This window comes from Lepisosteus oculatus, chromosome 20, assembly GCF_040954835.1.
Source record: "Lepisosteus oculatus isolate fLepOcu1 chromosome 20, fLepOcu1.hap2, whole genome shotgun sequence".
Classification (NCBI taxonomy): Eukaryota; Metazoa; Chordata; class Actinopteri; order Semionotiformes; family Lepisosteidae; genus Lepisosteus; species Lepisosteus oculatus.
In genome coordinates this window covers 11,192,277-11,336,455 of record NC_090715.1, presented here as the reverse complement: position 1 = coordinate 11,336,455, position 144,179 = coordinate 11,192,277, and the positions used below count along the sequence as shown (strand labels likewise).

The 144,179-nt window shown below is 41.5% G+C and overlaps 4 protein-coding genes across 9 annotated transcripts in view; all 4 read left to right on the top strand.

Annotated features, from left to right (window-relative positions):
* The window catches only part of septin15 (septin 15), a 67,130-nt gene extending 12,860 nt beyond the window's left edge, over window positions 1-54,270 (top strand). The window contains exons 3-13 of the mRNA XM_006641193.3: window positions 23,045-23,151; window positions 31,432-31,532; window positions 32,139-32,273; window positions 37,880-37,997; window positions 39,332-39,424; window positions 41,806-41,902; window positions 46,691-46,742; window positions 47,539-47,664; window positions 48,452-48,587; window positions 48,895-49,040; window positions 50,497-54,270. Of these exons, the coding sequence (XP_006641256.1) occupies window positions 23,045-23,151; window positions 31,432-31,532; window positions 32,139-32,273; window positions 37,880-37,997; window positions 39,332-39,424; window positions 41,806-41,902; window positions 46,691-46,742; window positions 47,539-47,664; window positions 48,452-48,587; window positions 48,895-49,040; window positions 50,497-50,536 (1,151 nt within the window). The 3' untranslated portion in view covers window positions 50,537-54,270. The remainder of the gene's footprint in view (window positions 1-23,044; window positions 23,152-31,431; window positions 31,533-32,138; window positions 32,274-37,879; window positions 37,998-39,331; window positions 39,425-41,805; window positions 41,903-46,690; window positions 46,743-47,538; window positions 47,665-48,451; window positions 48,588-48,894; window positions 49,041-50,496) is intronic.
* A 15,123-nt stretch (window positions 54,271-69,393) lies between these two features.
* Window positions 69,394-90,374, top strand: anln2 (anillin, actin binding protein 2). 4 transcript variants are annotated; one of them, XM_015367919.2, is made up of 26 exons: window positions 69,394-69,616; window positions 71,152-71,308; window positions 72,184-72,384; window positions 73,013-73,200; window positions 73,320-73,413; window positions 73,775-73,947; window positions 74,120-74,218; window positions 74,871-74,942; window positions 75,947-76,097; window positions 76,963-77,118; window positions 77,618-77,964; window positions 78,924-79,006; window positions 79,572-79,701; window positions 80,466-80,601; window positions 81,274-81,456; window positions 81,899-82,025; window positions 82,444-82,492; window positions 82,782-82,832; window positions 83,496-83,528; window positions 83,712-83,733; window positions 84,144-84,256; window positions 85,241-85,294; window positions 86,129-86,215; window positions 86,618-86,725; window positions 87,953-88,092; window positions 88,489-90,374. In XM_015367919.2, the coding sequence occupies exons 1-26, from the start codon at window positions 69,599-69,601 to the stop codon at window positions 88,664-88,666; spliced, it is 3,150 nt and encodes a 1,049-aa protein (XP_015223405.1). In that variant the 5' UTR covers window positions 69,394-69,598; the 3' UTR covers window positions 88,667-90,374. The 4 variants fall into 4 exon arrangements, with proteins under 4 accessions (XP_015223405.1, XP_015223404.1, XP_015223410.1 ...); XM_015367918.2 differs by having other exon boundaries at window positions 72,184-72,390; XM_015367924.2 differs by lacking the exon at window positions 74,871-74,942 and having other exon boundaries at window positions 72,184-72,390.
* A 1,131-nt stretch (window positions 90,375-91,505) lies between these two features.
* On the top strand, window positions 91,506-126,336 carry LOC102688412 (aryl hydrocarbon receptor-like). Of its 2 annotated transcripts, XM_069181192.1 has the most exons (11): window positions 91,506-91,816; window positions 95,628-95,691; window positions 97,801-97,985; window positions 112,259-112,356; window positions 112,745-112,834; window positions 113,602-113,698; window positions 116,687-116,820; window positions 118,906-119,108; window positions 119,596-119,702; window positions 122,447-122,588; window positions 123,223-126,336. In XM_069181192.1, the coding sequence occupies exons 2-11, from the start codon at window positions 95,636-95,638 to the stop codon at window positions 123,977-123,979; spliced, it is 1,869 nt and encodes a 622-aa protein (XP_069037293.1). In that variant the 5' UTR covers window positions 91,506-91,816; window positions 95,628-95,635; the 3' UTR covers window positions 123,980-126,336. The 2 variants fall into 2 exon arrangements, with proteins under 2 accessions (XP_069037293.1, XP_069037294.1); XM_069181193.1 differs by lacking the exons at window positions 91,506-91,816; window positions 95,628-95,691; window positions 97,801-97,985 and adding an exon at window positions 111,276-112,024.
* A 1,773-nt stretch (window positions 126,337-128,109) lies between these two features.
* On the top strand, window positions 128,110-143,470 carry exoc3l1 (exocyst complex component 3-like 1). 2 transcript variants are annotated; one of them, XM_015367938.2, is made up of 13 exons: window positions 128,110-128,680; window positions 132,583-132,743; window positions 133,239-133,458; window positions 134,163-134,847; window positions 135,455-135,572; window positions 136,073-136,198; window positions 136,375-136,475; window positions 137,447-137,557; window positions 138,958-139,105; window positions 140,467-140,589; window positions 141,154-141,306; window positions 142,078-142,229; window positions 142,900-143,470. In XM_015367938.2, the coding sequence occupies exons 1-13, from the start codon at window positions 128,647-128,649 to the stop codon at window positions 143,084-143,086; spliced, it is 2,319 nt and encodes a 772-aa protein (XP_015223424.2). In that variant the 5' UTR covers window positions 128,110-128,646; the 3' UTR covers window positions 143,087-143,470. The 2 variants fall into 2 exon arrangements, with proteins under 2 accessions (XP_015223424.2, XP_015223423.2); XM_015367937.2 differs by having other exon boundaries at window positions 128,112-128,680; window positions 141,151-141,306.
* Window positions 143,471-144,179: the final 709 nt, after the last annotated feature.

Sequence of the window (144,179 nt, the reverse complement as noted above, 5' to 3'; positions counted from 1 at the left end):
GTGCTCTTTTTACTGTTGTTTTGGGTAGGGCGGCTCTCATTGCCAAAACAGTCATGAATGATACTGCATAACGTCGATGCTGGCTTTGGTGCAGCTACAATGAACCTTGGTGAAGGACTTCTGTGTGTACATCCCTCCAGTTTGTTTAATTAACAATGGCCTTGGCTTGATTTGTACTTAAAATACTGCCTGCTGATTGGTGAAGTTCTCGATATATATATGGTATATCCTGTGCCTGTATTCTGAAGATTTTTCAGTATATTGTTACAAAAAATTCCAGCTGCACAGCTTGCTTACACTTTAGGTGTAAGAAGTTGTAATTGGGAGTAATTTGAGTTAAGTTACCATGTAAATAGAGAATTTAAAATGCTGAAGTCATGAGGAGAGATATCCCTTCTGGCTCGTCTCTCTCAACACGTTATGTAAAGTGAAGCCATCCCTCTGGTTAATTTCCGATTCCAGTTTCTCAGAGCTGAGCAGGAAGTTTGGCTCCGAAATCAATGAATAATGATCGGGTCAACAGCGCTGTTCCCATGACAGCAGGGAGGTAAACACAAATTGGGAATTTCAAACTGAGAGGAAAAATGAGTGAAAATAAACACTGGTTGGTAAAAGTTAAACAAATACTCTGTGTATGATAATGGGAGCCAGGCATGCCAGTTATCTTCAGCAAAATTCAGAATCAGCCAAAAAGCTCTGAAAGTGATGGTTAGGTTCACAATGACAAAGAGGAAAAAGAAATGAGGAAGGCAGAGGACTGGCTTGAAATCAAATTTCAGAGTGGTTTTCCTGTGTGTGACTGCATTGTATCATACAAGCAAAAACATTTTGCGTTTCCTTTTCTCTCTCTGTCCTTTTGCTTCAGCCTGACTGATGCAGTTTGTAGGGATGTTAGGAAGGAGATACTTCCTAAGTAGTCTTTCTAGTTTTCCCTCCCCTATAAGATACTCTGGCCCCCTACCTGTGCGGTATTTATGACCTCCCTGTGCCAGTGTCCTTATAGACATTCCAGCCTTTACCCAGAGAAGGCCTGATAGCCACAGGAGTGGGCCTCATTCCTTCACTGATAAAAGAATCATCGTCCTTGTTCACTGTTCTGGAGATTCCATCCTTATCATGACTGATAGCACTGGTTACAAGGGACCTTATCACCAGCACTCCCCACCACCAGAATATTGAAATATCCTTTAAGACGACAAGGGCCAGGCAATTGTGTGTGTTTCGTTTTCCCTTTTGATTTTTTTCATTTCAAAGGCGTTTGCCCAGACAGGTACTGTATGTGGAGTCAAATATATGGCGTTTTCCGCTATGTGGGTTATACAAAGGTCTGAGTCTTATCTCGGATATCGTTAGACTCTCCTTATCCATTAGGCCATGGAGACTGTGTGGTCTAATGGATAAGGTGTTAGAATTTGGATTCAAAGATTGGGGCTTGAGCATCTTTGTGGTTGCTCCTTTAAAAATGCTGTTGTTGGTCTGCTTAATTCCACAAAGTCTGGCACTCTTGTCAGCATCTTGACTCGATCTACCAGAAAGCACTACTGAGCACAGAAAAGAGCCCTTTTCACCATTATGTCCTAAAGCTCTTTGTCCTGAACCACACCAGTCACCCTCAGGACTGCTAAAATGACGCATCATCCAGGTGGGGGCTGCACATTAGTGGTGGTGGAGGGGAGTCCCTACTACCTCTTAAGCACTTTGAGGATTATTTGTTTAAATTCCAAGACTCGCAGAAGTTATTATCCTATTGCTCACTTCCAAGTCTTTCTTTTCTAATGAAGTCCTAGAAAAAAGAATCCTCTTTCCACATCTCTGATCATTATTAGTACATCCTAATTTTTTTCCCTTCCTGTCCACAGTTCAGGTTACAAGATCAAACATTCTCTCTCTGCCAGGTTTAATCACTCACTCTCAATACAATGGTATTGTTCAAGTTCAGATTTGCTGTCCTTAAAGGGGAACTGGAACACTTTTTTATATTTCGAGGTTACGAAGAATCTGCATTGATGAGGGCACTTCAGACCACAATGAAAGTAAAATGTACACAGCAACGTGTAAAACCTTCAACTCTCATCACAAAATAGATCAACGTTCTAGGTATGTGCAGCGCCGTGTCATCGGTGCTTCACAACAAGGTTACAAATCTTCCGTTGACATATGTGGCACTATTACATTGTAAACAAGCAGGCTTGCAAATACTTTTAATTCAATGCAAATATTGCTTTCAGCTTCACGGCGGTTTTGCAGACAAATACTATTTACTTGTTGACTCCACAGGTGGGTCACGTTGGAAGAGTTCTGAGGTGAAATGTCTGCTGCACAGCCTATAATTATTCGCTCACACATTTACAGTGACTAGTGAGCAGGAAGGGCTGCCTTACATCACCATTCTTGTGTATTCTCGCTCTCACCTGTGGTGAGACCAGTGGTTTGCAACAACATGGCGACATACAGTACACAAAGCTCCCGATTTTGTGCTTCATTCCGAATGTGTAAAAGTTTGCGATACCATCAATAAATGTATTTTGCAACGGAGATTTAATAGCCATTCTGAGAAACTGGGACTGCAGTTCCTCTTGTTATTGCTGTTATTCCTACATATCCATGTGTCATGTAGTGTTCTAAAAATGTTTTCACTACTGGATAACATTTTCTGTTTGTAAAAAACGTATTTGAAGAAGCAAATTAGATGGACAACATTGAAACTGACACTCTACATTTGAACTTGTCCAGGCTTTAAAGTTGGCATTCTCTTTAGCTCCTGTATTTTCCCCAGTTTCCTCGAGATGGCTGCAAGTTTTCCCTTAACATGCGAGTTTCTCAGAAGTATCCCCCTAGTCCCCCATGCTTCAGCTGGCGGGAATGAAAGATGAGATTCCCTGATACTTCTGGCATGCTGTCTAATGGCCATGTTGTTGCAGCTGTGTGGAACATTGTTATTCTTCTGCTTCGCGCGCGACCTGAAGGGTAATTTGAGCTGCCATACAGATTGGCAGGGTGGCTTGGCTGGCCTTGCAAGCGAATCAGATCGACTCCGTCCAACACATTGCAGCGATGACTCTTCCCCAAAATTACCGGCAGCATGGTGTGTTGGTTTACCATGATCACCACATCAAAGAAAGGCACGCTGTTTAGATTTCATGCATCTAGAATACTGTGGTATCTATGTACGTGGGCACAGAGACATACAGAGCTGTGTACAGCGGTCTTAAAGAGCAAGTGGAGGGTTTGTATAAATATATAGTATTATAGTGTACAACACTGCTGTTGGTAGAACTGTTTCAGTGGCATGCCAGTTAAGAAGGATTTCACCTTGTCATTTGTGTCCTGAGAGGTGAAGGCTCTCTTTAAGGCCTCGGCATGCATTTCAGAACACAGGTGTGTTGTCAGTCTGACAGCACACCCAGCAGTTGGAGTGTTCCCCTTCTAGCATCAATGCCACAGCAAAGCTTCTAGATTCTAGTGATATCAGCCATATCCAGGGGTTTACATAACTGGTATGCAGGGATATAAGCACACTGCAACAAGTAAGACTGTTGCATTTTCTGGTTTTTGAGATCATAATTAATGTGGGTTACCAGAGTCCTGGGCTTTGCTGGCACAATGAGTTTGGCAATAATTGGGAGGTTTGGAAAGCTTGTGTAAAGACAGGACACTTCATAAGTGAACATTTAACACTGCACACTACATGCGAGAGTATTGGTTGGAAAGAGTATTTTCAGCGTAATGTGTCATTTGGCACTAAACGGACTTTAATGAGCAATAAAAAATGGAACAAATATACTACTTTAGAAGAATATATATAAGAAATATTTGGAATGTCTGACAAAAAAGTTAGTCTGACAGGCCTGTTTTCCAGAATTTATAATCCTGGCCAGTATTTAAAAATAGATACCCGGTGTATGTAAAGCTGCATTCTTGAGAAAAAAGGTTTTCTTTTCCCTGTCACATGAATTATTTTTCTTATATTTTGAATTGGGAATAATCTGACCCAAGGTGGAAGATTAATAACAGTAATAACAGTGATTGAAACTTAAATAAACAGGGTAACTTTGTGCAGATGATTTTGGTATTAGATCCCGTTTCAAGGTTTGATATAATTTTCAGAGCTTTTATGAAGCCAACAATATTAAACAGAACTGACATCTGTCATGTATCTAGCCCATGCCGACACATCCCTACATACAGCAGCTGCAGCTTTGAGGCCAAAGAAAATGAGTGATGTTCCTGTATGAAGTATCACTTTAATGGAAACCAGCTGGAAAATTGTTTGGACAATTGGTGGGGTTCTTTTCAGGGTCTTTAAGTAAAAAATCCATTATTTCAAAAAACGGTCTGTGTGAGGTTTTGTTTCACTGTGTAGAAAAACTGCCTTTTGAGTGGTTGGGGGTTCCGACTGCTGCAGTTCGTCTTTTCATGTACGCGAGAGAAATACAGCTTCCAGTGGAGGGAGGTTGTTCTCTCCTGTATCCCTCTGCTGTAGGAGAACAGGATCTGCAGTATGTTCATAACCTCAGTACAGACATAGACCTCTGAATAAAACACAGCAGCTGGAAGGACACTGTCAGCAATGTCCAGTACTGTTTTCAGGACTGAGAGAGGTGTGCTGCTTTGTGGACTAGGTCTGTCTAAGCCCAGGTGCCTGTTTCTCTGTGTCCACCTTATTCTGTAAGACTGTCTGCGTCTTCGTCTGTTTCTACGGCTGGCTTTGAGCTACGGGAGTCATCACTGGAAGAATTAATCAAGTAATACGGCGATCTCATGGATGTTTTTGCAGTTTGGGGGATAAAAAGACAAATATTTGTCACAGGAAAGTGAAACTTTACTTTGCAGCATATGTTTTTAGTACTTGGCCCTCCACACTAATCTAACCTCCTTTTTTCTGTTTCCAAAATTATATCAAAAGGTTAGGCTAATGTACCAACAGACACTCTGTCACGGACTTGACATTTTTTTTGCAAATACTTGATTTGTTCTAGTAATCTGATCCAGGATGGGGTAACAGTCATCAAGATGACGTAACGGTGCACAGTAGAGAGAAATGTTTAAGTGTGGATATTGATCTTTGCTCTCAGCCTGTCAGCAGTGGACATAGTCCAGAGTTTCTCCTCAGGGGAGCTGTATTTCTTTGCCTCTCTAGTGCTGATGACATGCCACTTTACAAAGATGCTGGTTAAGGTAGTGACTTTCATATCTGCTCTATGGTGCTGCGTCACATGTATAGGCTGTGTAAGGTAGTCTAGACTGTAAGTGTGGCTTTAGGATCTGGACTGGATGTAATGGATCCCAGGACAGCAGTGAAAAACTCGTGTCACCTTAAACATCACTTGACCTCTTTGCTGGCTTTCTCAGTAATGGTTCAAGACACCTGGTGCCGCTGTCACACTGCTATGCCAATCAGGCCAACACTCAGTCTGTGTTTCCCAGGATAGCAGATTTGTGCAGAACAGCACTGGTAGCACTTGGCCACAAAAAGATTCCCGTCTCATTGACTTCAAGATTTTGCAAGTTGCAGGCTGTTGTATACAAGCCAGTAAATAGTGAGGGATGGCAATGGGTCAATACACAATGTAGTGGAATTATTAGTACTGCCTGTGGGCCTGCAAACAGTTCTACTATGTCTACTTAATGAAAACCAAACACAAGTGTTGTGATTCATCAACATACCAATACATTAAATAAAGTCAAGAAGTGCATAAGATCTTAGCTGAAGGGTTTAGAAGTGTGTGAGAAAGTGTGTTTCTTGTGTTTCCTGGGGAGACACAGGAGGTGTGTAAGGAGGTCATCTTTCAGTGAATATCGGAAATTGTTTAGATCACTGTCTCCCCTGTGCTCCACTCCCCCACCTCATACACACGCACAGACAGTCGTCTCTTTCCTCGGATGCCTGACACTGTCAGAGGAGACTGAAGTATCAGTTTAATGCCTTTTCTGGCAACACACTGAGAGAAAATGCCTGTTCCGTTAGACTCCAGAGAAGTGGCACTTCACAGTGAGCTGTCATGGTGTGAAAAGAGAGAACATATCCCTGTGTCCCAAACGATTCTCATTACACTAAGGTGTCATTTCTTGTCTTGAGCACTGAGGCTTGTTTTAAAAGTACATTGCTCGATTGGCTGTCCCACAGTTCAGAGGAAGTGCTGTGCTGTTGGAGACCTGATGAGTTAGGTTCCCCTTGGCTGCAATGGGCACTCCAGTTCTTATTTTGTATTCGATCTGTGGCAGGGATGAGGTGCTGGGGTTGAGTTCCCCTTGTATGGCATTATAGTTCTAGCTTTACTGAAGATTTCCACTACAGATTTAGTGCACTGCAGTGTGAGGCAATATACATTCATGTCTTCTGAGTGAACTCTGGAAAAAAGCTGAAGCCATCTGAAATGATTGATAAAGTATGACATGATCCTGAGGAATGCAGTAGTCTTTTTAGCATGTGCTTGGTGGTTCCTCATTTATAGAACTCAGCTCAGGTGCAACATCATGTTTCAAAGCCTTTATTACTAAATGTTTATAATCGTCTTCTGTCCTTGAATGAATAAATAGCCATTTAGAACTTTGCATTTTTTAACACTCAACCAGCTTTGATATATATATCTTTTGTTTTGTTTCATGTCAGCCCTTTGCTTCCTGTTTTTGTGGATATTTTGGTGTCCAATGTTATTTATCATTCTCATCCTATAGGATTTCAGAACCTTTCTAGGTGGGAAATTCCAGCTCTGTTAAATTCTCTCTAGAAGCAATTAGCTGAACTTGTAGAATAAAACATGCTCACCAACAAAAATAAGTCGAGGCACAAAATGTTTCTCTTCAAAACATATCCTCTCATGCCATTAGATGAAGCTAATTCTCTTCAGGAAATGCCTGGACAAGATCATTCAATCAAAAAGCTACTAGCAGCCCCAAACCTAATGTGTAATTTTTCATTTCTAACATTTTTTGTGTTCTCTGAGTGGCTGTTATCCTGTTGGAAGACTAATGATTTTGATGACTCTGTGATTGCATGTTTTTTTATGCGGGCACGTTCACATGCAATCAGGGACTAATCAAGTTGAAACCTGTAATCAAGTGCTACAGGTCTGGTTTAGATTTTATCTAGTCACAATTCTTGGATCAGCTTAAATTGTTTTGAGCAATTGTTAGTAAATATGATTGTCCTGTAATCAGAATGAGCAATTAAGCTCTGGTTTAACGTTGACTTTATCAGTCTCTACGTACTGTATAAGCGACTGGCATCAGCGGTTGAATTCCTTGAGCAGTAGTTCACGTCAGCAGCTTCCTGTTGCGTCTTGACTTGGTGTGCGTCCTCTGGTCTCTGAGCTGGATTCTGGTTTCAGAGCACAGGCTCTGTTGGTTCCGCCTACAGTACAAGGAGTTGTTAACTGGTGGCCCAGAGCCACGCTTTCTCCTGGCCTTTCCTCTTTCTCTTGGGGAGGCATCTCTGTGTTTTAGAGAGAAATGGGAAGTAAGCATAGCAAATAACCAACGAAACAGTAAAAAGGGGGTAGAAGCTGAACTGTACTTTACACTCTTCTCAAATGCAGCACAATGACAGGAAAATTGAGGTTTTGTGAGCACAGCACATCCTTTATAATCATGCCTTGTGGGGGGAAAAAAAAAGAGACTTCCTATTCAGTCCAGATGTTGTATGCAGTCCAGCTGATTTCCCTACAGGTGGTGAGCCAGTGGTCGAATGAAGAAAGGCTTTTTATGATAATCATGTGAATCATGGGGGCCCTCAGCCCTGCTCAATGTGCTCTGGAATGTGATGGCTCAGATGGCTCACGTTTTCAAAATAGGATCTTTTGTCCCTTATTTACGTTCTTTACCTCCGTTGTTGTGCACCATTATTCTTTGGATCATGTCGCACCAGAGTATCTCACACGTCCCCAGTGAGCACATGGGAGTGCAGCACTGGCTACAACTCTGTTTCACTCCCCTCACTTCTGTTAGGAGTGGAGTATTCTGGGGCCTTCAGAGGGGCACAACCAGTGTAGACATCTGCTCAGAGCTTATTCACAAAGCCGGATTGTAACTGGGGTTCTCCAGTAAATGGTGCACAATAGGCATAAGGAGTTCAAGGCGGCGTGGTATTTATTGGTGTTCTGTGCAGCGGCCCCTCTAGCTAAACAAGTGTCTGCGAGTTTCTGTGCATTTAGTCTACAGCAGGCAACTTTTGAGTGTTACATGAGTTTACGTTTTTCATTCCATCTTGCATTGTGAGCAGTGAGCAGTGAGCAGTGAGCAGTGAGCAGTGAGCAGTGAGCAGTGAGCAGTGTCTAAATGTGCTTCTTGATTTTTCAGGAAACCCATTAATCAAGGTACTGGGTTGTCTATACCTAGTCTGTGCAGGATCGGTGAATTAAGATAAGTTAATCATGATGATTCCAGGAATAGTTGGTTTAGAAAGCATAACAGTAGCCCATTTCTAATTTAATGAGTGAGGTGCTGCTAAGTCCTCTGTGATCTGCTTCCTCTGCCTCTGTTCAGCTGATACTCTTAATATCTAGTGACTGTTGGCTCTTGCACTCAGAAACACATGCGGGGAGCTCAGACTCAAAATAAGACACAGACCTCATGCAAACATCGGCGCAGGCATGCTGCGGTCAGATGCAGCCTGGGCCTCGGGACGCCCTGATTCCGAGCACAAGACTCACAGCGCATCCACACATGGAGCCAGTCCCACACATAGACACTCGCAGCCACAAACTAACATCCAGACACTGACATAACATTGACTTTACTGTTTCCATGACACACCCAGACCCAGTAATAATCTCTTGGGCTTGATCACAGCCCCAGAAACAGTGCAGAGCCAGGAAAGATGACTCCATTCAAGAGCTTAAAAGCTTATTCCATTTCTTATGTCTCAAAATCCCAAATAATGTTGCTCTAAATGGAGTAAATTTGGAAAGATGAACCTGGAAGAAAATGTATACTTTCTGTTTCGTCAGTATCATTAATATCACGCTCTGCCGTTTTATACGACGTAAACTTACCTCGATGTAAGGAGAGTCTTCTTTCCGTTGTCAATACTGTTGTCTAATTAGAAGTGGATCATGCAGCGCAAGTTCCTTTTCTACCCCTTTTTCACCTCCTCTAAGGAAATAACGATAATATTGTTCGTAAATTTTATATAAGGATATTCACCGATTTCAAATGGTTGTACAAGTAATTAAAATTAATCATTAATACAAATAAATACAAATGCTTGGTCACTGCCGCAGAGATATCAGGACAAAGATTGATTCTAGTATTATTATTTCATAACTTACTTGGTTTATGTGAATAGTTTATTCCAAATTCCCCTCCTCCCCCCCGATGACTGATGCAACTTTTTCCTCTTATGTGACTTATGATCCCTACCTGGACAGTTAAAAATATCGGGTGTAGCTGATAAACACCCTCCTGTGTACTGAGGGCAAAGGTATGGGATCCACATGCAGTATCTTGGTTTGTTCCTTGTAAAAGCAGTCAACATCTATCATCTACCTATCAAGGCTATTGATGAAAATAGCCTTGATAAAATCTGTTGCATAGTAGGCATTGATACTCCCATGTATCCTAAAACTAGAATGTTTTAGGACAGTGGGAGGACCTCCCACACCCATAATGAAGAAATTAAAAAAATATATAAACCCAGAAAAAATCATATTAGCCATACAGGTGCGGTCTTTGCCAGTGAGAGTGGAACTTTCTGTGCGTGTACTGTAGCTTCTCCCCTTGGCGTCAGTCAATGGCGGTTTTGTCCTCTCCTCATGACCAGCGTGGCGCGTCATGGCTTCACTGCTCTGTGTGTCTCCAGGTGGCGAGCGAAGATTTGTCTGTTCAGAGAAGTGTAAAGAAGCAGATGGGGGATTTCTGTGGCTCGGCAATCTGCCCTACTGCAGCCCGTCTGTTAAACGGGATTAATTAGGTTTGTGCTTTTTAAGTGGCCGTCTGGCATGAACACAAGAACATGCAGAATGATGGAAGGCAGGCCACCTTGGAGTCTTAGCAGCAGGGCTTAAAGTTCTTTTTTTTAACGTTTGTAAATTATATATATTACAAAATAGCATAAACTAAAAATGAATAATGAGTCAGATTCCTATCGTCATTACTTGGATATTGAAAAAAATGTGCAGATTGAAAATAACTAGGCAGAATGTCCCATGTTCCAGTACACAAGTTTTGAAAAAAGAAATCTTTCAGTTGTAATCAGTACTATTTTTTCACACGTATTAAAGAGGTCTCTTCAGAAAATACAAATGCTGGCTTGCACCCTCGAGAATAAGGGCTGTTATGTTTTTGCCAACCTGCTTTTCTGCAGAGCTGTTGAGTTTCTAATTATGGTGTTAGCACTGAAACTACGCTGGCGTTTCAAAGGCTTTTGGCACATTAAACCTCACTCTGGCTGCCATTCTGACTCCTGCAAATACTTAATGAAATGCTTGTTTAATTAGGTTGAGGAATTCTCATTAGCAATTCGTGATAATTGTATAAAATTAATCAGTAAACAGTAAACCGATGAAATGGAAGCTGATGCATGTGAATTCAAGATTAGAGGCCAGTCGTGAGCTTCTTCATAAGCTAGGGGCTGTAGTTCAGTAGTAGATGTCTCTTCTCCAGGGTGCGTTAACACTCCTGTTAGAGAGTGGGGCTTGCAGTCTGTCATCAGTTGAACACTGTGGGTGGGCTCTGAGGGGCTTGTTTTCCCCATCCTTTCTCTCCATGCAGCTCAGGGATGGTTGCTTAGACCTGAGGTGTAAAGAAACAATTTGCCACTCCAGACTGGGTGGGCATGGCATGTCAAATAAAAAAACAGAAGGTGAATCCGAAAGAAAATAACAAAATAGTAGACAAATATTTCCAGAATTTGAGGGTGTTAAATGGAAATAAAACTGGTATTTCCAAATGAAATAGTTTTTTAAAAGGGACCAATTTGTGCAAGGATCCATCATTCCATAACGTGATTTTCTGTTCCCTTGATTAGAAGATAAGACAGACCTGTGAGTGTTGTTCAGCTATTTTCTTACCAGAGTTCCACTGAAATCCCTTGTGATTGAAGCACTTCGATTGAAGGGGTTCAAGTGAGAATCTGTTGGCAATCGCTTGGTATCAATACGATTTTAGTCTGTAACTTTTCTTTGCCTAAAACACAGCCTCCTGGATAAGTGTCCACAACAGTGGAAGTGAAGGTCAGGCTTCAGTTTGTCCTTGATGGAGTTTGTCGTCATGTCTGCTCTTGCGAAAGGCCCAGTAATCTTCCTGCAGCGTGAATCTTCACGCTTCAGCGCGAAGTGTGCTAGTTGAAGTGTCGGTTTGGGCGCTGGCACCTGTTAAGCATGTTCCCAGTGTGGTGAGCCACTGGCCTGAACTAATTCTGTCATGTTATGTTCAGGTATTAATGTAAAAACGAACCCCTTTTCCATATTCAAATTCAAAATTCTCTGCTGCAGGCCATTGCAATGTTTTTGTGATCCTTTCGAAGTTCTCTCATTGTTTTTAACAAAACTATAGCATTTTTAATTCAACCTGTAAAGTTCAACCCTTGCCAAGGGTTATAAACCTAGAATTTAAAAAGTTTAAAGAGGGGGCTTGTGGAAAAGATGACACTAACCCAGAAAAAAAAAAAACCATAACCAAACATCAGGCCAAAATGTGAAACTAAATAACTCTAGTTGGTAAATAAATCAGACATGTACATTTGTGGGTGATTGTTACTGGAATCATAGCAGTCACCTTTCGCCTAATAACACTGGCAGCACACAGGAACCTAGTCCGTAGCTAGTCCTAGTCCGAGCAGACTCCGTCCACGATGGCTGACCAGAATACAAATATGTTCTCTTTTTTAAACTAGTCAATTGTGCCTGCATTTTGTCAATATTCACTGTAAGAACTCACATCCACTCTGATTTTCCCTGCCGTTTTTAATTCAAAGTTAAGTTCCATTTGTCACCCTTCCTTGAGGTTTTCTTGAGGTCGATTGTGTTCAAAAAGGCAGGCTCCTCAGCTCCTGTCCGTCGGCTGTGGGACCGACTGGAGTCTTCCTGCAGTTTCCATTCCTTCCGATGGAGGAGAGGCGTGTAGGCTTGGGCCCAGATGCTGTCCAGACTGACTTGTGTCTCGTTAAAGCGTTGACAGGAAATATTTGTGGTAAGAAGGCAAAGGCCCAGGGAGCAAGATAATGGGAGAATTTCCCAGCTGTAACTGCCCTCATCCAGGCTGACGTTTCCTTGGAGCTCCCCAGAGACACCCAAAGGAAACCGTTTTCAGTGATTTTTTTTTTTGCTTGGTGTAAAAGGTGCTGTCAGGTATTAGATAGAACCAAAATGAATTCTAATTTATATTATGTCTGAGCAATCTGTCTTTTCTCCCCTCCAGTGAAAATGTATTTAGTGTTCTCAAGATGCATCCTTGGTCCTCAGCACTGAAAATGAGTAGAAATGCTCTCTGAAAATTTAGCAAAGTGATTGAGGCCCTCCTGCTGGAAATTTGATTCGGTCAGATGTTGACATAAGGAAAAATAAATGTTTTTGCCAGGGTCTTGAAGCTGGCCATGTGCCAATCATTGCTGTCCTGAAGTTCCTAACAGTGTTGAGTAACACACTGCCAATGTGTGCATTTCTGACATCTGGCAGAAAAAGGTGACAAAAGAGCAAAATGGACTGGAGCTCTTTAAGGATGACAACACTGCAGGGGGACATATATTTGCATTCTGGGAACTCATGTTGCTTGTTAAATAAAAGAGACTTTTACAGATGTTTTCACAATCGGACACTGTGAGTCAACCTAATAAATAGATGTCACCATTTCCATTATACTGAACTACTTAGGGATCATTTTCACATCACTGAACAAAGCTGAGAACTCTGCAAGTGGTAGAAAATTCCCTTCATATTTAAATTTCAAGAATATTTTATTGAAGTGTAATTACCTTTCTTGAATATATACAGTAGTACTGTAAAAAGTCTACCTAGAAAAACATACAGGTCTGGTCAACAGGGGTCCAGGAAGAAAAACATTGAATTATAGTGTCAGGCTGCATTATGTCAATATGTTGGAATAAAAACTCATGGGATATGATATAGAAAAAATCAATTTATGATCCTGCATATTGTTTATGTTGAGAAATGAACAGTTTTGCACTGAGAGTTTTTTTCCCCCACTTACCAAAAAGACTAGACAAAGAAAATAATCATGCAGATGTTAAAAGCATTATGCATGCATTACATAAATATCTTTCATTTAGGTTACTGGGTGTCTTTTTATAATGTAAACCTTTTTATAATATTACAATTAAAATGTAATTAATTTTCAGGATGAGATAATGCTATAAAAATAAAGTCTATAATCTTTATGTATTATGATGATAATAATAATAGTTTAAAATTAACTCATTAAATAATAATTAAAAATGTTACATCCACCTTAATATTTAATATATATAATCATATAATTTTTAAAATTAAATTGCATATAGGCTCCAAATCACTGAGTGAGTTTGCTTTGTTATAATAATGACAATGAAGTTGGTTCAGCTGGTTGTCTGTGTTGATTTGTTTAGCAACTACTTTGGCTAAACGAGTTATCTTTAGCTGTGCACTGGTAGGTAGTCTTGTTGCTTACAGCATATTCAATCTCAGCACATCTTTTTTCAGGTATTCCATATATATAAAAACATTTGGTTATATTGATGGACCGTCGCATCATCCAGGTGGGGCTGCACATTGGTGGTGGTGGAGGGGAGTCCCCATTACCTGTAAAGCGCTTTGAGTGGAGTGTCCAGAAAAGCGCTATATAAGTGTAAGCAATTAATAATAATAATAATAATAATAATAATAATATTGCAGGTTTAAGAGTGCACTGGCCTTGTGGTGGTCTGTTTTGGTAACTCAACCTCTGGTTTTAAGTTTGTGTTAAGTTTCTAAGTAACATTGTTGAAACAGGATTATTTGTCCATGCTCTCAGGGCACAGAGTGCTCCTGCATGTTTCTTTTCCCTTGCTTACATGGGATTGAGTGTGTTCCCTCTGCTTGCTGTATGGAGAACTGGACGTCTCGGGTTCAAACCGCTGGCCTGGAGTGGAGATTTCCAAACAGCAGGGTGCTGTTTGCTGGATGCTTCTTGGGAACCAGGTTTGAAGACCATTCTCAGAAGCCCTTGGATAACTGTCCTTGGATAACAGTAACTATATAATGGAACAGGATCATAAATAAGAAAATGTGGATGTTAAAAGTACTCCTCAAAGGACACTTTGACCTTTTAGTAGCATTTTCAAGCTTAAATATTCATTCTTTTTTGAGTTCCTGCTTTATTTTTTCTTCAGGCCTCAGCAGTTCTCTGCTTTGAATCCTAGTGAGATTGGACAGAGCACAAAGAGCAGCCTTTACACAGTGATAGTCACAGCACCGAGCACAACGCAGAGCCAACACAAACAGAGCTGTGCCGAGTGGCCTAGTGTCTCATGATGGGCCTGACATAAACAGCTGCACACAAGACTTGCATTTCTCAGACAGGGCTGGGAGAGCTTTGAGACCTCTGGGCAGTTAGGGTGGTTTGGGTATTTTTAACACCAGCAGGGGAAGGGCATTGGAGCTATGACGTGTGTAGACTGAGAGAGGGTGAGTCTTTTGAAAATATGTTTTTATTGCCTTTGAAAATACGCACTTCGTTTTGTGCCTTTAACCTTAAGTTCCTGCCTAGCGCTTTTATTGGAAAAGAGGCCTGTTGGCAGGCTGTCTGTGTGAAATGGAGCCAGACTAATTGAAGAGACTCAGTAACTGGATGTGCAGTCTCCTTTGCCTGTCTTGAGAGGGGAGCATCAGCAATTCTTCACTGCTATCGAGGTGACTACTCCCTGCTGCTCCTTCAGAATCTCTTCTGGACTCTGTTAACTGTGAAGAAAAGCCTTTGAAGCACGAAGAGTCACTTTAACCCCTTAAGGCTAGGGATGAGGGCCCTCTGTAATAGTTTGTTCATATCTATGTGCATTTGTTCTAATGGGAAAACAGGAGGACCTTCATCACACAAAAAATCTATGGGTGTTTTGACCAGGTATATGTCTTGCACTTCATGGAGCTAGCTATAATCAAACCAAATAAACTGTCCAGACTTCCATTTGGGGAAACTCTTACTGCAGGACATGCAGTAATATGGGCAAACTGTCTTTCAAATGTCCACATTAGACATTAGAAGTTTTTCCATTCAGGAAGGAAGAAGTGAAAGGGAGTGCCCTTACAGTCCAACTGCTTTCTTAGACCATTTGTTTATTGTTTTTTTGTGATCTGCATGATAACAGAGAGGGAGCTGCCCAGCATCAGAGCTCTCTCTCCTATGGGAACAGCAGAGCTCAGGAATGGCACATCAGATCGTGAGCAGAGTTCCCAGCAGAGGAGGGGTTCAGGGGTCAGTAATGGGCAAGGAAGATTATACAGTACATTTTTCCCATATTAGAATGCTGTCTTTTGATGCACTACTCAGTTTATACCAAAGATTCCTATATTCCTATATTAGATCATTTATACAGTGTATTAAAATGAACAGAAAAGGCAATCAGTCCTCAGAAATCATTGGTCATAAGAACTGTATTCCCTTTTACCTCCTGCCAGTGGTACATATCTGACATAAAACCATCCACAGAGGCAGGGTCCTGCATGGTGCTTTCTGACTATAAGGAGGACTCAGGGAGGATATTTTAGCAAGACCTTTAGCGCTGTAAGAAGATGTTTAGAGTCGAGGTGGATGGTCTCATATCTAAAGGTTTTTTGCCCACCATTTGACCATTTGTTTCAGGAAGTTCATGCCAGATGTCACCTTTTGTGCCATGTGTTTGGTTACACAACAATATGCCATCCGGGAGGAGATTCCTGTCCTCTCCATGACTTGGTGTACTGGAGCGCAGAGCCACCAGCAGTGATAACACGACAGGGCTCATGTCCATACATAGGTTTGGTTCATTATTTGCTGCTGCCTCCTAAATCATTATCGGTCTGTGAAGTTTTTTTTTCCAAGGCAGGCAGAAGAATGTTTAGAGGAAAGTGTTTCTCCCTTCAGCATGTCTCTGGATGCACGTGACAGTTTCTTTATTTGTTTTTCAGTGTTTGGATGGGAGTGGTGACGTTGTAGCCTGCCAGGGTCTATTCTTTGTGTGAGCCAATCCATTCTGTCAGTTTGAGAGAGTCTGTTTATGAAAGGAAGAGAGGTCAACTTTGAGTCACCCACTGTGTTAATTTAATTTAGTTGTTCTATGCTGAGGTAATGTTCAGACTTTGTTGCGTATAACTGGAGAATTTTTGTCTGGCCTGTGTCAGACTCCATATTTTGAAAGGGCATATTCTGACAGTTGTAGCTTAGAGGCTTATGTCTTGTTTTGATTAAACACAAAGTGACTTTCAACCGTTTCTGCTCCAGAGGAAAATTAGCTGCCAATTCTATTAAAGAGCCATAAAGCCTTAAAGAGACAGGCCTATACAAACATGAGATAGTCTTGCAGAGAAATTAATTTGATATTTGTTTAGCTGTGCTTGTAGTTCAAAACCATGGAGCATCTGTTGCATATGAGCTAAAATTTGCTCATCGATCCAAAATGAGGGCCTGAGAAGCAAAAGTTGAAATATATTGAAATCAATGCAGTCAATCAATGGTATAGCTGTCCCTAGGCTATAATGCTTGGGTGTTTTCCCTCATCGCTTAGGTTTTTTTTAATGCACTTGGAAATAAACTTAACGGAGCTCTTAAAAGACGTTTGGGAGGGATGATGGCATCTAAGTGACTTCCACCCAAATGGTTCTAAATCATAATCTTTCCTGACATCATTTCCTGAAAGCTGTAAATGCCGTGAACATGTCTCTTTTCACATTTGTCTCTTCTACCCCATCTCTGCACCCTCTTGGTTCACTCCTCACTCTTGCTGGGCAGCCCAGCCTTCTTGTGCTATAATCAGGGGGCTGGCCTTCAGCCAAGCAGGTTAAGCCAAATCTCACTATACCTAAGCACTCCTCAAATGCTTCTAATTCTAGAGTGTCAGTTTTTCTTATGAATGGAGGTCTTTGCGCTTACCTCACAAGCCAGCCCTGAAAAAAGTGGGCAACCAAAACAGTAACATTTTAAAATTAGTTTCACACGTTATTGGCTTGGTCTAGTTTGGTTTTAACTATATATATTACAAACAAGAGGAAGCAATTTAGCCTGTCTAGCAACCAAGGCTGCTAGTGAATCTAACTCATTTAGCCTTCATAAATGTCAGATTATTACCATTTAAACAAAAGCACCAACTAAAAAGGATAAAGGGAGGATTTAATCAATTCTAAGTTATTTTCTACTGGACAGATATATTAGGCAAATTAATTAGGCCTGTCACACCAAAATAGTAGCTTATACTGTACTTCAAGATGAAAAAGTTATTAATGTTCTTTTGATTGAATAAATGCGCTTTCTAATTGTAATGACTACAACTGGGAAAAGAACACACAACAGTGGTTTCCCGAAATTAAACAATTCCATGTGCTCCTGAAAATGGGTTCAAAAAAAGGGTTTGGGAATAATGCTTGAAAACTCAAAAGAGGAATCGGTTTGAGTGAGGAGGAGGATAGTGCATTGGCTGTAAACAAGGAAAAATTAAGGTTGGGTCCACACTGAAAAGTAACAAAAAAAAAAATGTGTAGGCCGTGCTGTTTTCTTCAGGTGACAGAGCTAAATTCTTAACATTTGCTCCGCTCAAGAAAAGCACAGCTTTACAGTGAAGCGGGAAATCGGTTATCAAAGAGCTCTGAATGACGCACAGAGAATAATGCTTTACAATGTAGCAGAATGGCATGAGGAGTTTAAATTGACCTGCTGTCGTTGTTCCTGATTAAAAGTACACACTGCAATTTCTAGATAGTGTATCTGTACAGGAGATTAGGGTTGAGATTTTCAAGACCTAGGAGGACTTAAACTAAAAAAAAAAAACAATTAACAGAGGTTTTAATTGCTGCTGTATGCACTCATACAAGACATACAGGCGGTTTTCCATGTTTATGGAGTTCTGCAGCTGTAACTGGTCAAGCATGAGAAGGTATGTGGATCTCGTCTGAGAGGGGGAGACTGTCTGTCTGAGGAGAGATTATACCATTAGGGCATGCTTCTTTGGAGCTATAATACTTCTATCCATTGTGGTTAGCAGTTTATATTGAGTGTGACAGTGTGCAAACAACAGCTATATTTTAAAGTAAATAGTAAAACTGAAATGAACTGCACAGAAGGACAACAAAATCACACCCTGCACTATTTGTGCCAGCATACTGCCGTGCATTACTGCCATAGCCACTCGGACACAATGAAAATCACACATGCTAGGTCAATTACACCAGAATGCTCCTCACGTGGGATCTGAACTCTCTTTATAACCCAGGGGAATAATAACACCTTGAAAGGTCCACTGGCCACAGAATAATACTGGGGCTAGGAGCAGCAGACTTAGCTCACACAGGCATGTCTAGTGTATGGGTGTGAAATATTTGCAGCCAAATCCCATGCAAATTTTCAGGATTGCCACATCATTTGTGTTCCACCTTATCTCTGGAGAACTGAGCATCATAGTGGCCAGAAATAGGAATGTTTACACTCCTCCCAATAGCCATGAATTGTCAGCCATCGAAAGACTTTAGGTTTATTTAGTAGTAGCCTCCTAATCAGTGACCAGAGGATCTAAGAACAATATTACTGCAAAACTTGCCAAGTTACTTTTTCAAACCTTGATCAAGGGTTTTTATTAGATCGTGCAAAAAGAAACCTTCTTGTTCTACAGTACACTTTTAAACACCTTGGCTTAATAAAGCAGTAGCTTTCATTGTAGCATCAGTGTTTTCCTCTCTTTCATTTCTCAACAGAAAAGTTCCTCTCGATTTTGTTAGAATGTCTTAATTTTCACCCTCTCCATATGGAGAAATAGTGCTAACTTTCATCTCACTCACGTTCTCCCCTGCAGCATGTTAGCCCTGCTGTTTAATGAAGTCAGACCTTCTCTTCTTTGTTAGGTCATAAAGTGAAGAGGGAAGTTAATTTGCCTGCAACAGGAGGGCTCCCTGTAAGCTTCCTAGAAATACCCTGTGGCAGCCTCCAAGTCTATCTGCATCTCTCACCTCTCTGTGCTTGTACGCTACATGTCAGAATTGGCACCGTTTCTGAAAAAATGTTACTTTTTCATATCATGCAATTTTGAATTCCTAATTATTGCCTCCGACACAGTGTTGCACCGGTACAGGGTAATGTGTGTGATGTGGGGTAAGAGAACAATGTGAAGTGTCTTCTGGTTTTGCAGAGGGCTGTATTTGTCCTGGTGAGGTTTGCAGTTCTGTCTGTAATTATCGAGAGCGAAATGTGACACTGGTTGGAGAATGGTGCCACAGGGGATATGAGGCCCAGGTTGTCATGGAGCCCATTACAGATGCACAAATGATACATTGAAAATAGCTGGTATTTGTTTGCACAGGCCATGCCAAGCTAGACTGAATACAGTTCAGCAGAATAGTGTTTGTTAGTGTCGAAGTGTCTAAAGTTATGTGGACAAGTGGCCCTCATTGCATCCGGTACCTTGGCTATACTGATGGTGGTCAGGTAACTCTGTGAATACTTTGGGCTCCAATACGAATTTGTTGGATTTTTCAAACCTTGCGGTATAATAGAGCTGTTTGGCAAGCTGTTAAATCCGACGTGTTTAACCATGAAACTAGCTGTTTCAAGGCACAGTCTTGTTTATCAAGATTTATCCTTTGAAATTGCAATCGTTAAGCTGCCTTGGGCTTCCTTTCATGTGAGGTGTCTGAAACCAAGGCTTTCAAGACAAGGGAGTGAAAGTGACACCACAAGTGCCTAAATAATAGGGTTATCTGTATGTGAGGAGCTAGGGATATCATAACTAACTTCAGACCACTCCACTGGATGAAGATCGTTGGGAAATTTAGCAATACCTTTGGAGGGGCCTGAGCTTGGCTGGCTGAGCCTAAAACCCTGAAATCTGGGTTTTAGAGCTCATCTTGGACTCAATGTCCAGACTGTTACTAGACTAGACTATAACCCCCATCTCTGAACTGGCTTCATCACTCTGTTCTCCTCCCCACTGAGAGCTGCTGTGTGGGGAGCGGACTGGTGCACTATGGCTGCTGTCGAGTCATCCAGGTGGGGCTGGACACTAGTGGTGGTGGAGGGGAGTCACCATTACTGTAAAGCGCTTTTATTGGAGTGTCCAGAAAAATGCTATATACGTGTAAGGAATTATCATTAAGTATTAATATTATTATTATTAGACACTCTAGTTAATCTGGACCCTCCTATCTGCCAGAACCTAATAAGCTTCAAAAGCAACCACAGCATACATCACTGAACGTTCAGGAGTTTACTGAAGTGAGTTGCACACTATGTGCTTTTGAGACTGGACCAGCTCTAGTTATCGCATGTAAATGTGTGTGCGTGTGTGTGTGTATTTTAGCCACTGTGACCCAGATGCTTTGCAGGCTCTGCTGCTGTGTGTGTCTGTGTACACAACTCTGCTTCACACCAGATGGTGTGTATTCAGTTGTGCAACAAATGTTTACATACCCATTGCACCAAAAAAAAAAGCTTAATTGAAAACTCCAATTTAAAGGCCTGAGTACTGATTACTAAACAGAATTTTAAAACTTGTTTTGCATACTATCTTGCATTTGTGGAGTAAGTCGCCATTTACAACCTCTTGTCAATGTTTCTGAGGAAATCAATGTCACATTTTTAAAACAATTAAAGTTGAATTGAAAGATTTTTGTGCCAAGGCCATGACACTGGAGTATTCATGACTGACCTCTGTTCCTATGTACATGTTGAGCATTTGCAAAGTACCCTAGAGCAAGCAAAGAGAGTTGGCCTGTTCAAACAAGTTTATTGTGAAAACAGTGCTCCGCGGAGAAATGAAACTTGGTACAAATAAAACTCGAGATGGTGCTGACAGTGGGGCTCTGCAGCTGTGTAACATGCCCGTTCACACATGCAAGCCATCATACACACAACCAGTGCTCAGACTGAGTCAGTGCAGCACCCAGTGGTGTGAGTAATTGTACGTGTCCCTCTCAGCCCTCCATTTGTGTGGGAATCACCTTTTATTGTTCTCCACTGCACGGTTGTAGAATGTTGATGGACAAACAGGACAGCTAACTTTGACACCCTGTATATTGTTTCCTCAGGGACTGATAAACATATCCTACGTTTTCATCATTTTAAGTAATTGGGAGAAACAAAGTGCTATTATTTTCCCAGCTGGTAGGCAGCTGTGTGACAGAACAGCTAGTGTATCTTAACACTTTTGTCATTTTCTCTCACCCCTGTCTGAAAGATTGAGGCAACCGTGAATAATTTATCAAATACTGCACAGGGCTTTCAAAGCCTGCGATGGAAAATTTGTGCATGCTTCTGTGTGCATAAAAAGTTGAAAGCTCTTTTTATTAACAGGCAACAAAGGTTTGGAGGAAAAAGGTTCCTGTGTTTCCTTTAGTGTACAGTCTCATATAGAAAGTAAATAATAGAAGATTATTATTCATTTTTCTGTAAACATAGTGTCTTTTCATGTAGAACACCATCCCCACGTTGCAATTATGAGGAGTACTGCTCACAATTACTATTAAAATAGTAATTATAATAATTATAAGTAATTAGATAGAATCGCTATTACTAATAATAATTACAACAAATTACTAATCATAATTACACTTTGTTTCTCCCAATGACTTAATATGAAAACATAGGATATGTTTATCAGTCCCTGAGGAAGCAATATACGGGATGTCAAGGTTAGTTGTCCTAAACATCAGTCTAATACACGTAGTCAAATTAAGAATAGTATTTCCAACAAATATAACAAAGTCTCAACCAGCACAGCTCTTGGTTTCGGGTTCAATTCCTGGCTGGGGCACGGGTTTGGAGGTTGCATGTTCTCCCCAAGTTCGCGTAGGTTTTGCCAGCTGTGACCCTGACCAGGAGCAGCATTCTGATAATGTATGGGCAGCAGGATAACTTTATGCAACACTGAGTTTCACATGCAAACACTGCAGTATTTGGAAAGGTCTTCTGAATTTGTTCACATATCAATGCTAGTCTCTCTAACATGACTCTTAGGCTATTTTCACATTCAAAAGATATGCGTATCCAGCCGTATATGTGGTACTGCACCACAGTTATGAATTTTAATGTCATTTATTCTAGATTCCATTTTTGCTCTTGGTTCTGGCCTTAGAGACTTTTCTTCTGCAGATCCCTGCTCCAGTAGCTCTACAGGCACTGCTCTGAGCACTGCTTGGCTGTTTGGCCTAAATACTAATGGCCAGAGCGAAGGTGAGAGGTTGCTCCCACATTCCCCTGCTGCTTGGTGCAGACAGAATCACAGCCTGACTTCAGGCAAGGCTAGCCTCCTGGGAAAACGGTGTCAAAATCTAGTGAGAACCAGTAGCAGGCGATTTCTTTTCTATGTGGAACAGACAAGAGGAATGAAGTATTCTCTCTGGTGACTGGGGGCATCTGTGCTATAGAATCTGCAGCTCTTCAACACTAATGTGTGTCTCAAACCAGCTGCCGTTACGTAAGATATGAGCTGTGTAAACAAAAGTTTTCATCATTCAACGGGCCTTAATTGTGAGTCGAGTCCAGTGCCTCTGGATGTAGCTCATGAATTTGGCCAATCCACTGGAGCAGCAAGGCTTAAGCAACACAAACACCACCTTTCAACACAATTGCCTCCATCCAGCCCCCTGTGATGTAGGAAGCGAAATGTCTTTAGTGCTTGACCCATTCTTTGATATTCACCCCATGATTGTTTTCAAGAGTTCCTCCTTTTACACTCGCCTCTTCCATTGCTTTTATTTTCCTCGTCAGTTTCAGGAAGGTTTTTCTGTTCTCTGATGACATCTGTCCCTTCAGACCCCATTTGCTCCTGTCAGTCTGTGCGGGTGTCTTGAGTGTTGTTGAGTGGCCTCCTTGTGCAATCCAGCGACGCCGTCTTCGTGACAGCGGAGCAGGCAGCATCGGTCCTGGGAGACACTGAGCCTCTTTGCTCTCTTCGTTCCAGGTGAATCAGGCCTGGGAAAATCCACCCTCATCAACTCACTCTTCCTCACAGACCTCTACTCCAAGGAGTACCCTGGGCCCTCGCAGCGCATCAAAAAGACTGTCCAGGTAAGAGGGCACGACAGACCTCAAGCCTCTGCTTAGCACTTGGTTTGTGAGAAACTTAAAGTTTCTTTCCTTCTGCATCATTTATTCCTTTGTGCATTAACTGGCTTCTCTTTGTACAAGCAATTGATTGCTATATTTTAGATTTCATCATGTACATATCTTGTGTATTTGTTTCACTCACTGATGACCCAGCTTCATTTTGAATTGTAAGGGTTATTGAAAGCTTCTGACTTGTTTTTAAATCTTGTGCATGTCTGTTTTTTTATTTGTTTACAGGTTCAAGTTGTGTTAAATGTATTATGTATCGTGTACATGTTTTTACCTGCCTGCAAAGCAAATCTCCCAGCTGGGACAATAAATGAAGTGACTGATTTGCCACAGGCAACCTCAAAGTTCCAAGGCACTAGCCCTGCTCCAAACTTCTTGTTGATGTCCTCTACTCCGTGTCCTTGGAACTATGGCAAAGATCCATGTTTTGGGCTAAAAAGGACACAAGCAGTTTGAACTCTGTACTGTAAACAGCTTTGAAAACCCCAGTGGCTTTCACCACTGGAGTGCCATGGGTCTTTCAGCAATGAGTCAGAGTTTAAAATGACTTTTTTTTTTTTACAAAATGATATTGTTTTTCCAACGCCGGGAGTTGAAAAGAAGTGTTCTGCATAATTCAAAATGTATTGCGATTCAGTCCATGGATAGTCCAGAGAATGTGGTCTGGCAAGAAAACAGAGGTTATGTTGTTCTTCCTCCAGGATGTTGCCCGCCCCCCTGTACTGTGCTGTCCAGCCCATTCAGAGCGTCAGAGGGAGTAATTCATGTTTGTTTTTGCAATTAAATAGTGTTTGACATCTCAAAGGATCCCAAAAGTGACTTACCTGTAGGAAGAGGCCCACTCTATCCTCTACTGAAGTGCAACTCCCGGGTGCAGATAACACCCACCACACAGCAGATCATGTGCAGAAGTGAGAAATTACGTCACCGATTGATTAAAGTGGGAACTTGTGCAAGGACAGGGTGGAATTAAGCCAGAGGTTAACAAGCTATGGACACTTCTTTCAGCACTGTATCATCGGTCTCCATACTGATCCTTGGTTTGGGAATTCTCGCTCGGACCGAAGGCCACCACCTACACTTCCATCAGCAACCCGATTTTGCTTAGATGTCTCCCATTCTAACGCTGACCAGGCCAATGTTGTTTTGATGTGAACAGAAAGGGTTTGTCAGTGTCCGTGTTTTTCAGTTCAGTGAGATGGGTCCACCAATTATAACAGATGCTGCTTTCCTACAGAGCAGTTGTAGGCACCTCCTACACTAGCGACTGGAAGAGAGATTTTCGAACTACTGAAATGTTTTCTGCAAGATGCCATGGATATTGTTTATAAACGCAGAGTGATGAGGAGGGACAGCAGGAGGCCTGATGATAAGATATAAAGACAAGGCCTCCAGCACAGCCTGCAGTCACTGTCTAATTTGTGGCTGTGAGAAAAGATTCTCAATCACGTGCTTTCTGTTTCAGTGAAAACCATCAGATTTATACTGTAACGGCCAGTTAATTCAAGCCATTTTGTTGGAATAAAGGGAAGCAAATGGCAAACAGCTGTTACACACAGAGGTTAGCCGCCCAGGGGCAAGGTTCTGGCAAGACTGGGTGAGCTGTGTGAATGTGAGCAAAATAATTCTTCAAATGATTCACTTCAGGGGTAAGATGCAAATGTCATCACTTCTGATGACTGGATAGCAGCTTCATTCACAAAGCTGATCAGCGTTCTTCACAAGCACAGCAGGGATCTGTGTGTCCCTTTCTTGTGCTAGAGGATATTGTGCAACAATGTACTGATCTGCATGTTGATAGCATCCAGGGTGTAATTGCTCAGTGCTCAGCTGGTTGGTGGGAGCAGTTTCATGAAACTTTTCCTGAAGTGAGCACAAATGAAGGTGATCAGTGGATCAGGAATACACTCTCCTTAAGGAGATTCAAAAGCCTTTTTACTCTGCTAAGGGGGCAGACTACAAGACTCTCCCTGCAGGGAGAACTAGGCTATTGTAAAGTGTAATCTGTGCAGCGCTACCAATTTACCAAAACTGACAAAACCAAATGAGGTCTGAAGTTCATGAATGCAACAGCCACTGGTAGAAAACGTGAGACAGTTACCTGAAAAGAGATGTTTCTTCTGTTCTTGAAATACTGAGTTATTGAAAGTCTGTCAGCTCTTAACATGAAAAACAAAGGTTTAACATTGATAGAACCAGGGAGGTTTGGTGAATGACCAAACCATAACAAACCAAACTGTTTGACAGAATGCATATGATGTTGCTGTAAAATGAGTGATTTGTGCCCCAGTTACATCAGCACACGCAGGTACTGAGCGTAAGGAACATTAATGGTTTATTGGGGGTGAAAAGGACTCTGCAAGACCAGTTGCTTTGAAGTTGCTGATCGCTATGGGGTGTTGAACTGGGGAATGCAGCACTGAAGTGACACAGCACACTGCACAATTCCAAATAAGGCTTGAAAACCAAAGGGGACGCTAAATCTAACTACAAACAAAGAGGCTCAGAAGAGGCAGTTTTGCTGTGAGGAGATGACAGCAAACCCAGAGCAGAGGAGAGCCCCAGACATTCTTGTGGAAGGAGGGTCAGGCCAGGGGTCAGGAATGTTCCCACGAAACTCGGCACTCCAGAGAGATTTTCCCATGAAATCATGGTATTTCAGATGATGGGCTTGACTGTTTTATTTATTTTTTGTAACAGGCTCAGGGGGTGACATACCATGATTCCCCACAGGCCTCAAAGCCCCAGTCCATTATCAGAATGGACTTGCCTGCAAGTTTGCTGGTGCTCACAGCGGTTTCTGTTCCCTGGCTGTTGTAAGTCGGGCGAAAAGGCTGTAAGTGCTCTGCCGAGGATGCGATTGCTAGTGTTTTGTTTTTCCCTTCGTCTCTCTGGAAATGTACTTTCTTTACTCGTAACTTGTAACATTTTTTAAGTATGCTGCCAGAATTGGTGCTGAAAAGGGATGTTAAAGAACCTGCTTGTCAACAACTGTTCCAAGCCGCCTTTCCTGGCAAGCAACAGGCGCAAGTCGGGGTACACTCTGCAGGGGTAGGCCAGTCCATCACAGGGCACACACAGACACAAGCACTCTCGAACACCCGCACACTCGCACCTGACACGGTTTACCTGCCTGCATGGCTTTGGACAGTGGGAGGAAACTGGAGCACCCAGAGGGAACCCACACGAAGACGCGGAGAACATATTCTCATACATGTTTGCCTTGAATCCTAGATATCGGATATCTTTAAGCTTAAATATCACCAGTAAAGACTGTTACTCTGCAGAGGGATAAGAGGTGTAATATTTGACGTGGTACTTCTGGAAGCCATGTGTTTTCTTATGGTTGATCGGAAAACGCATACTACATTTCAGTATTGAGTGAATCAGACTCATGATTCATTCAATACTGAAATGTAGCCATCGGTCAACAGCTGGAGCTGATCAGCTAAGAGCAGCAGTTAGTCTTTATCTTTAAACTCTTCTGAGATGTGATCTCAAAATGTTTTCTTTGAATTTGAGCTGTATGGGGAGGGTGGTGAATTTGAGCTGTGTTACACACAGGAAATTAAGCTTGAAGATTGACCCTGTTTAGCTGGAAATCTCAGTATACAGAATGATAAGAACACAAGGGAGGTTAGAAACCAGAGGCTATTTGCCACTTATTACTTGTTTTGTTGCTGGTGGCAGAATGATCCCAAAACCCTATCAAGCCATTTTTTCAAAGATAATGAAGTGTCTCGTCTTTTTTTCTTTGTACCCTGAGCAACACGAAACTTCATTTCCACTTGTGGAAACACAGCTACAAACAGTTAAGCTACTTTCACAATTACTGGACAGAAAGCAGTGAACAGCAATAGAGTGTGATCATTATAACTTCATAGTGAATATAATACTGACTGTACTAAGGGTCTCGCTGTCTAATCTGTCACACAAATATGACTGTATATATAATATATAGTAATTACAAATTATTATCCTTCTATTTATAAAGGGAACTTGGCTGTTGTAAAGGGAACTTTACAAATAGTTTATAACTGCAGTAGCTTGCTTCCCCTTGACTAGAAATCATGTGTCCAGTGAATATGGGCACTTGAAGCCTGTCCAGCATACAGACTTTTGTGAAAGCTGCTGTCAGGCCCCACTTGGTAGAACAGCTTAATGCTCTGCAACAGAGTCTGTGTTAGCGATATGGTTCTAGATATGCAGTTCTGTGCGTAGCACTGCAGACATTGCCATTTCAAGTCATTTCAATGTAGTGCTCTGCTTCCTTTTCAGAACTTCACAATGAAAATTAGATTTTTTTAACATTAGCCATAACCAAATGAGGTATAGTTTGAATAACAAAGCATAACTAGTTCCACTTCCTTCTGCTACAGGATGTAGTAGGAAATATACAGACAGTACATATAACACAGTGAAGTCAGCATGCAGGCTGTCTTCATCTCTTCTGTGTTGAATGGTAGTCACCCCTAAAGCAGTAAAAGGGAATAAATAGCACTGATCAAATGTAAAACTAGATTGTTGTACTAATTAAGGCAAGTTAGTGACTGTGATCATGCATTGTCAGCAGTTTCAGGAAATGCCCTTCTTTGAATTTTTGTCATTTTGTTTCTCTTTCCACTTCAGAAGAGAATTCCTGTTGGTCTAATTTCTGAAGAGGTGATGCGAGGCCTGGGAAAAGGCTGTTGTGTCGCATCTGGCTTTAATCCACAGAGCCAGTCTATGCTGCAGGTTCAGGGCAAGCTGAGAGAGAGTCAGGAGAGGAGCCTTTAGAGATGGTCTGCTCTGGCCACTTCTGGGTGCAGCTGCCAGGTTTCCCCACATCGCTGTGACAGAGATGATCTTTTCTCTGTGAAAACAGACTCCGAAAGAGTTGTTTATTTTGATACACGTGTCTACTTTTTGCTTTCTTTTATGAAATCTCAGATCAGTTTCTTTTTCAGGAGTACTGTAACTGGTGCTGACCTTCCTAAGTGCAGGTGTGTTTCCATGCACACTGTGTTATTCTGAACAAGAGGAAAAGAGGACATTCCACAGTGCAGTTTTGCACTGTCAAGGTTAATAAATGTGTTCTGTGGTCCTCTCAAAAGCTGCGGTCTTATTTCTGTTTACTCCTGTAGATAAGATGGGGGCATATTATTATGACTGGAAAAATTACCAGTGCACATTGCAACATCATCAGATTGCTGCCATCCCTACAACTATGCTGTCCATTGATTCAGAAGAAGAATCAATTACAGTTCTAGATTGCAACCTTGAAGGCTTTTTTATACCAATACAATTCTGTTTTACCACTTCATAGGGGTATTTGGGTTGTCTCATGGATTATCTGTATTTATGGCTCATTCTTTTGTCATCATGTTACAGTATAGCATCTGAATATAACAAGATCCCCAACTGCCCTGACATGTCTCGGGTAGAAAAAAAGCGTCACAGTCAGTTTGGAGTCCACTAATTCCAGCAGAACTGAAGGCACCTAATGTGTCCCGTTGTCTTTTAAGTTCTGCTGTTTATGGAAAAAGGAGACTCTTGAAAATAGTTTTCAGTGTTTTACTTTACACCTGTACATCATAAAAAGATGGTGTGCCCTGCTTCAAAATCCCTTGCTGGAGAGCAAATTGAAAATGTTCACAAAAAAACGCTACGTGCCAAGAGCATGTACTGTAGACTTCCATCTGCTACGGAAGGTGTTCACAGCTGCTCCTGGACGGTGCAGGAATGGTGTATTTGGGCTGTCCAAGTGAACTGAAGGGCTGGCAGTGAAAACTCACTTTAGACCTGTGACAAAGCGATCAGCAGTGCATGGTCCGCCGACGGTTTTCTTTATTGCATTCTCCTCGCCTGCAGGACTCTGTTATCTTTTTCTTTTTGTTCTTCTTCATGGTGTAATTTGGTGTAGAATGCACATCTTAACAGCAGTTTTACTTTTCTGCTCTTGCGTATCCAACTGGCATTAAAGCGCCCCATTGTGGAGAGTGTACCCCGCTACTGTGTGTAACACAGGCTTTACTGCTGATGGCAGAGGTACAAACATCATCCTCTCCTCAAAGAATAAAAAGAACAGTTGGAGAAATTATGTATTTCTAAAAACATGTACAAATTTGCCTTGAAAACAAGAAAAGGATATGACTTTGTCCTATAAATTCCAAGCAGTGACAAAAAACACATAAATTACTCTGCCATATCCATCACTGGTGCAGCATATGTCCCCTGGCCAGAATACAGCTGGGTTCGATTTGATTTTTTTGTTCATGTGCATTTTTCAAAGTAAGATGGATTTGGTTGTTTGGTTATTGGGACATCAAAAAAGAAGAAAGGAAAAAAAGGATTTCTTTAATTGCATCTCTTGACTTGCTGGCGCATCTGTTATGCAGCCTTTGAGTCTCAGAAGCCAGGCTCCAGATGCTTTGAATTTTTGGGGAGGTTGTAATAGTTTCTTTAAATCAGAATAAGAATAATTTCTGTAGACAAGAGCCTGATGTAAAGAATAGTTTACTACTAAGGGCAGCACAGTTCCTCATTGTAGTCAAATAAACACTGACGCATCTAAGAGACATTATTGAATGCTCACAAAAAATGTTCTGTATTCCTACCATTACATCCCCCTGTTTAAGGAAAAAAGTAAAGGAGATATTTCCAGCAGCAGCTCTTTTTTGTCACAAAGGCTTTTTGGACTGTATTTCAAGATGCACTAACTACTGAACTTCTGCATGTACTTGCAGTACAGTTTTATAATTTATACAACTGAATGCATCTCCATGCACAAGAAGTCCATCAGAAGTCAAAAGCGCATCTAGGAATCATGCCTTAATTTACACAAATGTAAATATATATTTAACTACATCACATCATTCTCAATGGATTACTGTAGATTAAAACGTTCCCTATAACAGGAACTGTCACAGTCTCCAGCAGTTGTATATGAAGCCGGATATAGCTGTCAAAACAATTTGGGTGCCAGACATTTCTCTCAGTTCTTTATCTTGTCATCTCTGAGCCTTGGGCAGTGCACAGCAGTGACACACAGGGCCTAGCTGTTTGATTTATTCCCAGCTCCTGGGGCTTGAGCCAGGCTGATTCTGTGTCTGCGTGAACCAGGAAAATAAAAGGACCAGATCAGTCAGGCTCTAACCTGGGGCCTTTTTGCAGACGGGCTTCAGTGTGCAGCAGCTAGCAGACACGTTCCTGTGTAGCGTGAGCCCTGTCCGGCTTGCTTTAAGAGAAAATTGGGGTTATTAGACCAACCCCCCGCCGGATACTTGTGTTTGTGCAACGGGTTAGGGAGCCAAGGGGGACTTGCTCCACCCAATGGGAGGCACAGGCTTCACTTGAATTTCAAGTTCAAGTAACACGTTGCATCAGTAAAGCTGGTCATTTTTTGGAGCTGGTCAGGATTTCCTCCTCTTGGAGAGTAACAAACAGTAACTCCTGTGGCGTCGTTTCTAAACCTTTGCTCTAGTGCACTGTGCTGAAAGCACAGTAAAGAGGCGTAAAGCATAGCAACTAGAATATAGTGTATCCTGGGGGAAACCAAAGCAAAGCCATAGTATGCAAAATAAAACCGGAGCACGCTTTCAAAAGACCATGTGTGTTTATCAGGGTGATCTTGCATAGGGATTGCTGGTCATCTGTGATGGCTGATGCTTTCATCATTCCTTCCTTTCCATTCTCTATTTCCTCAGGGAGGTCAAAGTGGTTGTTATTCAGTAAGGAGGGTAGGGCATGAGTTCCAAGCCACAGTTACGCAGTGGATCTCCTCATGTACAATTTAGTCCTCCTGCAGAATGATAGCATGTGTTTTTTGGAATTCATCACATGTTTCTAAGTCACAGGGAGAAGTAATGCACAGTGATGGGAATGCCCCTTCTATTTTATTTATTTTTCTAGAATTAGTAAATGTATTTTGCCGTTTCGTGAACCACCCTGGATTTTAAATTAAAAAAAATCTTGCTTTTATGTGCCTTGTCTGCTTCGTCAGGGCTCTTTGTGCTGCAGTCTGCAGCTGTCATACGAAGAGCATTTGTCAAGAGTGAAGACCTGAAATGGATCACAATGCTGTGTAATTCCTGCCACAAAAGCGAGCCATGCCTTGACGCAGAAGTGTGGAAAACTCTGAATTTGTTCTGAATTTCCCTTGCCAGGGGACATAATTGAAGGGCACTAGTTTAGGAGTTCGTCGGTGCAAGTAGAGTTTCAAATTTTCAACTTTGCTCCCAACTTCCACCCTAGGTAGAGCAGTCCAAAGTGTTGATTAAAGAAGGCGGGGTCCAGCTCACCCTGACGATCGTCGACACTCCCGGCTTTGGGGATGCGGTGGACAACAGCAACTGGTGAGTGTGGGAAACACGGTCGACCACATGGGCTGGAATGGGAGACTGAAGTATCCACTGGCCACAAGAGCCGGAGAGCAGTGGACAGGGAGTTTCCTTTGAGCACAGACCAGTGGATGCTCCGCGAGAGTTCTGGAAATGAAGAGCCTGACACAGAAGTTCCCAGCTCTGATTCCGGAGTCTTTTGGATTTTTCCCCCCAACATAGCTTTTCTTGACAGGACCCCCCCCCACACACACACACACAACCCACTTTTATCTTGTGAGGATGAAATGTATATCTGTTTTTTTAAATGAAAAAACATTTTCATTGCCCCTGGGGAGGGTGACATATCTATCACTCTGCCTTCCCACAGGATGGAAGACTTGTTTAGAGGCTCCCGCTTCCCACAAGAACGGGTCATTCAAGAAGGAGGGCCCACTGCTGAGAGAGTTGTCCCCTTGTTATAGGTTTCCAGCTGGAATACAGCCTATCGGCTGTTCATTAGATGTTTGATTGTACCACCACATTGTTGGAAATCGTTTTTGATAAGAATATCGCCAACGTAATCTTGTGCCAGTGTGACTTTAAAACGTGTAAACACTGATAGAAATCTCTGTATTTCAGCTGGCAGCCAGTCATCAACTACATTGACAGCAAGTTTGAAGACTTCCTGAATGCAGAGTCTCGTGTCAACAGGAGGCTTATGCCTGATAACAGGGTGCACTGCTGCCTGTACTTTATCGCCCCCTCTGGCCATGGGTAAGTAATGCAATCTGCATAAGTCTGGGGAGATGAGAAGCAAGCACTTAAAATGCTGTAATGGGAGTCAGTGAAGTTGATGCCAGTGGTCATTTAGAAGAATCTCACTGAATGTCAGGACCCAAGTAGACATACAGTAACTGCAACTTCAAAGCTAATTTCATACTCGTACTGTACTAGAAAACACTTATACATTGTCAATTGTTCGTGCATTGAATTAACTACAGATGCACTTTGTGGAAGCTAGAAATGTAGTCTTGGTGTTGTGATGGAGTCACTAAGTGTATAGGACATTGCCAGGGACCAATAGGCAGATTGACCTTTGCTAATCATTATTATAATCGTATATACATGTTGAGTCGAGCTTTATTTTATTTTTGATACATGTGCATGTTTTTAAATCCATAAATGTGTTGTCTGGAACACAAGCTTTTGTAACAGCAGCACATGCAACACACACAGAAACTAGCTGCCTTGGTCGGTCAGCCGCATCAGTTCAGCACGTTGCTGAAGCGTGTTCGCTATGATATGACATTACTCTGCATGGGGGAAGTCATTTTGCTCAGTGCACTGACAGCTGGAGGACTCTGCAGTCCAGCATTCTGTTTCCAGGAGTGGCAGTTAAGGGTTAATAGAAAAAATAACATTTTCCATTAGGTGGCTAGATCTCCAGAATGTCCCCTTCTGTTCCTGAGGCAGAGACTGTTGTGACCTAAGATATTTCCTTTGTAAAAGCTTTTGAGTATTTGGTCCTTCAGAACTGGGCTTATCCAACTTTTCTATACCTTAGTTCTTGTCGCATTTTTTTGCATTTTTTTCACTTTTCTGTCTGATCTTCTTCCTTTTACCTGTACGCATTTCTTTGCCACAATCGGTATTTTGCATCACAGACTTCAAAGCACAGAGGTCTGTGGCCTGTCATCATCTGGGAAGCTGGGTAAGAAGCAGTTACCGTTTTGTTTTGTTCTTTGGCAACGAACATCTGCCCATATAATGACAAGGCCAGAAGATGTTTCACTCTGGAGGGCTTGCTTGAGAGAAATTCGGAAACTTGCTGGCAGGGACGTGCATTCGCAGCTGTGGAATGAATTCGAGGCCAAAAAAGTACATTCGAAGGCCACGGAATCAGGAGAACCCAATTAATCACCCAGATTCTAGTTAATCAAATCAACTGGAAAAACAGAGTCTCTGAGAAGCTTTCGCAAAACATTGTGAGAGAAGGCCCCTGGGGAGGAACATAGGTGTCACACAGTGCTCTGAAGCCCATTAGCAAAGCATTACAGATTTAACCTGGAACTCTCCATAGGGTTTCCTCTTTCATGCAGTTCCCAGATGTCTGCTTCAGCAGAGCTGCAGCAGTGAGTAAGGAGGACAAGAAACCAGAAACAAATGATTACCATAAACATTTAGAGCGTGCACATGGGACATGTTTTATTTTTCACTCGGCTGAAAGCCTTTTTTTTTCCCCCCAGTCCTGTTCCTGCAGCTCTTCCAGCTCCTTTTCATTCCAGCTCTGTTCCCACTTAACTGAAGTCACAGTTCAAAGCTAAGGCTTGGTTTACTTGCAGCTCCAGTAAGACTGATGGCACAGAATTTAGAAATCGGGTACCTTGAAGTAATGGAAGATACCTTAACATGCCTAATTCAGCAGGAATAACAAAAAAATATGTTCATTGTGCTAGGGAACTAAAGGAACTTTGTTATTTTTATACTACTGGAGTGATACCGCCCATCTTTATAAATAGGAAGCCATCACAATTACCATTTGGACTTCACAAATTAGACTTAATTTTTGTGTGTTCAGGCCAAAAGAAATCAAACAGCTTTTTGCTCCACGTTTCAGCTCCACTCCACTGGTGCTGCTGGTCTCACGTTTGACTCCCACAGCATCAAGTTATCATTAATGTAGATCAGAATATGTCATGTGTATAATAAAGTATATGTGAACTATTTTCTTTGATCTGCTGGAATGTAGCCCTTTCCTCCAAGTCTGAAAATGTATTTCTATCTGTTATAACCTGAATTAAATATTTGTAACTTAGCTATACTGTAGGTATATGTCTATGTATAATGTTCAGTTAAGTGAGATAGTGAGAAACAGTCGGTTATTGCAGAAATTCAGTTCTCTGTTCGGTTCTTAGTAATGCTTTAGAAGTCCTACTTAATGGGAAAGTGGCGTAAAAATACGTCATCCAAATGTTCTTCAGGGTATTGACTCACACTGTTATATAATGCCTCCGCGCTTCACCGGCTCTCAGTTTGCTTGATTTCCTATTACAATGCGGCTCTCACTAAATGAAGCTAGACAGGCAGCCAACTTGACAACACACTCGTAGTACATTGGGTGTAGGCTGCCAACTTGAAAGATGTTGGACTGAAAGTTGGAACGTGGTATTGGTAGACCAGTGGGTGGTGCTCCTTCACCTGGAATTACAATTTCACCCAGTGTGGGGATAGGCATCATCGAGCTGTAGGGAACGCGGTCCTTTGGATGAGATGTTAAAGTGAGATTGTAACTCCCAGGTTATTGAGGATCAATGGTTGCTGTTAAATGGAGTTTTTAATGAAAGTTCGGGAGGAATGAAGGCAGTCGAGCTCATTCTACACAGCTGCTGCAATTCTCACTAATTCTGACGTAAGCAACCAGTCTCCATATCAGACGTCACCCTCTTCTCTTCCTTGTTCGTTTTCTGCATCCCTCCTCCACCCCCTCTCCACCTTTGCAGCTATTTAATTGGTGGCATGGGGTCCTATCCTCCCCGTCCAATGCCCGGGAGGTTGGCCCTCAGCCAAGCGGGTTACGCCAAATCTCCACATCCCAATAAACGATTCTAATTTCTCCCAAGCTTTTGGCTTCTGTCATTCCTCGTGAATTAGGCTGAGGATGCTAATCCCACTGGTTAAAAAGCCCAAGTAAGGCTTTCTTAGTCTTGCCTACGTGAACCCCCTCCTCTACCTTCAGCTCTTACAGTAATTTCCCATTCTCCACCTGGTCTGCTGTACAGTAAGCTAGTGGCACAGAATGCCTGCCACACGCTACTCTGGTGAGCTCTACTCTTCAAAGGTGGAAGAAGAGAATCTTCTCCCATATGCATAGTGCTTTAAGATCCTACTGCATAATAAGCATCATACAGTTCTAAAGGATTATATTATTTTTGGGATCCATTACTTATTTACTTATTGAAATGAATTTTTAAGGAAGGAACAAACAAATCCTAACAGCTCTCAAGCACTGAATTTCTGGCACTCCTGGCATTTTTCTACGCGTAGCTGGAGCTTAGCATGCCACAGGAGTACATCCTTTCCTCACCAGGCCTATATTTCTCTCCTGCGGTGACAGCGGCCCGTGCCTCTCTCTTTGTGGCTTGCATTCCTCAAATACTTTGGTGGCTTGGCTTGCTCTCCCCAAGGCCAGGCCAAGGGAAGCTCCTCGCACTCTGAACGGGGGAAATAACGGGTTCTTTGTACATATGGGGCTGGAGGGGGAAAAAAAAAGAAAAAATACGTGAGAAAGAGAGATCACGAACAGAACGGGGTCCTTTTTCTAGTCGCTGGAAGGATGCCCGGGGCTCAGGACTCAAGGCTGGAAGTTTGCTGCTTTTAACATCTGTTTGTTCAGCGCAGTGGCCAAGGCAGCGTAACCACAACACCCTCCCTTTTAGGAAACAGATGATTCTCTTGGAGTGTTTGGAGTGAAAAATAGCACACCAGTTTTTTTTTTTTCTGAGGCAAACAAGTTTGTCTTTCAATGATGAAGACTGCCGTCCCCACCCTCAGTGGGTTCCCAATGTCTGCTGCCCTCTCTCTGCAGATTCTGTTCCAAATGATTTATGCTGCCATGCTCAGCTCATCAGCTTTTTGTCTTTAAGTTGGCTAGCCAATATGTAAGTTGTTTCAGCAAGCGCCTGTTGTTTCTGAGCAGCGTTTATCAGATCTGTGAAGAACACAGCTGTTACAGCATGAATTTATTTGACGTGAGCCTTATTTAGATTTGACTTTGAGTTGAAACTGTGGAAAAACATCAAAGAGCATGTTTTTATCACCCCACTACCCAACTGTATCAGAAGTTGCTAAACTGCTAAATTTCACAGGAACTCATTGGTTAGTATGCATACAAAGTATTTTCAGATCAAATGTGAAGTTTGAGGATGTAATAGCCACAGGAGGTGGACTGATATACACACTGCCTGATTATTTGATGAGTTAATGCAAATAGTGCTTTTCTCTGTCAAAAGTTGCTCTCCTTTTCCTCAGGCCTTTAAACCCCGGTGATACTTTGTACATTCTCCCAGATAACAGATCTTATGTTGGCTTGTTTCCATCACCAAAATACAAGTGAGAGAGGTTGTCCTTCGATTGGAGGACCTTTACAGCAGATCTACTGCACATTTGGTTATTTTCTCAGGAGAACATAAGTCCAAGAGGTCAAAATTAAAAAAAGCAATGTGTCAAAGTTGTATGACTGCGGAATTTGAAATGATCCACCCACTCATTTTCAGTACTCATCTTCATACTCAGCAGCATAATGTTTGAGTGCACATCGGAAGTTATGGTGAAAGGATGCACGAAGGACAGCACTGTCCACACACAGCAGGCACTCCAGGTCCTTGGCCCCCACAAAACTATTCTTCAACTGCTCCTTGAAAAACAAGAGGAGTGGAGACGAGATACACCCTTGAGAGGTCCAGAGCACACCTTGAATGTACTCATCTCAATGCCAAGAATGCAGACACAGTTTTCACTCAAAGTACAGAGGAACTGGACAGGACACAGAAACTGTGCTTACTAAACCTCCCACAAGACATCTAGAGGAACATGGTCAGGCGCCTTCCTCAGGTCTGCAAAAAAGCGATAGATTGGCAAACTTCCACAACTAGGGACAAAATCCAAGTTTCAACTAACAGGTGGAATCTACTTTTCCATACTATGGCAAAGAGGAACGTAACGTTTTTATGAATAGAATATCCTTGAAGTTTTTCCCTCAGTCACTACCAGATGCCTAGCTTCTGTCGGTCTTGACCGCAGTGTGGAAATCCTTCAGGAGTCCGTAGTCATGGTCTCTCCTTTGAGAGAGGATTCCCTCAGCCTTGTTCACAGCACATCTTCCTCGGACCCAAATTTACCTCCCTTTTACAAAGACAGCAGAAAAACGTGCTCCTGCTGTTACAAAATCAGACCTAAACATGTAAATGGCCTTGAGGCACGGTAGAATGAGTATTCTGAAAGAATCATGTGCCATTTTATGACTTCATTATTTTGTTGTCAGAGATGGGAAAACAGGTGTAAACTTGTGTCTTGTAACTTGTAAGTATCCATACCGATTACTCTTCAGTAAGGCTTGTAGTGTAAGTTGCTGCTGTACTGATCCTCAGTGGTTTGTAGACTGTACAGTGGCTCTTCTGCTAGTATCCATGGCGATAACACACTTGTACTATCCTTCTTGAAAACTTAATCTCAATTGTCAAATTTAAGCAACGTTTTCCAGCACGACACTGCTTTATTACATTATTACATCACCATTTTGATGGTGGCTGTAAAATGTCTTCTCCCCCCTTGTCTCCCCGTGTCCTGCTCTCTAAACGCCTCCTGCTTCTTCTCTTTAATAGGCTCAAGCCCCTGGACATCGAGTTCATGAAGAGACTTCACGACAAAGTGAATGTCATCCCTCTCATCGCCAAGGCAGACACCCTTACCCCTGAGGAGTGCCAGCTCTTCAAGAAACAGGTGTGCTGCTGGCAGCCACTCAGTCTGTGGGCTGTTTTTTTCTGTATTTTTGTGTGGGAGTGTTTGAATGTTTGTAACATGGGAATGACTCTGTGCCAGACGAGTAGGTTTTATTTGTGCTTCATATACATCTGGGTCAGTGTAGCCAAAAGCTATCACGTCCTCACTAATTAAGTGAAGCATTTCTGAAATGGGCAGCGTTGTCAAGCGTGCTCCTAATTCAGTGCTTGTAGTAGTCCATGACCATTTTTAGTATCCTAATGTACCATAAATAACAAGGGTCGTAATGGGCGTTAACACTTATCCTTAGGCTTTGGCCCTCTGTTTTCACATTGGGCCTGTCCAAGTCATTTTGTTTTAAGGAAATTCTATTTTAGTTGACCATTCGCCATTGCATTACTTTAGTTCAACCAGCTCCTGGGTAATTGTACTGAACCTGCAAATGATCATTTAATGAAAGTTGGAGCTGTTTTTTGCAGAATTGATTGGAAACAAGAATGGATTGGAAGGGTTAAGTAGCGCTGATGTACACATCATTATTAAAGTTAACTGTGGTATACCATGGTAAAAGTATTATAAGATATAGTAAAGCACATTGGAATTGAAGATCATAACGAAGAATAAGCAGGTATGAATCAGCATGATGCTGACCATGGGTGATGGTAAAGTCATGAACTATTGGGATTAAACCCACAGCAGGATAACAAATACTAGGAGGCTTCTACTATTCAGTAATGGGTTGACTGACGAATTTCTTTACCATTCTGAAAGGAGACGTTTATTTTTGGGGCTCCTATTTTTTGATGAACTGCTGGCAGGCATCAGTAGGGTGAATTTCAGAACTCCTATGTGCGTGAAAGGAAATCAGCCTCCCCGATCTCTGCTGCAATTTCTCATCTCGCTGGAGAGCATACATTGTGTGTTTCAATATTGCATCTTCTTGCTCCATTATATTTTACAGCAGCTCTGTGGTTTCATTCCAGCTGTTTGCCAAATGCTGTGGGCACGTAAACTAATTATGGAGGTGCCACCCTGCTGGCGTGACTCAGCGCTGGCACTGCAGGGCTGGGGGAGGGCAGGTAGAGAGCTGCTGATCACTAAATTGCCTTGCTTTTGAGAAGGTATTTAAGGACAGAGGGAAAGTGAGCATTGGTGATTCTTACTTTAACCAGGTGGAAATACACCCATCAGCCTACCAGATAGTCAGATGAGGTTAAGGCAAGGCAGGTTAAGGCAAGCATTCGTGCTGCAGCAGAGGACTGATTCCAAGGTGATTTTTCACCAGTGTTACTGCATCCAACTGATTGATTCCTGTTTGCCCTTTAATCACTCAGATCATGAAGGAAATCCAAGAACACAAAATCAAGATCTATGAGTTCCCCGACACAGAGGACGATGAAGACAGCAAGCTGATCCGGAAGATCAAGGTAGTGCCCACGACCCAGGCTGACGCTGGCATGCTGTGGGACTGTGGGACCAGGGGGGTTTCCAGGTGTAGATAACAATTTTTGGAAATTGAACATTGGACTAAATAACCCCAATTCTAACAAGAACTAAATCTTTTGACCATATAACTCTTTTGTGAAATGGAAAGAAATGTAAATTAATAGCATCAAAGGGAAATGCTGTTCTTGCTGAATCCTGTGCTCTGGGAGACTGGCTTGAACACCCTAAAATATATTTATAAAACCTATACTACAAAGTGAGTCTTGGGTCATCTCACTGGAATGTGAGATGGACTTTTCTAGTGCCCAAAAGAATGCATTGTAGCCATCTTCTTTCATTAGTTTTCCTTCACAGATGTGTTTTCTTTCAATGTATTGAAGTTAACACAGCAGATTTGCTTTTATTAACATGGAGTCAGAAATCCAAGAAAACTAGCAACTCAAAACATAGCTTTTGTATGTTCATTTTTATTTTATAAGCTGCTAGGAAAACAGCATAAAATAAATATTTTAACAGGTGCTAATAAGAGTACAAACTAAACCCGTTTTAAAGGTGTCTCCTGTCTTGGCATTCTTTGTGGACATATCCAGTAAACATTCAGACTTAACTGTGCTTGTCCCCCTCACAGTAAGACCTGTTATAAGTGTTGTAATTGCTGATGCAGTAGGATGTAAAATTTTCCAAGCCTTTTACATCTGATTACATAAGAAGTGCACTACATTTCAGTTACAGTGCTTACACATCTTATGGCCTGGGGAGAGGTATTAAATTTGCCTGCTCTTTCTTCTAATTAGAACAGTTAATTAAAGTAGTGATCAGCTGCATAGCTAGAAAACACTGCGACCTGTTAGGAGGCTCGGGTAGGCAGTCTGACTGTAGAGGATCATTACATGGCCAGAGAGCAATTAAAACAAAATGGTGTCATAAAACAGTTGATATCCTGTAGTGTTTTGAAGGGTAGAAGCAGAACGTTAGTGGGAATGGTGGCCTGGTGCATTTTTTCATTTTTCTCAGTGTCAGCTGGGGTTGGTCACCCCTGAAGTGAATGTAATTTTCTTTCCAACAAAAGCAGCCTGATTAGTTTGTATCTCCAGGGAACCAGAGCATTGACAGAGAAGCAGTGTTTGGCTGCCAGAGTTTGGCTTCAGTGCTCTGAAATTATGTCAGCGTCAGGCTCCCAGACTAGGCTTCTATAAGCCTATTTCACAAAGTGTGAGTTTAATTAAGATGCTTGTCTAATTTAGCTCTCGCTTTCCCTTCGCTTCGCAAGCAGTACCTGCATGTTATATTCTATCAGCTTGACTTTGATTTCTGGTCCTGGTCCTATCAGTACACTGCCGGTCCCAAAGGCACCATCTGTCTGCTGATCTGTGTCTTTGTACAGGGTGATGTTAGATGCAGTCACACGCAGAAGTTTGCACACCCTTTCCTGGACATGGGGGAATTTGCCAGCTTGTGCTTACGTCTCCTGTGCGGTGATACCTGATCACGTTTTCGTATTTGACAAGCGATAGATATACAGGCTTGATTAGACGCTACTAGTTAAAATCTGATTTTAGGAAATCTGAAGGATGATTTTAGGGACAAAGCCAGGAAAGGTTTTAAGGAGCAGTGGCTTTACCTGTCCTTCGATCAGATCTAAACCCGTGTGGCTCACTGACGTCCTCTAGTGGCTGTTTTCAGAATAGCCATTGACAGTTTTTCAGCATAAAATGTAATTCATAGCGTTGGGCTTTCCTGCTTAGTATTTTGTTACTTGACATGATTCCTGGTAAAAGTATTTTAAATGTACTCCTAGAGGCATTTTGGAATCGGCATAGTTGAAATCAAATTTACATTTCCAAAGAGACAGCAGATAATTTTCACAATAGTTAACAGAACTATGTTAGCAGATTTATGTATGGAAAGCCTTGTTAGTTCTTCTGGTAGAAGTCCTGCGATTTATGTCACACCTGAGGAAAGTTCATCTGCGCCAGCCTGCAGTATTCACAGCTACTCAATTACTGATCTGCATTGTAGTGGAGCTGCTGTTACATCACCCAGGAGATGACTCACCTTCCATGCCAGCAAATCAGATCCACACTAACTTCAATACCTACAGTTCTGTTTTGCTAAATCTAGCAGTGTCTTTTCTAATTTGGTTTCCTCGTAGGATCCGGAGCTTCACAGACTAAGGAAAATGTATACACCACTCTACAGAGCATAGCTGCACAGAGCATATTAAATAGAGCAGCTCTGTTGGAGGTCTTGGACATGCAGGGCAGGATGAGGATAAACAGCTGTTTATTTGCAAACTGTGCCGGCATTTCCACAGCTACAATGTGGACAGATTGATTGACTTGGGTTTCATTCCCTTCCTCAGGAGAAGATGCCCCTCGCCGTAGTGGGCAGCAACGTGGTCATCGAGGTCAATGGGCGGAAGGTCAGAGGTCGCCAGTATCCCTGGGGTGTAGCAGAAGGTACGTGATGGGGTGTCATGTGGTCGCAGTGTGGTCGGTGGTGATGATGATGATGATTATCTCTAGCCACTCTATTCTTATATGGATTTATTTTGAGCTGCAAAAAGAGCTCCTGGTCTCTACCATCACATTGGCATGTGGGACTTTATTTCACTCACAAAATACAACATTTAAAGCTTCAGTGTGTCTAAGACCTGGGAACAACTTGAAGTTCAAATCTGTAATCTTGTGTTCATTAAGGCAGTGAAGGCTTTGATTGTGACACTGAGGGCTCAGCTGGAGTAAAAATCAACAGGAGTGTGGATCACCTGGACTAGAACACACAGACTACAGACTTCACAGACACACCTCCCCACTGCATTTCTTTTCAATGGGCCTTTGTGCCAGAACGCCAAGTCATTGTCTCATTGTCCCAATAAGCAAAGTTCAGCAGAATTTCTTATGTTTTTGCAACAATGTGTCAGAATCTAAAAATCTGCAAAATTCAAAAGGAATATTTAACTGGGGGCCTTTTAATAATATGTATTTCATTTTATGGTCTGCCTTACCAATCTGTAAACATACACACCTCCCCTCATTAAACCATTGCTAATTCTGTTGAAATTGATAATGTGTGTTCATATAAGGGAAATGTGCTTGTCACAAAAAAGCTCTCGTTAGTGCTAGAATTCATTTAAAAATCAGCATATCCTATTTGTTCACAATTTTCCAATAAATCAGTAATGCAGTCTCGTGTGGCAGGATTAATCACAGTCCGTCTTTAATACATCATTTCAGAATGTACAGTTCATCAGAACATCCCCCCTTGTTCAGTTTCTCCTCAGCTGTGCACTTCTGTGGTAAGGCCATAAGGAATGCTGGATTGCTGGCTTAAAGTAGGTTCCATTAGTCGGTTTGTCCAAATGACTTTTCCTGAAATTCATCACTGTTTTGTGGAGAAATATTTAAAATATATGTGGATGCAGCGGAGTGGGTACTTTTATACAGTCTTAAAACATCCACTTGGGAGCAAAGCTAAGATACAACAGACTAGGTATGTAAAGAAAAAGAAAAAGCTTTTTCTTTCTAGAGACCTCGTTTACTGCTTTTCTACTATTATGTGCAAGCTGAGTGAAAATAAGAGTAGTATCTCTGTCTGATTACCATCTGTTTTTGGTTCTACTTGAGTTGCTCTGCTGTGGACTCAACTTTTACTCTGAACTGTCACTAGCATTAATTTAGCAGTTCTAGGCTTGGGATTCATAACTGAAAGTGATTCTGCTGTTTCTTGTTTTTATCCTGTTGGTTCTTGATGGTGAACATTGCTAATCTGGAAGTAACATTAAGAATAGAGGAATTAGAAACTATACGCTTCTTCATATGGTTTAAAGTACCCAGCTGTTGCCATTGTGTTTTTTTCTATGTCCCTGGTTCCAAGCAGTATGACAGAGGGATTTGGAAAAGAGGAGCTATATTGTTTTAGGCATAATAGTCTATTTAGTTTTTACTTCATGTGGTAAAACAGCTCAGTCTTGCTTTTGTTTTGTTTCCTTCTTTGTTCTTGTGTTTTGACACACATTTCTCAGTCTTTCACTTTTTCATTTTCTTGTGTCTTTTCTTTTTCATGACTGACAGAGGGCATTTTTGGTAAATCAACATCTCTTGTGTTTCTCTACCCACCTGTCTCCCCAGTTTTTTCCTTTATTTTGAAATCGCATGTTTCCCCCTTGCTAGTTTATTCCAATGCTGACACACACCTACTCTTCACCACTGTCAGTTTTCCTGCACCCCAGGTCTCCCGAGTCACTGTCCTCTTTTACCTCATGAGCAACATGGCAGGTTCATTCATTCTGGGTTTTCAGAGTTGAGGTGTCTACAGTTTACAAGTGAAGCCCAGAGGAGAATATTTATCATTTAAAAAAAACACAGTTGAAAGTAACACAGTAGCATCACAGCTGCCTCACAACTTCAGGATTCTGCGGTTGACTTTAGCCTCTGTCTGTGGGGTTTGTATGTTCTCCCCCATTCTTCTGAGTGCACTGGTTTCCTCCTTCCTCCTAAATAAATGCTGGCCAAGTTTGATGATATGTTCTAAATTGTCCGTTTCTCTCTGGTCCAGGAGGACTGTTCTCTCAACTCTGAGGTGTGCTCTGCGCCCAGAACAGGTTCCAGCCTGCCTTGATCCCCTCCAGAATAATTTAGAAATCACTGAGGGGAAAAACATTCTCACGCCCTTTGGTGTACTGTATGGATGAACCCTGCGCCTGGAGAACCCACGTGGCTTTCGTTCCAGCTCAGTGACTAATGAACCATTTTATTAACCTTCTAGTTTCATCACTCGGAACAATTCGATTGTTCAGTTGTTGCTAGTTCCTCCATAGCTGAACGCTTCACACTTCAAGGTAGCATATTGTTTCAGACACAACTACAGATATCTTAGAATATTATTGAATCAGGGCAGTGTGGTGGCCTAGAGGTTAGCATTGTTGCCTCATAGCACTGGTGCCCTGAGTTCTATTCCTGGAGTGCTGTCTGCATGGAATCTGCGTGTTCTCCCCATGTCTGTGTGGGTTTCCTCCAGGTGCTCCAATTTCCTCCCACTGTGCAAAGACGTGGCCCTGGTATGAATGTGTGTCTGTGTCTGCCCTGTGATGGCATGCCTACCAGGGTGTAACCTGCCTTGCACCCATTGCTTGCATAGGCTCCACAACCCTGAACTGGATGAAGTAATTAGAACGGATGGATGCTTTATTGATTCAGGTCACGTTTCACTTAATTACCAGTGAGCTTAGCTACAATCACATGTGCCAACACAGTGCTTTGCAGAATTAGGAAAGTGATCTCTGTCCCAGATCACTGCACTGTTACAGCAAAGTATGTTCCAACAAGCAGTCCTGATTGCACACTGGTGTGATTCCTCTATTCACGACTGGGAAATTCCGCGATGTTCAAAACCAGCGTTGCCTTCTGGACGATGAGAGATTTGTGTACCTAGCCATTCAGTTTAATTCAGTGCACTTCCCCTGGCAAAACTGCAGTTGTGTTGTTTGGTTACTTAGATTTTTGGAAATATTTGTTTCTGTTTTATTATTTAATGAATTGACTCATTTCCTATTCTTAATGTGTGTATGCATTAAAAAAGTAACACATGACATAGTCTGAAGCTGGAACTAGGGTGGTTTAAGAGTTAGGGGGAGTCTCTATACAGAGTAATCATCAGGCCATGGGGCTTGAACCCTACTAGCTGGTGCGATTTAGTTTACAGCTGTATCTCAGAAGAAAAATGACTGCTCCCTGCTACAGAGCTCTGATCTGCAATTAAAGTAGGACTGCGTTTCTTTCATGATATCATGTTACAAAGGTTGTTTACACCCCTGCCTGTGAAAACTCCCATCGGCCCAGTGAACATAGTGTGATTTTGTGAAGCACAAGAACAACAGAAGACGTCTTCCTAACTTTGATATTGAAAAGCAGAAAAAGAGAAATGCTGTTTTGAAAGTCTTCAGCTGGGGAAGGGTGTTATTTCGTCTAGCTTTACTGTTTCTCGTTTCTTCTTTCAGTTGAGCAAAAGTAGTTAGTTTGTTCTGCTCTTTGTGTCTATAGCCAGTAGTATTTTTGTCCCTGGTATAATTTCTTACCATCTGTAATTGAGGTAGTCACTGTGCTTCCATGACTATTGTATTGTTTCCATAGAGATCAAGTTCTTCATTTATAAAAAAACAGCATTGCTGCAATTTTTAAATGTGATGCTAGAATCCATCAGATTTTTTCTGAATTGCAACACTTATATAGGAAATCATCAGGCTTTGGAAAGGGTGTGAAATACATAATACAGCACGATCCATGACCGGCCCTCCGAGAGCTCGGATGAGGCCTGAGGCCCAGGCCATTTCACATTGTGAGGCCCCCTCGTTGATTGGGAAGAGGGGTAAAAATGTTTTAATGTAAAGATGGAAACAATGGAAACATTATGGCGGGCATTTTGAAACTCCTAAAGAATGGTAGATTCAGCACTGAAAGGGGGAAGTTTTTTCACAGCTGTGGACTTTAGTCGAGAATCACAGTATGTGGTAAGAGTTCCAAATTCGAGTCAAGTGGAAAAACAGCCAAAGGGTTAAAGTGGAGGACCATGCACCCTTGGCTGAGGTGAGCCCCCCCTGTGAGGTGAGGCCCGGGCCAAATGGCCCTGCTGCCCCCCCCCACTCTCGTAGGGGCTGATCCATGAAACTTCAGGGCTCCCAGTTTTCTCACCAAGTCTTTTATACTTAGGCTTTAAGTAACGTTTAGAGAGCCTGCTAAGCCATGGCTCTCATAGGCTACCGTTGGCATAAACAGTCAAAATTAACTTGTTACACGTTCATTATTTTCTGGTAACCTGTTTGAGATGCTGGATGGAGGCTCGGGAATTAGATTGAATGATATTTGCAGAAGATCATAAAAGATGCATGCAAAGTCAGATCATTTGTATAACCGGAACAGTCTGTGGTTTAAATAGTTAAAACAGCTTTATGTGACAAAATAAAACAACTTTGTACCATGTAACAGACATTGAAATTTCTGTGCTCTTTTTATTGAAAAGTGGATTGGGTGCATTGTAGGTCACCTGCAGAAAAACTAACTTTGTGTAAAACCGAATATGGTGATTCTTCTCTGAGCTTTTAATGTGAAACTGTCTGAATGCAACCTGCGTTTTCCAAGTATACTATTCAGGAATCCCAGTTGCTCTTTTCCTGTTATTTCTCTGTGTCCTTTTGATTAGTGTATGAGTCGATTCCATCTTAACTTGTAACCTGTTTCTGTATCTTTTAGTCGAGAATGGAGAACACTGTGACTTCACAATTCTCCGCAACATGCTGATCAGGTGAGATTATTTGATTTCTAGTGCAAAACGACTATGTCCCTTTAACACCTAAAGTCACTTTGCTTACCCTATAAAACAATATTATGCCTTTAATGTTATGTTTCAGATGTTGGTTTATTTACTTTATTCCTTCGACAAAGTACTATGTTCTGTTCTCTTCAATCCACGATCCAGATTGTTTCCACTGAGTAATGTCTGTGAAATAATTTGTGTCATTAATACCATGTCCTGGTTAGTCACAGTACATCTCTGAAATCTCTTGTTTTCACTGGGGCAGTGCATATTTGATACACTGTTGTTGATGCCTATATAAGTCTTCCTTCTTCATAAGTTATACAGAATTACACACCAGATCCCCATTTTTGCAATTAAATGCCACTTCATGTTTTGACTGTTTGCTTCATATATCAGTGTGATTTTGTGTTTGTGTTATTGTCAGTATCATAACAGCAAGCCTAGTTTTATTTTATTATCTACCCTGTATATGCTTAATTTATCATGACAGCAGTCTCTTCCTGTGTGTGATCAACTCACCACAGACAGTGGCTTTGTTCACATTTATCTTTCATGTCTTGCTTTTACAACCTTGAATGATGCTGATGTTCTGTACGTTTCACATTTACTTGCATCATTAGCAGATACTGCAGTATTTCAGTATTATCAATCAAAATTGCTCCATACAACTTCATATGTATATGTAGAGTCATCAGTTTGTTGCCGCTTTACTGATGTCTATATGTGCTGTTGTCTTCCTCTGCCTTTCTGCTTCCCTGTCTACGTCTGCATTTCTCTCCAGAACTCACATGCAGGACCTGAAGGATGTGACGAACAATGTGCACTATGAGAACTACCGCAGCAAGAAGCTGGCTGCTGTCACCTGCAATGGAGTGGATGCCACCAAGACCAAGGGCCAGCTCACCAAGTAAGACTGGAGCTATTTACCTTGCACTGGCCACTGCCATGGAAAGCCAGTGAAACACTGGGACTCACCCTAGAGGGCATTTCCAAAGCTATGCAATGTCACCGCGTGACGAGCCCCTCCTGTAGACGCAGCCCTGGCTTAGTCAAGGGGAGTAACATCGTTTAGGATCTGAAACAAGTTAAGCGGAACTGCAGTCCCAGTTTCTCAGAGCGGTTACTAAATCTCAGTAACAAAATAAACGGTATTCCAAAATGTTACAAATTACAAATCAAGCACAAAATCATGAACTTTATTAAAATCCTGTATGGTCTTTATTTTGTCTCAAACTACTGGTCTCGCCACAAGTGAGAGCACGAGTTCGCGCAAATTGTAAGGTGAAGCGGCCCTTCCTGCTCACTAGTCACTGTGATGTACGAGTGAAGTACAAGTTGATCGGCACAACAGTTCCAACTTGACCCGTATGCAGAGTTAACAAGTATGTATTATTGGATGGCAGAGCCGGTTCGAAATCGAGAGCAGTATTTTCTATTGGATCAAAAGAGAGGTATTCACAAGCCTGCTTGTTTACAATGTAAGGTGGCCCCTTCACGTTACTGGAAGTTGCATCATTGCCTTGTTCTGAATCGCAGAACATGGAGTTGCGCCTACCTGGGAATTTCATCCATTTCGTGATGTCAATTGGAGGTTTAACATATAAAAATAGTGTTGCAGTCCCCCTTTAAGAGCAGCGGTGAATGGCGAGAGCAGGGTGTGACTGGGCTGCCTTGCTCCCCCCCCCCTTTCCCAGGAGCCCCCTGGCCCAGATGGAGGAGGAGCGGCGGGAGCATGTGGCCAAAATGAAGAAGATGGAGACGGAGATGGAGCAGGTCTTTGAGATGAAGGTCAAAGAAAAGAAGCAGAAACTGAAGGATTCGGAGGCGGAGGTAACTGAAGTCGAAGCAGGTTGATCACACTGAAAGACCGGAACCACGTTTTGGCACATAGACCCCCCCACAATTTAACCCTGGTTTGGGTAGAAAAATACTTGCTATCATCTGTACAAAATCTCAGGGCCTTTCATGCAGGTGCAGCGTGCCTGTCTCTCTAGCTAGGCAATGGGCAGCAGCTGTATGAATGGCTCCAGGGCTAGGCGAGACTGGGTTTCCTTCTGCATTGCCCCCATTTTGGAGGAAAGCCAGGGGACAACACTCCTGACCCTCCGTGTGACCTGCCGCTGTGCCTCTTCCTCAGCTGGAGCGGCGCCACGAGCAGATGAAGAAGAACCTGGAGGCGCAGTACAAGGAGCTGGAGGAGAAGCGCAGGCAGTTCGAGGAGGAGAAGGCTAACTGGGAGGCCCAGCAGCGCATCCTGGAGCAGCAGAAGCTCGACGCCTCCAAGTGAGAGCCGACGGCGTCTGTCTTGCACTCTGGCGCGGGCCCGATGAAACGCACAACTGATACAGCCCACCACCAAATCACACATTACAGACCTGGTTGCTGGGGGCCTCTGAGAAAGTACAACCCAGCCGTCAAGTAGCGAATGGGGAGATCCTGTCGACTTCGGGTGCATTTAATTGAAGACGCGGTCCCCCTTTCGGCCCCTATTGCAGTTTTACAACTTATACTTAACTGCTCTAATAGTAAAACTGAAATGTCATTTTCAATTCCCGATGCCTAATTTTACACATACCCACCAATTAATGTTACTGGTTAATTACAGTTGAGTTAAATACATCTTCTGAATTGCAGAAAACATACTTGTTACTTGACACATTAGCTACTGAATATAGCATAGCTGGAAGTGAAAGTGTAACAGAAGACAATAGCACTGTACTGCAATGACAAAAGTGATTTCAGATTCTAATTCTGCTGTAAATGTAATTCTTTACATTTTAAATTTGACCCTCTCAGCCTGATCAACCCCTGGCAAACATCTTTGTAGTCTTAACGAGGGTTTACACTTGGTGATTATTATGAGCAATTATCTCTATCTATATTCTGTTGCTGTTTTCCTAAATGCAACTTGCCACTTTCTTGCTGGCAATCTGATAGCAATCCAGTCCCTTTGAAAAGAGAGACTTTGAAAAGTAGGTTGATTTGTTCTATTGGCCTCCTGAAAACAGATGAGGGCTGTAAATAATGGAGATAATATTGAAGGTAATCAAAGTCTACAACTTCTTTGACCATCAAGAAAGAGGTCATTTTGCCTGATTGATATCTCATTCCCATAGTCCTCTAAGTAAGAAAGCTACTCTTGATTTACGTTTGTGTTCTTGGTTCCTTGTTTTGATGTTGGTCCTGTCGTTTGGCCAATTGCCTTTGAGGATTTTGAATACAAGAATTAAGTCCCCATGTTACCTTTGTCTGTTGCAGGCTTAAAGAATTCAATTCCCTTAGTCTGTTTGAGGGTTATCTTCCCTTTAGAGCAGGAATAAATGTGTCTGCTCTTCTTTGTCCTACTTCTGTGCTTATAACCATAATACTGCAAGTGGGATCTGTTATGTTGGCACGCAGTGTAAGTTTGTAGTTACGACACTGTCGTGCTGATGTCTGGGATACTGTCTTACAGCTCATGGGCATTTTGTGGCAGTTCCATGAAATGCACGATAAATGGCAGGCATGTGCTCAATGTATCTGTACAGTCCCTGCCTTTTTTTGGACATAAGATCTAACAAATGGGTTACGTAGTCTTCAGCTGAATTCCATTGATCTAAATCCTACACTCTTAATATACCTCAGCATTATTTGAGCCTCCTTCCCCCGAACTGCCTTCCCGTGTTTGACAGTAAAACAGAAATGCCTTTGCTTATGGTAATTCAACTCCCTTTCCCTTTCCCCCCTCTCTTTCTCGTAGGACCATGGAGAAAAACAAGAAGAAGGGAAAGATCTTTTGAGAGGCACCTCAGGCCCTCCTCAGTCCCAAATAAACCACAAACTCCTTTTGACATCATCGCATCCCCCTGCTGAATACTATATCTGGGCAGAATCTCCATCCACACTCCAGACACACCAACGTTCCAGGACACATACTCGCTCCACTATACCACACGCATGTAGAAATACTTCTGCCCTGACCCGCCTGTACAATATCTATAAGCAGCCTTGCTGATTCATCCTTAGGCATTGCGCCTTACTGATGCAAACTATGCACAGATCTCTTCATCCGCACTGCTACTCTGTGCATCGACCAACACACCTACTGCATACCTGCGTAGCTTCCACACACCACCCGCCAGCGCACTCACACCTACATGCCAAGCCAGCTGAGCAAGACACCACATCACACGTGTACCCATTCCCAGCATACCTCTGAGAGGACTTCAGGAAGCAGTGCCATGGAGAGCTGGTGAAAGGATTGCCAGGGCAGAGAAAGGAACTGGCCTGGATGCAGGATGACTGGTGCCGGCAGCTTATCCTAAACCTGCTTGTAGGGGTTTGAAAAAATGGGGGGTTTGGGGGAGGGTGCAAGGCTATGCGGAGGATCACAGGAGAGGCAGAGAGGATCGAACTGGATTGAAGCTGAGGATCTAGTTTGGTGATTCCAACACTGAGATCATCAACGTCCCCAGCTGGTGGCAAACTAACGGCATCAGTGAAGCGTCCTCTTCGGCGCCAGTTTAGACACAGATGTGGAGCTGTGACACTGGCACAGCACTATCTTCTTCCCAGCACCTTCTTGCTCAGAAGACGGGACGCTACAGTCACTCATGTCTAACAGTTCCTGTTGTGTGTAGGAAGTCTAATGCTTTTTGAAGGGGAATCATACAGAATCTCACCTGTACTTCTCAATACAACACCACTTCCACCCCAGGAAAGCTGACAAAATTTAGTGTGTAGTGTTAATCACTGTGCCATTGTACTGCAGTGATGTTGTCTGCCATTTAAAGGCTCAAAGCATGTTTCTTCCACCAGTGTGGAGTATATTTATTATTGGCATAATTCAAACAAAATGATTCTCACTGTTTTCTCCTTGACATCATGGGTTGAGTGTTAAATTCATTTTCTTTTGTTACAGTGATATGGTGGGATTTTGCTTCTGATCTTTAGACCTTATTAGCTGTGGACTAAAAGGGTGTGAAACATCCCAATGTTGAATGAATACCTTCTTTTAAGGTTATTTTCTGAGGCCAGATACCTGTGTTAAACCGAAAACCACCATTGATGGGCATTTGAGAGTGGCAGATTGGAAAAACCTTGGTTCAGTGTGCCCTGGCTTCCTCTTAGATATCTACCAAAATTGATTTAGATTAGTAGCTAAGACTAAGTATAGGACTTTGTAACCTTCCAGACTAGTGAAAATGTCTGAACTTGTTTACAGGTTCCATACAATATCATTAGTCCACTGTGGATGAATAGGGTAGCTAGTGTGTCTATCAGGATAATGGTCACACACAGCTGGATCTCCAGTCTATGTTGAGGCTCAATGTGTTACTACAGAAAGCCTGAATGCAAACACCAGGGAAAGTTTGAAGAGTTTCGCCTGTAATCCAGAAGTAAGACATTCCTATGCAGTTTAACTCAATTTTACCAGAAATGGATGTTGTGCATTCAGAAACTACTGATAAAAAGCACAAAACTAAAAAAATAAATACAAATGCAACATGGTTTTAAGGCTTGACATTTGAGAATAAAGTGATAGATATGAGTATGCTACGTTAGCTTGGAAATGTGGTTTGAAAAATGTCCTTATGCTGAATTAGGCTGGTTGATTGTCATGTTGAACTTCAGAATATCTTCTCTCTTGTGAAGCTCTTCCAGGCCTTTCACTTTTTTTCAGGTGTGTTTTCAAGTATTTAAAAATCTAGTGACTCTAACTTAAACTCACTTCACTGCAGTCTGTACCTGGCAAATATAAGTCCAGGCCACTGAAGGATTGTTAAGATACGGTGCATTTATTAGCTTAATTTTACTGTTGACAGCACCACACTGCACCAGAGAAGTTTTTGTGACCAAGTAGATCATGATACAGTATTACTTTAAGTAATAAATAAAAAGCAGAAACAATGCTCTGTTTGTGAAATCCATTTCAACTTGCAGGCATTTCAGAGGTGTGTGGGTACCAGCAACAATTTCAAATGGTAACCATAGTGTTCTATTAATTGCTCTTAAGTGTATCCTACAAAGGTTTAGTAAAAATTCCAGCAAAGTTATTTTTCTATTTGATTCATAAAGAGGAAGAATTTGAGTAAACAGGAGCTGAATTGAATGGAATACCCCATATAAAAAGTGAGTTTTCTTCCAGTTAAAACCAGATGTGTGCCCAAGCTATGCAATTGGACCAGCCTCCACTGTACTGTTTTAGGTGGAATGTCAGCTGATACTGTGCTCTTTTATCCCTGCATGTTTGTACTGCTTGAAACTAATAGATCTAGTTTGACATCACTTTGCCGGTTTATTCTCTTATGCTAACAACAGCTCTTTCCCCTCTCTATTGCTACCTACTCCTCCTTCCAGGATAATATTGTAGAAAATAAGACACTCTGGACTCAAACAGCTGTGACTATTCAGGCTTTTCGGACATCTGGACTGAGAGTAGCGGGTCTGGTTTATGAAGTGATACATTGCTGTGTAAATTTCTCTTTTGATATCTGTGTGAAATCAGTTGAGGATCCAGTTGTCTTGTCCTTGTGCAGAAGTGGTCTTGTGGTGGAACGTATCGAAGGCTTTGCTAATTGACAATACAGTGATGGGGGGGCAAGTAAATTCAAATAATAATAATAATGTCAATTATTTCATTGATTAAAAAAGGCTAGAAATGGAATCACTCTGAACTGAGTCATCTCAAGGTGTCTTCCACCATCACTGACTCCTGCTTGCATTGGATGATTGGATGAATTGGAAACTGGGTTTTCTTTGGAGATGTCCTTTTCAAATCTTCCTGTTTCAGATTTTCCCTGTGCCTGCTCTTTCTTGTGCAGCTGTGATTTGGGGAGATCAGGCCAATGCAAAAGGCTGCTATCTTTTTTTTAATTCAAACATGATTCACTTAAAAAAAAACACATAGAAGTGGAAGGTTCCAAGAAGGTGGGAGAAAAGATGTGCAAAGTGAAAGCAAGGGTGGCTATGAGCTGCCTGAGCAGCGATGGAGGAGAATTCAGCAGGCTTTGGAAATATGTGACCTCTGAGTAAAGCAAGAGACAGCAGGACAAGGCAGGAGTTCCCATCTCAGGACCCTGTGAATAGCCACTCCATCCCGTGTGGCTCTTCTGTTTCCAATCTTAAATCTGCATACCGTTTGTAAAATCGTTTAATCATTTGTACATCTGGGCATTCAGATATTTTGTCTGTATCCAAAAGTGAGTACATTGGAATGGTGATGTTATTATTGTCATATGTATGTTAACTTTTTTTAACATTTTGCAGGACGTGCCAAAACCCAGCATTTTATGTCTGTTTTAGTGAGGTTAAAAAGAGTGCTGATTTATTTGAGTTATACTGTATAAAGGTATGAACCTCAAAGGGAAAAGTAAAAACATTCAATAAGGAGAAAGTCCTAGGTCCTGCAGGATCTGCATATGCTCGGTGTGATCGTAAGCCCAAGGAATTATCATTTCTGTGCTACTGTCGTGTATAAGGTATTTTGAAAACCAAAAAATAAAATAACACTCTTTTTGGTAGTTATTCCTAACTAGGTATGTGTTGGAGCATTATTTATAATCCGTGTGTTTGGTTAGATTTGGGTCCATTTATCATTTTTTACAAGCTGACACCACAATTGTAGTTTCCAGATGAATAAAAATTACTTTTCCATGATAGTAATAGAGTGTATAGCATTGCCTTTCCTAAGGTGACACTGCAAGGCAGATGTTGGCTTCATGACACCCTTGGTGTATTTAGAGTATGAGCAATAACCTGTCGGATCAATGTTATTTACTAAAAACACTACCCAGTGGCAGACACATTCTTGTTCGCTGCTTAAACTCTAGAGGTGGCCAGTAGAGACCCAACACAGCCATCTTCTCCAGGCCAGTCCATTGAAACATGGTGGCTCACCTTCACTATCTCTATTCTTCTTAGTCTGTGATTGTTAGTGTTCAGCAGGGCATTTTCTGCCTGTGGGTCCACTTGTCTGAGGAAACAAGCAATTGGGTTTCAGGCGAAAGACGTTCCATTTCCATGAAATCCATAAAAAAATAAATCTTTGTATATACCCATCAAAAGAGGGCATGGGTGTGAATATGTTTTGTATTGAAATATGTAATATGCAGAACTGCAGCTCAGCAAAAAAAAAACATAAAACATTTTGGTGAATGACTGAAGGTTTTAACTGTATCCAGTATTGTATTTTCTCTTGCACCCTGTGTTGAATCTTGGCCGTTTCATGTCACCCGCTGAGTGTCTAGACTGCAACAGCAGTACCCGCAGGAATCATGGGAGTATGCCTATTGACTTGCAGCTTCCTGTCTGGGAATTCTGGGAAGGAAACAATGTGCATACTGAATCATTCTTGCACACTGTTCTTGTTCTAGCAGGAAGGTGGCAGCCTCAAGCTAAATGTTTACTCATCACACCACCATTAAGATGAAAACGTTAATCCAATCCTCTCAATTTCCTTCTTAGTATTGAGACACTGTGTTTGCTTTGTTTTTGTCTTGTAGCTCATTTTGTAATTATTAAAGGACATAATAATGAATAGAAGCCTAGAAGGGGTGCATTCAAGAGTGTCCATTGCAAAACTTCTGTTCCTCTACACAGATAATAGAAAGTGTGTGATCTATTTCTCAAAATATTATTGCTTGATTTTAGATTCCAAACGTACAGTATATTCCTTGAATCCTGTTGACTGTGGCTCAGCATCAACTTAGTACTTTTGATTCTTATTTTGCCTTCTGTGTGTATGGTTGACATTCTGTTCTGTGAACACACCTGTGATCTCTAGCCACTTTATTGTGTAGCTTTCCCAGGCACTCGAGTATGAATACACACTAAGTGGTGTTGACTTTTCAACCACCACTAGTTGGTCTAAATTAATTTAAACAAAATCTAAATCTAGAAAAGTTCTAAAAACCTAAATCACCAAGATTATCCTGATTGAGTTAGATTTTAAATCTCATCTAAACCGACTTTTGAGTGTATGAGTAAAGGTTAACAATTTTTCATCTTGTTTTGAAACAATTAACTCAATTCCTAAAGGAAGACAGAAATGTCAATATCGGAGCTCTGGAAGTCTTGATTTTCCATAGAATTGTTTCTTCAGAAAACAATTCTTTTTAAATTTCTCATTAGGGTAAGGCAATACTGTGTGCCACAAAAAAAAAGGTTTACCACTCAGTCTTCTTCTCACGAGACTGTTGTGTTTGGTTAGAACTTTCTTGGAAATTGATCTGGACTTCCCTTCATTGGATGAAAATGTCCTTTCAATAAAGCTTTAGCTCTGCAGTCTTGAACTGAGTTGCAGAACCTGGCCAGTAGCTGTGGTAGCCAATGGGCCTCCCTTGGGGATTGACCTAGATGGTGCACTGCTATTACACTCACTTCTTTCTTGGCAGTTTTTCCTCAGCCAAAGAGCCTTGCTGTAATGTTATCGCTCTTGGACAGATTTCTTTTTTTATGCTAAAGAGTTCCATAGAAAATGCCTTCCACCGGGGGAGTGCTGACCCAATTAAATTGCAGGTTCCTTCCTCACTGGTGTGTTTATTGACTGACTTGGATTCGGTTCTCTGTGTTGTATTTTGTGAACTGTACTACATTGTCCAGCTTAAAGTAAGAACATATTTGTTCACAGGAAGTGGCTCAGAATGTCATCAGGTTTTGTATCAGGACAAAGTCAAGACAGCACATCTGACACTTAAACCAAATTGGCTACCGGTAATCAATATGCAAAGAACCCTCTCTGCTCATTTTGATATAGTGCCAGGAGATCCATAATGTTGGAGAATAAGGTACATGGTGCAGCTTATTAATGCCAAATAAAATATGTAAAATACTGTGTATAACAAAGTAGACTCCCTGCTTAGCAGCACTAGTTATTGTAACTAGTAAAGCAAGAGATCTGTGGGGCTGGCATCTTTCTGTAGGAACTTTGCTATTTTATGAAGTGATCATCTTCAGCAACTCTGCTGCTCTGAATCAAAGTTGTCAGGATTTAACCTCGTGTGTATTTCTGAAGACGGGAAGACTTGCTGTTTGAAGTCGATCAGTCGCCCTAGATTTAAACTCGCCACTCCCTGCAAGTCTCCCTTTAATGTTAGACATGAATATGATTTTAGACATTTTTTTATTCTCATTGTATTTCTTAATATGTATACAGTTTTCATCTTTTGTTTTCATTTGACTATCTCCTCAATTCTTTCTTCTTTAATTGTACATTATTAATATTAAACATGAAAAGGTTATGTTAAACACTGTGCTGTGCATGGTTATTCTTTGTAGGCTTTTCGTACCCCGGTAGAACAACAAAGCATTATGAATGACTGAAGAGATGGACAATCTTGCTCCAAGGTTCAGCTGACTCTCGATTAAAAACTGCACTGTTGAAGAGGGTATTCCAGAGGGTTGAAGTAAGAAAATAGCCGAGAGATCATCCAGTGGGTTGAATGACCTCTTGTTTGAAAATTTTCACTTCACCAATGCCCCTAGAACATTCATTTCCCTTTTCAACCAATTCTCGGTGATTATGGAGGCCATCCTAGAAATAACCCAGGGGATTAATTCTATTTGCACTAGTACATTGTACTGAAATAAGAAACATTTTAGAGAAATTGATTCTTCATTGGTGGTTGACAGGTAGAAATACAAAGGCCAGTGGATCTCCAACCTGGTCCTGTAGCACCCATGCATCTTCTGATTTTTATTACAACAGCTTTCTTTCATTTTTGAGGGTCATCAAGCTTGTTGATCAGACACCATGAGTGTTAGCTTCCTGTTTAAAGGGTAGAGGGGTCTAGGAGAAAGTGTAAACTCTGTCCTGTTTTCCAAGTGTTCGATCCTTCTCAGAAAGCCACTTGACTGGTAAATCAAGCTGGAGACGTCTTGATTGCCATAAAGAGAGGAGGACATATGCAGCTAGCAGCTTGCCTCTCACTCAGTTTCTTAAAGACAGCAACAGGCCTTGATTTTTGGGAATGAGCAAAACATTTTTTTTGTGATTGGTTATTAACAGCGTGTTGTCCTATACGGTACATAACCAAACTGAGGTCAACCGAGTTTAACTGAGGTCATCCTTGACAATCAGCCAATGTCCCTGCTCCTATTTATGAAGCTAAATCGGACACAAGATACAAAAACCATACTACCATTCTTGGGACCCAAGCAGCCTGGCATACAGAGACAAATCTTGTAGAATTTGTAGGTAACCTCATAACAAGCATGAATGCCTTCACACCTTTCTGAATTACCTTTGTCTAAGTCTCTGGAAAATAAGCGGTTGAGATTATAAAGAAATTAAAGACAAAAACTTTCTAATTCTTTTTCCCCCATCTATCCAGCTTTACTAATTGTTTACATCTATAGCTGTGTGTTGTACGATGCTAAAATAATCATCAAGCAAGGTGTTTTAGAAACCAAGGACTGCATGCACATTTTAATTCAGATTTGAATTTGTCCTTCACAGCCTTCTCGCAAGTGCTGAGAGCTGGGGTGGACTGAGTATCAGTGGCAAGATCCTCTTTCAAATGCTTTAACATTTGAAATGAAGCTGGCTGTCAGTCATGTATTCATAATCTCAACTTCATAGGAACAAAAAAGCAAAAAGAAACCTATTGCATACATAAAATAATATTTTAACATTATTTTAATCAGCTGCAGTATGATATCATATTAAAAAACTGAATGGCTGTGAAATGCATTATATATTATATTATAGTGCTTAATAATATTAAGAACTGATCCAAAGATTTTTAATTTCATACTTAAGAATTAGACATTAGAAATTAATTATCCAAAGGTCCTCCATCAATAGGTGAGCCTTGGCAAGTTAAAGTCTAACCCAGCTGGTTCAGAGACTACTAATTTTTTTAACACACCTGAGGAACTATCTACAGCTGAAAAGTTGCATTTCTACTTTCAATTTTTCAGCACAGAATTAACCTTTACTTTATCCATGATAGAGGAATGCAGTGTGTTTAAAATGCTGGTTAAGAGTTATTAAAAAATTAAGGAGACTTTCAACCTTTATTATAGCACAATTTTATTATACAATGCATTTTTGGCAAAATGAATCTCTAGTCCAGTGTGGACCCATTGGTGTTACATGTTTATTTCTGCTAAAATTCTCAAAAGAAAACACTAGTAATCAAACAGTACATCATATTCTGAGTACACATGAAAAAGGATAGGAGTAAACAAAAGAGTTATCATTCAGAGCTCAACTAAGGCAGAATCTCCCGATTTCATCAGCTTCTCTAAATGACTGTGTTGAAACGTTTCAACTGTTTTAAGCTCTTAAGCCACTGCCCTCATATTGACGCTCCTTTTTTGAACCTTTTGATCTCTGCTTTTTAAGAAATTCAATGGTACTCTTCACCCATACATTGTCGGCTCTCATGCAGATCAATTTATTTCTTGTTGTTTTGAATCTGAAAAACACAAAACACAAAAAAACTGTGCCTGTGAGTTTGAGGTGCATACTGTATCTTTGAGTCAGTGAGACTTACATCTGTACCCCTTTAATTGCTTCAGCCTTTTCTGAATGGTAACCTGTCATGCACATTTCGAGTCTTCATCTCTGTCACTCTGAGCTCTACAGCACCAAGCCAAGATGTTTCACAATTGTTATTTCAAAAACCGAAAGGCATAAAAGATAACTGCAGGTGTCCAATCAAATCTGCAAATAAAATATCAAAAGGGACGAAGGTTATTGCACGGCAGGAGAGTAGAGATACAGGGTGCAGGACTTTTGCATGAGGAGCTCTGTGGTCAGTGATGTTGAACACCTTTAAATTAAAGTTCCTACTTTCTCCTCAGGTATCCCATGAGCTTAAGGGTGTAGAGTGAAATAGTGTAAGTCTTGGTTGAGAGGCGTGTCTGTAATCGCAAGGTTTGCCGTTACAATATATGGGCACTAATTAGCATGATTGGCCTTTTAATCTACACAGACTATACATTTGCCTTGGAGTTTCTAATTCACCTAACAGCTGCCTTTGTTGCAAAGCTATAGACACAGTACCTTCCATTTTTTTAATTGTTTGACATTAATCGAATCAGCTTTGGCAACATCGCATTTCCATGCAATTAAAGTATGGAAATTAAAGTCCTTTGAACCTGAATATACGTTTCAAATTGTTATTGTACCGTGGTCTTGAGGAATGGGATCAGTATCACCTGTATCTCCTCACTTTATATCTTAGGAATGTGGACAGGAGTATCTATGAACAGTGTGATAAATCATTAAGATTAGATGATGATGAGACAGGTGTTGGGTTAGGAAAGTGCCTAGCACATCCCACGATACTGTATATATATAGTTAAACCTATTTGGGAAGCTAGCATTTTTAAGTTACTTCCCTAACATGGTCCTGTAAAATTAAAGCAAAGCAAGACCCAGTTGTGTTGCTGGTCGAGGCTGAACTCCAGGTGTTTTACTTACATCACAGCAGAGGTGCTGCATTTTGTGTTTGTCGTCTTGAAATCCGCTATTTTTTTCACGGGAATTTTTCCATTAAAGAAGTCAAAGCAGCACTGCTCAGGGATGCCAACTGAATAAGCTGTAAAAACAAACGTGCAGTAAGGAAGTTAGAATCATGGGCACTCTAGTACTGTTCGCCTTTGTAATGCTGATCTGCGATTTCACAAACAACTGCTACAAAATCTCTATTGTCGTCATGTCATAATTGCAAAAATGCTGCAAACAGGCAAAGTGTCAGTGATTTAAACAATTGATTGTGGGATATATCTCTTCACAATCAGCTATATATAAATTTCAACATACTGGCAAAAAGATGAGAACAGTTCTCTTAAACGCCTATATGTTATAAAATCCATCTCAAATTGCAATTGCCCGGTTTTTTCTTACCGTTTTCTACAATTACTTGTCGTTATTTCACCTGCACATACCACTAAAATATGGTGCCACGGTTCAGCCGTATTACAGAATTAAATCAATCAAATTGTAACACATCGACAAATTGTCACTGCCTTCAGTCAAACGCAGACTAACACTTAAATGCTATCTGGCTTGCTGAAACTAATTACAAGATATTTTTCACGCTTTTTTCCCATAGCTCAACCTCGCCTGTCTGACAGATGAATCGATCATAAATAACACTGCTCAACTTACTGAAAGGAATGCCTTCACCAGAATAATATAAAGATTAAATAACATAGCTCTCGGAGTAACTGAGAACGGTAGGTTATATATATATACACACACAGTATTTCATAACTGGAGGGGTGTGTTGAGTGCGGCGGTTCTCTGCTGTGACTTACGTGCCGAGGCGACAAGGTGCGCCGCGCAGAGCAGAGCAAGGAGGCAGGCTGTCGTCTCTTTTTTCATACCGCCTGTCTGGCAAAGTCTGGAAGAGCTTCGGTGAATTTCTGAGCCATTGCAGTGGTGCTTTTATGTCGGATTGGCAGCAAAGGGGAATTTCCCTTTCGGCCAATTATTTAACTTTCCACGCGAAGGAGATTGCGAGTTTATCCTAGCTCCTCCCGGGGGCTTCCTCCCCCACCCTAGGCTGATGCTTATCGCCTCACATGCTGCAGAGATGCTAGTTTTACAGATCGGCAGTTTCCGAGTGTAATCATACGCGTTTCCTCGTCCACGCAATGTCACTGCGCTCAGTCAAACGTTGGCGAGTTCACACTTGAGCTGTTTTAAATAATACTAAACTTAATTTTATATAGCGCCTTTAAAGATGGCTTCTCAAAGGTGTTTACAGAACAACAACAACAATGAAAAAATATAACATACACAATGAGAGGACACCGCAAATGGGGAGACTGAGGAGCCGAGGGGTAAAGAACAGAACTATTTAAGTAAAGCTTTTCTAAAGAAAGAGTCTAGATTTGAAGGAGTTTAGAGAAGGTGACTCTGATATTAGGGGAGCTAAGGGGTATAATAGGAGAAAGCCCTGTCACCCACAGAGTGTAGATGGGTTTGGGGGACAGATAATTAGAAGAGCGAAGACTGCGAGGTGGAGAGTAGGACGATAGTGGCTCAGACAGGTCCTGAGGTGCCAAGCCATGCAGATCCTCGTAGGTGAGGTCTGGAAGGGATCACAGACTTCTTCTTGTCACTGCAGACTTGCAGAGCTGGAGAAAGACTATTACTTATTCAGGGGGTGTTTAATAGTATTCTCACCTCTTAACCTACTGAGAGGGGTTTAGACAGGGGGAACAGCAATTAATAAGCAGTCTGATGAGAGATTAAACGTGGGTTTGTTTGCTCATTTTCTTGGAAACAAGACACTTGGAACTGAACATTTTTTAAACCCAGAACAGAAACTTGTTGAAATAGTCCAGTCTAGCAGTTTGATTACAGGGTTCAGTGAGATTCAGTAATTAGGAGCTCAGCAGAACCAGGAGACCACTCCAGCACCATCTCTGAGAACCACTGGCTCAAAGCTATCTTATCAGGTCAACAAGATAAGCAAGGTACTGATGTTAGAAGCAGTTATAAAACCCACACGACTGTGTTACTGTGAGACCTGCATGGCACGATCAAGTTACATTAATAGCCTTTTCAAATCCTCCAATGATTCCTCTACATCACCCTGTTCTGAGAGATTACTGTAAGGATGGGGAACCTCTAACACATAGTGTTGCTGAAACAAGGTTACTCATTAATTTGTTAAGTCAGAGATATTGAGATAAATGTAATAAATATTAAGTAATGAGTACAGTAATAGGTTTATTCCATGCTGAAAAAAGACGAAAACACAACGTTTCGGCCGTGGAGCCTTCTTCAGGTATTAAGTATTAAGTAGCTGTTTGTCAATCACACTACTAATTAAAATAGCAAGCTCCAGTACTTACAACTGCAGTTTTTCCAGAGGTCGTAGTACTGCTGTTGAAAACATAGCGTAGGAGAATGTGCATACCATTGGACTTTTATCAAATTTTGTATGAAATTCCGCAACAGTTTTACAAAAAACCTTAAAGTCTCTGTCCCTAATTACAGCTGTTTCCTGCTGCTCCCTCCCTGCCCAGGTATCCTTGAGAAACGATGCTTTAATCCCGGCAGAAATGTGGTGCTTTAAACATCTAAAATAATCCCCAACCCAGATGTCGATTAATTTGGCACAATTTATCATCTCTAAACTGTGACGCAAACCCTCTCATAGTGGAATGAGCAGCTTTGCTGTGGTAATATTTATTACCGACTATATGTCTATCAGCCTTTATTTTTTAGGAGAGAGCGATTTATTGACTCTGAATTTTATCATCCTTTAACTCAGTGAAGTGAAGTGCATATACACAAAGTACTGGAAGATACATTTAGATTTTAAGGTAGCGTTTCAGTTTATCATCTAGCATTCTGGTCTGTGCTAGAATACGGGACAATTGCTCATAAATGGACATTGATGCCCTTAGAAGATAACTGTGCCTGCATCATACATGCAGTGAGGGCTGTGGTGTGACTGCAGCCCACAGTGGAACTTCATCTACTCCATCTACTCTGCATCATCAACACACCACTTTGCTGGTGCCCTCAGTCTCCACTTCCTTGACTCATTCTCTAAATTCAGAGCTGTGGTCTTGAGCCCTGTTCCATTGCAGGCATGCTCTTCACTTCTCTAAAATAAGACTTTTAGCGCTTATTAAATGGTTTAAACTTCCCATTGCACAAGTATTTTCTTACATTCCTTTAATTGTGTTGATGTTGATGATTTGATTGGGCTCAGAGAGTCAGTCAAAAATCATGATACAAATTTAAAACAAATCTATGACCTAGTCGATTTTCTATATCCCCATACATATCTATGGTGTCATTTTTCTACCAAAAGCTTCACATCTTTGGATCTTCTATAATTTAATGCTGAGACAGATATAAATAATGATGTTGTTACCAAACCTGCTTGCTTCTCTTCAGTCACATTTCTCATTATTTACTGAAAACAAATTAAACCCTTTTTGGGATAAGAAAAAGATTAAAAAAAACTTGCAGAAAACCTTAACTGAACTGTCTTAGCTGAATATTTTGTCCACCCTTATGCAGCAAAAAAAATCATTCAAAACATTTTGTAAGTGTTTGTATACAGTTATCAATACGATATTAAATGCTGTTACTTACTGCACTTAATTCAATCATTTTCCCAAATACTGAATTCTGGTAATTACAATTTCATTAATGATTTGTTTCATCATTACCTTTCCAGACATTACACTATATATCCAAACATTTTCCACTGCCATCATGATTGTCTTTTCACATACTGGAGTGCTGGAGGCTTGAACTCTTTCATTGTAACCCTGGTTAAGAGTTTTGAAACTCACACCTCAGAGTCCCCTCATCTGGGTAGAACATTGGTGCATTGCAGTTCCCTTACAACTAGTCCTGGTACCTATTAGTACGGCTGGGCAGACTGGAGCTGCCAAGGTAAAGGACTGTACTGAGCTGCATCCTCGTTGAGCACTTCTAGATTATTGTGACAAGGGTACCTGTCACGAACCACAGTCCCGCGTGCACCTCCCGGCGTACACACCTGCGCCGCTGTTAGCAATTAGCACTTCACTCCCTGTTTTCTTATTTAAACCCGTTCTCTCCCATCACTCCTCGCTCACTGTTGAGATAGTCCTAGCCTTTCTCTTGTGCGCTTTCTTTCGTTACTGTGTACTGGATAACCGACCCTGCATTGCCTTCCACCACAACTCCGTCTCTGCCTCCCGTCTTTCAGATTTGGATACCTTGCTGCCTCGATCTCTGGACTCCTGACCCTACTCTGCCTCCGACCTCGACTTGGCCTCTGCCTCGCATCTTTCGGATTTGGATACCTCGCTGTTTTGACCTCTGGATTCCCGACCTAGCCTGGCTTCACCGACCTCGAACTTTGTCTTTCGTCCCTTGGAAGTCTGACTCGATTCCTGTTAGCACCGCATAGGGTCCGATCACCTATACCACTAGTCCACACTGATTAGTGTGACAGTACCTCTCCCAATGTCTTCAAAACCACTCTTTTTCCAAGTCCATCTGCTTTGTTTCCAGACAGTGTTCAGGTTTCTACCTGACAAACATTCAAACTATTCATTCATCATCAAAAAGATTCTCGTTCCTGTTAAGAGACACAGCAATCTGGACCATCTCCTGAGTGCACAGGGCGCAAGGCTGAACTATATCCTGGACAGGATGCCAGTGCACTGCAGGGCACGCAAACACAATTGAGACATACCAATTATCTAAGCAAGCATGTACCTTTTCTTTTTAAAATGCTTCAAAATTATGGGAGAAACCTCCAAACTCCACGCAGAAGAAGCCTTCATCTGGAATTGATTGCAGGACCCATGAAGCAGCAGGAGTAGCCACCATTCCACCCTTTTAAACTGATTTAGCTAAGAAAGACACTCGTCTGTATGAATTTGAAATTGAGATTGTGATACACTGGCTGATTTAGTAAGCATTGTTAGAAATATAGGAGGTCAGAAAATAGAAAAAAATACAGGACAATCAATAATTAAAATAATAATCATAACCCCCAAAATTGTAAAGAAGAGGCACTCTAGAGCACTTGAGATATTTGTTCTCTGGCACAGCTGTGGGGAGAAAGTAATAAATCAGAGGCAAACTAGGATAAATATATATTTATAAACATGACACACACTAAATTTCAAACAAATTTACATACAAGGAGTCCCGGAGGTCTACATCCTGACCAACCAAACCTCGACTGCTACCCAGTATTAAAAAATCCTATTTAATGCCTGACAGGCAAACAAGATAAACCTGCACCCTAAACAAAACAGAATACAACCAAAAGATAATCTCTCTTACTATAAATCCAAATGTGCCAAGGGTATGGGACTCTACTGCATTTTCCTACTCTAAAAAATACACCTACTGACCAGGAGAGAACGTTTTTAGCTTGGGGATTCTTTTTAAAGGGAATCAGAGTTTCCCAATTTAACAGATGTCAACCTCTCTTAAACAAGGTTTAAATAATGAATTAGAATCTGATCATTAAGAATGATCTGAACAAGGTTCTCTTGTCTGTTACGCTTCTTCTTCTCTTTCCTTGTGTGTCTCTCTTTGTCTTTCCTAATGTCCATCTCTGCCTCCTGCTTCAGCCTACCTGTTTATCCTGGGTTCCTCACGGATAAGCCGCTGAAAACTTCAGATGCTCATGATCATTGTTTCTAGATCCCGAAACACTCAATAGCAACTTCTGTTGAGGGACTGAGGGTGTCACACCATTACAGATGTCAATAAGATAGGACTATAAATAATTTTAATGTACAAATTTAGACTGTACTGTACTGTACTGTAAAGAGGGAAATTTTGTGGAGTACACTTTCTGAAAAATTGTAAAAAGAAATGAACAATGATCCCACATGTGTGTATTTCTACACAGTATCTGCCATACAGTGTGTATGTGCATATGTCCTACACTAGTCATGCAAAGGAAAACCCCGTTATTTATCAATTTCATTCATGCTGGGAATTTTAAAGTCATCATAAAAAGAGGTTGATATGAAAGACTATGAAAGATATGAAAGACTGCTAAATGCGAAGGCTTTTTAAAAATAGAGTCTCAACATTCTGCAAAAGACTTGAGCTCTTCCGCCTTGATTAAGGGCTATGTTCTGGGTGACAAGTGAGGTTCATGCAAGAGATCTTATCTGCACAATTCTGACATCTTCTGTGTTGTTTATATGCAACACTTCGGCTCAGATAGAGAAACACGAGTATAAAGGCGTTTTTCTATTGCAGTATAATAACTGCAAGAGATGGGGCTGCGCACAATGGCTTGATAGGCTGATTCAATTTTTTTGATCAACAAAATGATCCAGCAGTAAATATCCTTGAATTAATTTGGGACATTCACATTAGGATATTGACTTAAGTTTTTTGAAAACAGAGAAATGGATGGAGCACACAATGTTATTGCATTCATGTAACTAATATAACCTTTTGATTTACTAACCCCTTTTTACAGTTTCCATATTTCCAATTTTGGAATAAAAGATTAGAAAACAGTACAAATGAAAAAGGGATCAATGCACTGAACTTGTTACCGTAGGTAGACACCAACCCTTTGAATGCTAGACAGTACAGTGAGAGACCCAGTCCCCTGTGGTAGCTCACCACTGTCAGGGGATTGGTGCTGTGTGACTGTGAGCCATGCCTTGAGTCCCTGTGCATAAGGACTGTCTTGAAGACAGTTTGGATCCAGGATAATGATGGAATCTGGTTGGAGCATGTATAGCCATGGATGTGTGGAATTAAGGGGTTACGATCTTTGGAGCTGTAGCTTATTACAGAGTTGCCTAAATACAAGAGCTAATCAAAGTTGTATTGAAGAGCTTATTTGGGTGATTATCCTTCGCCAATAAAGAGCACTACAGTAAAAATGCCATGTTATGCATATAATATGAATATTATGATTCATATTGTAATCCAACTCCATTATATGTGGTTTGGGATCTTGTATGATAGCTAAGTATGATGTATGCACCTTTCCTTATAAATTAAACAGTATTTGCTAGTGTGACCTCAAGCTCATCCTTGTCCTAAAGATCTCAAGTGCTCTCTTTCCTTTCTTTACTATGCGTCAAGTTGCACTGTACATAGATGACCTGGCCACACTATTTTATTGCATAACCATCTTCCTGAGACTATTACCGGTCTCATAACTATTTTTCAGTGTATTCTGTGGTGTCGTGAACTGAACAAATATCCCACTCAAGTGTTATTTCTCGTATCTCGTCTCTTCAAAGTCTAGCAGAACCAGGGGTGTGAAAAAAAGGGTCTGTCAGAGTTTTGGAGAGTCATTTTACAATTTCAGTATTACTGTACAATTGTTTTTTTCTGTATTCTTAGAATATTCTATTCCTAGAAGATGAGAAACATGAGTCAATGAGAACACCATTATAACTGTGGGCAAGAACCAATAACTGCACTAGGCGATGATGTATTCTGGAATTTGTCGGATTAATCTGGGGTGCATCTGTCCGTCTGTAAATACAGCTTCTATCCATTCTGGTTAATTCCACGTTATTAAAGTTTATTCAATGATATTCTTTCAGAAACTGGAGTGTTTACGTTACTAGCAGCAGTATGAGTAATATAATCTTCTTCATCTATGATCTTCGTTATGTTCTTGCGGTTTTAGCAGTAATTTTAAATTTGGCGCTGCATTTTTCCTATCTTGATGTCTATCTGTTCTAGAAAGTCCCGCACTATACTGCATGTGTCCCCATCACAAAAGACAGGCCAGTCATCAAGTCACACTTCCTACGAGCGCTGGACCTTTGCACTCTTTGCAGCTCAGATTTGAAAGGGCAGGTCATTCTCAAACCCTTTCAGTTGATCATAGTCCTGACGGGGGGTTCCCAGTGTTATCTCTTTTATGGTCTAAAAACGAGATTTCAGAGCTGCTTTTTTATGCCCAGGGACTGTAAGCGATTTGTTAGAAACTTGGTCTCATCAGGGAATACCGTAAGCATTCAACAAGTGCCAGGGATTTCAAAGTCCATTACTGACAGTATCCCGTGAACAGTCCATAACGTGACAATTGCCGATTTAAAAACTCAAAAGACAAGACTCGAAGCACCAGCTGGCGGATGGCAGTAAACGTTAATTTTACTTCTGGATTAATTATTCTTTTATATCGAAGTGGGACAAATGTATCGATACAGATTCAAGGTTATAGCGGTTATAGTTAGTATTTAGTATTGGATATTTACTGAAAATATGTTAGCTTGGCCGTGCTTAAACCGCTTCAAGGTCTGTTAAAGTGCTGTGTCGATCCGCTCGCTAATGCAGGCGCTGTGGGGAAGAGGGCTTTTCGGCAACAACCCCATTTACTGCCCTTACTTTACAGTGGGGAGAGCTGGTCATCGAGCAGGAGAATAGTTTAGCAGAGAGAGAAACGCAGGCATCTTCTGGACGCACACGAGGAGAAAAAAAAAGTGCTTCCCCTGTTTATGTAGGGGAGGAAGAGCAAAGAGCGAGCTTTGTAAGGGGTGAGGGTGAAGTGGAGAGAGAGGTCATGGGGGCGGTCCAGCGCCAGGGCGTGTGGAAATCTTTAGAAAAAATAGTGATTGATTTCGTCTTACCGAAGTTAAGAGACGAAGTGATCAGTACAAGACGAAAATCGAAAATTACCTGAGTTTAAAACAGACCAGACGGTCACACACTATAATAATAATAATAATAATAATAATAATAATAATAATAATAATAATTGCTTACACTTATATAGCGCTTTTCTGGACACTCCACTCAAAGCGCTTTACAAGCAATGGAGACTCTCTTCCACCTCCACCACCCATGTGCTGCCCCACCTGGATGATGCGACGGCAGCCGTAGTGCACCAGAACGCTCCCCACACATCAGCTATCGGTGGGGAGGAGAGCAGAGTGATGAAGCCAATTCATAGATTGGGATTATAAGGAGGCCATGATTGGTAAAGGCCAATGGGAAATGTGGTCAGGACGCCTGGGTTACACCCCTATACCCCTATATGAGGCTATACTGTCTGAATGTGCACTAGGATGTCTACTGCTTCTCTGTTGGAGAATTGTCCACAAAAGGTTTCATCTCCACATTCGAATTTCAGTGAAAAGCGGAATCCAATCGAAATAACTATGCGCTCTTTCTACATATTTACGGTAGTTTACTTGGGCTGAGTCAGACGTTACGTTCTACGTGCCCGAGTACGTCGTTGCGTGCGCACGAACAACAGCGCGCTGAAATTCAAAGCTGAACTGCAGCGGGACCGTTTGGGAAGGCAGGTTATATACTGGGAAAAGGTGCCTGCATTAAATAAAAACAAAGCAGCACACGTTCAACGGAGAAGAAGTTGCGTTGCATCAATTCCTGAAATAAATTGTTTTCATCTTCGAAAAGCACCGTCGTGCGGATGGACCCCTTCATTGAGGTGAGTGCGGTTGTTTTGGTTTAGTTTTCAGAAAGTCCGTTGAAGAGAGAAAAGTTCAGAGTCTTTTTTGAATTTTATGCAGTTCAAGCGTAATTAAACTAAGTATCCAGCTAAAAGAGTGTCATTCTTAGTACACTAATTTGACACGTTTGGTTATTTTCTAATATATCACGTACTAATAATAACTCTGTTTTCTCATAGGCCTGAAAGCGGCTGTGATTTATTGTTTGAAGCAGCGTAACTGCTTATATGTAGAACTTTTAAACTGAAATAAACAGGACTGCCCGAGCTAAAAAGGCTGAAACAGGGCGGTTGGCACGTTGTTGTGTGCTTCGGCAATTTCGGGCAGTCCTCCATGCCGCCTAGTAGCATTAAGGTTAGCAGCGGGAGATCGGGGTCTGGGGGTCAGATGGTCACTAGTCTGGCGGGGCTCTGAACAGGCTGGCCCTGCAGGAGGCGTGAACACAGATCAGCTGACCCAGCGCCGAGGAGATCCGCCTGCACTGCAGCCCCTGAGCTCTCAGTTCGGGCTTTTATTAACCGGGGCGTTTCAGCTGCGCTCGGATTCGTTAGTGAGAGAGTCGACAGGGGTGAGCGAACCTGTTGAATGTCAAGCATGGTGAAAACCAAGGAAAAACAAAGTAAGCATGCTTTGTTGATGTTGTACCTGCTGACGCAACGGAATCATGTATTCGATTTTTAAATTCCGTCGAACGTGGGTCATATTTCAGCTCTTTTATTTTTACAGTACATGCCTATATGTTATTCAGACTGTTTCAGCTGGTTTCTGTCAGGTAAGGTCATTTACTGAGTGTAAGAATAATTCTGAATCTAGAAAATAGCCTCTTTTGTGCAAAATACCATCGATTGAGCCCAAGATTTGAAGGTGTTTTGACATAAGCGGCAAGGTACATTCAGACGGTAAACCATTAGTACAACTTTTTGTCTTGTGTCTGGATATCTTCAGATTTAATTTGAGCTTTTAAAAAGAAGTTGTCAACCAGAAAGGCTCTTGTAGAATCCCTGACCTGTAACCTGCCTCGTTTACATAGAGCGCACCACTTCTGCACAAATTACTGATGGAAACAATTATAGAACCTTCCCCTATTTACAATTCAGAAGCAAATATCTACTGACTTAAAGTTATGGTGATGTTGTTAGGGCAATATGAACCATAATTATTTATAAAGGCCTGTCATGCGGTGGCTCTGTGGCTCAGGATCTGGGCCTGTGGCTGGAAGGTTGCCAGTTCGTATCCTGGGGCCGGCAGAGGAATCCTACTCCGTTGGGCCCCTGATCAAGGGCCTTAACCCCAACTGCTCCAGGGGCGCCATTAAATGGCTGACCCTGCGCTCTGACCTCAGGCTTCTCTCCCTGTCTGTGTGTCTCATGGAGAGCAAGCTGGGGTATGCGAAAAGACAAATTCCTCATACAAGAAATTGTATACGGCCGATAAAGTGATCTTATCTTATGCTTGCTTCCTCGATCCGTGTTCACTAGCTGCTGTCTCCAGTAATGCTGCTGTTTCCTAACAGAAGGTTGCAGAGCGTACCCGTGCCCGCCAGCTGTCGATACAGAAGCAGATGGCAGAGCGAGCGGGAGAGGAGGAGGGTGGGGTGGCGCGGAGCCCCCTGAAGAGGCTGAGAGACCCTCTGTCAGATGGCGAGCAGAGCAGGAAGTCTGAAGCACCTGGTGAGAAGATCTGCCAGGGCCGTGGCACGGAAACGTCTTGATGTTGCCTCCTCCTGTTGATCCCAGGTTCCCAGGAGACAGCTTTTACATATGATCGTTTAAATGTGAATGATGGTGTTTTCCGTTTCTGTTAATGAACACATCTTTGGACCATTGCCTTTTGATGCGGCACGTCTGATTGAGACACGAGACGTGGCGCTCAGTGTATTACATCGGTGCAGTCTGTTATTGACCATTGACGTTGGCACACGCAAGTTTCCCTTTTGATGCAGCGATAGAGTAGCTGCTACTATTTTATTTGATTTTAGCACATCGCTTTTGCTCCTTGAAGGTCCATGTCTCTCCCCGGTATTTGACCTCTGGGCCCCTGGAACAGGACACCATGCAGCTTCTCAGAGGCTTGGTCTGTTCATCATTAGGGCGTGTTCCACACCTTTGTTTGTTTTCTTCCTCTAACACATGCAGTCTTTTTCAGTCCTTCAATTTCCCCACTTGACCATCTCAGTGCAATTCTTAGCTATTTTTGCAACTACACCATATTTCAGTCCAGATATTGGATGAGCTCCTGCTCTGGACTCTAGAAGAACGTTTAAATAACTTACGTTATTGTCTAATCCTATTTTCAGGCTTTATGTTAATGGTAAACATGCTTGAGAGATGAGGCGAGTCATTATGTTTACCAGTAAGTACAGTATGTGTATAATATTAAGTCAGTATTCCTGCAGAAACTCACAACCTGCTGTCTTCCTAGTATTAAAAGACAAAAAGTGTAGCAAGTCTGTTTGTCATGTCCGTGGGCCCATCAAAATCTTGCAGGTATAGCCCCGTTCCTTTTAACAAGATGGAGCCTAGAGGTCCCTGTGTTTCCATTGCAGAGCCTCAAGAGGTGTTCAAGAGGCGTTGCTATGATGTGAGTGGTGATGAGAATCTGAACCCCATGGAGCAGGCCAGGTCGCCCTTGAAGCCTCTCCACCGGCAAGTGGAAATGGTGGTGAAGCCCGACACCCCCGCAGTCGCTTCCATTAAGTCACGCATGAACACGTTGGCAGCACAGCGGCAGCAGTGGGACACAGAAGGTGACGGTAATGCACTGTACCAATAAGGTTTCAGTACTTCCCACAGTGGTTTGGAGTCCGATCGATTAGGAGGTGATCAAGTCTGTGGGTTATAAAACCTTCGTGTTTTCTTTTTCAAACCTAAACAGCAATTTGCAACATAATATTTAATGTGCAGTGTTATTCTTCAGTGTTTCTAAAACATTTGTGTTGTATTTATTTGAGGACTTTGACAGCTACAATATTCTCAATGGCGTGTCCGACACTATATCCCCAGCCTTATACACAGTATTGTTCATATTTATTCAAAATTAAGAAAACCTTATCTGAATGTTTTTTAATTTATTGCTAGTTTAATTTAAGATGTACTGTGGATCAGAATTACAGTAGTAATGCATCTCATTTAAAGTTCACATGATAAAATAATGAACTTATCAACACATTTCTTTTGCCACCTAATTGGACTGGGGATAATCACAAAATTGTTTCACGTGTTTATAGATTTATCATGTATTGGCTTTTCTCCTCAGCCCAGCCTTTTTAAAAAAAGAAGCATGCTAACTTTAAAATATTAAGCAATGATAACTCTCACTTTGTATTGATTTGTGTTTATTTTCTAGTATCAAATTTGGATTGTGTTGTTTTTCAGGTGACAGTGTGGAGAACCCTTCCTCTGTTTTCTCAGAGGAGGCTCCGGTGGGCTTGCCAAGGAGCTGCGTCTCAGGGAGAGACCTCTGTTCCCTCTCAAGCGTCGGCATGTTGGAGGATGAACCCAGCGCTGTCAGTGGGCTGGAGGATCAGAGCGGAGACCAGGCTGCGCTGGAAACGGCTGTCAGAGTGAGTGAGAGACAACCCACTGGGCCTCCACAATAAATCATTCGCAGCTTAAATGTTCAGTGTAAAATCCTGGGTGTCATCTTGAATGTTTTTGTCTTCTGCACAATATTTGAAATTAGGTGATCTCACAGCATTTCTCTCAGAAGGACAGTGGGGAACTGCTGAACACCTCTGGCAGTGACAGAAGTATAAGTTCGGAATTTAGTCTTATTGGTGAGTTTCTGATCACTATTATTGATTCAAAATGCATCACAATTTTTCTTAAATCATGACAGTTTTTCAGCCACAAGGGAGTTTAAGTGATTCCTTGATGAATCCTTAACATGATATATTTTCTATTAATCTTTTTCCACAATCCTGCTTACTCTTGGATTCGTGAGGCTATCGTATTTTGAAATAGAAGTGTCTTGGAGGGGTTATTATCCACTAGATGATAAAATGTTTTTCCTTGGAGTGAATTGATTGTTGGGAAGGATAATAAAGCCCAGTTTGTGGGAAATTTAACAGATTGGTTGAAAATATTTTGCGTCCAAGTACATTCAGTTGGTCGTGTTGCTGTTCTCTTCTTCCTCAGGTGATGTAGAATTTCGCTCTCGAGTGGAGAGATTTGAGGCAAGGACCCCAGCAACTGAGCCCATAGCACCCACCTCTCGGCCCCACTCCCAGTCTTCCATTGCCAGGACCATCCAGGAGAAGCTGCTCAACAGCCAGGGGTCAAGTGTCTCAAAGGCCAACCGCCTCCGCAAGGTCAGGTTCAAATCCAAAGAGCAATCCTCCGCAAGATTTTGACTGGTTACTGAGTGTCCTGGGGATTTATTTAGTCTTTGGGGAGAACTGAATTGAAATTGATGGTGCTATGGTGATTTTGTGCGCAGTGCCATAGGTGTGACTCATGGTAATGATTTTGGCTTTGGCCCAGGAGCGCGAAGAAGAGCTGAGATTGGTGAGGTTGCAGTCCAAGAGTGACAACATCTGGAAGAAGAATGATGCCGAAGCATCGCTTATGGAGGATGCAGTGGTGAGTATGAGTAACCTTCCAGTGCAGTGGTGAGCCAGGGTAGACATTTGCTTTACAATTAAGGCAAGACTGTATTGTGACATTCGATGTCTGGTTGGTACAGGATTGACGTCATGGTCTTTAAGGTCATGGAGGCTCAGAGTTGGTAATGGAAATATGGTACTAAAATCATGGTCATGGTAAATCTGGGAATCATAAGGGGAAGGAGAAGCATGAGAATGGCAGCAGTGAACTGATCGTTTTGGATTCCATTTTTTACCTGTAAATTGTTACATTTTGTATTCTATAAAAAACCAAGCACCACATCTGTATACAGTGTTGCAGTCTGGCTTCTCCTGGGAAGCAGACCGGCAGTTTAATTCAAGCCTGTGAAACCTTTGAGAGCTTTGTTTAGGTTCTAAATGCTTAATGATCCTAGTTTCTTAATGGATTTCAGTCCACTCCAATAATGTGGTTAGGAAGTATGTTTCAGATTCTCACTGCTCCTTATGCATGTTTTCTGTCCTGAATGCTGCAAACCTTAAATTCCACCTATCCCTGGTGTCATGTTTCACTGCTCATCCTGAAGAATTCTTAGAAACCACACTCGTTGATGAACTAAACCAACCAGTCTAAGAAGGCGTGTAGGGATGCTAAGTGCAGCTTGTTGCAGGTGACTCCTGGTTTGACTCGAATAGTAGAACGGAACAAGAGAACCCATTGGCTACCTCTCCGTCCCATAGACGTAAGTTTACCACTGGTGGTGGTAAGGTGTTGAGAACGAGGGGCACGAAAAAGCGCTTGAATGTTTACATATTAAGCCTCAATTCTTTAATTACTTGGTGCTTCATATTCTAAGGCAATCATTTGATTTTTAGAAAACCATCTTTGTTAAACTGTTGAAGACAAACCTGCTTTTTGAACGAAGAATTCATTCGGACAAGAAGTTATTGAAGGTTTTTGTAGTTTTACTTTTAAAACCTACATATAATCATACATTGTTTTTGCTTTTTCACATTCTTTCATATACAGAACTATGAAGGTCTGTAGGAAAGGCAGGGGTTCACTGGAAACTGAAGCTAGTCAATATCCCTTTGTTCATGGTCTCTCACACAGAAGGTTTATGAATATATTCTTCTTTAACAGGATCAAAAACCACAGTAGTGAGCTGATTTGCCAATTTCAGTCTTTGAACTTCTGATGCACACTGCTGCTCTGCTTGTACCACAGTGTTATTAAATCCCTCCAAACAATATCATAAGCCCCAGGCATTTCTAACAGAGTCTGCACATACCTCCTCCATCCTAACTACTACTTTGTGCAAATTTTGCACATAACTTTAACTTAACTTTAAATTAACTTTGAACCACGATTGATAAATTGCTGAATTTACACGTGTTTAAATTAAGTTTCATGCTTTTCTTTATGTACTTTTTTTATTCTTCAAAAATTAATTCACTTTAAAATATGCTACTACTGACATAATGGCACTAATATTAAGTATTAGTGCAGCCAGTATAATAGAAAAAATGTAAACCACATACAGAACATACATTATGTAGAAATTTACAACGGGTCTCTCTGTTGTAATTTGGCCATATGTGGCGTATTACCTGGTGTGCTTGCAACATAGGAATGTTTACCCAGAGAAGGGCTTTTGTCTCTCTGCTTCCAAATCCTAACTATTCTGCTGGGCAGTGGGCTGTTTCCATGAGCACTGTGTGTAGCTGTTAATGTGATGTGCTGCAGTATGAGGAGTCGAGGAGGCGCCATGATGAGACTTTGAACAGCGTGAGCAGTGAAGTGCCCTCGGAGGTGCAGGAGGACAGCCTGCTGGAGCTGTCCCCTGAGGTGGACCTCTGCACCAGCGCCGGCAAAGACCTGCAGCCACGAGATGAGGGTGAGATGTCAACCTAAATGAAGATATAGTAATTAATTGTGCCTTTGCTTGGCTCTTAGCTGCTTTTATCTCCATTTAGCCAGTTTAAATGTATTTGCCCATAGTGGAGATCGGGGTACGAGAACTTGAATAGACTGTGTAGGTCGCCTGAAAAGCAATGCATGGAACATAAAACTGGAAAGACAGACCTCCTGTCTTTTTCCTTTTTTTGGACACTTTCTAATTGGATTTCAAACTTTTTTTAGGCTCTTTCATTACAGCTTAGAAGTAATTTATCATGCAAAGTGTAAAAGACTGCAGATGTAAACTACTTTTAAATAAGTTGTCCCTTTGAACACCAAGAAGCCTATATCATTGTATGCCAATTGGATTTTGTTGCACTCAGGGTGACTAGACTAATGCAAAACATAGCTCCCTCTGGCATCTAGTGGTTGACAGTGGTCATGGTTTTCAAGTTTTCTTTTTTTATTGCCTATTTCCTGGTGGGTAAGCTGTTGCTCGTGAATGTAGTTGCAGTTCATTGAAACAGTTAAGCTTTGGGAAACACTTTTTGCCTTTAGGGGAAAAAATCAATATCAGATATTTGTTATATTAGAACATCTGCTTAGCTGGAGGTACTGTTAGCCTGTACCCACAAATCTTTTTTTTTTAGTGACTGTATCAGTCAATTGAGTCATGCAGTTTTCTGGTTGGTTTCCCCTAGTATATACAACATTTTCTCATCCTCCTACATATGTTGTTTTTGGTATCTAAAAGGTTAAAATACTTAGTGTTGCTAACTTTTCAAAGTCTCAATTATAAGCTTCTAAATCTGTAACTTTCCTGTGTTCTGAATTTGCATTTTAACATGAGCATATTGCTTAAGATCCCACTGTAGAAAACCCAGAGGAGGGTGAGGCCATTCAGCGTGAGTCTCGGAGCATGAAGAAAGTGACCTTTGTCCTGGATCCCGAGATGATCGGTGATCGCTCTCACTCAGAGGCTGATTCCCAGGACAGCGAGAGGAAGGAAAGTGACACTGGTGAGCCTGCTAATTGAATAATTTCAGATTCACAGAAATATGCAGCATTACTATCTCTTGACCCAAGCTTTTCAAATCTCCCAAGGTAAACAAGGGTGGGCTTGCTCACTACCTAGAAATTTAAGACTCCAACAATAACTGCTGCTTTGTGTGATATTGGTAGACTAGTCGGATGGAGCACTTTCCCATCCTACTAGTCCAATTTCCCCCTACTGGACAAACATTTCTTGGTCATTAAAAATCCCATGGCACAGTTGTTACTCCAATGTCAACCTTGGTCAGTGTATCCTTTCCAAAGTTCTCCCTCAATTCTAATTGGTGAGCTAATTGCTCTTCTGCTATGTATGGCGAGATGATACGCCAGCAGCCATATCACTGCAACTGGCAACCCACTGAAGCTACATTGAGTTTCAAATTACAGTGGCAGTGATCCAGTTCACTAGAACAGCTTTATGTAAACCATTGGATTGTACCTTTCCTTGTCCTGCTACCTTATTAGTCTCGGATGCAGACCTGACCTCCCAGGAGGAAGAGCTGAATAGCTCAGAGATGATTGATCAAATATTTGAGGGGGTGCTGGATACTACCGAGGACGAGGTGGAACCAGACTGCGATGATAACGGCATGAGTAGTCGGGAAGAAACGGAGGAGCAGAGTGGGCAGCAAGTGACACAAGAGGGGAATGTGACAACGGAGAACTCCAATAACGAACAGGCAGATGATGAAAAGGAGAAGGCTGAGGTGGACAAGCATGGTGATAACAATGTAGATGAAGAGCTGACCTTTCCTCCTGGCTCCATTCTCTCTCCTTTAACAAAGTCTGTTGAGGCTGTAGTTACGCCACTGGTAAGATTGTGATGGTATTTGTCTTGTTCCATTCTGTTTTAAAGATCATGGTCATTTAAGCATTAATAGGTTAAAGTTCTATCTGGTCATGTTTTTTACTTGATAGATTCTGACATTATTTGAATTGATTGGCACAAAATTAAATGAGAAAACATTGCTTCCTATGAGAAATATTCATCCTTCTCAAAGAATGTGCTGTAGATAATGCTTTGCAGTAATTTTAATGCAAACTATTTTCAAGAACTCTTCCTTGTTACCTGTCACTGCTGCTTATTTTTGACAGCTCAGTCCTATTTCCCTCCTAGTATTTATGGTGGTTGGTTTTTCAGTCTCCTCTCAAATTTCCTAATGTTTCAGTATAGAAAAGTGAGATAGGAAATTAGTTTTAAATATATTGTTTACCACAGACAAAGTGTGTTTTTAGGGCCATTACCATACTGAACACAGCCACAAGAAGTCTTTCTGGTAATATTTTGCAGATCTGTTATTCTTGTCTTTAATTTGATTAAAAGTTTTTCTAATTACAATCCAAAAGTGATGTGTATGAGGCAGACTGAGGAGTGGAAATTGTCTACTTTGCTACCACCAAATTCTCCTTACAGCATGTAATGTTAATCAAGTGAGTAATTAATAGGAATGTGGATCTAATTTTTTTATATCTACATTAACTCACTGGGCTTTGCTCTGTGGCTCAAAAAGTGCATAGGCCCAGCACATTTTTCTGTTGGCTCCCTAATGACATGATTGTCTGTTCTTAGCACTTTGTTGGTAACCAACTTACACTGGGAGCTATGTCAGGCCTCTACCTATAATAGTAATATCTGAGATGCAGGGCTTATCTCACTTGAGTATTCTATAGCAGTGAGACTTTATGATTGACTCTACACTTAAAAAATGATAGGTTTTGACTGGACTAACAGACTGAGCTGTTTCATGTCACATGTTTCTCCATTCATCAGAGATTGATGTCTGGTGATGCACCTGGACCCATTCCCTTCCACCTGACACCCAGTGATCTGACGGAGACCCCTCCTCTCTACAGGTAAGGACTTGCTGCTGGAAAGTCTCTGCAAAGATAAAAACGTTGCTGAGAATGTATTTGGATCGGAGGCTTTGAAATAATATACATTTGTATGTCTGAAGCTTAGGCTTGTTATAACCAGGGTTGATACCTTTGCAAATTATGAATGAGAATCGGTGACTTCTTTGATGCATAGCTTAAATGATCACACTTTTCATAATTAAGGTAAGTGCTTTAATAGTACTTGATGGTGCATGCACTGTTGTACTGTGTTAACCGAATCTTCACGCATCTTCTATTATCGCAAGCGGTTGTATTCAGATCATCAGTCTTTTGAAATGTGTTCAGATTTGAACATTGTCTGATTCAAATATCCCTTGTGCATGATTAAAAATGATGCTGTCTTGATGTATGTTATTTCATTGTGTAAATTTTATAGTACAGCTGTAAAACCCTGTTTTTTTGTAATGGTCTTCACATTTGGTTATTTCTTGCTTGTAGTGAAATTTCAGTTTTTATCTGCACATGATAATCAGAAGATGGGAACAGTGAAAGTTGATTATATACTATTCCATTTTTTTTAAAGCATTGATGCTTATCGGAGCCTGCGGCAAAGTACTCTACGCTCCTACAACAGTGTGACTCCTACAACCAACAGGAAGGCCACAGAGCAGACTCGGACTGCTCAGCCTCACAGTGTCAAGGAGAAGATCAAGGTGAGCGAAGAGCCTCTAGCTGTGCTCTCCTGGGTCTTACTCACATTTTTACATCTTAAAATCGATCACATTTGTAGGCCATCAAAACAATCATTGCGTTTTACTTGTTCAGTCAAACTATGTAGGACATTTTTCCTTAAACGTTTTTTTTCATTTGGGTTGGATTGGCTTTTTCCAGCAATACGTGATTAAAATGAAGCCATGAATTTCCACGTAATTCATCTACACCAACCACAATCTACATTTCTTATTCCTTCATGGTATTATTTCCTAAAATGGTAGACCCTGAGTTTAACTGTACAGTTGTAAAGTATAATGTGCTTCAAAGCAATGCCCATGAATCGTTGCCATTTTTCTGCACTTTGTCTGAGCTTCTTATTCTATAATTGAATGCCATGACAGTGCTGTTTGCTGTTTCGGCAAATTCAAATTGGCATTTCGTTTTAATTAAAGCAATTTTGCCATTCAGTAAATTATATTTATTAAAAGCTCTATTAAAGCCATATATGTAAAGCAAGAACCATTACCTTAAACATAGTTTTGTAGAATTAACTTTAGAACTAAATATTGTACTCCGTGATATATACACACACTTACATAAATGCATGAAAAGCATCCATAATTCTGTGATGGAATTCTTTTATTGGTAGACATGATTTGTGAATGAAAAGTTTGACACTGTTCAAAGGTAGAAGAGTGTACAATTCTTACTATTGCTGCCGATACCGTCTGTGGCATCATGATTGTTTTGTTGCTGGTTGTAGATTCTGAATGAAGAGATTAGCAAACTTCAGACCATCATCTATCAGACTACCCAAGCGCTGAACTGCTGCACTGATGAGGAGCACGGGAAGGGCTCGCTGGAGGAGGCCGAGGCCGAGAAGCTGCTGCTTGTGTCCAGTGAGTCCCCTTGCATGTCCTGCTACCCCTGCTGGTACTGGAGGTGTACATGTGAGGCTGTTGTAAACACTATAGGAATAACAACATGCAACGCCTGGTGTTTATTTGCTTTGCCAACTTTGTAAACACATTTCCCAGTTTTGTGTGACTTTAAAAATGTACATTAGATTAACATAAGAGGATAGTAAGGGTTCAAATGTGATTGCAATGTGGCCTCTAAATAATCTTTGGAGAATTTAGGCTTAAAATTCAAGTTTCTATAGCACTGTCCCCACTTAATAGGAGTACATTACAAAAATTTCATCGAATATGTTTTAATGTAACAAAACTTTTATTACACTTTTTGAATTTTCATCATTACTTAGATCATGTAAGCCAGGCTTAGTTTCAAATCTTGTTTCTTTAAAGTAAACAATTTATGATGAGGGATTTTAGAATTTGTTGAGCAAATTGTTCATATGTTGCTTGGAAAACAACATTGTACATCACTTTTTTAAAGATAAGAAAATCCAAGATTTGCAAAACCAAACAAGTTGGTTGAGTGTAATATTGGGATGGCTTACTATGTTTTGGTCTTTGCTTTATAGGGAAAAAACAGACTTTAGTCTAAAGCAAGAACAAATGTTCTGAATGTTGACAACTGAGAGCTCTGTGTATGTTTGTATCCACCAGTGGAAAAGCGCCTCTCTCTGCTGTCTGAGTTGAGCCGTTTGAAAGAGCCAGGAGCCAGCGCTGGGTCCGCAGAGAGGGGCTTGGAGACGTCTCCCCAGGAGCCATGCAGAGGCACCCTGAGCATCTCTGATGTGCGCCTGCCGCTGAAAGTGGAGTTTGCCTGCTCCGCACGTACCAGGGCAGGTGAGCTTGTGGTGATTTTGTTTTGGTTGAAAATCAAAATTTGTGACCACCAAATAAACAGGTCTGACAGCTATGAAATGCTTATCTGATAATGCCAATTGCTGCATTGGTTTAAAGCACAGCCTTTTATCTGTAAGCTATTTTTTTCAGCTATAGAAATATCATTGGCAAAGCAAAACACAGTTTTGAAGCTGTTTGCGACTTGAGTATAAAATTAAAACTAATAAGAAATTCTGACGTTTAGGCTAAGTTTTACACTTGAAAAAAAATACAATTCTTATCCAGATGCCAGTATTTTGTGTGAAAAGGACTCTAGGATTTTGTTGCATTGTGAAAATTTTAGATGACAGCCTTCAGTTTCTTTCCGCTACTTTTGGCATGCCATCTCACTATTTATGCTGTAAGAATTTTAATTGTTACTTTACTATTTCCTGCTTCACAGGGCGACCGAGCCATTATTTCTTTGTGCTGATCCGTTATGGGTCCAGTAACATAGTAGCTACCCCCCTTGCCACAGCAGCAGATGCCAAGAATGGGGACACCATTGCTTTCCCCACCTCCATCACCCTGTGAGTACATTCACTGCCCTTCACGCACACCTCTAAACAAAAGAGGATGATACCTGGGTCATGTAGCCAATTTCATACATGGTAGCAAAATGACTCAAAGATTTTATCCGGCCACTTCACAAGAGAAGCCAAGGTATTGGCTTCAATAACATAGTTGGGCAGATTGTTCCTTATTCGCACAACCACTTTATCGTCACTTGTTTCCTCTGGTCTGTTCCTCCTGTAGAAGTCCGCCCCAGTGACTGTCTATGCCTTGCAGTTCCTCACCACCCTTCAGCCACGGCCATTCCTACACTGCCACTGTGTCTCATTTCCCCCTTCTTTTATATTTGATCCTTAAAAGCACCTGAATCTGATTTCTTGTTTTCGAACAGTTTTCTGTTACAAAGACAAATTTGTTTTGTGCTCTTTATTATAGACAGGATATTCGCCCCAACTTTGAAATTGATGTGGAGGTTTATAGTTTGGTAAGTAAAGAACATGTAAAACTAGAAACATGGCTTATAAATGTCATTTCTTTTATGTAAATAATTTCTCAGGTTCCTTCAGTTTAGAACCTGTTACTTCAACTTCGATGTTTTACTATCTCTCTTTCTTTGAAGGCCCTTTTATTATTCGCTTGTGAAAAACCATGTTGGAATAAACTGAAAAATTAGAACTTTCCATTCAATAGTAGTGTGCTGCTTATGAATTATGATTTAGTGAAGAATAGAAGGATGGGGAAAAAAATAATTTGCTGTGAATTTTGTCTTCCAGTCTCACACAACAAATGCATGTAATTCTGAAAGGAGACCTTCAAAATCTAAGGTAAGATAATTCAGTTATATGCCAGTAGAGGTAAATGATTGCAATTGTTGCCAGATTTTGGAGGATTCAGCTCATCTTAGTTCAACACCTGAAACTGGAATAAAATCTTCTATCCTAAGTAAAGACATTAGTATTGCCCTTGTTTTTATTCTGTATGAGAATTTCAAAGAAGTCTGAAGAACTTTTCATATTAAAAAAAGAATGGATATTTGAGGATTTTGTAGAGGTGGATTGGCTTTTTTTGCTTTAAGGCATACTGGGATAAATGTGGGCTATGCCTTTTTCATTGACTTCTTTAATGCAAGTAGTAAAGGACTGGAGTTGAGCCCCACATCCACACTTCCAGTGACAGAATGCAGACTGTTGTCTTCATCTTTCTCTCTTTAAAGCATGGGACTTACTGAAGACAGGTTTTCTGATCTGCCAGTCATACCATTGTTTATTCAGGGAAAATATTGTAAACTATTACCTTGGTCCTTAGTGCTGTGTAGTAGTTGAAGAGCTGGGATGTTCCCTACATTATACAGCTGTCAGATGGCAAAGCTTAGTAAGGTTGAAATAAGATGGGAAGAGTTACAATGGCCTGTGTTTCTACTGGATATAAAAATATTACAGATACAAAGGGTGGTTCTTTCATAATCTAGATTTCTTCTCTCTCCTCAGGTCACGCCTAAAAAGCTGCTTACCAACATCACTGTAAGTTCATTTTTTAATTCCACTCTTTTTACAAAATGCAATTTAATCTCTGCCCTTCTAACCACCCTAGTGTTGAAATATTAGTATACTGTATAGATGCTCATCTTATTTCTCTTTTCTTATTAACACTGTTATGTTGATGGTAAAAAAACATGTTGAAAATATGTATTTTTTTCATTTCAGAAATCAAATCATAACCAATCATGTAAGTTCAGATTTTTATGACTACAATGCCACAGGCCTTAGTTCATATAGGCTTTTGATCCTTTAGAAAACTTTCAAACCTGTGCTTATAAACTAACTGTTGAACCTCTATTATTTTGATGTATAATAACCATAAATCTTACAATTGTCAAATTACTGATTGCATTAAAATGTAGACAGTTTGTGATGTGTTAGGGCAGAAATGATATAGAAAGCAATTATATAGAAAGTATTGAATTTTCTGAATAATGCCTTCTTGCACTTTTTATAGAGCAATATAAAATGTAAGTTAATATTACACCAAAACTAGTTCTCTGAATACAACAGCAGTAAAGAAATCAGCGGAATATTACAGTATAGGTGCAGAAAACATTTGGTATTCATTCTGAAGAATTATTTTTTTCCACTCAGCTGCAGTTCTTCCAGCTTTGGGAAGCTCTGTTCGGGCCAGCAACTTTTCTCTGGTGGGATCTCATAAGATCACGCTAACTTCCCTTGGACAAAATAAGTTCCCTTTGGATAAGGTGAGAGGATCTACCTAAACCTGACATCTGTGCTCCACAGTGGCATTCAATATATTATACTGTCAATAAACCATAGCTTCGGGAGCTTATGTCTAAAATCTGGAAAGTTTTGAAGCCAGACAGACGCACCACTGCCTGATATGTTTTTCACATTAAATAGAGAATTATTCTGGATGTCTTTGAGCATTGCTTATGCTAATGACACACTAGGTATTGATCTCCTATGAAGGGGTAACCACCTTGAATGCACCCTGTGACCCATACCATGGTGACTTTCAAACCTTTTCAGAAATGTTTGCAAATAAGGAAGTGTCTGTCAGACCTTGTAGAATAAATCCAGTTTTATTCCATCTGTTTAAGCCGACATTTTGAAACTTTCAATTTTAAAGCTTAAAACCATCACTGGTTGAGAGGGTCAGATTTATCCAATAACTAAGTTTGAAAAATTGTATTTAATTGTATTTCATCATATGTGTAAAATACCTACTTAGGGTTTGACAATGTGGATCAAATTTTGTAACTAACTGGGTTTTTTTGCAGGTCACTACACCTTCAAAAGCTTTCCTGTTTCATTGATGTCCGATAATAAACTGATAATTTCAAGAAAAAACAAGAGTGGGCAAAGAATGCAGAGTTAATATCAGGAAATCTGCAACCTTAGATGCAGTTAAAGTATTCCTTTGACCATTTGTGTTCTGGTTGTTCTTTAATTCAAAAGGTGTCAGTTTTCCCCATATGCAATCTTTTGTGTGTGTACAGGTTTGCTGGTGTATTTGTTCAATCTGTGATTTGTCGTCCATTTTGTTTGATGTTGTAGAACCACACACTGTATTGCAGTTTCACTTGCTTGGGTGGAGACAGCCTTGGGGTTTACTGCATCTACTGACCTTCCTTAGGGTTCACGAAAGGCCTCAGTTTTTTTCACGGCTGAAAGTTTCTGGTGACGTAACCTTCCCTTGTGTTCTTTCTCTCTTCTCAATATAGATCAAATTTGATGGAAAAGTCAGGAAGCTACTGGGCGATGAATTTCAGGAGAAGGTTACAGTGGTTTTCTCACATTACACACTGACTGTTGGCTTACGCTGGATAATCTGGTGTGGTTTATTACCAAGTGTGGTCAGGAACTACAGCGGATGACTTGTAGTGTATAAGCCACAACTTCAGACTATCCTTTTTCTTCTGCATGCTGCTTGATTTTTTTTAATTTGGCTTAATACTGAAGTATCTTGCTTCTATTTCATTTTGAATTGTTGCTACGTGTGTCTTTATAGCAAATTTCTTACATGGGGAGGAAAGGGTAGAATTGTGAACTACTGTGTTTTTTGAGACAGAAAAAAATATCTTTTGAAATCCATGCTATCTTGTGTCTGTCAACAAAAACATATTTTGGGGAACATTTCGTTTCGTTTTTGTCTTGTGTATAACCTCTTTCCATGGCTTGTACATGAATGGTTTCTTGTTTTTGCTGTTTTTTTGGCAGCTGTAGCAATATCCTCTAGATCCTCTAATATTAACATCTGCTGATTTTCTGCTAACTGCATGTTTGTGGTGTTGATTAAAAAAGACCACACATAATAAATTCAGTCAGTTTCACATTTTTGTAAGCACCTAAAATGCGAGCATTTTGGAAATTTAAACCAACCTTTGTGAGGCATTGTGTATTTTTAGATACATGTTGTTCTCGGATAAGAGCAAGATGTTAATTCAATAAACAATATAAACTACTGAGAGTGGTCTTATAGGACCTTAATTTTATAAAGGTCATCTTAAATAATGAACTGACTTTTTGATTCGTCTTGGAAAGATCTGCAACAGGGCCCTATCTTTCCATGGTTACATTTAAAATCTTAACATAATTAATCTTTTTTACAGGTTCCATTTTTGTCCCCTCTGGAAGGGAACATTTACCTACGTCTTGCATGTCAGAGCCATTCTAACATTGAGCACAGAGGCTTTCTGGTAAGACAGGGTTAAAACCATGAGATGACTTCCATGAAGAGGAGGTAGCATCTAATACATAGTGAAGTCTATATCTTAGTGGCTTTTTGGGCTCAATATTCCAGTTTCCTGAGAATTATGGGACTCTTGCTCATCAAAGATGAGAACTGAAACTACAACCTCCTGACTAAAGATCCAATACCCCATACTTATCCCCCAGAATAGTGCTTTACAAAAAAGAAAAGTCAGGCTTTCCTTCCCTTTGCAATCTCTAAACCACATTTTAGAAAATGATCTGAAGACTAGGGACCAAGTCAGTTACTTCTTTCCATCCCAGTAAAACAAGCTGACAACCCTCATGCTTTCTCTGAGAGTGCTATTTGCAGCAGTAGTTTCAACCAGCTATTTCTGTGTTTCACCCAGACTATGTTTGAAGACATCAGTGGGTTTGGCGCCTGGCACCGCCGCTGGGTCTGTCTGGAACGTGGTAACCTGTCCTACTGGAACTACCCCAATGACGAGCGCAGCAAGGTATTTTCACATTCCCCCCCCCATTGGTGTGGACATAATCTCAGTAGACAACCTTTTGATCTTCAGTTGCGTTTAAACACGATGCATTCAGAGATCATTAGATAACTAGGAAATTATATTCTTATTGTAATAACTTTGACATTAGCACATGTACATCCCATGAAAAAAGGACTGAAACATGTTATGCAAGAATGTTCTTGATTCTAGAAACTCATTGTTAAGGACAAAGTAAATAGGTGCAAACTTGTCAGCGGTTCATACTACTGTTCATCATGCTTGAATTCTCATTTACTACTAATATGTACAGTACATGAAGGCTACTCAATTCATGACAAACAGGTATAACTGGTCAATAATTAAGCAGGCAATTGAATTTGGGCACAACTTGATATACATGTGCTTGAAATGATAATATAAAGCATTTGTTTTAAAAATAAGGGGTGGCATGGTGTTACAGTGGTTACTATTGCTGCTGCGCAGCTCTGGGTCCCTGTTCAATTCCGGACCCGGAATGCTATCTGCATGGAGTTTGTGTTCTTCCCATGTTCTCGTTGGTTTTGTCTGGGTCCTCTGGTTTCCTCCCACTGTCCAAAAGCATACTGGTAGGTTCATTGGCTTCTAGGAAAACTGGTGCTCGGTGTGAGTGTGTGCATGTTTGTCTGTGTCTTCCCTGTGATCGGCTGGCGTCCTGTCCAGGGTGTACCCTGTCTTGCGCCTCTTGCTTGCTGGGAAAGCCCTTCAGCTACCCTGCTGCCCTGAATTGGAAGAAGTGATTAGAAAATGGATGGATGTTTTAGAAATAGTCTTAATATGGTGGCACATTTTTAACATTTAGGTGGTTCATAATTATTAGCTTACAATATAAAAACAATTTATATGAAACACTGATGTACTGTGAATAAATACTTTCTGTGTGTTGAGGGTTTTTTACTTAAGAAAATACAAGGTCGTTTTGTGAGGTTCAGACTTTGATAAAATAGGTAGAATGTTTACCTCATGAATGTTGACAACATTATGAGGAAAACATCCTCATTGAGCATTGCAACTATTTTAGTACAATGTACTATCTTATTGTAGATATTTTGTTGATATGATGGCAGGTGAGTCTTTGGGGCAAAAATGTATATAGAACCTGGCTCAAAATTGTCTCTGTGACTTTGCAACTTTTTGTAAAATGGAATACTCATCTTTATATCATGTATGATCTTTCTCCTTGTATGAATTCAGCCAGCAGTTGGATGCATTAACCTGACCAACTGTACCAGCCAGTGTGTGAAGCCTGTGAACAGAGACTCCTGCGCACGCCCCAACACCTTTGAGCTGGTCAAGTTATCACAGCAGAAGGATGCGCGTGAGATTCTGTCCAAGTAAGATCTGTTTTTTAGTTTTGATAACTACTTTTAATGCTTGCCATACTCAGAAACTCCAGGCTGACTGTAGATGACATGCTCAAAGATGCATCAAGAACAAGCAACAAGAATAGTTCAAACTGGGTATGTTGTACAAGATTTGGAAATCTTTGCAGCCCACTTACATTCTCTTAGCAGAATCTGTTTTGTTTTATGGTCTTGCTATGCATTACTGAGTTGTAATTTCAACCATATGCACTGGTTTCCCAATAGGATTTATGGTTCCTGGTGATCTTGTGTTTTTAATACCAGCCATGTACTGCCTGTTGCTGAGAGACTTGATTAATCTGACCAGGGGGCTCCTAATATTTTGGGTAGCGAGTGTTTATAAGTGGACACTATCTGTGGCTTCAGGTGCTGGTTCTCAGCAGACACCAAGGAGGAACGTGAGGAGTGGATGGAGAAGCTGAACCAGGCACTGCTGGATCACAGGACCTGGAAGCCGGTGGTATCAGACCAACAGACCCGGCAGAGAGATGCTCCACAAGATATGTCGTTCACTAGTACCCATTCCAGGGAAAGTATCTTATAATCAGCTAACATCAAATGCCTGGTGTAATTGCTTTGAAGTTACACTACATTTGTAAATGTAAAACATTATATAACTATATATATTATTTAGCAGTAATTTGGGGTGAAGAATTATGAATATTAAATACCTTTGCAATATTCTTTAACTTGGACGTAACAAAACATGCCATGCAAAAGAAAATGATTTATGTTTTTAATTGCCTAGGATTGCTTCTTTCATGTACACTACTTAGTAGCTTTGTTTTGCAAAAAACATTTTGGAATTTGCACAATTTATTAATTTTACCTGGGACTGTGCATTTATAATATAGCACATGAAATCTGCTTAAACCAAAGATGGCTAAAGCACTAGGTCCTCTTTGCTCATGTGTGATACATTGTTATTTGTGATTAAGGAAAAATACAGATGTGGCAGAGTTAATGTAACCGCTGATGTAACGTTTAGGAGAATAGGCAGACCTGTCCAGGGATTTTAAAGAATATCTGAAAAAATAAATTAATAAACATTATGGGTGAGTAGATGGTTATATTTATAATTACAGAAAAAATCTAAAAATCCACAAGTAGTGCTTGAATTATTGCTTCACATAAGTAGTGCTTGAACTGCCATAATTCAGTGGTTCGTTTTCATTAGTCTTCATTTCTAAAGTTTTAGGTGTTGAATTCCTCCACAGCTCTCTATGGAGGGTTTTATCTCTTATGTGCTTGTAATCTGTAAAGTTATTACTGGACAATTGCATTTTACTGGACAGATGTATTTTACTTTCTTGTTAGCTTGTTTTGCAAAAGCCTTTCAGATCATCATTTTATTTTTTACTATACACCAGACCTATTGATCTGTTCCTTTGCTGGCACTTTTTGAATTGCCTAACTGCAATATAAAAAGAATGGTTAATGTCAGTGTCTTACAATGGAACCAGAATCCAGAAAATTCGAACCTATAATGTGGAGTAATGTTTTTGATAAATGTGTTCTTCTGCAATATAAATTCTGAAACTGCTATCTACTCTGCAATTCCTAAGAATTTGTTTAAATTAGTCAGTTATTGGATGACTCCTTGGTGCCATGTCAGGTATCGAACAACAGACCAAGCAGGGAACAACGAGATGTTGTTTGCTAGCACCCATTCCAGGAAGAGTATCATATAATCAGCCCACAACATGTGCCTGTAATTCAAGAGACAGGGCAAAGCCTCTATACGATGCCATGATGTTATGTGACAATGACAGTTTTTTCTGTCAGGCATTCGTTGAATAGGCTTAACTGAGAGGGATTTAAAATGTTTTATGTGAAGTGTAATATGTGCCATATTATACTGACTTGAATGGTTCACCTATAGCACTGCCATCATGAAGATGTTGGAATGCACTTTTACAGCCTGGGACTATTGCTTATCATTTGAAGTACAGTATAGTCTCTAGGAGCCATTTCTCTTTTCTGTACAAAGGTAGTGGAGTAGTGGTTCTCAGTTTTAGGGAAGACACTAATGGATACAAATTTACAGTATCTACCCCTTGGTTAAACAGTATGAAAGCTGCTCAGATCTAAGCTCCTAGGCTTTATACACTAAGCATTTCTGAAAGATGACCTGCAGAAGCTCTTTGCTTGTGAATTCTGTCTTGTTTTATGTATGTCTGTTGCATTCTTGTATAATCCCTGTATATTTAAAATCTATATACACAAAAATTAATAAAACTTGCTTGTTTTCAAAAGAACTACCTGTTTTTTTAGTCTTGCTCTTGGATTTAGTTAGCCATCAAGGTATGTTACTTCAGTGGCTGTTTACAACAGCTCCCAAACTGTGGAGGGCTTATTTTATGTAATGCATTTCAGTATAAAGTATAAATTCTGGATTTTTAATGTCAAGAACTATACACTGTGCACAGCTTACTGTGCTGTTTGTTCATAGTAGTCTTCAGTAATGCCATTTTTTTCTGATTTACACTGTGTTTTAGTATGGCAGACAAGCACTGTTACAAGCAGTGTTACTTGTTTTGTATTACTAAAACTAATTTCTATATACTGTATAGATCTGCTTTAATTGCTCTCTATTGGGGAAAACAAATTGTAAGTGTGCCAAATACAGAGAACAGTTTTGAATGCTAGAAGTCTGATTAGGTTAAATTTAGCTATGAAATGTGGAAAATGTAAAATTAAACTCCTTGCAATTATATTTAATCCTCATAGCCAACATTTACACACTACCCAACTACCATAAACATGAAGGTTAAGAAGGAGAGGAGCACGTTAAGGATTTTCAGTACTTCGATCGTGGAAAAAAAAATCACAAGGATTTTCTCATACGAAAACTACCTGATCTGATTAATGCGCCGAAATGAGATGTTGGTTGCTGTGTTCTGTTAAAGTGTTTCTTTAATATTATAAATTGTACATATCGCTTATCTGTTAATTGTATATAACTATCGTTGGGAACACGAATCGAGGTTGGTTTTCGGTTATTAATATAATTTGCCCATAAATCATTTTAAAGCAATCTTTAATTTTTTAATCCACCTAAATCGCAATTTTGAAGCGGACTTCACATCACTTTTAAGTTTTCTAAAAAACAATTCACAGATGGTGTACTTCTAGTTTGAGTGCTATTACGTACCTTATCTAGTATTTTTTAATCTTCGAAGCGCATGAGCACGGGCTTTATTTTGAGTCTTTTCCCTGCCATTCCGCCTTATTATGCGGTATATTAAATTACCGACTCTGCTTTTGATGCCAATCGCCAACGCAACGCGCTTACCTGTGTTTGGGTAATAATGATAAAAACGGAAATCGCTGACTTAGAAAAACCGGAAAGAAGTAAGTGCCTTCTGAAGCGACTGGAGCGGATGCACCAACAGGTCCCGCAGTCGTCCAGGCAGTGCAGAGCTGACCTGTGCAGGTGTGTAATTCGAAACTCGTCAGGTGTGGCGCAGGAAAGCGTAACTCGCTCCGTGAAAACCTGCCGACTGGTCTATCACGAGTCCCTGCCTCCACCTTGGCCTCTCGCTACTGATGGGAAGATTTGAGAAAACGCCGCACTGAGCTGGTATCGAGTCTGATACGCGTAGCTCTATTCCTTCTGCGGACTGGATTACTAATGACTATTTCAGTCTTGGTACTTCTCTTAAACCCCTAAGAAGACTCACGCTTTGATCCGGTGAGTGGCATCCAGACGGATTCTGGCAAACATTATTTTTCAGTTGCTGCCTTTTTCCCTCTTCAGCTATTTAATAAAAAAATCGTCTCTACAGCCTAAGTGAAAGAGAAAACGGGTGAAGCTAATGATGCTGATCTTTGAAGTGCTTTTCGTTTTACTAAAAACGTGTAATTTGTAATAACTTTAATTGTTACTGTTGTATCCAGCTCCTATAATACACACGTTGGTGAAAACTTCGCTTCATTCAAGGATTTGGGTTCGATAGCATCCCGAGAGGTGAATGATTCTATTGGTTTTTTTTTAAAGACTAGTTATTTAAAATCCCGTTTTTCTGCTTTCTCTAATTATTGGGCGCTCAGCGGCATCTGGCTAATCTCGGGATGTTTCGAGTGTACACACGCTGGCCACCTGACAGGCAAACACTTCACAGTTTGTCTGAGGCTACGCTGTTGACATTGGAGCAAGTCCAGATTGGGATTTATTGCCGACTGTTATATATCTTCGGTACGCACACTGTATTTCCGTGCCCCGAGTAATGTATACTTTATTGATTAGGCGGAACTACTCACCAAGAAGCAAATTGAAGCAATCTAGCAGGCAACCTGTGAGTTTCCTATGCCCTTTTCTTTAGAAACTGCAACTTTACTCCTGCACAGTACCCTTTTTGTCAGGTGTTATACATTTTTCTCACTCCTTCTCTTGTGTTAAGTAGCAGGGCAGGCTGGAAGGTGTTCCCCCATTTTTAAATTTCTTTTTCTTCAGTCTCTGATCTGATCTAGCAAAAAAAAAATGCCCTGGCAGCAGCCAAGGATGTCATGGGCCAAATCGAAAGCAGTGAGAATTGTACTGCCTTGTCACAGAAGATGGTACTGTACACCAGCAGAGGTCAACAGGTCAGCAGCCAGCACTTGAAGGGCTATGCTGATTTTCACTGAGAATTCTGCAAACATCACCTGAGCATAAATCAGGCCAGGTCAAGCTCTAACAAAAACTTAATCTTATTATTGGTTTATAGGTGTTGCTGTCTCTGCAATTTGTATGTCTTGTGAGCACCAGTACTTTGTTTCATAGGTGAGGTAAACGTGGCATTTTCACATTTGTTCCCATTGAGCCCTGATTTGCGTATCTTGAACCTGGCATTACAGAAACTATCCATGAAGAGTTATAATCTCACAGAGTTGCAAAGTATAGTGAAATACCATTGCCAAATATTGTATAAAACGCGGGATTTAAAAACAAAATTCATAAAATGTATCATTTGTTTCGATCTTTTGGTTGTCCCCTGCTTATTGTGATCGTATGAGAGATTATAGTGTTCAGTGTACTGGTACTGAAGAGTATCAATCGGCCAAGGTGTCACCAGTGAGAAACCCCACGCTGTCTTTAACTGACAGTATCTCTTTATCTGCTTCACAAGCTGTTTTATCCAGGGTGACTTACAGTATAGTAGAGTTTAATTTAAATAATAATCATGCAGGCATTACAATGGAAAACTAAATCAGTTGAATAAAGAGACAACAAACCTAACATACTGGAAGAAGAGCTGTTGAAGGGGCAGGCAAAATAAAATAGCAGAACCTCCTCAACCTTTACTGTCTGCAGGTCTCTGTTCAAGTTAATAGACGAATTTGTGAAGAAAACCAACATAAATATGATTATGTAGCAGGCATTAAATGTCCAGTAGCAGTGCTGACTGATATGCTGTATGTCCTGCATATTGCATTCCAAAGCTCCAAAAAGGTTTTCTTTTCTTTGTAGATGAATTGTGCATCTTGTAACCATGATAAATGATCTAAGGAATCAAGAGCAGTTTGCAAAAACTGATGATTAAGAGTAGGTTTGTGGCTTTTTTAAGGTATGAAAGTGTATAGATTAGAGCCCAAGAAGTAGTCCATTAAATTAGCATGACCAATAATTGCTGCCACATATAAACAATTAGGCATATGAACAATAAGAAAATTGATACTGTTCCTCAGTGATTTAAAGTTGTTTCTTAAAAATTTAAAAGATCGTAGTGTATCTCAGCAGCGATACAGTGTTAATGCAGGTGCAAATAAAACTAGTTTTAGGTGGAATGGATATGAGAGACTATTTTTCTTTCTCAGTGGTGTTCACTGCAGCATGTTTTCAAGAAGGGGATGTGTTGCCAAGCAGCACACACAACAGAAAGTCAATCTTCTGGCTGCAAACAGGATTTCTTCCTCAATCAGCACCAGGGCTTAATGGCGGCTCCTTTAAGAAACTCAGCTTTCTTAAGAGTCAAAATGAAATGACTCACAACTAGTTTTGGGTTAGTATGGGTGGCCAATCTATATACTATACTCCAGAAATATTTATCTTGCCAAAAAAAGATGCTTGCCTTGTGTAGCCTTGGTAAGCTCAGCAGAGCTTAACCCTGGACTACTTCACCTGTACTGTAAACAAAGTAACATCCTGTTTTGTGAGAAAAAGTGAGCCAGAAAAGTGAGATTACACTTTTGACACAGTGGAAATGAACAGATCATTCACAATGGCTCCACAATAACCAGAAGGATAGCTAGAATTTAGAAACAACACGCTCCATGTCTTCAGGAATTTGATACAGTAAAACGAGTTCTATTGTAGATAACATAGTCTAAATGTAGAAAATACAATAGCCTTAAAATGAAATTACAATACCCTTTGTGTTCTATTAAGGTGTTGTGTTTCGTGGGAGGTGAAATCCAGACACTGTTATGGCGTTTAAAGAAAGTTTATAAACACTTACTGAACATACTGCAAACTGGGACACCATGCACTCCTCCAACTTTTCTTTTCTAATAACATATAACTGCATGGTCACTATGTAAAAAGCTGCTCTACATATGGTGGCTCATTGAGTAAAAACAAGTGTTCCCCAACGTCCCTCTTTAGCTACCAAAAAGAATTACAAATATCTATAAACTATCCAGTATGACTTATTTTAAGCAAAGTGGTGTATACATTTTTCCAGGTAATATCTTGTGTTACTTAGATTAAGTTAAAAAAAGTTCTAAGTACAGATTTAACACACTTTCTAACATTCCACCTAAACTCTGAGAAGTGCATCCAGACCACTGTAAGGAGCTTGTGAATGTATCCCTGCTGTCTGGGAAGTGTTTTCATAGGTTGTTGGCTCATGCTGTTCTTCCTCTGCAGTTCACATGGCAGGGCTTTCTAGAACATCAGGTTGATTAGGAAGAAACTCAGCGTACTGTGTATCAGGTTCTGGAACTTTCCGAATGTGGCATCAGATTCTCCCCTCTTCCCCTCCTTCTGATTCAATGAAGTATAATTGTGGTTTACTGTAGACTGTGATGAGTTTCCAGGAACTCATGTCCACGTAGAGTCTGCAATCTAACAACTTGGTTCGTCTTCTGGTGGTTGTAGGGGACACTTCCTCTGTCATACTATGATTGTTTTTACTTGTCTTTTATTAACTAGCTGTGCTGTCTGCGTTCTAGTGGGTCTATACTGTACATATTCTGGTTTCTTAATTACCATGTTGTGTTGTGTGGGTGGTAGAGACCAGACACTTTTACAGCTTTTAATGAAATTTTATTAAACGTGTACTGATACAGTCTGTATAACGTATGCACTCCTTTTTTTTTAACTGACACTATCTACCTGTGTGCTAACTATGGGTGATCTGAGTACATTGGCTCATTAAGTACAATATTAACAACTGAAAACCATATGCCGCTGTTTTGTCTGGGACTTCCAAGGGCCTGTGTTGTTGATTTTCTGTACTCCTGCACTGACGTGACCTCGAGTGGCACTCACTCTGCTCTCTCCACGCCCTCTGCCCCCTTAGGCTGCGCCATGGTCAACCCGGCAGTCTACGCAAACAGGAAGAGAAGCCGTCCGATTCCCAAGCTGTGAGTAAGCCATTGGTTAAGCACAGTCAGCACTGGTGTTTCCTGTTTTATTGTAGTACCGCTCTGTAGAAAAAAGAAACGGCTGTGATGCAGGTGGGTTTGCTATGTGCCACAACGCCAAGTATTACAAGGAAGAGGCACAGCCACAGCAGTTTAAAAGCATCTTGTCCCTTGCCTCTGTGCAGCTGCTCATGAAGAAGGCTGGATATTCTTACAATAGGGGAAAAGATGTTTTGAAGGGCAGGAGTAGGATGGTTGATACAAGAAATAATTTACAGGCCAGTTTACAAGAAACAACATGAATGAATAGACTAGGCAATGTTTGGGTAATTTGAAGAACTTCAGACAGACGTCCTCCACATTGGGTGGGACCAGGCCATGAGTATCGGGAAGGAACGTCCACATTCTGTTCATTCTCCTTATGCACCCCCAGCACATTTTTCAGTGCAGCTTCCTTACATTTTGCTCAGCAAAGGCAATAATGAATAATGTGCTAGTCAAGCCTTTTTTTAAATTATAGATAGATATGTTTTAGCCACCTCTATGGTCATATTAATGTTATTGTTCGGTTAATTTGCAATGTGCTCAACCATTTAAATCGGTCACACTGCACTGCCTCTCCCTCTGCTCTGATTGGAAGGGATCTGGAGCAGATTCTCAGTGTCCCCCAGTCGCTGGGCTCTGTGGCGAAGCAATGATATCCAAACTGTGGGAAGCCCCGAATCAAAATGTAGCTACAGATGGGGCCTGTCTCTCAGCTTAACAAGCAGGTGCCCTTACCTACAGTATAAAAACAGCAAAACTAGCCTTGTGATTAAACGTAGGTATTGCCCCCTTTTCTGGTGAGGAGTGATCTGTTTACTGCAAGGATGTAAATAACACATCTAAGTTTCACATGTACATCTTCCAGTACCACAAGAATAACATATTTAAAAACAAATCAACATGAATGCTCACCAGCTGTTTACAAAACCCATTTCAATCCCTTTGACTTAAATATCAAAAGGGAATTGTAACCATCCATTCTATTCACCAAACCCAAGCAATATGAGCACGTGGTGAGCCTGTCAGAAAGAAACAGACTGTTCAGTGTTGAGTAACAGGCACAAGACTGAGTCGTCCCACGCTCAGATGTGCGACACTGTGCCAGGAAACTGCCTGCAGCCTGGCCTCGAGGTAGGAAGCAGTCACACCACCTGTTACCTGTTCAAAGTTACCTGTTGAAACAATAGACGTTTCTCCTTGTATTAAATCCTTTAACCCTGACAATGCCAGTGGACAGCTTTTTACATGAGAATGAAAGAAGAAAGAGTCCTCTGGTATTACTAAAATCTAAGTATGACTCATACTGTAGCGGCAAAACACTGAAGCAAATTTTAGTTGATTGCAGTCAAATGAGAAACAAATTCTTGTTCAGTTTAATGTTGATTTATCAAATATTCTGAAAACTGATAAAAACAGTAGAGTACTTAGAGAAATGAGGTTCTCATATGCTAGTGTCCCCTTGAGTTTCTTATTATTCAAAGGTTGCAGCTATGGCCAAATGTTTTACATCCTGCATTGCTTGTTTGGCTAATTCCAAACTCACACCTGTTCTTAATGGGTTCTCTCAGACCAGCCTCTGCGGTACTGCTAGGGAGGCTGTTCTAGGCCCACGATTCCCTGTTCTTGGTCAATTGTATCCCTGTAACTATCTTTGTATCTTTGTTAATTATCAAGAAATCACCTGGATTGACTCCAGCAGTGTCTTTCAGGATTTTCAGTACCTTCAGGTCTCCTCTTGATCTTCCTTTTTTGTTTAACTTTTTTATTATACAAATCTTTCTATGTTATGATTAGCTGCCTAGCTTTGACAAAGATACATCTGTGGAAAAAAGTCATGAGCAGAACGCAGTGGGCACAGACACATCTGTAGCTTGGAGCTGTGCTTTGGACATTAGGAAAGCTGAATGGAGATGGCTGATCTATGCTATAGGGGGCATAGAAATGGAATTGGAACATTTCCATTTTTCGGAGGTACACATTATAAAAAAGCCAATACTGTGTGTTTTGTTCTGCATTTCCTGCTCTGGTGGCTTTTGTCTGATGGCTTTTTTTTTACCTTTTCAGGAAGCCAGGCTCTCCCAAGACAGCGAAGACCAATGCCTCCAAGAGGCACCGGGACAAGCTGAATGTGGAGCTGGACAGGGTGGCGGCTCTTCTGCCTCTCCCTGAGCATGTGTCCTCCAAGCTGGACAAGCTGTCCGTCATGAGGCTAACTGTCGGCTACCTCCGAGCCAAGTCCCTCCTCAGCAGTAAGGAACTCACAGCTCATGTATTCCTAAAGGTCTAATGACACTGACCGTGGCACTGTGCAACGTGGTTATGGATGCATGTCTTTAGATATCAGGTCGGGAAGTGCTCATAGCAGCCCCTGTTACAAGCATTTCTTTGGTATTTCTGTATAGATTAAGCATTTCTGCTCTATAATTTTCCTTGTAAATTGTAAATTTGTAATTTATCAGTTTTTAAAAGACATTTGTTTTTCAAGTTTGCCTCCCGTAAAGACGTAAAATGTTAATACCTACTATACACTACATGTTATTTTTCTGATGTGATGATTTTGCAAGGCGTTTAGCTCCGTGCTGTATTATTCAAATGCATCTGGCTAATGGGGTGAAATCAGTCAGTCTGGTTTGCAAACCTAATGTGTGCTTTTTGGGAGCTCCCAGAAACAATCCTGCACAAACACAGTGAAAACATTCAAACTCCACAGATAAGCAGTAGTGCTGGCCACTATGCCACTTAATGAAATAACCTTTAGTAAGAATCTGATTAAGACTGAAATGCTGATGTTAACATTGGAATAGCAGTAAATTAGTAAAATGTACGTTTCTTTACGAAACCAGGTAGATTTTAAACTAGATTAACAGATTGAACGAAAGTTCAATCAATAGACCAAAAAGTAGCTCATCGGATGCCTGATGAGTGGTGTCAAGTGAAATATTTACACAGAATAATAAAACATTCTTACTGTAAACAATAACATATAGTTTGTGTGATGTAATAGATACAAATATTATGTAAGGAGAATTATCCTTAACATGGTGCATTTACCTAAAGAAGAAAATATGCCCAAATTCATGATTAATACAGTTTGGCAGTTTGGGAGTTTTTCTTCAGTTAGGCATTCTGAATATAAGATACCAACTTAAACATTACTTGTCAAACCTAAGTGTTGAATTGTAAGTTTAAAATCTATCTTACATTTTCACTGTTATTGTGTCTTCTTCTGTATAGGTTTTTGATGAGTGAAGCTGTTTGCTGTTAGTGTTGTTTTTGGTAGAATTTAGAATATAGCTGCAGTCTACAAGATGAGTCCTTCAGATCTTTGTGTCTCAACGATCCTGAGGAGCACAGATATCTCTTTTGTTCCACTTTTGGTTCCTCAGTTACAATACAAGTGGCAGCTGTACATGTCTTGCATACAAACCTACAAAAGTCCTGCAGACATTGTAGACACACAGCTGTATTGTGGCTTGCCAATGGTACTGCTTTAGTGAGGCTACTAAAAGAAATATTTAGAAACAAGAAGGATCTCTAACATGTATAAAAGGATCGTGCTTAAATCTACTGGTTCCACTGACAACACAGGTATGTAGTGAATCATTTAATCTGAGTCATAATGTCAGTTTCGGTACTGAGTCAGCAATTATTTTTGTAGTCAAATGCTTTTGTCCTGCTGGCCCTGTTAAATATTGCATTTTAATTATTTCTGTTGCTTGACACGGAATGGTTTATTGAATTCCTTCCTAACCCTCAGTTTGTATTCTACATTGTACTCTTGGTCTGCAATTTACAGCTGTATGATTGTATTTTACTGTATTGAATCTATTTGCTACGACTGCACCTTGTTACAGTTTCAAGTTAAAGACTGAACTTGTAGCAGACTCTTTGCAAAAATGGGTTACTTTTTTTAAAGTCAAAAACACAGGAAAAACTGGTTAGGATATAGAGTGATTTAGCAAACAAAATATACATGACTTTGTTATAAAGGTGCATTAAGGGAAATTGTGTGTTTTCAGGTGTAATTGACTAAATACAAGACTGGTGATAGATGAAACAAGTCTCTAGGGGCAGAGTGGAATGCTGGCCTACTGAGGTTTTCCACCACTCAATAATGAGCTCAACTTGGACTGTTTTTCTTCTGTTGACAGTAAACAGTGTGCAAGAGCAGTTAAGCCCAACAGGATGAGCCACGTGACTGTAGTCAGCATTGGTATTCCAGTTATTTTAAACGCTACCTATTACCGGTTTTGTGAGATACCAGCAGTTTGTCTTCCATGTGTTGAAGTTTTTATTTGCTTTTAACGTCCTCTGATCAAAGAAAGTCGGGAACAGAGAATGAGTCTTAAATGCATTTGATAGCAGGGGGCACTCTGTGCTTTCACTTTTTTCTTGTCAGTTTATTTTGGACCCAGTTAATGCAAAAGCTGTGGAAAAAACTTTGACCTCAAAGCCATCAGTGGCTCTATCTTCGTGAGCTGGAGTTGTGTGGAGAGCTCGGGGTTCAGCTCTCTCTGTGCACTGGGAGAGAAATGGAGGTTTGTCCAATGGTGAAGCAGTATGAAAGCTTTATTCTTATTTATGTTTCATGTGGGACAGCATGGTGTCACAATGGTTTAGCATTGCTGCCCTGCCATGCTGGGGGCCTGGGTTCAATTCTGAACTTGGGATGCTATTGACATGAAGTTTGTAGGTTCTCACCTTGTTTGTAAGAAAGCTCTCAAAACCTGGAGATCTCTTGCACAGTTTGAATCTGACAGGATCATAATTATACATTAGAAGCATGTTAATGAATATTGTAGTCTTTTAGTTCTGCCCTAGGAGGTATCCCTTTTAAAAGAGGTCATCATTTTTCTTAATCCATCATCATATTTAGATTTCACCATGAGCAAAATAGTTATGCAAAGAACAAAGGTTGGTAGCATTTGATCCCACATAATAGGATTCCCACCTGTAATCCATTAGAGACTTTCCACTGGGGAATTTCCAGGCATTTTTTAAACATAATAGAAAAGCAGCATATTTTAGCTTTAAATACCGTTTCATTATACTTTTTCAGGATTTGTATTTTTGTTGTTTTACAAATCTTTAAACAAGACATCTATGAAAGGATGAGGCACACATTAAAAGAGGGCAAAGACCTCTGTATAGGCTGCCTGCATCCTAATTAGGGCATGTTTAGACCTGTTCTGTCTATTGCAATATGTGTTCGTTGTGAACCTCTGATCTGTCAACACCTTATACAGTAACTGTTTTTTCCATCAGTTGGCTGGCACGTATTCCACTCACTTAAGGCAAGGAGTTTGGTAATTAGTTGTTCAAAGTTTTAGATATTTAAAAAGAAATCAATGAATTTTTAAAAAATCTGATATTTTTCGGTTTTCAGATACCATTTCAGCTCACTGCAAAGACGTTATTTCAGAATCTCTTGCGTAACTCTCTTAAGATATTTTAAGGAATGACAAACAGTTTAAAAGTATGGACTTACTAGTTTTGGAATGCCCAAAACTACGACTACTACGGATAATAATAGTATAATAATGAAGAAGAAGATCCTTTAGCTTCTCTAAGAACAAGTAAAAGTCTCACCATAAATATAAGTAAGGTTTGCAAAGTAAGATTAGTATGCAGTACCCTCAAGTCTGGAGATTAGCACAGTGATCATTGGTCACTGTGTAAGGAAATCCACAAACACTTGCCCAGAGTAAGGTGCTTTAAACAACTGTTGTGATAGCGTTGACACATTTTGCAGTGTGTATTTATCCCAGCGGCCTTGCTTTGCTTCTGAGAGGGGAGAATTCCTGTTGTAGCGCCTGAAAGCCTGTGGCACCGCAAGGCAGATTGATCCCATCACGCCACTTCTCCCGGCCTCTTCCTCCTGCGCTCCCTACAGCTCCATGTGGCGGTCTGGGCTGAGAGGAGAGGCTGCTTTCCGTGCAAGCTGGCTTTAGATCTCAATCAGCAGCCTGCTGTCTGTCTTCTCAGCCCCAGACACGGCAGTGCTGTCTGCACGCAAGTCTTCACCTTTGTACACTAAAACCCCTCTGGCCTGATTCTGACAGAATGACTGTTACCTGATTTTGTCATAAAACTGAAACTACCAAGTCAACTTGAAAATTGAGCTTCATTCCTTCTGATTTCAAGTGCATGAATTTCCGAAAGCTGCAATATAGGAAGAGAAAAAATCAGTGCACATTTCTTAATCATGCACTTTCTTGTGTATGTTACATTAATACCTGTAAACATTTACTGGTATACCATTTATTAATCTGAAGGAAAAGAGATCAGACCACAAACCTGATGTATTTGCACTCGTTAGCTGGCCGGCTTTGCTATGGTGTACAGAATTAAATATCAGTTTTTACACCCAGCAATGTGCAGTTTGGGTGTGGGGACTGCAAAGTGGAGAAGATGACTCTCTGACGGCTGCCGAAACTGTATAAAGAAACTCCCAGTGGGACATAGCTTTGAGTTCTTGGTACTGGATGCAACAGTACCACAACACGCCAAAACAACAGGGTGTTACAGAACAAGGAACAAAGTGTGGGATAAAACCCTTTTAATGAAGAGGTGAACAGCTTTACATTAACATCACAGTGATATATTCCATATTGCTGCTAACCCTCGGGGGTTAATAATTTGTTTTCCTATCATTCAGAAATGTGAGATATTGAAACAATTGATAAAAAGGAAAATACTCTGTGCTCGGTCAGATACCCCTTGCACATTTTCAGAGAAAGACAGATTTACTCTTGTACCGTAAAAGCATAACACAAACGAGGACTGTGTCCAAACTGAAGGAGAACTATATGAGGCTGCCTGGTTGATTCCCTCTGCTTACAGCTTCCTGGTGTTGGGGGATGCCCTTTTAGTTTGTTAGTGCCGTTTCTTCAGTAGTGCCCGAGAGGAAAAAGCTGAAACTTACTTAAGGGTGATACGACGTGCCAGGCCCAGGCCTCCAGGGAAAAATGTTGCCTTGCATGCTCTGGCAGTTGGGGCTCAACCATGCGATCCTTTGATGTGTGTGATGTGATCCTGTTGATTGATGAGGCATAAACGAATTTATCTTTGCTTCCCCTTCTTTTGCTAGCCCTTCAGATTGTCCATGCTCTTGTTCACTGTGTCAGAAACAGAGTAACCAGGCACCTCCTTCAAAACTTTCACATTCCGATTCTTGTTTGAAAGTACAAATAGCTGTGCTAAACTGAACTGCAATCAAAACACTATATACTGTAAAAAAGTGATGGCTGATAACCTAGAAATTAGCTTGAGTTTCCTCTAAAAAACTGGGGCCAGGCCTTGAGCTTCTTTAAGGAATCTCTCCTAAGTCGTCAAACCTATGGTTGCTTCCGAATTAATGTTTGTAGGCCGTTGTTGAAAATGCGTTGCAAGTGCTTTGTACAACACCCTAGTATTGCTTATATTCAAGAAATGCAAAACAGGAAGACTAAGAGGAAATTCAACTTTTATTGTTTTGTGCATTTGGCCACTGGTCAACTGAGGCTGGTTCGGGGTTTGTTTTTTCTATAAGGAACATGATCTTTTCACACACAAAAAGACAAACAGAAACGAAAGCCTTGTAAAATAAATCCTCATGTTGAACTGAAAAGGTATGATTACCAGTTTGTAAAAGCACAGACATGATTAAATATTCTGCAAACATGACTTGGTGTTTTAACCATTGACCTTTTGCAGTTGTAACCTCACAGTAAATAGTAAAAAATGAAGACATTAGTTTAATTGCTTTAATTTAACTCTCTGTGCTCACAGTTAATGTAGTATACTGAAGCTTTAAAGTGTTTTGTAATAAAAAGCGAAAGACTGTTTTGGGAGCTTCAAATTTTATATTGCAGCATTGTATTTTTAGAAAAAAATATATTTGACTTTTAAAGTTCACATTAAAGTGAACAATATTCACTAGATAACAATTTCAGTTCTGCTGTAGTACTTAGCAAAATATTATACAATTTTATCCTTTTATTATACAATTGTATCCAGAGTCTTTCTGTGGTGTCCCATATTAAAGTTAAATGACAAAATAAGGCATACACATTTTTTAACTTAAAAATTCCATCCAAACTCTACATGCTCAGACTGAATACTTATATAAGTGTATGATCACAGCAAAAAACAGTTTTGTTTTGTGCCCCTGTAATTCCAAACGTGAAGGCACTATTTTCAACCAAATACCACAGTCCCACACCTACCAGGAAGAGATGTGCACTTTTAATAAAACCCAGAACAATGAGATAAGAGAGCGCTTTGTTTCTTAGGAGAAAATGGCCTTTGAGAGAAATGGGGTTGTGGTGTTGTGAATGTTTGTGTTGGCGGTAGAAAGGTATCCCAGATGGCTCTCCTAGGACTTGAAAGCCAAGTGACGTCAAGCTGAGCAGGAAGTCAAGCCAGTGTTGTTCCTCACCTGGGGCTACCCACTCTGCTCCTGTGGTGCTGGAGACAGTGCAACACTCCCGAGTCTCGGCCACAGAGTCGCCTCTGTTTATCTGATTGTCCCAGGCAATGGGTTCTTGAGATAAGTTAATTCCTCAGAGAGATTAGCACTGTCAACAGACAGCGTGGTTTTCAAGACAGGATGCAAATGAATTTCAGAGAAAATAGTATTTATTATGCACAAGCTATGGGTTAGTGAAGAATTACGCAGCTCACTGCTCTTGGCACTTGTTTTTCTGAATAGGTTGACAAACCCTGCATGTTTCCTTGTTACCTCATTTCTCATGTGAAGGTGTATACAGTAGGTCACATTTCTTTCACAAGGATCCAGTCTTAGTCCAAAAGGGTTTTCAGATTGTTGGTGCTTGATGGATCCTTTTTTAAGAGGCAGAAATTGAAATGAATAACTTCTCACACTCGCCTGTCCTCTCTTTTAGGCTCTCTTTGTCTTATCATCCATTCTTTGCTCCATCTTCCCTTTCTTAGACCCTTCACTGCAATGCTCACACTCCATTCTTTCTGAAAATCAGCCAGGACCAGTACAGCAGGGAAACTCGCATTCATTCCAGATTAATGTGATTATACCTTTAAGAGACTCTTGAGTCCAGGAGTGACAGGGGAGAAAGGCCGATAAGTTCTTCTCAGACAACTAAAATTAGTAGAACCCACAAACCAGCTTTCTTTTCCTCTGTAAGACTGTAAGTCTGCTTTAAGGGTTCTTGTGGGGTTTTCATCATTTGTCTGAAATGGGAAAGCAAGAGAGCTTCGCTCCTCGCCTTGTCTCTGTTGCACATCTCTAAACAAACAGGTGAATCCAAGGGCAGCCTGTGTGGAAGTGGCAGGAATGCTTGGTGGCCATGGTGGAGTGATTGCGTATCAAGTTGCATACGGGCTCCCAGTTCTTTTTCTCCAGCTTTGTGTTCATGATCTGTGGGTGTGTTGCCAAAGCTGTCATGGACATGGTTTGTGTTTAGCCCTGCTCCTGTTCCAGTTGGGCAGGTATCATCACTCACAACCTATAATCTATAACCGCCCTTCCAGGGCATGATTCCAGCTAGGTTTCAGATTCAACACAATAATGCTCTTTAGGATTTCTGGGCTCTATTGAACCCATTGCAGATTTATGGTGTGATCATTGTCACTTTATAGTCACCTGGTGCTGATAATGTATGCAGTTGTTATCCATTTGCCAGTGAATGTAAGACATTTGGTTTAAGCCACCTACTATACAGTGTAAGAATAGCCAATAGACTTACTTCTTTAACAGTTGAGCCATCTCACCAAGATAAGGTTGAATTTACAGATTTTTTTTCATATGTCAAGAAGCTGTTTTCATGACATATTGATATTTTAAATGAGTAAGTATTTGATCATGAGGTAAACATCTGAGATTTTGCACAGTAAATCATTTTGGAAGAGATTCTACATCTTCAGGGATGTAATTTAATGCGTACCCCCTCTTGCTCTGAAATGTGTTGTATTAAAAAAATGCAATTTCTCTGGCATATTAGCATAACTTGTGTCTAGAACAATAAGATTGTGCAAATTATCACTCTTTTTTTCTAGTACCTATGACCAGAAACACAACATTGTCAGGTGAAGTAGGTCCTTTTTGGTGGTTCATTTTTTAATTCTTTGGATTCAGTATCCAGCTGAGCTCATCTTCTGTCCAAGCCCTGCACTGACATGAGTTACATCCTCTTAATATCATGAACAGGACTACATTCTCTGATACAGGTTTTCAGTATTAATTTATTGACAAACATGAAAAGCGGGGATAGGCATTTTAAGCTAATACTCTTATTATTATTGTGAAAGAGACACTTTTCTGGTTTTATTTCTCATAATTATGATTCATAGACCTCTACTGGAAGTATTTTATAAAATATGTAATAATAGAATTCTTGTTTCACTGAAGTATTTGTACTATAATTGATCATCTGTACATTGTAGAAAGTTTTAGCAATATCTGAAAAATAAAATGTAGACCTTGTGTGGCTTTTTATGGTCTCCATTTGGTACGCCTGGGTGGTTTGGGTAGGTGTAACTTCATGATCCAAGTAATCTTTCAAGACTTGAGTCCGTAGGTCCTTGTATTGCTGTTAAGATGGAAGACGTCCGCTGTATTAAATCTGTCAGTGCCTTTCAGGAATGTGAATGTCAAAATCTTTTCTGCTCAGTATTGATCTAGAATTAGAAAGTGCACAGTACTTGAAGGTTCTGTGAGTGTGATCGTACTCTACTGACACAAGCCGCCTGACAAGAGAATTTAAGAATGGTCATTGGTTAGGGGTTTTGGTTTCAGGCCCACCTGACAGTCACTTTCTACACGTGTTTCTCCTCACCTGGCCTTTTGTCCTGAGGGAGAGACTGTCCTGTGAGGAAATGGGCGTGGCTCCAAGCACCTGGGAGGCGGGGCTGGAAGCGTGCCAGCAGCCTCCGGTTAGCACATTCAAGAACACCGAGGATATCCGCTGTGCGTTCCTTTAATCCCTGTCAAAGGAAACAAAGGCGAAACCTACAGTATTCTTATGCAACAGAACAGCTTTGAAACATCTCTACTCCCAAATGTGGCAGTTGTGCGAGTGCTTGCATAACGAAAACCTGAAGATAATCATTTTGAAATCTTAGGCGGACTTAGGAAGCTGAAGTTGCAAATCAGGGCTGAAGTGCCTTTTCGTGACTCTTATTTTTTTTAAGCTTCAAAATACAGTAAACAACACAAGGCTATTCTGCTTTTGCTAAAACCCGGGATGGCTAAATACCAAACCAGTAGGTCAGAATATAATAATTAGAGCTGCAGTAAGTACAGTGAGAGGGGAGCAGTGTTCTGTCCTGGAGCCACAGTAAGTACAGCCCTGTCATTTTAGAAAAAGATGCCTAAGTTTGAAGTGGTACCTGTGTGACCACACCACACGCAAAAGGGAGAAGACGCAAACAAAGTAGTGTCCAATGTTCCATTTTGCACTGTAGCTCCATTTTGCAAAGGCTGCATTGATTATTAAAAACATTATTAAGCTTTTGCAGAATGATGTCTGAATAAAAGCACACATCAAAATGCCCAGATATCAATGTTCTCTGAGAAGCATTTAACTTATAACACACACTTATGCTGCATCTTTGAGGAAACGGGGAAAATCTTTAGCCAGTCATTGAAGACCTGTTCTTTCTGAGCTGGTGTCTCTGGTAGTCATTGGTAGTCTTGCTTCTGTCTGGAGCTTTGTCTTTGAAAAGTATGAGATTGCTTTACCCCCAGCTGGTTTTTATTGTTGTAACTCCACGTGTATTACTCTTCAGTTTGTTTCATTTTTTTGTCAAATGTATTTTTCATCCATCCATCCTTCCATCTATTTTCACTCCGCTTTTCCTGGTGAGGGTCACGGTTACAGCAGGCCAGTAGATCAGCCCAGACTTCCCTGTCCCCAGCAACAGATTCCAGCTCCTCCTGGGGGTCCCCAGGCGCTCCCAAGCCAGCGGAGAGATATAATCCCTCCAGCGTGTCCTGGGTCTGCCACGGGGTCTCCGCCCAGTGGGACGTGCCTGGATCAGCTTCAGCAGAAGCCGGACTGGGGGGCATCCTTATGAGATGCCCCAACCACCTCCACTGGCTCCTCTCGATCCGGAGGAGCAGTGGCTCTGCTCCGAGGCTCTCCTGGATTGCCGAGCTCCGCGCCCTGTCACAAAGAGTCAGCGCAGCGGCCCTGCGGAGAAACCTCATTTCTGCCGCTTGTGTCCGCGATCTCGTTCTTTCAGTCATTACCCACAGCTCATGACCATAGGCGAAGACAGGAACATAGATCGACCGGTCAGCCGAGAGCTTTGTCTTCAAGCTCAGCTCCTGCTTCACCACCACAGACCGGTACAGTGCCCGCAAAACAGCTGACGCTGCCTGATCCGCTTGTCGACCTCACGCTCCCCTCTTCCATCACTCGTGAACAAGATCCCGAGATACCTGAACTCCTCCACTAAGGGCAGCTGTTCCCCCCTCGCCTGTAGAGAGCAATCCACTCCCCCCTCCTCATGGATCGTCACCTTGTCGTGGTGGTGGGGCTTGTGTACCTCAGGGATGCGCGGAGCTATGTCGTCTGGAGCCTTGTGCTCCTGGTGGGGTCTCCCTTGGCGAACAGGTCTGAGTTGAGAGGTCAGACAAAGAACGGTCCAAAAAAGACCCTCATGACAGGGCAAACTAAGATCGAATGTACCCTGCCGGGGACAGGGTTACCAGGACCTGCCCCTGGAGACAGGCCTGGGGGTTGCGTTCGCGGGCGAGTGCCAGGTGGCTGGGCAGCCCACATAACCCAGCCAGGCTCAGCCCGAAAAGGCAATGTGGGCCATCTTATGAGATTACCACCTGCGAAACGAAGGATGAGGGTTGGGTGCGATGACAGCCCAGTGGCAGGCATGAGTGGAAAGGACCTAGATTTGTTTTCTGAGATGCTTTCATGTGAACTGAACTATAAAAAGCTCTTTGTAAAATTGTTGATATTAGTGTTAACATTGAACATTGCTGATATGCAACCTTCAGTCCAGATAAACAGGCAGAAGTGAGCAGCACTGCACGTAGTCAGGAGACCAGCACAGATATCAGTGTGTGTCACTCTGGTAGTATAATACAAGTAATTCCTGTGTGTGCTTTGCTAACATTCAACATAGTTCATTTCCAGAACAACAGGTCTGGATATATAATGCCATAGGAATTTAGAAAAACACAAAAAGCATGCGAGCCATCTCAAGGAAGGAAGTGAAGAACAAATGATCATTTTTACTTCACGCTACGGTTTATGTGAGAGAGCCTGGGGCTGCAACACAGTAATTAAACGTTAATATAACAACCTGAAATCTTGCCAAGAATTGGATTACATTGAAAATATATTTCCTTTTTTCTTTTTTCAAAAAAGAAAAAAGTTCTCCAGTTTGCTGTAATGCGACAATCGCAAACTGTACTGCACTCAAGCCGTAAAATTCACCTTTCTGTGGCAGAATCCACTGTGGAGTTACAGAATAGGTCTGCATTTTGTCTTCGCTCTCAAAATGTACTGTTCCATGCCAAAATACAGAAAATGGACTAAAAGGGTTAATCTCATTTCACAGTAGTATGGGGTTTTACAAGATCTGAGCTATTACTGACATTACAGCTTTCTGTAAATTCTGCAATCTGTAAAGGTTTTTATTTGAACATAAAATAGCTACCCCCTCCACATTCCCTAATCTTTAGCAGGATTCTCCTCAAAGTCTTCCCATGTGGGCACCTCAAATAAAGTCGGACAGCTACAGGAGAATGCCCTGAGAATAGGCCAGCAGCAGCACTCCCTTCTCCCACTGTCACTAGGAATCCAAGCATTTCTGAGCTCCATATCCTGTACATGATTGCCAGCCAGGCCAGGATCCAGTCCCAAAAGAAGGGAGAATGTGGATTCTCTCAACATGTTTTCAGCTGCTGTCAGACCAGGCAGCCATCTACTATACATTTACTGAATGCCACTGTGAGAGGCCCAGGTTATACAGTACCAAGTGTACTTGATATTACCAGTTATCCCTGTTTACAATAATGAACACAAAGGTTACCACATGTTTCCGCAACGTAATTAACCAAAAAGGTACTGTACCCACAGTGCTTCTCAGAGAAAACACAGTCTATAGTTTCTAAACGAGAAATTGCATGACTAAAACAGACAAACGTATTTGTAGAATTGCAGATTTGGTTGGCTTATTTTGATGTGTGCAGCTCTTGTTGTCTGACATGAGCCGAAAGCTGTGCCACTGCAGTCGAATCAGCTTCTCTCACAGGTATTCCTAACGTTTAAGTGCCTCAGGAATCAATATAATTCCCTGTTCTTTTAACATGGCAAGTCTAAGAAGCCCTTTGAAGTTTCTACTTCCTCTCAGACAGATTAATGTAATTTTGTTGTTGATGTTTTCTACTTGCGTATTTTCTTTCATAGACGGTGTCCTGTCAAAGTATTACTTCAAAGTAGTGTGAAACACAGAGTGAAGTCAGTGGGAGCTTTTTTATTATCATTTCTCTCAGATCTTCTCAGACATTATTGGTAAAGTACTGGTAAAGTAACCGATCAATACCACTGCTGATGCAATTAATGATCACAATACCTATATCTGGAATTATAGTAAATATATTCTCATAGAACTGAATGGAACAAACTAAAATATTTAATATTGACTGCATTGCTTGGCTTGTTGCTAGTTTAAATCTGATTGAGATCTTTCCATTAATTAGTAGTGTGCTATAAAAACAGTAGTTCACCGCTTGGCTGTGGTAGAGTTGGGGCATTCTGGTTGATTGTGGTCAAGGGAGCACTGTATGAATAATCGGTCTTTAATCAGAACCTCCCCCAGACAGCTGAAGTGAGCTGAAAGAGATGCGGACACAAAACCCCACCATCAGTGGAGCTAAGCTTAAAACAGGTGATTACACATAGTCTCTTTAACGGAAAGTTGTTAGTGTCTGTAGTTGCACAGTGATCTTGTTGAATGTGGCTAATGGAAACTGACAAATGTGATCCTGGGATAATTTAGATCATTTAGCTATGGAATCATCAGGCAAGCAAGAAGAGCTAAGTGGAGCTCCTTTTGACTGGTCATTTTCCGAAGCTCTCCATTTTCGTTCTTGGGTAGACAACACACTTTCTCTAACTATCTCCTTGATTGCACAATCAGGTTTGTTCAATGAAAATTGTGAAAGTTGTTGGTGTGCAGTCCCGTTCCTGCTTTGCTGTAAGTACCAGTAACTCTGCTGAGAATCTGGACCTGAGCCAGGCCCTCACTATCTGTCTCATGGTTTGTTTTTGTTTTAAAGATGGCATGTCCCCATATCAGTTTTCCCACATGATCCAGAGAGACATAATCAGTCAGCAAGAGAGTGGGATGTTTTCTTTTTCCGTGTGTGGGAGCCTGCACACCTGAGATACATGAATACATTGTGTTTACTTAGCTGCTTTTCTTACGGGGTGCCAGAGATTTGCAGATGTATAGGTCCGATGGCTCAGAGATTAACCAGAGAACTATCTTAAATAAATGCATTGCGTTTTAATCAGGCTCTTGAGAATATTAAACCATTGTATTTAATCCTTGTTTAAAATTATTCAAAATTTAAATGAGGCAGGTGGATTAAATTTAATCTGGAGAGAGTGTGTGTTGCAATTATTCTGTGTAGTACAGGGTGCATGTGCGCTGGGGCTGGAGACCTGCAAGGTGTGAGTATACTGAGTAGGATATGCAGGGGAGCAGGTGAAATGTAGTTTCTTTGTGACTCAAGATTGTAACTCAAGTCTAATTACTGTGCATTTGATGAGGGTACTCGGAGTAGGGGAATACGATTTTCCCCATTTTTTCTGTCACATGTTGATCATGAAACTTTTCATTCATTTTTTTAAGGCTATAACTGCAAACCCAGACCTGTCAGTTTTCCAAAACAGACATTTAGACATGATTTCTGCACAGACGTCTGCAAAGTGGAATAACACAGGTCTTCCACTCAACAAGGAAAAGCCAATCCTACTCTTGGCTCCCTTGTAGGAAGTGAAGTAAATTATTTTGTTCAGGATTTTAAAGACACATTTTGGATGCGTAATTGGTCTACAAGTTCAATTCTAAAATGTTTTTTTTTGTTCATATGTCCCTACAAACTACAGAAGGAGTACTGGATTGGAAGATGATCGTCTCTTGTTTTTCCAATGGGTCGTATTTCCATTTTTTAACCACAGTTTCTTTCACATTTCCTTGTGATCCCACCCAGAGCAGAGCAGTCACTCAGGGTCAGATCATTGAGCCCTGCAGTCCAGACATCACTGGCTGTTTCCACTTGTGCACCAACATTTGCTGTGTAATAAAAACTAGTAGTTCAATTTTACATTTTGTAAGATACCCCTGCTAACCTTGCAAGGCCTACTGTTAGATACAGGATATGTGGTAACTGTATATGAAACATGAAGACTTAATTTGGATGTTTTCTTATTGGTGGAACAGCATGTTAACGTGTTTCACAAAGACTGCACTCTGTATCTGTCGTGTTGTAAGGATTATTTATCAGATTCTTTATTATCTGCTTGCTCTTCAGATACCCTTCAGAAATCGCAAACCGGCCATTCACCCAACAGCCAGCAGGGGACAGCACCACCCACCACAGGGGTCCCAGAGGGAGAGCTCATGCTCCAGGTACACAATGGGGTGGGATTGGGCAGACAGTGTAAGTCCTGGGGAAAGAGTATTGAAAGAGAAAGCCTTTATTGGAAGGGAGATTTAGGAATGGGATTACGTTAAAGTTTGGTGGAAAATATAGCATCCATTGCTATGAACCATGAATATGCTTGATTCAAACTGTGCATCAACTTGTAAATGCAGGGGAACTGAAATCCATTTACAGGCGCTTGTGTTACAAGTTCGGTCTTGCTCAAAGCAGGCTGACCCACATCCTGGGTGGGTTGCAGATATCTAGGGTCACCCTGCTGACATCCAGTCATCCTGCGAGTAGAGCTGTTGAAAACAATGATCTGTGATCTGTGTTACACATTTCGCAAATGCCCCCCACCCCTGTTGTCTCCAGGCGCTGAATGGCTTTGTACTGGTCGTGACCGGAGATGGCACTGTATTTTACACCTCCCACAACATCCAGGATCACCTCGGATACTACCAGGTATGGTGCCTGGTGCCAGGTATATTGGTGTGATTTTCCACTTTTTAAATTTAAGATTGTAAATATAAGGAGAGTGATTAATAATATGTTAGAATATGTCTTGGTTTATAGTAACTACAGTACTTAATCACAGGAACCCAACCAGATGTTTATTGCAAAGGATCAGCTTCTACAACAGGAATGGGCAACTTGCTCCAGACACCCACTATCTTTTGTGTAGAGACAACAACTCCTGTTTTCAAGATCAAGTGCACATCCTTTTAAATTCCATTTGTGATTGTGAGTGAATAAGCAAACACAAGCGACTGAATGCTCAATTCAGCTGATGTGCTTAGACCTAAAAATGCATAACCTCAGCCAGAAAGAAAATCTTGTTTTTAATCTTGACAGAATCAGGGCAAATATGTTCATCTGGATCAAGGGCAAGACGTGTGTTTGTGCAGACATTTTTATGTTTATTAAATTGATAAAAGAATGAAAATAAGGTTTAAAGGACTTGAAGACGGTGATTTACACCTGATCACAGGTGGTCAGCTGTAAGACGCCTTTAAGATCTAAATGTTTCTCCGAAGTGTTTCTAGTAATAAAGTGTATTTGGTATAGCGCCTTTAAAAGCCATATTCCTGATGCTTCTCGTGAGGAAGCATGACCCACGCTTGCAGCCGCGCACAGCGATCAGGGTGGCTCTCTTTGCTCCGAAGAGGGCGATGCAGTGATGGTATCTGTTAGTGTGGGCTTCTCTGTGATGGCCCAGCCTTGCCTTTCAGAGTGATGTCATCAACCAGACCATCTTCAAACTCATCCACACGGAAGACCGGGTGGAGTTTGACAGACAGCTGACGCTGGACCTCCCAGTGGACCCAGGTAGGACTCCTTCAGTACCACGGGCGTGTTGTCTCCGTTCTGCACGACTGACCGAGCTGCAGGGGCACAAGTAGAAGCTCTTGCAATGATTAGCAAAAACCTGCAATTTTGTCAAACTCCATGCACACATGAATTTGTCCACACGGAAGAAAGTAAATGTTGTCATTTCTGTTCCCGGTGCTGTTTGTGACTGTTCGCCACCCCCTGCGTTTTGATTGAAAAGTACTGCTGCAAGCCAGAGGGATGTGAAAGCTGTGGAAGTCATGCTTTTCGGCAGAAATACAGAGATGTGACATCTGTGACGGCAGCACAAGAGTTTGTTATCCACAGAGAGCTTTAGAAGATGCATTCTTTAATATTTGATTCTGTTACAGAACTAAAAGGTTTCATGTGATCAGTTCAAATAGGATCCATCTGTGCATTTTTAAACTCCAAGGAATAAAGCCTCATATCTAAATTACTGATTTCTACATCAATTGATAAATGTGGGAGCGTTTTCAAAAGAACTTCACGCATTTTAGGATATTCAATAAAATGACTACTATTGCTTACTCAAAGGTTTGCAGCAGTGCTAAAGGATTTTTCTTTAAATAGCAACTTGAAAAAGTTCCTGTGGTGGATTAACATGTAGCAAAAACAGGAACAAGCTTGTTCTACCTGTTTGGTTCCAGACATAAAAGCAACAGCCATGACTTGATTGGAAAACAAGTATTCACAAGCGTGGATGTGCTACTGAAGCACCAATGCATGCTTACAGTGACATTTTATGTACTTTGCAGTGAAACTATGGGAGTTTTTGCAAAATAGTTGTGTGTACTGTGAGGTGAATGCACCTACAGTATGCAGATTTGTAGGGCTCTTGAATGTACATACAGTAGCTCTGACACTGGTAGTTTTGCAAGGTTTGGCTTGATCAGCATATTTCAGGGGTTAAAATATCTGTACCTCATGATTGTCACTTTGCTATGAGAATCAATAATAAAAAAACAGAGCTTCTGCAATCATTTGCATGCATTAAGGACTGTTTCAGGTTTTTGTTTTTGAATTATTTTGAAAATCTGAATCTGGACCAAGCATACAGTATGAAGGATCACTCGAGTTCGCATTCAGCAGTCCCAAGGAGGTTTGCTAACACAAGCTGCCTCGCTTTGCTGTCATTTTTTAACTGAAACCAGTGACACTACAGGTGGAGAGTGAAGGAAAGAATGAAAAGAATGTTCTGATAGCAAAGTGACAGCTCGCTTTTTTCAGAATGAGCTTGTTTCTGTCTCTCACTGATTGATGGCCTGAAATGTCTTCCCTACACTCTTACGGAGAGTTCTATAAACTACAGATTGAGAAAGAGTCTTTGGCTCATTTGAATGTGAACAAACAGGATACCACAAGGGCTATACAATACTCATTGGTTGGTCACACGGGTAGATTATAATCAGGTCATGTTTTGTTTCATGATCCTCCTTCCAAGCTGTAATTAGAACTTATCTAGATGCTCTCCTTGAATTTTGAGTTTCATTTCATGAATACAATACCTTTTTGTGGAGTTTAGTTACCACTGTTTGAGAAGGCATCTTGGAGAAAGTCAGTAGACGCATGGTAAAGTGCAGACACAGGGCACCCTCAATTTTGTATCTCTAGCTCTACCTAAAAGAGACAGCACAACATAACTTACATAAGGAAAAAAATACAATGGAGAAAAAGCAGAACAGTAATTTCTGAGTAATTTAACAAAGAAAGGAAAACATCAAAAACCTAGTCTCTGTGTGCTAAGGTTTCAAAGTCTGAAAAAGAAAAAAAGCAATGAATGGTCTTACATTGTTTTGAACCTGTTGAAAGGAAATGCGATACACCTATCTCACTGGGAGTTGTTTGAAATTGAGAAGCAGCTGGCATCTAGGCGTCGTGAAAGGAAAGCTCACATTTAAGTATACTGTAAGTAGAATGAATTAGAACAAATGTGGGTGAACTTTCAGATTCAGAGCTGGAGTAAAATTCAACCATTAACACCTGGACACCCAAGCCAGACCAAGTGTGCCTTTAAACAAGCCTGTAATCTGACACAACATTCTGTAGGGAATTCAAAGGTTTGCAAAGCATACCTTCTACTTTGTTGGTTCCTAGTTACTAGATAATTGATCCAAATATCACATTCCCAAATGTGTGAAAGATAATGCATATCTTCTTCAATAACATTGCTTGTAACTTGTTGCAGATAGACTCCCCCCACCCCGTCTCTATTATTTTCATTTTATGTGTTAATGTGATTTGGCCAGTTTTTTTTTAAGGGATGGAAAATGACACAGATGTGCTACTGCGACATAGCCACCTGCAGAGCCATTTGCTCTTTGAAACTGACACGTAGCAATCTCCACATCTCCTAATGGGAGGGCAAACCTGATCAGAGGAGCATCTAATCGCTCTGTAACATCACTGCAAGCCGTGGCGCCCAGCACGTCTCAGGTGGAGCAGTTTGCTGGAAAGCTGAGGCAGCCCTGGCTGACTAATTCTTTCCCCTTTTGAACTCGGCTGCTTGGAAATCCTGGCCACAGACTGGGCAGCAGCATGCCCCAGATTCAATCTGGCAACACCTGAGCCATGGAGCTCCACCTGTACGCCATGGAAATACCTTCCCCTTGCTTCATTTTCCCTTTTGCGTATTATTATTTTCTAAAAATGTTTATGTTGATGTACAATGGGCTTTACCATCTCATATATGTAAGGAGAATACGCATGCCAGCTCTGATTCACATTCTCCAGCACCATGTGTAAGCTTGCTGTTCGAGACCACCTGCCTCTTCTTGGTTTTCATTCCAGCAGAGCTGAAATTCTGAGGCCCATACAGACTGAGTTGCTTCCTTCATTATTTGACACCATGAGATTTAGAAAGCATGTAGGAACCACATACACCATGTAGGAACCACTGTGACAATGTGTTGCACTTGTGCAGCGTTTTTTTCTTCTTGTTTGCTTGATGTTTTGTCATTTGGACAGGAGACCAAGGCAGCTGTGGAGGCTTGCCGGCCCAGTCTGCTCCAGACCACCCTAGCCTGAAGACCCAGAGCTGTGTGGACCGCAGTTTTGTGTGCAGAATGCGCTGCCTGCTGGACTGTGTCTCCGGCTTTCTGGTGAGCAGCCCCTTTTATTAAACAGATTCAAGCCTCTCGAATTATACGGTGGTCTTCTTCTTGAAGGATTTCAAAGTGTTTGCTAGGTGGAGGGAGGCTCACTTAATCCACCACTGAAGCACATCTCTCTCTGAGGTGGTGGGCAGCAGCTTTTCTTATACCAGCTGCTCAACTTTGTTAGAGATTATCTGGGTAAAGGAGCACTTTTTTGGTCTGCTAAATTGTTCGGACAGATTAAGACTTCATGAACTGGAGAATAGTGCTTCGAGTTTTCAAATAGTGCTAGGGGTACTTTAAAGATCTCACAAAGAACTTTGGTTTAGCATCTACTGTGAAGTTAGAGCCCCACAAAACACACTGTCTCCCATCAGGTATTTATTTGGGATTTCTAGTCTAGAGGAATGAACACTACCTATTGGTTAATTTAGTGATTGCAAAGTTCCTGGGCCAAGAAATAGCTGTGTTCAGGTTGTGTAGTCCTCCAATGAGTCTGTGCAGTGCACAGTCCTGTAGCATGTCCTAAAGTTTCTACTAATAGTCTTGTCCCATTTTCCATTGAAATGCTTGCAATCAACAGATGTCTTTTAAAGTAGAGTGTTAAAGCTTATTGACCTGGCTTACTACCATTTAATTTTTAATCTGCACTTTTCTTTCATGTAAATGTGCATTTTGCATAGTTTGTAAGTTTCATATTAAAGAAGAATTTTGACAGAATGGCATCTCAGGTGAACAGTGAAAGAGTCATTTTTTCCAATCTGTCAGTTGAAGAGCTTCAAAGATGAACTGAAAACTAGTCTGACAATGAAAGGCTTCATTCCCAGTATTTATACATTTGTGTAAAAGAAAGAGTTTATTTTGCCCAGGCTTAACATCAGAACATTTGTCAACCTGACAGTGCACCTGTGAAGTGCAAGGCAGTTCATTCTACTGTACATGAAAAACAAGTAAACACTAGTTCTTCTGTTCTCTGTAGTGTTGTCTGCTTTCCTTCAAATCCACATTTCTGAACCCAGATCTTGGCTGGACAGCAGTAGTTTTGCGGCCTATTTTGTTCAGTTTTGCCACTGTAAAAATTAATGGTCATAATGCAGACATTTCAGTGAAAGTTCTGAAGTATCTGGCTATCATTCCATTGCCCTGAAGACAGACAGTCAACAGCTAAGTCTTATTTTACAGTGACTTGTATTTAGTGACTTTTCTTTTCATCCAATACTACTGAGATCACTGCATGAGGTATCAGTTTAGTGCCATCTATTGGTGAGTCTAGGGAACCAATTCAGGACAGTCACACTGTCATCTGATCTTGGTCTAAAATGTGTTGAACATGAGTTCGTTCCATCGACTGTCTCTGCGTCTTGTTCCTTTTGCAAAAGACACTTCATTCAGTTCATGTGCAGGGGCAGTTGGGTGAATGCAACAGTTTCCAGTGCATTTACTGAATTAGGTTCTCCTAAAAATCTGGAACCAGAAATGTTACCTTGACATATTTTAGGTTTTGTAAAGAAGAAGGAGGTGCAATATTTACACCATGGCTTAAAAGGTTGCTAGGTCAAGCCGGAGAACTGTGTGGTTTTATTCCACCAGCTACAAATATTGTGGGATTTGAACTTCAGACTTCATCTGTGATATTCAGTAATTTTTTATATTTACGGGTCTTGGTGATTGAAAGTGTGTGGCGCTGTGGTGTACTGCTTACCATTACTGGTTGTGCTGGCAGGTCTGGTTCAGTTTCGGTCCTGGGCTACTGTGTGATTGGAGTTTGTTTGTTCTCCCCATGTTTGCCTGCATTTTTCTCCGGGTGCTCCGGTTTCCTCCCACAGTCCAAAAACATATCTGTAGGTTAATTAACGTCTAGGAATACTGGTCCCGGTGTGAGTGTGTCCATCTGGCCTGCGATGGACTGGCTTGCTGATACAGGCTCCAGCTCCTCTGCACCCTGTTTTGGAAAAAGCAGTTAGAAAATGAATTGATGAGTGGTGATGAAAACTGGATGGCGTACTTTCTTGACCAGATTGCCAGTAGAGCGCTGCCCACTCCCTGCCTGCCCCCGTCTCAATCCCTCCACCCCAACCTATCTGTCCTCAGACCCTGCAGGTCCAGGGCAAGCTGAGGCCTCTGCAGGAGTTTGGAGATCAGGCTGCAGGTGGACAGGAGAACCCAGCCCAGATTGCCCTGTTTGCCATCGCTGTGCCCGTTCACCTGCCCGCCATCGTGGAGATCCGCACAAGGAACCTGAATTTCCGCACTAAACACGAGCTGGACTTCCGCCCTATCGAGATGGACAACAAGTGAGTGTCGAGTCCAGCTTTCTGCTTCTCAGAACGTTGTGGAGCAGTCGAGTGCAGACTGTATTGGACTTTCTGCACCACCGGAATAAACCAAACCTTATTATTCTTTACGAGTCTTTCATTATCAGCCATTTCTACAGTGAAGATCTTTTTAAAGGTGTGTCAGCTGTAAACCATGTTGCAGTCACTCCTGAACAAGCATTGTCATCTCTGGTCCTGCCAGTCTGGCAGTTCTAGGGTTCTTAATCCGCCACTGAATGCCTGAGGATAAAAGGTTAAGCGATCTCCACTGGTCTTAAAGTACAGAGAATTTAAAGAGACTTTGGATACCTGAGGAAGGTGGATCTTAAGGGTCACTTTAGCTAGGTTTTAGCTGCAACAGCAGTTACAATCAACTACGTGACTTTAGTTTGTCTATGGAGTGTATTATTTCAGCCTCCCATGTGTTACATTGGACTGATGATTAGAGTTGTACTTTTCTTTCTAGAGGGAAGACAATCCTGGGCTGGAATGAGACGGAGCTGAAATCACAAACGGGATATTTCTACATCCATTTTGAAGATTTGGTCTACTGTGCTGAGGGCCATATCAAGTGTGAGTGTGCAAAGCACATATCTCTAGGAATGACCCTCTACCTTTCTGACAAGGATCTTTTCCTAAACCTGCCTGTTTCAACTGCAGGAGTCGCAGCCCTTTGTCAAAGCTGTTCTCTGAGCACTGCTTTCTTCCCTCGGTCACACCACTTTCCTGCACGGGCCATTGATCATAAGCGGTAGTGCTCATTTTCAAAGTAGTATACTCCAGCTCCAAGGCAGTGCGGGTGTGCAAAGCTAAAATTAATATTTATCTTAATCACGCATGGTGTTATGAAATAGAGGAAGTGACATGGAGTTTTTTTGAATGCAAAAAAAGGGCAAACATACAAAGCTTGTACTAGAGTGAAGAGCTTTAAACTGCTTTTTTTCATCTGAATTCAAGGCTAGAATCTCCTTGATCTTCTGTCTATGCTCTTTACATCACCATGATTGCCGACAGTTTGTATCTGCTTTACTAGACCTTTCTATGCTTTTCCTAAGGTAACTGTGCTCCCCAGTAATTGACTGCTTAAACCTTGACTTTTACAAATGCTGTCTCGTACATGAAGGACTCCTACAGACCTGGTCCTTGTGGCAGCTTAGGTTGTGTTTCTCACTGGCACAAATGGTATAACTTTGTGCTGGGTCTGGGTCAGTTCTACAGCCTTGCTCTTAGGGACTACAGTACATGTTTTTTTTCCCCAAGTTGTTAACAGTGGTTGTTTGAAAATTAAATCTTATGTATATAAACCAAAGAAAACATTGAGGCCCAGAAAAACCGTTCATTTTGTCCCACTTTATTGAATGCTGGATTGGATTAAACAAATGAAAGTGTGTTTGGGACAATAGTGATATATTTTATTCAGTGGGTGCTTACAGATGCCCTGCGTCTTCTGGTCTCTTCTGCTATTCATTCTACCCGAGTTCTCGTTACTGCGTATTTCAGAATGCTTGCTCTGCAGCTGCCCTTTATTTATGCACCTGGCCTTCTGTATTTAACAGCTAGTTAGCCCAGAATCCGAAAGGCACAGGAACTCCCTGCCCTGAGAGTCAGGAATGACAAATCCTCTTTGAGATCGGCATGTTCCAATTCTGGGTGTTCTACAAGTCCGTCCAGTTCTGATCACCAGTATTTTTAAAGCCAGTGCGTATGAAGTGATAGCTTTGAAAATACAAGAGATGCACGTGGCCTCACGGGCAGCACTAACAGGGCAGATTTATTCAACGTGCCCCTTGGGCGAGAAGTCTGGAGGCCCCCGGAACCTGGGGGTGGGCCATGCGTCTCCCTGGCGCTGCGGGGGGTTCCAGCTTTTTCTGTGGGAGGAAGTGAAGTTGTCACTGAGTCCCTCGCAAACCCTTGGTCAGGAATGTCCGGTAGAGCCCTTGACAGGAAAATCCTCCTGTTCACGGCTACTCAGAATAGGCTTCCTGTTGTCAGCATTCCTTCAAGGGTGCGGTGGAGGGAGGCGGCCTTTCCTGGCAGTGATTGAAGTCAGTGATAGAATTCCCACCTGGCCTTGCAGGGCTTAAAAGTCCAATCCCTTTCTTTAGTGAATCCCCAAACTTAAATGATTCTCAAGTGCTTTATTATTTCTTTCTGCTTTGTAGATATGTTCGATTCTGCTTTAATTTTCTGGTTCATTTTCCAATCATTTTGATCCCACTGATTTTCATAGGCCTTTCCTAAAGGAAGGTAATACAGCTCACTCTCTCCGTTAACAGCTGATGCCAGTATCTGGGAGTAAAAGGGAGTCTTTCAATGTGCCTGCTGGTCATATCATCTCAGATTTTACTTAGTGGAGGTACAATGTTCAGTCTTGTAGTTTCAGGATAACTTTGAAATCCTGCCCTGTGTCAAAAGGTGCTGAAATCAGCACACAGGGGAGACCTTCCAGGGTGATTTCACTGTTTTGGTTTTCTGTTTTCACATTTTGCACTTTACTCTTTGTCATTTTTTTCCTATTCTCTTTTTTTTAACTTTCAGCATCGTCTTTGTCATCATATACTGTATTTTGATCACCAGGTGACAATGTTCCCACTGCCCAACACTCCGACTTGTGCTGGGGTCCTGAGATTATTAGCTATGATACATTTTGAAACAATGCTTATAAAGGTGTGAGGGCTAGAGCACTGAGCCAAGATGTTTCTGGAAACCAGGAGGCATTCAAAGACAGTAACTGCAGATATGTCATTAGAATACAATAACAAGCAACTGAATAAATATTAAAAGAAACAGAAGTACGGAAAAGGTAAATATGATGTGCAGAACAGCCTAACATAAATCAACTAATCAAGGGCTAAGTGCAAAACCAAAACCAAGCATAGGAGAGTTTTGATCAGGACATTTGGGTGGAGATACCACAAATAGATCTCTTGAAAAGTAGTTACAGATTGCTAAATGGGGCTGGAAAAGAGATAAAAAAAGCATTGCCGATTTCTAAATTTTATAACAACAGTAATGGTGCCATTTTGCGTTTACTCACCTGTCACCTAGGAGGACCAAGACTGGAAGAGACACGATTCAGCAACCCCTAACGTTCAGCAACCTATGTGGTGCCTTTTTTATGCCAGCTGTTCACTTCCCGGTCACAGTACATTCTCAGTTGAAAAACACCAAGTGGGGGAAAAAACAGGAAGAGAACAGATGCTGAACACACTAAAAAACACTAGAGCGCACGGAATGTAACAATAAATGTTTCCCCATGCCTATATGCCGCTTTCCTGCAGTGTATAGGAAGTAATGTGCCCAGCTGGGTTTTTCAGTGATGAAGACCGGGAGCAGTGGGGTGACAGTCTTCCGTCTGCTGACCAAGAACTACACCTGGGTGTGGATCAGTGCCATCGCTCGGATAATTTATAAAGATGGAAAGCCCAGCTTCATCCTGGCCACACAGAGGCCTCTGACGTGAGTACAGCCTGGCACCGAGAATGGGTGTGCACAGACTCATGCTCGCAAAATGCTACGAATAATATCCATAGTATAATACTGTTATATGTAGTATTTGAGTCAAAAGATGTTTTTGATGAATAATGTATCAACCAACATTTAAGTGTCATGTCTGTGTTTATAGTCACTAGTGGAACCATTGCTTTATGTACTTATGTACTTGTGGAGGGTGTGAATACTTTTTTCTCTGACAGCATATTTAATTCTGGTGGCTTGCAATCACTTGTTTTGAGATGTAGCTGTAGGAAACCAGTAATTCACCTTTCTCAGTGATGTCAGTGTTTTCAGACAACATAGGGGTTTTCCAAGTACTTCACCTAGCATTACAAAACACCGTGCGTGGGAGTCGACATGTAATGAGAAAACGTCAGGAATTATTAGAGTAGCTCTCCCTTTCCTCCTTGTAATGTTTTCATTGCTGTCTCTAATTAAATCAATATTGAAGTGGGGAGATAAATCTGCAAGTAATTTCTGTCTTATATGGAAGTCATTACACATTGGAGGTGATGTTCTGCTTAGCACTTAGTGCCCCTCGTGCCACCCTCTCCCTCCTGTGCTTAATGAATTGGAGATGCTCCCTCTGTGCCTACAGGGATGCTGAGGGAGAGGAGCATCTGCTGAAGAGAGCCAAACTCGAGTGCTTCCCCACGGACAGCCAGTCTCTGCTGTACGACAGCACTGACTTCCTGCACCCTGATGCAAGGGCCTTCCTGCACCAAGTGGAGCAGCAGTGCCGTGCCCGCGGGCACCTCCACTCCAATGTCGTGGGGGACAGTATGAGCCAGGACAACCCCCCTTACATCTACCGGCCCCCTGAGGGCCCCTGCCCACAGCCCTGGCCCCATTTCCCCGCAGAGGTCAGCATCTGGGAGCTATTATGGCGCTACGGGCTGTGCCAAGAGGATCTGGACGCCATTCTGCAGGATGAGGCCATCGCCCAGGTGCAGGCCTTCGACGCCCCTGAAGATCTCCTGAACTTCGTGCTGCAGGGAGCCCTGCCCTCCTCCCAGGCTCAGCTCCCTGGCGCCTCCCAGAGACAGGGATCCTCCCCTGAGCCTGCTGTTGAAGCCAGCTACCCTAGAAAGCCCACTCAAGGCGGTGACAGACTCCCTGATCTTGGCACCTCCCCATCGCTGTCTCCGACCTTGCACGCAGACCTCTTCCACTCTGGGTCCTTGGCACCCCTCACCGACCCCTCCAGCACTGAGCGCCTCCTCACAGTTCTTTCTGAAGCCCTGGCTCAGCAGAGCTGCCCTCCTCCCTCTTCCTCCTCCTCGTTCCAGCAGCCAGCTTGGCCACTCACTCCCCCCAGAGGACTCCCATCCTGCAGATCCCCTCTCGCCAGCTAAGAGGCTTCGCGCTGGGGGCATCCCAGACCTCCTCAGCCTGTCGATGCCTGGGCTCCCATGGACCAACACCCACTGAGGTCCTCCTCAAAGCCATCTGTCCTTCCAGGTTAATAACAGTTTTGCCAGTTTCTTGATTATTCAACCATGAAATCATGAAGAAAGACTATCAATAACAGGAGCGTTGCAACTCTTCCTTTAGGTTCTCAACACACCCAGGAACAGCAGAGATGTACTGTAGGCCAACTTTAGCAACAATATCCTGTGAAAAGCATTTAAAAGGAATTAACTTTTTATTGTTTTTTTAATCTGAACACAATATTTCTATTGCAGGAAAAATGTGGGTTTGTATGGAACTATACCTCAAAAGTAGCATTTGACTCTTGTTCCTGTATCCTGATGGCTGATGAGAGCTTTACCCCAGTCAAGAACAAAGTCCTGAGGCTGAACAGCTGAAAGGATGTCTTGAAACAGGGATCTGAAAAATGATTTAATAATGATTTAGTCATTTAAACAATGTCTGCCTTTATTTAGGAAAAATGTGTGGTAATATCAGAGCATTCTGATTGTTTGTAATTCAGTGTAGTTTTCTAAAGTCATATACTGTAGAAAAATATATGTCTATATATTGAATATACAGTAGGATGTACTTGTAGTTAGCTTTATGACCATGGTGGAGTTCATACTGTGGAGATACTCCTACCTAAACACAGAGCTCTTTGTTTCTATAGTTATAAAGTGCTACAACACTCCAGTTGTAAACATCAGTCATTGTTCTATTTGAATGTGACAGTATAAAGCACATAATAATGGAGCAAATATCTTATAGTTACAGGTACAGATGGTTTTAAAAAGTCACAACACTTCTAAATTAATTTTATAAGACCTGCATGGATGTACTGTATATATTAATCTCTATAAATACATGGGTAAATAGAGGTTTGTAAATCCATTTCCTTCAAACCCAATTAAATGCACTTAACTTAGGCAGATGAATTTTGCTCTTACAAAGTTTGTACAATATACCAGAATTTGATACCCCTTAGGGTTCCCAGTAGTTTGTTTCACCTTGACGACACCTTGCTTTTCTGTCTTGTGTTATATAATAATCTGATACAAGCAGAGTACAGAAAGAAACAATTTTGCAAAGTGTTTGAAACACTGTATTTGCTCTTTTAATGGTTCACGAAATGTGTGTATATATATGAATATAATTAGTAATAACTGGGTATAATAATCACAAGATTATTCTCTATAAAAAATTATCAGCATAAAACCTAGCATTACAAAAAGGCTAGTATGCAAAACTAAAGAGCAAAGAGAGCTCATTTTGATCTTTCCTTATTGATCTCTGAAAAAAACACCACGGTGTTTGAGTGTAATGCTAGAGACATGTCCTTTCCTTTCTGTTTGTCCCTGAGTTTGTCTAAGCTGTGTTACCAACCTGAGCTCTGCTGTGGAATGGTTTTAGTACACACTTATATCTGTAACACTCTACATTACTATATTTTGTTATAGCTGTGTCATTATTCTTTTAATTGCCTCCCTCACAGTTCAGCTTGATGTCAGACACTCTGTTCCCCAGATCTCAGTTGGGTTTATTTTGATGTATTTAAGTTAGATGCTGTTTCTGGTGAGAGATCTCACACAGACTCACAGGCACATCTTTATGTTAATGCAATTCGTCATATCATTAAATTATTCTCCAAAGTGTCTTATACAAGATAATCATAGTTTGTACAACGGAGTGTTGCAATTTCACACCAATTTCACACAATTGTCAAAATAAGTGTAAATGATGCACATAGCACTATAAGTAGGGCGGTAAAATGAGGCGAGTGTAGTGTCATGTCATGGTCTACACAGTTTTAAACTCCAGAAGTCAGAGTCAAAATACAAAGAGGAGGGATGACAGTGCTAGACAGTAAAAATGCAAATCCTGAAAGTGAATGTGTCCATCTTATCACAGGCACGTTACATAGAAGATTGTAGTAACAGACAGGGATGCATGACCGTGTGTTTTTAAAAAATAGGCAATTTGCTCTTTGCCTTCAATGAATGTGTAAGCAATTTGCTGCTCTAAATGATATCAGTCTTGTACAGTAAGAAGGGATCACCTTGCTGTGTTCTCCCTTTAGGTACAGCAGGCAAAAAAGCCGAAAGAATATTATTTTTATAAATAAACTGAACGTCCTTGCATTTTTGTGACTTTCAGTTTGGTTCTACAGAGTTTAGCAAAATAAACTGCGTTTGTTTTTATTTTTAAACCTGTGAACCTTTTGCACTCTTTGGGTGTGAATGGCTTTCTTTAAGCTTAACGTGTATCTCAAGATGATTATTAAACAAGAACGTTTTGTGAAGGAGTTTTTTTGTTGTTTGTTTTGTGCGAAAAGGCTGGGGTTACAATAAGCCATCAACTTCAGAGTTTTGAACTTCAGGGTGAAACAGCAGATTATGTTTTTAACACAAGGGACATATTCAGAGTACCTTTAACTGGGTGCAAACTGTATAACTACAGCAGCCCTTTTTTATACGGTAACAGCATTTTGTAAGAAGGCAGATACAGTACAAACAACAGTGAGACTGAACACATTCTTCTTGGTAACCTGAGGCCTCTATGCCCAGGGATTGAAAAGAACCACTTGTTAACTTGTAACTTTCAAGAAACTGTTCCGAGTCACTGTGTGACAAACCTGAGAAGACTTGGAGAGAATTGTGTTGTAGTTGTCCAACCACAAATCATTGTTAAAATAGTGGAACTCTTTTTTAAAATGTTTCATGTAAATAGTGTACTGGCAATATGATTAAGAAACATTTAATATTGCATATTGTGCACTTCTGTTGTTAAATATACAGTATGTATAGACAACAGTGTGGTCCTTAATGAATTAGAAATGCCTAATTTATTAGATGTAATTTCAAATTGCTTATTAATAAGTACCATTATTTACTTAGCAGATATCCTCATCTGAGGTCACTTACAATTGAGAATTAATTTTAAGTGAAATTACAAGGAATTATATTTCATATTCAAATGATAAGAATTTAAACTGCCCACAGAGTATTGATACAGAACTTCTTAAAAACAAATGTCCAGATCAACCATTTAACACCATATACTGTATATGACAGCTCTTTAACCATTCAAACGTTGCTGATGGTCTGTTTAAAGTAAGATGGCCCAGTGGCAATTTGGGGCTGGCACACCTGAATTTGGTGGGTTTGTATGCTCTCTGACTGTAGAGGGGTTTTTCGGTGTCTTTTCACCTTCACACACCTGCAGGTTAAGATGGATTGGCTACTTTCCATTTTCCCTTTCCAGGGGGTTTCAAGGGAAATTAATGTAACGGGGGGTGTACCCAATACAACTGGTGCTAGCATTTGGTCTACAGAGTGATAGGACAGGATGAGGTTGATAAATTAAATATTCCTGAGTTATAAATCGTGCATATTCTGAAATCCTCTCTGGTGCACCTGAAGAACCTGCTCCAGGGATGGCTGGTCCTCAGGCTGAGTAATTCTGCTCCCTGGCCAACAAGTGTTAAATAATTCACCAGGCATTGATCTGATATCACACCGGAGACAGCTGGCGCCACAGTCTCTGCCACAGCAGTCTGTGATTGCAGGGAGATTTTATTTTGCAGTGTCAGCTGAAAACCTGAATTATAACTAGGCCTTCTCAGATTCAACCCATTCACAGTCTTTACATTCAGCATCTGTTTAAGAGTTCAGCGTATCACCATTATGACTAAAAATGTGAGAAATATTACAAAGAAAATATGTTGGTAGTAGCAGATAAGAATATGTTACAATTTTGTTACTGCACATGTTGCTGAGACGCAGTGTAATTTTGTGTTTTATTATTAGGTTTTCATAAATCCTTTAAAGAACTGTGTCCTAAAGGGAGGTCTTTATTATTCTGTTAGTGTTCTCCCAGGTTTTGCAGCGTTTCAGTAGCTGTGGTCCAGTAGCTGTCTGCACTGAAATAATGAGTCAGGCTAGAGGGCTGACGATGATGTAAGGGCTTATTGATTTAAGCTGTGCTAACTGGCCTGTGCATGTTTGTGTGAGAAAGAGAGAGAGGTGGGTGGGTCTGCAGTTTTTTAGTTGGCCAGCTGAAGCAGGCACAAACTAATCTTATAAAACACAGACAAAGGATTCTTAAAACACTTAAAAAACTAGGAACAGAGTCAGGAGAGGACTGGACAGAACCTAACTTCCTACCGGCTGGAGAACAAATATAAACTCTCTCCTGATGTTCACAGATGGACATCTGTGTGTCTTCCCTACAGCACTGCACAGCTGATCGAAGGAGCTGCCTGGTCACACAAAACCCTGACTGACTTAAAAATAGACAACACAGAGATCTCTATGCCACACGCTCAAGGACAAAAAAAAACCAAGAATTTGCACACAAAACTCAGCCCACAACCCTTCCTCCCTCCCCTTCCTGCCATCTGTGCTCTGCACTCTCCAGAGGACTCTCTCTCTCTCTTGCTCTCTCTCTCTCGCCCTTCCTGCTTGCCGGGCTCCTCGGAGGATGTGTCTGGAAATCTGGGAGAGGAAGGCGTTCTGTATCTTTCTCTCTGGTCTCTCTGGATGCTGCTGTGGGGTGCAGCCCACCTGGACGTCTTCTGCGCCACTGCTGCAGTCGCTCCCAGCCACGGGGAATGTCGGATGACCACGAGACAGGCCACACTGAAGGTAACTGCAGGACAAAGTGGGGTTGGGCTGATTTAGTGTTGTTGTTGTTTTTGCTGTTTGTGACAAAAGACTCGTACAGTGCCACTTCAGGGCTCGCTCGTTGTTTGAAGGCATAGGGTTTGTCCCACACAGATCCTGGCTTTTAAGCAGCATCACAGCAAAACTTTGCTTATACAGATCAGTGACAGTGTGTAAGATCGGTGTAGCATCGTAGCTCACACTAGTCTAACTGCTGTTTGGGCTGGATGGGTATCCTTGTGTGTGCGTTTCAGTGAATGATTCTCTTTCTGTATCTGCTGATGATGTCGCTAGATGAACTAATTATAGGCGAAAGGCTCTCAAAGTGAAGAGCTCAGCAAACAGTTCTCTGAAGCGCACGATACAGAATCCAGCTCACTCAAATCTTGCCTCTGCGAGGTTAATTCTAAAAAACCTCCTGCCAGGCTGTGAAAGACCGCTTTAAAGGAACTACAGCCAACATGTTTGTCACTATTAGTTTTGTCGATAGGAACTCAGAGAGGGCCTCCTGAATTCAGAGTACTTAGAAAAGCATGCCAAAATCAGTCCTGGCTTTGAAAAGCCTGTTTTGTGAAGTTAAGTCATGATTCAACTAGTGCAATGCAGGAGCACAATGGAACCTTACTTAGAGCAAGGCACCAAGAGCAACAGAACCCAAAATAGCCCACCCCCTCCCATCTGTTCCTCTGTCTATCTACTCACCATTGTGTCCAGGACAGGGTTGTGGGGAGCCAGAGCTTATCATGGCAAGCAAAGGGCACAAGGCAGGATACACCCTGGATGGGATGCTAGCTCATCTCAGGGCACAAACAGACACAAACACAGACACACACACACTCGCACCAGGGCCAGTTCTCCCAGACGCCAATTAACCTCCCAGCATGTTTTTGGACTGTGGGAGGAAACCCATGCGAACAAAGGGAGAAGTCCACACAGATACTACTGTATAACACTCAGGGTCTGAACCCAGGGCACTAGACCTGACCCCTGCACCACCATGCTGTCCCCCACAGTTTCAAGGTTATACTCTCTGTCAGAAAAGTTTCTAAGGATATACAGTTACAAATGAGAGATTACCATTCTACCCATTTATTTTGCTTTCGACAGCTAATTGATCTCAGAATCACCTCCAACCAATTTTTGAAACAAAGCAGGTGGTGGCTTCAACTACATGGTAGTGTAGCTTGTTCCCTTTGTCTCAAGTAGCTCTTCCTTTTCTTAGTTTTCCTAACATTCTCTTTGTCTGGAAGCAAGTACGAAACTAAAACCATTCTTATACCCTTAAAACCCTTAAAGGGTACAAATGAGGAGACTTTTACAAAATACTGTTGTGTAAAATACAGCCATTGAAACTTGATGGTGAAAGATGAAATAGAAGGTTGAAATCTGAACATTTTTGCTTTGTCGCAATTACAAATGAATGTTAAATCAGGAGTCAGTGCTTCAACACATTTCCAACTTTCCTCCAGTTCGATGCAATTTAAAGGAATGGTGCTAAATTAAATGCTCTCATTTCGGTGCCACAGAACTTTATTTTTCAAAGCCATGATTCCCCCCCATCTCGAGAACTGTCCCTGGGACATCTGGTCTACTGGTTGCTCCACCCTTGCATCAATCTGTTGAACAGTGTTCAAAGTTGCAGGAAGAGAGCCAGTAAAGCCTCATAGCCAGAGCCTTGCCTTGCCATACTTTATTATTCATATATTTGTCTAATGGAGGATGAGCCAAGTACATTGTTCAATAGTACAACAGCAGTTGCCGACCTGGGTTCAAACACAAGTCCAGAGCCCTGACCTCTGCTTCGCAGTTTAAAAAAGAAACAGAATTCATATGATTCTTACATAACTGTGGCACAAGACAGATCACACTCTTTTTACCAGCATAAGGGTTTTATTGTTCGATTGAGAGACATGGTTTTTTATCTACACTTTTGTTACTGCATTTGGAAAAATCTGGTAAATTTCATCATAGGTTTTGTCAACTCTCTACTAAAACTACCCAAATCGAAGGACATACCTACTACCCCAGCAGGACAGCCCCTGCATTGCATTTATGCTGGAAACCTGTCATTATGGAGTCAAAAGTGTTGTCAGCTATGCCTTTTCCAAAAAGGCATAGCTGACAATATGAAATCAGATCTCTAAGAAATGGCTTGATCTTCTGAATCAAGGGTCTGATGTTGAAGACTTTCTCCAGAGCTGTGGAGGAGATAATTTTAATTCATACGTGCACTGTAGTACAGGTGCATTGAGAGTAACTTCAAAACCAACTGGAGCTTGGATCAAAAAGGAACATTAAAAGTTTTACAATGTTTATTATGCATTCTCCTTTTGTAAATAGGCCTAAGACAGGCATTGCTCAAACTATTTCTTAAAACTTACCAAGGGAATTGAGAGAGATAGCAGTCAAGGGAAAATGAACCTCCTCAGTTGATGTCTGATCTAAACACATTTAAAAACTGAGGTCGCTTTCTCATAAATGTTGTTAAATATGGTTGCAGCCAGCAGTTATTTCACCCTGCAATTCACAACTGGCAACCCACTGAAGCTCAGCAAGTGTGAGCCTGGCTAGTACCTGGATGGGAGACTCCTGGGAACGCTAAGGTTGCCGCTGTAGGAGGTGTTACGGGGACCAGTAGGGAGTGCTCACTCTGCAGTCTGTGTGGGTACTAATGCCCCAGTGTACTGATGGGGACACTATACTGTAAGGCGCTGTCCTTTGGATGAGACATAAAACCGAGGTCCTGATTCTCTGTGATCATTAAAAATCCCAGGACATTTCTTGAAGAGTAGGGGTGTTACCCCACTATCCTGGCTAAATTTCCCATTGGCCTTTACTTATTGAGATGCACTTGCTCTAAGGCCATATAGTAGTGTAGCCCCCACATCAAGGATGGGACTCCTTGTGAGCCTGTTTCTTTGGCTTTATTTTTTGAACCCTTCATTGAATTAATAACTGGTTCATTATTGATGTTTAAAATATTGGCTTCCTTTTAAAACATTTTAACCCAAATTATTGCATGCAGATCATGCATGTTTGTATGCGGATGTCAGCTGATGGGATGCGGGGTCACAGTTAATTCTTTGGTGATCCAGGTGAATACTGAAATAAGTGAAAACTAGAAAAAGAGAGCTCTATTCTGTACACTTGAAGGTGAAAGCCTTCTATTATGTCATGTATGACATTGTAGAAGAGCCTCTAGAGACCCTAGATACTGTAGTGCGTCTCACTCCCCTCATTGGCAGTGCTGTATTGCAGAGCTCTGGGACTGTCTGTGAGCACAGCTGAGAGTCTGGATGTAAAAGCCCCATTAGCGGTTCTGTCAGAATACCCTGCTGTGATTGCATCTGCTCCCCAGCCCTGATGCAGCACTCTCTCACTCTGTCTGTCTGAGCCCTTGTTGGAAATGCTGCCAGCGTACCATTGGGATGCACTTGCTGAATGGGCTGCTTTCAAAGTCAGCACCCAGCAGGCTTGTGTGACAAATGAGTCAACCTACAGAACACATTTGCAGCAAAGTACCTCAGTTAGTAAGTCACCTTGAAGCGGCTGAGAGTGAGTGCAATTTGAGCAGCTCGTGTGATTTGTGTGCAGAACTACCGGGATTCTGATATTGTGTCAGAAGAGTCTTCCTCATCATGTCTTTAGCCCCCTTTGGAGTGGCACAGGTATTACACAAGGAGGCTCTACAAGCAAAATATAGGAAGCACCATGTCCAGAGAGAAAATATGCTTTTTTCCCCAGAGGAGAGCACTTAGTTTATGCTCTAGCATTTATTTTTAGCGTCGCGCCTTTGACTACTTTTTCCAGGAGATGAAGAGGGAGTTTTAGTGAGAATGCTGCTGCTGAAGCTGTGTGTGCGTGCCCGTGCCGTCTCTCTGCAGGCGAGGTGTGGCCCGAGCTGGAGAAGGCAGAGAAGCTGGCCCGTGGAGCCGCGCTGAAGTGGGCATCAGGAGTGTTCTACAGGCCCGACCAGCTGGAGAGACTGGCGCAGTACCGCAAGAGGGAGACCCAGAGGACCGCCTCCATACAGCTCAGGCTCAAGGTACACAGAGCAGAGACGGTGCCTACCCTATGCAGGACTTTTAATTTAGCTTGCAGAACTTTATCCCTCGGCACTTTAAATTTGAGCTTACATATGGTAATTACACAGAACATCTGTAGACAGGGGCAACTTCACCTGATGGTCCTTCCAGTCAATTTAGTTTACTGGATATTACTAACACATGATGCTAAATGAATTATCTGACAACTTGCTGAGTTAATATAGCAATGAAGGGACAAAAGATGCTTGGTCATTTCAAGGTCCAGTAATGGAGTTGATTGGAAACGGCCCTGTTGAGTGGCCCTGTTCGATATGATGGCTGGGGAGCAGGAGCTCCTACCCTGGTCCTGAAGGGCTCCTAGATTGTGCTGTAGTTTTAATCCCATCTCACACCCCCCAAGTGTTTCTGAGCAGCCAGGACGTTGTGTGCAAGCGTTAGACGAAGGCGGCCGGGCGGGCGGGGCCCCCCTTGACCGTTCTCTCCTTGGCGCGCAGTCCGCCGTGCAGTCGCACCTGGAGGGGGTGGGATGGGGGCTGGAGCAGCTGCGGAGCGCCCGGGAGGCGGCGCGGGAGGCGGCGCGCGCCCTGGAGGAGGCGCGGGCGGGGTCGCGGGAAAACGCCGAGGGATTCCGCTCCCTGGACCACCTGCGGGAGGTGGCCTTCCGGCACGAGCAGCTGCTGGCCGCCGTCAGTAACCTGCCTCGACTCTGTTCCGGTGAGAAGGCCAGCCGCCTCGCAGTTAAACCTTTACACTTCACTTTATCGCCCACGTCTGCTTCCTGGAGCCGAGAGGCCGCTTCTCTTTGTACAGGAACCAGTTGTTTGAACTGCTAATCGGTTTGGCCAAGTGCAATTTATTTTTCGTTTCCAATTTAATTTGTTTTTATTTAGGGCTTTTTCCCTTGGTAATTAGACCCAGGGTCGTCACCCACCTGAGACTTTACTGATGCTGTCTGGTAAATCTGGTAAATCTTGAGACGAGTTTTTTCCCTCTAAGTAACAATGTGCTATGGACCGTACCAGATATTCCCTTTAGCATCCATTTTAAGCCCTGAATCAGGAACATTTTCAGCAGTTAAAAACACCTGAACATTAAAACAGTGTACAGTACCTACTGTATGTTAGGGCAGTTCGGAAATCGGGCACTTTAAAATGGAAAATATTCATTTCTAAGCTTTATGAGCCCGAAAACAACTGCAAGTCAGAAGTGAAAGGATGGTGTAGGGAAGCATTCATTAAAGGGATTGTATAAATTGAATTAACTGGCAATCTGGCTGTGGGCAGTGATGTGCACAGTACAGAGGACAGACTCGGTGAGGAAACTCAGTCTAGTGGGTGGGTGTGAGACTCTAAAACCTTGGGTGTGAGCAAGACTGAGAAAGACATCGCAGTGAAAGTCTGTGGGCTTCTCTCTCCCAGTACCGGCAGTGGTCGCAGAAACCCGGCGTCTGATCAAGACGAGGCAGCTCCTGGAGGCCCACGCCAGGCTAATGGAAATGGAGAGCTGGCAAAACAGCGTCTTGTGGCAGTTGCAGCGGGTTCGAGGGGGTGCACCTAGCCCAGAGGAGGAGGCCCTGGTCTTGGGGTACTTTGCGGGCGTTAAACAGCTGGGCGAGGCCCTGGCTACGGAGCTGTGGGCGGTGATCGGCAGTGGGCTCTCCCTGGTCCGACAGGACCCCACTCCCTTCGTGTCGGCCGTCCGCATCATCGAGAGGGAGGAGAGCATGGACCAGGCCTTCCTGGAGGAGCGCGCGGCCGGATCCCGTGCCCTCCTGCCCCCCGGGCGCCCCCGGCAGTGGCGCGCGCGCTTCTTCGGAGTGATCGAGGAGGCCATCGCCACCCGTTTCCGTGCCACCTACTTGGACATCCGGGGGCCCGGCCTGGCCAGCCACCTGACCGCGCTGCAGAACAGCATCATGAGCGATCTGATCGCGGTCAAGCACTTGCTGGAGCAGTGCTGCCCACCCCACTACCGCATCGCCCACACCTACCTCATCATGTGCCACAAGTGCTTGTGGACCCACCTCCAGCAGGTCATCAGCTGGGACCTGGACAGCAGTGAGATCTTCACAGTGCTTAAATGGGTGCTGCACATCTACCATGGGTCAGTCCTACTGATCTCCACTGGGTAACATTAGATAGTTAAGCTTTAACATGACTCCAAACCTAGGTCAATTTCAGAGTTGTCCCACATGTACCCCTGTGTGAGTGATAAACATATTAGGCTTCTGCATTAGCTGAAAATTTATCAGACTCCTGTATGATGTGTCCTGCTGAGCTCTTAGATGATTTGGCTTATTGTTGGGTTTATTATTATGTGTTTTCTGTCTGCTACATTTCAAACACTGCATTATATGTAATCTAGAATAAACCTTAAAGTAAATAAACAATTAAAATGGTATTTTTGTAAGCAGTGACCTTATAGAGGTCACGGTCATATTTATCAGCAGGACCTACAAACAATAGGATAGGAAATAAATGCCAAGAAAGCCATAATATGTTAGGAACAAATTAAATTTAATTTTGTCATGCCAAAATCAACCCTTGAAGTTATTTATTAGTGCAGCAAAAACACACTTTTTTATTAAAGCAAAACACACTTTTGTCCTCCAAAGTAATAGGACAAGGGGTGTTTATAAATATTACATAGAGAAAAATTACATAAAGAGAAATTGCAGAGCATGATGGATGCCAGGCTCTGTCTGTTGCAGCCCGGAGATGATGGGCCATCCAGACCTCTGCTCAGAGGTGGAGGCTGAAGAATTGAAACCCCTCATATCGCAGGAGGCACTGGAGAAACTTCAGATGAAATACGTCAACACCGTCAGGGTAGGTGTGATCCCCACTGTGAGGAATACAATCAGTTTCTTAACTTTTAATTTTCTGAAACTACCTTCTTCTTTACTTTTATTTTTATGATAGGATATTTCAAAAGAGCTGAAGTTTCAATAGGCTTTGTGCATTTATTTAGCTAATGGATGGTTCTGTATGTCACAAAGTGAGTCCAAACCACTGATTTGAGGCTTTGGTGGAATCTTAAGTAAGATACCTTGCTATGCTTTGGAATCTGGTTTACTTAGAGCAGGTCCTCCATGACAGGAGCTGATCAAGGGTTTGAGACAGGCAGGCACTGTCTAAATTGAGCTGGATGTTAGTCTGTTTTTCATTGTTTTATTAGGTCCTTGACTTGAGATCCTGGGCATTGTAACTGTACCATACTTTGTTTCAGGGGTCACTTTGACAGTATACTGGATGTCATGAGGAAGGTGTGTGCATACTTTGAGTTTTTGGGGGGGTTGATCGAAAATGCATGCATGTGTGTGTTGCAGAGTAGTGTGTCAGAGTGGATGCATAAAGCTCTAGAGGTGGAGCTGACAGACTGGCAGAGAGACCAGGAGCCTGAGACAGATCATGAAGGCTTCTATCACACCAGCATGGCCACCATCATCACCCAGGTACAGTACAACCCTCTGACACCCTCTCACAACTATAGCATGGTATGCCATTTTCATCACATAATTATGGAATAGTGCAACACACTTTCAGTTTTTCATGAAACTGAAAACCTATTAATCAAAGCGCAAGACCAAGCTGAAACATTCTGCTATGACCTCTGACCTCCACACTTCAGATGCTGGAGGAAAATGTACGTGTGGCCCTGATGATCAGCGAAGCACTGCGAGACCAGACTATCCTCATGGGGCTCTATGAGATGGAGAGCTTTCTTAACAGGTATTGTGAGTTACAACAGCACACCCTCTAAAAATGATATATCTTATTACTTACATTGCCTTTATACAACCCATTTTTCTATGTTTTCATTTGTAATTACTTTTTGAGCAATTGTTTTTCACTTGGACATTGTGTGGTAAAATAAATGATGATTTAATATATCATGATCTCGGGCTGTTAGGCCACAAAATATGCTATTTTGGAAAGGGTGTGTTGACTTTCTAATGGCACTGCACATCTTGGATTCTAGTTCATCACATTCCATGTTGCTTATGCGCTCCGGTCTGTAACAAATTCCCAGTTGTTTAAGACACACAGAGCTACTGAAGCTCAACCAATGCGCCCTGCCAGCGCTCCCATGTGTCTGTGGGCCGTTTATCTTTCAGCACGTTGAGAGCTCCTCACTGCACAGGTACTGCAGGCAGGCAGGACGAGGCGCGAGTGTGTCTCTAATGTAGCTACCGTTGTCACATTGGTGTGCAAAAGATGCCCTGACAGACTCAAGCCAGCTCAACTCCAGTGCCACTTGGCTAGTTACGTGTCACCAATATAGGGAAAACTAAAGTCCCACTCGGCCCAACACAAAACTGCCATCAACAAAAATTGTTTTAAATTGTTGAGCAACTTAGAAGCCAGAGCTGATGTTTTTATGCATCACATCCCCATCCACACAGCCTCTGGATTGAGCCTTTCAGGGAGCACAAGTGAAGCTTAGAGAGCACAGCTCAAGGTGTTTCACAGACATTGGTTACAAAACCCTGGAAAGGTGTTGTTATTATGATTCACACCCCAAATTGTGAGGAACAGGAGGAAAGATGCAGGTCATGATAGATGAGGGTTTGTGGGCAGAAGCAAGGCCCTGGATGAGAAGCCATGTTCTTGGGGACTCTCACCTCAGAGCAGCTCGGTTGGCTCAGACTGGCAGTATCAAGCGTGGAGCGGATGGGTTAATTAATGTGGTACGTCTGCAGGTTTCAGGAGAGACTGGTGGCCTTTGGGAAGGAGCACCAGAAGGACCGGACAACCCCCAAGTACTACGTTCATTACCTGCTGGCGGCCATCAACAACTGCATCATTCTGAAGTGAGGACACTGTGCAAAAACACAAAAATACAGGCGGCACTGTTTTTGTGATGGAGCCACTGTGTTTGTCAGTGCATTAACAGAGAAAGAAATATTGGTCTTTAATCTCTATCACGTAACCACTAGTAAAAACAGTCATAAATACTATATGCCAGATATGTCTAGCTCAGGTCCTAGAGAGACACAGTCAAGCAGAGGTCTCCTTTACCTCATTAATTTCTAATATGTCATTATCTGCATCTTGCTGAATGCTTAACTGTTTGTGCCTGTTTTCTAGAGCTCCTCCTTCCTTGTTTGTGGCTCTGCCTACTCTTAAGTATGAGTGTGATGCTACTGGTGTGAAAGTTTAGCAAGTGAGTAATAGGTCTGTGGCATTATGTCTGAATTTGTACAATGGTATGTCTTTGGCTAGTACCAGTGTGGTTCTTAAGATGGTGTGTAGTTGTGTGTAGCAGTGTAGGTGGGTCTTTCAATTTTTCTTTTTACAACATGAAAGTGTCTGTGTCTCTCTGGATATGTCTGAATATGGTAAGACCAGTTCTGGTGTGAATCCATATCGATCCTTTATCTTAACCATCCTATTGACTGTCTAGAATAGAATCCATGAAGCCTGATCTGTCAGATTTCAGAAGTTCTGCAGGGCCAAACCTGGTTAGTTTTTCAATGGGAGAAATTAAAGGAAACTCTGGTTGCTGTTGGGAGTTATGCACATAGAATACATATCAGCAGATTTCTTTCTGGGCCAGAAATAACACACTTGTGCCAGAGTACTGTAACAGCGGACATTGCCCTGCGGCTTTTCAGTTTAAACATTGAGACGATGTCTCCGTTACATAACTGTAATATCTGAGAGCACATTTATCAGACGGAAGCGAGTCCCAGTTAAAAATAACATGGGATTGACTCATCATTAGATGGATTTAAATATATTTACTGCCTCCCAAGCCTACCCCTAAAGTTTCATCTTCAAAAACAAACTGATCTAAAGCTTAGCTGGTTTTCACAAGTCCGTGGGTCTTTCTTTGTTATCGTGTCAGCTCTGTCTAGACTGTCTTTAGTGTATACAGTATGTGAATGCAACTTTGTCCCTGTTTATGTGTATGGAATGTATCTGAGTTTGTTTGACGGTGCATGTCCCATCAGTTCACATAATAAGTGTAGACTGTTTGTGTAGATGGTAGCACAGTATGTGTCCAAGAACAGTCACAGTACGAGCATACTGTACATTTTGTTCTGTCTATGAAACAGAATAAGCAAGGGACATTGTTCACTGTCAGTGTTCTATTATACAGGAACTCTGAGTGCTGTGTCCAGCTCTGTGTTCCCATTACAGTGATCAGGTGAGCTGTAACCACTGTGCTATACAAGCTCTTGCCCAGTGTCAGTGTTTTGTATTACAGGAGTGCTACTGAGAGCCTCCAGCAGCAACGTAGCTCAGCCTCCCCCTGCCTCTCCAGCAGAACCCCTCCCAGCCCTCATGTTGCATTAGAGAAGGCCATCAAGAGAGCCTGTCATCTGGTTATTGATGAGCTGCTCTGGGAAGTGCAGGTAATTTAATGAACAATAATAGTACACTAATAGTAATAGTAGTAAAGCCTACTATAATGAATGCAATAACTTTTATAGGTTTATAAGTAGGACAACATCATAGCATTGTCCTCAGTATACATAATAAAATAGAATATTCTGTTTTTCACTCAATGGAGGGAAAAACAACACCCTTATCTAAACCAAAGATAATCTAAACCAAAGATAACCTCATAATGTTTAAATAGGACCATTACAATACGACTCCAGAATTTCCCTCTTGAAATCAGTTGCATAAGTTCACACCATGAGGTAAAGACCACAAGTCCTACAGGGCTACATAAAGCAGACCACCATTCAATTAAGGGTTTATCTTCTTTGTGGAGGGAAATATCAAGATCAAGAACTGATCAAGAACAGCACAGCAATCATCACCAAGCTGACTGAAAATAAAGAAGAGGGCAAAGGTGAGGAGAAAGCAGGAGCTTCCTGCTCCCTGATTTAGCACATGGGCAAAAGTGCAGAGCAGCCATTTTCAGTAACACCTACTGTATTTACACATCTACAAGTATCTTGATCTTGATGAAACTCCTGTATCATGGCAACACCTTTTTCCTTCATATCAAACCTAAGCAGCATTTTATCAGGGAAGAATCATCTTATAAATCCCTCAGCAGGGGGCTGAATGACATATTTCACCAAAGAAGACTGTCAGTGTCTCAGAAAACTTAACAATACAACCTGGACTTGACGTCTTGACGTGACCTCTGGAAGAGCAGTCTTGAAGATCCAATCTGGGAAATACTATACACCTTTTCCATTTCCCGTTTCCACTGTGCCAGAGCTTCTTCTGCACTGGAAAACATGCAAGAGTTGGAAAACATACAAGAATTGGTCCCTTTTCATCAAGAATCACACAGGATTGCCTTGTTCAATTTCCTCCTGACAACATGCTATGTGGATGTTACTGCCACAGGATTACTGTTCCCTTGTTCACCTGAAATCAAGACCTATTTTTACATCAGCTGTTGACATCAGCATCTCGCATTGTAGTGTCTGTACCCACTGCAGCAATCCCTGAACTTGCAACTGCAGCCTCACTTTAGACAGGCAGTAGCTGCTTCTCTATTAGTACCGTGGTTTAGTAAATCCAGGGAAGCTGGATTCCTTCACTTTCTTCTTACTGGGGAAAGAAGTAAGCAATGAGTCCAGTTCTTTCTAAGCTTCTCACATTGGCAATGACATATGCATGTAAGAATGAAAAGAGCAAAAGGAGGTAACAAAAATAATGAAGAAGCTCTGAGCACTAGTTACCATTACAGCACAGAGATAATGATCCTTCATACCACCCTGCTGACAGATGTTTGTGTGTGTGTGTGCAGCCTCAGTTTCTGCATGTACTGTGCCGCTCATGGCTGGGAGACAGTGAGCTAATGGACAGCCTCTGTGGAGCTGTGGAGCAACACTGCAATCTCTACAGCCGTGCCAGAGAGCCCTGTCAAAAGGTGAGATGCTGTGCATTCTTCTTCACTGCTTCTGCACTATGAGATGCCTTCATTCAAACTATTGTGGAGGTCTGGAGCAAACTGCCCAACCATGTTCACATCTATCAGCATTGTGAGCCTTCTTTTCATTATGGTGCCTACCAAGAAAAGATGTAGTGTTTGAAGTCAACCCTATATCTGCACCAAATAACTTGATTATAGCAGATAATATCAAACTTTCATCTATTAATTAACACAATTGTGTAATGGAGTGGATTGGTAGGTTCTCAGGTTGAGTAGGCCTGTATTCGACCATAGCACTGCATTTGCTACCATTCCTCTGGCTCTCTTTTTGAGTGGACTGGAAGGAGTTTCTAGGTGTCATTTACAAAAAGGTTGAAGTAAAATGTAGGTGGGCCATTGACAGAAATTTGCTCTCACTGATTTGAAATCTGTCTGATTTTAATTAGCTTTATTGTAGCTATATGTCTCAGTGTGGCTGAAAGTCTGGGGTTTGACAAAGGCCCTGTCGAAAGCTCCAGCAAGCCAGTGCATTTCAATTTCCTCCTATCTCTCCTGCAGCAGCTGGTCACGGAGAGCCAGTGGGCTCTGGTGGTGGAGTATGTGCGTGCCCTCATGCAGAAGAGGATGGTGTGCCGCAGTGCCGAGGAGCGTGGACATCTTGCCGAGAGGATGGTACAGGACGCACAGCAGCTTCAGGAGCTCTTCCTGATCATGGTAGGGGGAAATGCCTGCAGGCAGAGTCAAAATTGGACCTTTCTGTAGCGATGCCTTACAGAGAATCAGGATGGGAATGCAAAACACAGTAACTGGGGCTCTAGATAAGGTAAGATAATTGTATTAGGAATTTTGTCTTTTTGCATTCATCAACTTGCTATCCATGAGACACACAGACAGGGAGAGAAGCTTGGGGTCAGAGTGCTAGGTCAGCCATTTATACGGCGCCCCTGGAGCAGTTGGGGTTAAGGGCCTTGCTCAGGGGCCTATCGGAGTAGGATTCCTCTGCCGGCTGTGGGATATGAACCGGCAACTTTCCAGCCACAGGCGCAGATCCTTCGCCACAGAGACGCTGCCCCACCCTCTTTTTTTAATGGTGGCAGAGTGGGATCATAAGCTCTAGTCTTATTATCAGAGTTGTGGGTTCAAGTCCTAATGTGCATTCTTATGGTGTTTTACCCAACCTAGTCAGTCCACCTGTATAATTGTATTCCAGCATTACAGGAGGGTGCATCTGCAGTGGACTAGAACTCAACCTGTGGAGAATCTGGACAAACACTAGATTTGTTCACTGCTACAGAAACTGAGAAAAGGTTCTGACTTCACTTCCTATTTCAGTATTTTCATGATGTCAAAACCTGAGTCCAATAAGTCTTCTGAATGACAGTGGTGTTTTATTGACCGTATAAAAGCTGTGCTTTGTGCGAGTACTGTGTTTCTATCGGTCCAGTGAGGATAGAGGCCGTGATGAGTGTGTCTGTCTGAGTGCAGGCTGGAAACGAAGAGAGTGGCAGCGGTCAGAGGCAGCTGGGCGGAGAGCTGCTGAAAGTGCTCCCGGCGCTGGCAGAGATCGTCCGGCTTAAGGACCCTTCCATGCTGACCCTGGAAGTATCAGGGCTGGTGGCAAAATACCCGGACATCAGGTTCTTATGATTTTTTTGCATATACTGCAAACTTCTCAAGTGCACCATTGCATTTTCTGTAAGTCTTCCCTGCTGGACTAATGGTAATGCTTAGGATCTTGTTTAGAATTAGAAATTCTTTGGTCCATGGCGTGCATCCATTGTTCTGTGTGTGCGATTTGGGTTTTTTTGTTATTTTAGTGTCTTCATTCTTCCAGTTCTTACAGATTCTTTTCTCATTTCATTTCCTTACTCATCTTACTAATCCTAGTTTTAATCTTTCCATCTATATGCTGAGTCATTCTTGCATGCAGAGTTCAAGTCGAACCTCTGTACCGCAGTTGATCAGATGTTGTTCTGTAAGACAAGGGTGTCTCCACATTATTTGGAATGGTTTTCTAAGATCAAAGACTACTGACAACTGATTGTTGCAAGGCTGCTATGCTCCTCTGTTGTGGAGTCGCCTATCCAAAATGTTGGGAAAGTGGCAACCCTAGATGTCTCTAAACATGCATTGCAAATGGAAACATAGAAAGAAGCAAGGATTGATCTAATTAGATTTTTTTTTCAAAAAGGTTTTAGCTATCAAAATGGATAGACTAGTCTTCCTCTGTGTCCTGTACCTAGTGGAGTAATAAGAATATGAATTTCAGTTGGCTTGTTTCTGTTTATTTCCCCCCTGCCCACATAGTGAGGAGCACGTGTCTGTGCTGTTGGACGTCAGGGGAGACGTTCCAAGGGAGGTACGTGGGACAGTCCTGGAGATGCTGGAGACAAGCGCCCCTCCCCTCCCCCCTGGGTACCGCCCAATCTTCACCAACATCCTCGTCCCACCTCCTAGTATGCCCTTCTGCCTGCCCACTGTCAAGTGTGCCTGATAACAGATGGAAGCAGACAGCCATAGAGGGGCACATTAGGAATGAGAAAACAGGACTGCTGCCATTGCAGAGGTTTCCTTGCGACTCAGTAAGCCAGGGGTGCTAAGGCAGCACCCTAGAAAACTTCGAGTCGAGGGAAAAGAGTCAAGATGGGATGTGCATTAAGGACTCTCAGGTGATAATTACAAGATTGAGGCGTTTAAAGATATTATGCATTCCGCATATACTGTACCAAAGACCCTGGAAGCAGCACTGTAGCCCAGGGCATGTGTCTAATGTAACAAGGCTTTGGAAAGTGTTTTACTTGCATCTCTAAATGGAGCCCTAGGACTTGTTTGATGCTCACCTACTGTATAGTAAAATTAAATCAGAACTATTACGGCATTTTGGTGTTATTCTCTTTATCCATGTTTCGTCAGTATGGACAATCTTTGCTTAAAGTGTGTTGAAAACAAAAGGACGTGTAAAAGTTGAATCCAATCCTATCAGAGCAAGCTGCAAAATGGTGTCAGGATTATGGCCTGCGCAAAGCAAAATGCTTTACATTAATGGTATTGTTTTATCAGAACCGGCAATTGTGGACCACAAACTCCAAAGGGTAATAATTAAGACAAGGTGAAATTGGCTGAGAAGGGGGTCTTCTCAGACACTTGGTACTTCTACCCTTCTTTACCCAAATGTTTTGGGCCATACGGTTGTAATGTACCATTTTAATGGCTCTGTTGATTTGATCGCCAGCCAATATTTTCCATAATTGTCCTCCATTCAACAATGAAAGACAAACCAGAGGTCACAATTGGGAACAATGTGGAAATACCTCGAAAACTGAGGACAGGTAAAATTTATTTATGCAAAGAAGAGTTTGCTGAAGTGTGGAATAAGCTATCCAGACATGTTAAAACCAATAGTCCTTCAACAAAATGGCTGAATTAGTTGCTACCAAGTTGGCTAGATGGCCCAGGTGGCTTTCTCTTGTCTGTAACCAGTTGTATATTCTACTGTAATCGTTCACTTCCAGTCTGTGTTAAGGCAGATATGAGTGGCTTTTACAGCAGCAACACTTCATGCTGAACTGCTAACCAACCTGCAAGGT

Coding starts and splice junctions, on each gene's coding strand:
- anln2 (XM_015367918.2), top strand. Junction 82,026..82,443: donor TTCCCCACCTCCATCACCCT/GTGAGTACATTC, acceptor TCTTTATTATAG/ACAGGATATTCGCCCCAACT. Junction 86,726..87,952: donor CCAATGACGAGCGCAGCAAG/GTATTTTCACAT, acceptor GTATGAATTCAG/CCAGCAGTTGGATGCATTAA.
- LOC102688412 (XM_069181192.1), top strand. CDS start 95,636: ATGGTCAACCCGGCAGTCTACGCAAACAGGAAGAGAAGCCGTCCGATT. Junction 116,821..118,905: donor ACTGTGTCTCCGGCTTTCTG/GTGAGCAGCCCC, acceptor ATCTGTCCTCAG/ACCCTGCAGGTCCAGGGCAA. Junction 119,109..119,595: donor CCTATCGAGATGGACAACAA/GTGAGTGTCGAG, acceptor TTTTCTTTCTAG/AGGGAAGACAATCCTGGGCT.
- exoc3l1 (XM_015367937.2), top strand. CDS start 128,647: ATGTCGGATGACCACGAGACAGGCCACACTGAAG. Junction 133,459..134,162: donor CCTGCCTCGACTCTGTTCCG/GTGAGAAGGCCA, acceptor TCTCTCTCCCAG/TACCGGCAGTGGTCGCAGAA. Junction 136,199..136,374: donor TGGCCACCATCATCACCCAG/GTACAGTACAAC, acceptor TCCACACTTCAG/ATGCTGGAGGAAAATGTACG.